A 144,179-nucleotide genomic window follows, 5' to 3' on the forward strand; every position below is an offset into this window, starting at 1 on the left:
AGAAGAAGAAAATACAAAAGTCACCGTTAGATTTGATGGTTCACATACGTGAATGATAATTGAGGACTTAATTAGGTATCATCTTAATACTCAAGAATTTTATAAAGTACATTTTTTAAATAGATGATCTAATTAAGTAAATATAAATTGTTGAGGGACCTAAATGATATTAATCTTATATTATTAGATTATTTAAAACAAGTATTAGAGTATATTTCAATGGAAGATAGTTTCAATGGTGTCATATATGCTTTCTATTTGATAAAATTAAACATGTAATATTATATATATTAAAAATATATAAATTCATCTAATATGAGATATAGCCATGGTACAAAATTATATACCAAATATATATAAAATTCTCAAACATATATTTAAAAACCAACAGTTATTTACGTAATTCATAGATGTATAACATCAAGCCGTCTTAGCTCAGTGGTAGAGCGCGTGGCTTTTAACCACGTGGTCGTGGGTTCGATCCCCACAGACGGCGTTAGAAACAACGGTTTAATTTTTAGGTTTGTCCGGGCTGTACTCTGTTGTTGGCTCATTCACATTGTTTGGGCTTGTTGTCGGCCCAACACAAATATATATTGAGTTAATACCCAAAATCGGAGTTTTTTCCCAAAATGGTCCCTTGACTATCGCTCATTCTCAATTTTACATTTTGACTTTTAATTGCACCCAATATGGTCCCTTGACTTTTAAAAACTCCCCCAAATCGGTCCTCCGTTAGAAATTTCGTCTATTGAGTGTTAACATGAAGGGCATTTTCGTCCGTTTACCTATTATATGCCTAATATACTCTGAAAAATAGTCGAGGGACCATTTTGGGAATAGTCGAGGGATCATTTTGGGAAAAACTCATTTATTTATTTCATTTTTGTTTATTTTCATTTTTTTAAGACTATCAAATTAGAATTTCTATACATTTTTTTTCTTACAAATATAAATAGTTAAAATCCATAATCAAAAGTCAAAATTTTAAACTTTCTCTACAAATTTTTTCCTTCTATCTAAACATACCAACTTCCCTCTATTCCTATCAAGTTTTACAATAAGTTCCGTAAGTTTCAAAAATATAATACTCATATATTTTTTATGTTCACACACACACACACGCACACACACACACACTTCAATAGACATTCAATCACTATGTATTACATTAAATATTATTTTTACCAATAAAAATAACATTACTATTTTTATCAGTTTAGACACCCAAAATGTACGCTTCATTTCTCGGTCAGTATGCCTTTGAAAATAAAATTATTATTTTTACAATCAATCGCTATACTTCTAGCACTTCTTGGAACTGAGAAGTACGCGTCACTTCTCGGTCAATGACAAAATCTTAGAAAATATTTTTGAAAAGTTGGCTTAACTTAACTTGCAAGGCCATTAGTTTCATTCCAAAGTTAGTACAAATCATAACTACCATTTCCAAATGCCTATCTACCAAGAAGTACATCATGCTAAAGAGAGTCTACAACTATGGCTATCAATTTTATGTGTTAAAGGACAAGTAAAATAAACTAAATGCAAAAATAATTAGCACAAAACAAGCAATTCTAAACCTAAAGCCTCATCATTTTTCAATACTACAAGTTCTTGTCATTTTGAAGTTTGTTTGTATTTTATATATGAATATTAATAAACTTAAATTTGAAAGTTAAACTTGTTTACCAAAGTACGAAACTTATTGTAAAACTTGATAGGGATAGAGGAAAAATTTGTATGTTTAGACAGAAGGAAAAAATTGTAGAGAAAGTTTAAAAACTATGTATATTTGTAAGAAAAAAAATCTATAGAAATTCTAATATGATAGTCTTAAAAAAATGGAAATAAATAAATAAATTTTTCCCAAAATGGTCCCTCAACTATTCCCAAAATGGTCCCTCGACTATTTTTCAGAGTATATTAGGCATATAATAGGTAAACGGACAAAAATGCCCTTCATTTTAACACTCAATAGACGGAATTTCTAACGGAGGACCAATTTGGGGGAGTTTTTAAAAGTCAAGGGACCACATTGAGTGCAATTAAAAGTCGAAATGCAAAATTGAGAATGAGCGATAGTCGAGGGACCATTTTGGGAAAAAACTCCCCAAAATCGTCCTCGACTATAGTGGTTTTTCTCAATTTCGTCCTAAACGACTTTGGTGACCTAATATCATCCCAGACTTTTGTGTTTCGCTCAATTTAGTCCCAAATTTTTGTGTTTTTGCTCAATTTAGTCCCTCATTTGTTATTCTGTCCATTTGGTGTTAAATAAATAGACAATTCAGTAATTTTAATATTGGCATCTCTTTACTCATAGACATGTGAACTGCGAAATCCTTTTTTTTTTACGAATTACTCCCAGAATTACTCCTAAAACTGCAAATATAAAATTTGATTTGCAGGTCTGGGAGTATTTCTGGGTGTAATTCGTACAAGAAAGAGGAATTTCGCACTTCACAAGTTGAAAGTAAAGAGAAATCAATATTGACATTACTGAATTGTCCCTTTATTTAACACCAATTTGACGAAATAACAAATTGAGGACTAAATTGAGCGAAACACAAAAGTCTGGTACGATATTAGGTCACCAAAGTCGATTAGGACGAAATTGAGAAAAACCACTATAGTCGAGGACGATTTTGGGTATTAACTCAATATATATTTTCTCGTGAGTCGTGATGTGAAATATGCTATTTGACGATCTTGAGTTGAACATCAGCTTGACATGTTCCTTTGACTTTCAAGTACATGATATTTGTACTCAAAAAAATAAAATAAAAGAATTACATGATATTTTTGCTAGCACGTACATATCATTAAACTTGTTATTTTTTCAGTGATTTGACTAGAGCTCAATTTTGATATATTTTAGAGAAGTTGTATTCATCGAGAATCATGTTCGATCACTCGAATATTCATACAATTCAACATCTCCTATATATACTTATAGTTGGGCAAAAATGATTTTATACTGAAAATTTTAGTTGTTCCTTTTGCACTCTCGTATTATGTCAATTTTTTCTTAAACACTTTCCTTTGTTTACGTTTGCCGTAAACAATATATTTAAGTGCTCAAATATATTATTGTAAATTTGTAATTCATTGTATCCTGAAAAATTGACGCCTATATGCTTTTAGCACTATTGAAAAGAAACGAATTGGTTTTAAGGAATTTATGAATCACGAAATTTAGGTAACTCCTATATGGTGATTAAAAACTTCCAAAAAAATATTTATTTAATATACTCTTAAGTTGTTAATTTATTATTATTATTATTTTTTTTTTTTGGAGAAATGACACTTTTTTCCCTTGAATTATATGTTTATAGCACATTTTCCACCTGAATTATTCATGTAAGCATTTAGCCCCTCCAATTATTCTAAAAGTGGCAATTTTCCCCCGGGTATATTAAATTGACATCTATATCCTTAAAGTAAACATTTTATTTATTTTTCTTCTCCAACAATTATTGTTTTCGAACTGAACCGGACACTATGACAATCGAATTGAAAATTTTCGGCTATGATTAAGATCAAGGACCCAATATTTGGACTTCAGTTTATTAAAATCATGAATCGAAAAAAGGGATCTTGAAGCGTGAACCGACGGTTCAAATTGGAAAAACTACTAGCATTTGTTTAAAATTAGAATTATAAGGGTTCGTTTACTAACAAAAAACTGTTCTCTGTTTTCTGTTTTCCAATTTTTCCGTTTTCATTCTATATTTTTCTGTTTAGAAAATTTGTTTACTAACAGAAAACTGTTCTCCGTTTTCTGTTTTCTAATTTTTCAGTTTTCACTTAAAATTTAGTTTAGATAATATTAATATTTTTTGAGCTAATATTTAAAATTTTTTTTTTTTGACATATTCATTTTTAATGATATGTATATGAATATAGTGATAAGATAGTGATAGTGATAAGTAAAATAAGATGATAATGAATGTAATCATAGTAATGTGATTATAAATAAAATAATTATTTTAAATTATTAAAGAAAAAAAAAAGAAGAAAAGAAACAGCCAGCCAGGGAAAAGAAGGGTCCCCTTCGTCTCTGGCCGCCATGGAGACGAAGGGGATCGTCTCCATGGTCGGCTGGAGACGAAGGGGACCCTTCGTCTCCCTAGCTGGCTGTCCGGAGACGAAGGGTTCCATTCGTCTTCGGTTGGCTGTTTTTTTTTTTTAATTAAATAATTTAGAATAATTATTTTCTTTATAATTATTATTAAAATAAAATTTTAAAAATTAATTTTAAATAAAAAATGGACACATCATCACATTAACAAGTAAACAAGTCATTTTAGGTTAAATTAAATGAATTTGTGTACTTCAATGATTTAATTGTAGATTTTTTGAGTTTAGTGACCTAATTGCATTTTGGTATTTAGTTGGATGGCCTATTTGACCCTTATTTATACTAAATATTTTTATTTAATGTAGAAACTATTCTAATGCTCAATTCTTTTGAATCGAACAAAAATTCATTTCTCCCATGTGCGTTGAAAACACTAAAATAATTTATTGGAGTAGCATTTATTTTGAATTTAAATTACACATTTCCAATAAAGTTACCCGGCATTTGTGATTAAAAAATGCTAATTAAGTGTCATCCTGTACCATGAATTATATTAGATTATTCATGCGGCAACCTTTCATAACATATATTTTGATTCACAAATCATTAATTCCCCCCCCTCCCCCCCTCCCCCCAAATTTTTTACAAGTTTCCCAATTCCCTGATGACATGGCTGTTGAAGTGTAATCAATTGTGTTTATTCAACGTAAAGCACAATGCTTAAATAGAGTACATGACCATGGAAAGAGGAGTGGTTATACCTAAACCACAAGACTAGGTAAAGAAATAAACAGAAGAATAAGCATAACCAGATAAACATAACAAAAGACGAGGGAGATTGCCGAGTAGTGTTTTGAGGGTCGAGCACGACCATATTGTTATCCTTTAAAAAATTGGCCAACTTGCGGCAGAACTTGGTGTTGTGCCCGGGGTAGTCACAAAAGTTACAATACCTGGGAGGCCGGTTCCTGCCATTCCTTACTTTGTGTTGTCGCCCATTTGAAGAAGCAGAACCCCCTCGGCCACGGCGATTGTAACTTTGAAACTGAGAGTTAGATGAGCCGTTATAGCGCCGTTGGGTGGCATTTGCAGTAGGCATGTGAATGTGCGAGGCAGCTTCGTTATCCTTCATCAACCTTTCGTAGTCAGTGAGAACATCCTACAGCTCACTAAAAGAGATGACCTCGGTCCGTACGCGAAGAGCTGCCACAATGGGATTGTATTCATCGCCAAGCTGCGTGAATATATGTACTACGAGATCTTCTTCGCTGACCGGACTTTGAGCTATCGCCAGATCATCAGCAATTGCTCGCATTTCCCCCATATACGAGTCAATAGGCCGGTTGACCCTAGGATTTTTGGCAAGTTTCACCTTTAGCGAAACCACACGTCCCCGAGACGCAGCAACACAACTTGTGGATAGACGTGTCTAGGCATCACTCGTAGAGACAGTGGATGAGATGATTGGCTGCAAGACATCTGAGAGGCTGCCGAGAATAACACTCAAAATAATTTGATCTTGCCTGAACCAAGTTGTGTAGGCGGGATTTATTGCGGTGCGAGCAGCATCAGAATATTGTGCCGGAGCTGTAGTGGAGCCCGTAATGTAGCCCAAAAGATCGAGAGACTCAACCTGCTTCTTCCAAATAGGGAAGTTCGAAGGAGTGAGTTTAATCGGCAAGTGGGTTGGAGCGTGAAGGTGAGTAATAGCAGGAGTGTTAACGACATCCATGGGTGGTGATAGGGAGGGAAAAAAAATAATGATAATAATTTTTCTCGCTAGAGTGTTGGCTGTGATGCCATGTTGGAGTGTAATCAATTGTGTTTATTTAACGTAAAACACAATGCTTAAATAGAGTACAGGACCATGAAAAGAGGAGTGGTTATACCTAAACCACAAGACTAGGTAAAGAAATAAACAGAAGAATAAGCATAACCAGATAAACATAACAAAAGCCTAAAACTAAGCCTCAACAATGGCGCGGTATTTTGCTGATGTGGACTTATTTATTATTGAATTAAAAAAAATAGATGGAATCCAAACATCAAGGAGGACTGCTCGTTGGTTGCCGGTCAACACCAATTACACCGCCGACCACCAACACCCGTTATTTGCTGCTGCTCGCCGAAGGAGTTGCAGTCCGACAGTACGCCAACAATGCAGCAGTTGCAGTCCAATCCCCAAGTCTTTCCTCAAGGCGGACGACTGTAACAACAAAGATGCACAGTAGCAGTGATTGCAGATGTAGCAGTAGAAAATTCTAGATGCGACGACAGAACTCCAAACAACTTTAGCTTATTTACCCCCAATTATTTCCTCTCTTATTTTTTTTTTCTTCTTGGATTTTCTTCTTGATGTGAGATGACAATTTAGCCAAAAAAAAAAAAAAGAAAAGAAAAAGAAAAATGAATACTTCTTTTCATTGGATAGGAAAATTTTTGTCCTTTTTATTTTCCAAAACTTGTGATTTTTTTACGGTAGAAGATATGTTGGTTTCAAAAAAAAAAATCTTATGTCAAATAAACAAATTAATTTTAATCATTCAATATTTAATTTGAGTTCCAATTACAATGTTTGAAACAAACACGCATTATATACCCAATGATAATTATTGAGATTTGAATAAATACAACTCAGCAAACTGCAAACGTACAAAAATACATTTGAATTCTATACTTCGAAACGTAGTTCGAATAAGGCAACGGCTATCTAGAATCCAAAGTCCCAGCCTGGCCCAACATTGTACACGTGTAAGAATCATGACCGTCGCGTTCCAAATTCTCAAGATTTCCCTCCCGAAATATAAAGATTCAAAATGAACTCCACGGAAGGCACAAAGCCCAAAATGGCAAAAAATCAAAAACAAAATCTCAGAAAATTAATACACTAATCTTCTTTCACTCTCCTCACCCTCAATCTTCGCATCCATGGAGGTAGAAGAAGAGCAAGATTTTGGCTTCAGCTCAGCTGCATCTTTCTTTAAGCGGCGGGCGTCTCTGGTCTCACTCTCTCCTTTCACCCCTACAGCTTCGCCGGCGCCTCGCCGCCTCTCCAGCTGCTTCACCCAGCCCAGCCAGCCCGTCAGGGCCAAACGCCAGTTGGCATGGGTGTCGCTCCAGGGCCGCCTCGTCGGCGCCGAGGAAGCCAGTTCGTCTAGGGCTATCGGCGGTGGGTTGAGCCCGGAAGAAGCCGTGGCTTGGGATCTTTTCACCCCTGTTCAACGGGTTCTTGTCGTCGCTGTTATCGGCGCCGCCGCCTCCGCCGCGAATTCGAAGAAAAATAAAATGATTCGCGAGCTGGAAAAATCTGTTCAACTCAGGGTTAGGTTTTTTTAATCTCTTTTTAGAACCTTTCATAATCCTTGTGAATTTGAAGTAATTAACAGTTTTCATCATTTAATTGAAGTATCTGTTGCCTAAATTAAGGGTTACTAATGGCGCATATAAAATGCATATCTATTGTTTGATAAAATGCATACATAAATCTTGTACTGATTTATTTATTTATTACTAAGGTGTTGAGAATCTTTTATATATGATTGGACTATAAGATTCTTGGAAAATCCTAAGGATTTCTAGGAAAAGTTAGAATTTACATAAATTTTGTATCATTTCCAGGATCAGGTGCTTCTTAAGATGCAGCAGAAGCTAGATAATTTATGTGAACAGGTGAACTCGTTCAACGATCAACTTGAACCTGCTAGTAACAATTGCTGGCTTTGTGAGCAACACAAGCACCTGCCCAAACTTTTCCCCATGGTAAACAAGTAAAAATGAGTGATTTTTGCCTATTTGTGACCTTTTTATGATTGGTTTTGGTTCTAAGTGTTGTTTGTATTACCTAAACAGACTGATTCAGGTAGGAAGATGTCAATGGGGGAGGAAGTGATCAAGTCTGAAGTACTCATCCCGGCAAATGAAACAGAACCAGAAGAGCGCCGCATGTCTGATTTATCAGACTTGGCTCCTAGTGTGGCCTCTTCTGTAGATATTCAGGTAATTGCATACTCCATATATACTTGTGTTGTAAACGCTTTTAAAATGCAACTTTCATCCAATATGGGTTTTTTGCCATTCTTTTGTGCTTGTGAAACTTAGAATTATACCAGAGTTCAGCTAAGTGCAGCCATTTGACCCATTGCTTTGGTTTCTGAAATGTCATGCATCTTAGATAAGTCTCCAAACACCTATTAACTCTCTCGGTCTGTCCATTTGTTTGTGGATGGTAACTAGTGAACAAGCTGAGTTTAACCCCAAGATTCTTGAAGATGCTTTGCCAAACCCTGCTTATGAAAATTTGTCTCTATCGGAGACAACATCCTGAGGGAGCCCATGTAGTTTATACACATTTTCCATGAATAAAAGGGTGTGACAGTGTTAGGAAGTGGCAATATTTTGTCAGCCTATCTATCACCACCAAAATGGTATTCTTATTGTGGGACCTTGGCCACTCTTCTACAAAATTCATGGAGATACTCTATTCTCAGTTCCCTTCTTATACTGGATGGAATAATCCAACCCTAAGAGCTTGAAGAGGCCATTTTGTTGAATAGTGGTGGTGATTTTATGATCCAGTAAGAATTTAAGGCTTTGATGATCAGTCCTTATGACAAAGTGTCTTCCCAGTAGGTAGGGTCGCCATTTTTTCACTGCGTTAATGATAGACAAATATTCATTTTCATAAATTGAAAGCCACAATTGTTTACTTCCAAATCCTTTGCTGAAAAAGGCAATTGGTTTTCCTTCCTGCATTAGGACTGCCCCCATGCCCATAGGACAATTTATATCGTGGACCAGGGTTCACAGTGCACTTGCGGACCTTGGTCCAATACACATAATTTGACTTCACAATGTACATAATTCATATTTATAATGTACATAATTTATGTTCATTTTTTTTTTTTTTGAAAAACATAAATTTATGTGTATGTGAATTTATGTTCATAATACATATATACATAAACACGATTTAATTATGACACAAACACTTAACATAATACACAGAATTCATATTCATAATATACTGAATTCATATTCATAATATCATGTTTATGTGTATGTATATGTGTATTATGAACATGAATTCTGTACATTATGAAGTCAAATTATGTATATTGAACTAGGGTCCACAGTGCACTATGAATCCTGGTCCACGATATAACAATTGATAGCCATAGCATCAGCTTCAATTATAAACTCCTGAAAATCAGGAAGTGACCGGACTGGGGCAGTGCACATGGCTATCTTCAAGGCTTCAATGCTGTTTTTGATTTGAAAAAGATTAATCAAATTTAATCAATAATTAATCAAATGCATGAAATTGCGGGAATACACAAAGGGAGTTGAAAACAATTTACGGCAGGTTGAACTGTGCATTACCCGCTTTGGGCCTTTTCTTTTTCTTTTGTTGGGGTTTTCAAGTTTTTTTTTTTTTTTTTTTTTTTTTTTTTTTTTTTTTTTTTTTTTTTTTGGTGTAAACCACAAAGTGGGACGTCCACCCAAATAATCTCCGTTCACCCCGAGAGGCAGGGAAGTTGGCCCAAAAGAAATGATCACTTGTCGAAATTGCACTCGGGTTATCCCGAAATTCTCTCCCACAAAGAGAGCTCATTTGCCACTTGAGCTACCCTGTTGGGTTGTTGGGGTTTTGAAGTTGCATTGTGTTTAAGTTGTTAATTGCGTTATGTATCTTATCACCATGTAAAATTCATGGAAGGATCTTGCTAGAAAAGAGGCTAGAAGTATATTATTGTGTTCTTTATACAATACCTCTTCTTTTTATGATCTTCAATAGTTGTACTTATTCAGGCTGTGATTTCACCCAATTTAACCTCTTTGATATATTTTGGTGATTGTTGATATCATCAATGTGATGAATGAGTTGCATATGAATGCCTTTTGTAACTGTTAATGCTACTACCTAACATGCAAAATATTTTCACCTAAAACCCGTTACCATTACCAAGTATTTAATTCTCATTCCGATTCCCTTGTGCAAACCAAACACACCCCTAGTCTCAGTGTGTTTTTAAGGCATGATTCTCTTAATATTGGACCATATCAGTTCACAATTTGTTTCAATGTCCACTGGATTGTTTTTCCTGCAGGTGAACACTGTAACAGTTTATCAAGATGACTACCTCCTTCGGAGCGACTGCGAAGAAAAGGATGCCACCACAAAAAATCTCTCTGCCTGTTTACAATCATCTGAATCTCTTGGTCCAAAGGTAACATGAATTGTAGTTCATGTTGAAATACTGCACTCAAGATTTTCCATGAGATCACATCACTTATCATTTTCTTCTCTCTTGTATCAGAGGATCACGGAGTTAGAAGGCATTATTCGTAGGAAGAATATGATTATTTCCAAACTGAGAAAGGACATATTGGTTCTAGAACAGAAGGTGAGACTGCTATCAAAAGTTGTAGCAGCATAAATTCATTCATGCATTTCCTGTAAATTGAAGAGCTGATCATATTGTATGGAAAGTATATCCCAGAATCATTTTTCGATGTTTTGTTGTGAGCAGGTTACCAACCTGACAAGACTTCGAAGACCTTCTTTCTCGAAAGCAAACTCGATGCAGCTTCCTGTGTTGACAGACAATATTATCTATGATATGGACAGCACAACTGGTCCTTCGTCTTCAGATTCAGATAACTCGCCCAGGAGGAACAAACCCCAAACTCCTGCTTCTAACAATTTGGAGGTTAGCAAAATTTCTGGAAGGGAAGAAGAGCAGAAACGGGGACAGGAGAAGAAACCGGCACCTGTGAAAGCAATCGACAGACATCATAGTTCCAGGCCAGTAAGCCCTTCATTAAATCAGACAGGTAATTCTGTTTCCAGTTCAAGGAACAAGCCCCAAACTCCTGCAGCTACCAAAAGTGCTGAAAGGGAAGGAGACCAGAAATGGGGACCGGAGAAGAATCCCGCACTTGTGAGACTAACAGACAGGTATTATAGCTCCAGGCCAGTAAGCCCTTTGAAGGAAATATCATCCAATCAGATAGGCAGTTCAGTTTCCAGTTCAAAATCAAAGCAAACACCTTCTGGAAGAGAACCTACAAGTAGGGGCAAGCCTCCTGTTAGATCCAAGCTCGCGGATCAGCATAAGAGATGGGTTTAAGTAAGTACACACTTCTAAAAAAGGGTATCCGATATCAATCATCAACACAAATAACTACCAAAAATCCATAGAATTTTATGAGTATTTATCTTTAAATCATTTTTATACCTTTTCTTCATTTCATTCAGATTCCTTGAAGGGGTGAAGCATGAAGATCGATGCGATATTTTGAAGTGTCATTGCATCTATGTTGAAGGTATTGCAGGTTGCTATGATGAAGATACTCAACTGTTATGTAACATTGTAGCAGTTGTAACTATTAAGTGTTAGCAGGATAGTGTTCATATGTCTGTTAAATTTACTGAAATTATGCAAATATATCCAGTAATATCAGTTATTATTAGACTAAACTGAATTTTAGGGACAACCGTTGGATTAATCTTATTTGTCTGTGTTGTACCAGTGATGTGTCTCGTGATCAATAGGGGTGGCAATAAAGTTTTACATAAAATCTAGGGAAGGAAGAATTATTGAGTCATAAATTAAGTTAATTAGGATGTCTTTATCAAGAATTTATGCAAAGAATTGAAAAACTTGAAAATAACATTGTTAAAGAATTAGGATGTTTTATCATGAATTTATGCAAAAAGTTATGAAATGTGAAAACATCATTAAAAAAAAAACAATTGTCTTGCATCACCCTTTGCTAACACCTTTGATATTGCGTGGAAAAGATTTGTTTATGATTAGAGCATCTCCAATAGTTATAAAAGGAAAAAAGAAAAGTAAAAACAAAACGAAAAAAATAAATAAAAATTCAGATTAATGCACCCGTTGGGCACGTCAAGTGCACTCGCTCGACTAGACGTTAGATTTGCGTTTCACGAGAACCCTGCGTTGCTCTTTTTTTTTTTTTGTTTTTTTTTTTTTTTTTTTGTGTGAATCTAAAAATCATGTTTCAAGTTTTTAAGCTGTAAAAATCACTTAAAATTCACTGCCTTTTATTTTTTTATTTTTTATTTTTTAATTTTATTATGAGAACGCAAGAATTTCATGAGAGACCTATGTCAACATATGGTACAGACTACGTATGGGCTGTCTACATTGAACCACCCCACCTGTACAACCATCATATTCACGTGATCAAAGAATCTAACTACCTCGTATAACTAATTAATAAAAAAAAATTCAATATGCACCTAATCATCTAAATAAAGAATATCTATAGGAAAATCCTCAAGTTTATGATAAATCACAATTTTGAGAATTGATAATTTTTGTTTCTAAATTATAGAAAAATGGCACTTTTTGGCTCTCAATTATACATGTCACTTTTCATTCATAAATTGTTTGTAAAATTATTTAATATTTTTTGAATGACTAGAGAAATTCGCAACCATTACCTGAAAATATGTATTGGGTAAACCCTACTTTGTGATCCTAGCTCGATAAATTATTACAAGGAAGTAAGCCAGTCTAGATTACACATAGTTAATCGACTCAAACCATGAAAGTCAATAGGCCACTTCCATTGAGAGTTGAACTTGAATCTTGTGGTTACAAAGTCAACAACCTAACCAATTTGATTTTTCATTTGTCTCTGAAGTAATTTTTTTTTTTTTTTAAAACTTAGATCAAACGAAAAAGTTACTTTGCAAAGAATTGAGGCCCAATAAGTGGTGATAGAGTCGTGCATCCGTGTGCACCACGCATGGTGCACACGGATGCAAAAACGACGTCATTTTAACGTCGACTTAAAAAAATAATAATTCAGAATTGCATAATTACACATCCATAATTTTATAACTATACATTCAGAATTGCATAACTACACATCCATAACTATAAATTCAGAATTGCATAACTTCATTACTATACATTCAGAATTGCATAACTACACATCCATAACTTCATAACTATAAATTCAGAAGTGCATAATTTCATAACTATACATTCAGAATTGCATAACTACACATCCATAATTTCATAACTATAAATCCAGAATTGCATAACTATACATTCAGAAATTACACACAACATAATGTTGTTGACGGGAATCGAAACTGATTTTTTTTTTTAAAGTTGAACGCGCGTTTTTAGTCAAAACGACGTCGTTTTTGCATCCGTGTACACCATGGATGCATAGCATAATTTGCCATGCCGTGGTGATAGTGTAATTGATGGACAAAAATTGATATTTTTCTATAATTGAGGGAGGAAAATTGTCATCTTCTTATATTCTTTATTTAAGTTTGTTTAAGAGCAAATATCAATTTTGGTCTCACAAATATTAACAAAATGATAGTTTTGGTCCACATGTTTAATCACTACCAATTCTCATTCAATGACTATTATTTTCGTGTAAAAATTGATCGCGTCGATTACCCATCTAGCTAAAAAAAGTTGGAATGTGTAATTTATAAGGGTATTTTTGTCCATTCATGTATAATATGTCAATATCCTCCAAATTGCCAATATCGATTAAAACAGAACACTCTGCCTCGAGGTCAGACCAGGAGAGTTAGATTTTCTAATAATGTCCCAACAATCAACACTACCCCAATCAGTTTTCAAATAATAAGGGCCCCTAATGGGTTTTCCCAGCATCAAATATGGGAATAAGTGATAAGTGCCAAAGATGCTACCTTTTATGGGTTATTTAGGTGATGAGTTGTGCTTAAATAGAATCCTTTGTGGTTGATTTATGATGGAAATGCTTTGAAATGTGCCAATGTGTTTCAAAACCCTATAAATATGTACACTTTAGTGTTTTGAAGGTGTTTGAGCTTAATGGAGGGCATATGAGCTTGAACTAGAGCAACCAAGAGGAGTGCAAGTGGAGGAAGTTGCTGTGTTCCTGTCACGAGTGAGCCACGCTCGTGAACCACTCGTGACTTGGGACTAGAAGGTGTCACGAGTGGATCCACAAGCATGGACCACTCGTGAATGGAGACCTAGGCGGAAAATCAACAATTAAAAGAAGACTTGTGGTGGGATTGGCGACCACCCTTTTCATTTTATCTTTGTACTTTAGATATTTTCAGAGCTTTTAGATTAGGTTTTTATCTCTCTAGGTTTAGATCATCTCTGGATCAAGTTCTCTTCAATTCTCCATCCAAGCAAGAGGAATCTAAGGATTGAAGGAAGGATTGACAACTCTACGTCAATGTATTGAATATTCTCTTGATTGTTGGAGTAATCTAGTGGATTGTAGCAATTAAGCTTGGTAATCTCTTGCACATTTCCATCTTACATTGTAGTACTTTGCTTAATTGTGTTTCTATTGCAATCTAGACAATGCTTCACGATTGGGGCACCAGGAGTCTCGACGCGTCCAAATTTTCCAATAAGCTTCACGATTCGGGCACCAGGAGTCTCGACGCGTTGAGCGGCTATAGCAAAATTGTGAAATTCCGACGTCACATTTGGGCACGACGCATCGAACATTTCCAGTAAGTCCCGGATGCTTGGTCACCACGTCTATGGGAGATCATATCGTAAACCCGCTATAGCATTTATGTATGAATGCTAATGAGTCAATCTATCTCTGTACTACTTCGTCGTTGAGTAAATATGATGTCAAACTGTTGAAACAGAAAACTCGAGATTTGTATCAGGTGAATACGATGCTTGATGGTTTACGTTTACTGAGATATGCCAGGTGGAGTGGGCAGGTTTCTTGTTGGCATCGCAAACATGGGCTCTGTTAGTTTATAATGCAAGGATGTACATTCACTAACGATTTAAATTATCACAGGAAGAAATCTCAAAAACAAATTTGGAAAATATTTCAGAATAAGAGACAAGTCGAAAATCTGGGTAGTAATGGAGGACAGAGAGTTCACTTTGAGAAAAAGTATTCAATGCCAGCCTTGGAAAATATGTGTTTATTATAGCTTCCGGGAAGATAAAATCCATGGCAAGCTTGTTAAACAAGCAGTAGAAGAATGAAAGCAGCAAAACATCTCCCTCGCTCTTGGTGATTCCATGGCTTTGTAACTCATCTAGTGATTAGAGAATGGGTTAAAGGCTTATTGGTTCATCGGCAAGAAGATGACTTGCTAGAAATGTCGACAATGAATGAGAAGCGCATGTCTCACATGCATTTCTCATATTATATGATCGAAAAATGCATATCCAACATGCGTTTGTCGTATTTAATTTATCGAAAAAAAAATATTTTAAAATTTTGAGAAACTCATTTGTGACTTGTGTTTCTGACAAGAAACTCAAGTCGCAAATGATTTTTTTTCTATTTTGTACAACTTTGAAAAGTGTCCCATTGTTGTCACTTGTTCAACAAAATGATATGTTTTAGTCGATTATCCATGAAAACTGTTAGTGATTAAACATGTGGACCAAAATTGTCATTTTTTTGAAATAAAAGGGCTAATTCATTAATCATACGATGAAAATTTTACAATAAGACCGATGTAATGATAAAAAATTCTTACAATAAGACATTGAAACAAATTTCTAATGCTACACGGAACATGAATCTCTGACTGTTTTTCAAGATTGACGCTGAATTCGTTTGGAGAACTTGAAGCTCCTTTGATATAGTTAATGATCTTGCTACCCAAGTCTGACTCTATTGCGGCTTTTCTGTCCATAGACAATATATCCATTAATCTGAACTGCATGTCAAGGTTCAGATCTTCTTCGGTGCTCGGGATGAAGCAAACATACTCCATTAACAGATAAATTGTTTCACCTTATGAAAAAAGAACTCACCAAATAAACGAGAGGAAAACTCGCTAAAGACACGAGAGGAAATAAATTTAACAAAACAACAGATGCAAATCAAATCTAAAACAACCAAAACAAATCCTAAACACCAAACCACTAACCAATATATATTATTATTTATTGAACCGTTGAAAAAATGTAAAGAAGCTTGGATCTGGAGTTGGAGATGGCGAGGGACGGTGGTGAAGGAGGAAGAAACGTCAATGAGGAGCCGGAGAAGATGGTGGCGGTGGAAGAGAGGCGAGAAGAGGTGCCAGCAACGGAGGAGAGGCCGAAGGACAGGTGATTAAGAGACGATCGGAGTAGGGGAAGAAATGAGAGGAGGCCGACGCCGCCTCCGCAAAACGAGCGGAGGTCGGAGGTCGGAGGCGGCGGCCGATCAATGGAGGATGAGGGAAAACCATTGCAGAGAGAAAATTAGGTTAGGGAGTGTTCTCAAAAAAAAAAAAAATGCCAAAACTGTCATTTTGTTAATACTCATGGACTAAAATTAGTATTTACTCTTTCTTTTACCATTGATGAGTTGTATTCAACTAAATTTATTATAGGGAAAATGGCGAGCTTGATCCTTGAGTTATAATGGTAGTGACGACTCAGTCCCTGAGTTATGACCCGTATCCATTTTTAGTCCCTCAGTTTTGAGCGAAGTGGCGCATTTGGTCCCTGACCGTTAAAATTGACAAAAAAATTAAAAATATTTAAAATTTTAGAGGTAAAGTAGGAAATTCACATTTTATTCACTTTCTTATATTGAAACTACTTTTGCAACATTATTTTCAACTTCCTAGAATGACTTGTTAGTAACATGAGTCTCGTATAAGGAACTTGTGACTGATCAGTACAAACAAGAGAACACTTGATCATTGACTTCAAGCATGTAGCTCACATCATCCGAAAAGTTTCTGATATCTCTTACTAAACATAATGGTAATTAAACCATAACTTTTGAAATATAAGAAGATATCAAATTTCTAAGGTTATTTCTATGACAAATTCACCAAAGGGGTAACTTGAGATTTTTAGTACGTAAAATTCTTTCATAAGCTCTGTAGTAACTTAATAAAAAATTGTATATCCTGAGAAAATATGTGGAAATTATATTATACATATATATCCATCACCTCCTCTGATCTGTCTTCTTAAAACCAGATCAGAGTAATGAATGAGGAACCTAAGACTCAGTTATGAAAATTCTAAAAACTTTTGTAACTTCTAAAAACAATTATTGACTAAACTACTGCATATGAAAAAATTTTACATACTAAAAATCTCAAGTTATTGAGTTATTCCATTGGTGAATTTCTCATAAAAGCAACCTGAGAAATTTGACATCATTTTGTATCTCAAAAGTTCTGGTTTGATTACCTTTGTTGTTTAGTAAAGAAAATTGAAAATTGATAGGATAGTGTGTTTCACACGTCTGAAGACAATGATCAAGTTTTTGTTTTGTTTTGTTTTGTTTTTTTTTTTGTTTTTTTTTTTGTTTTTGTTTTTTTTTTTTGTTTTTTTTTTTTTTTTTGTGCTAAGTCTTAAGTTTGTTATACGAGAGTCAGGTTCCTAACGAGTCATACTAAAGTTATTGAAATGCTTTTAGTATTGAACAATCATGAAATAAGAACCTAAGAAGTGAAAATAATGTTGTGAAAGTGGCTATGATATAAGGAGAATAAAATGTGAATTTCCTACTTTACCCCTCAAATTTTAAATATATTTTTTTAATTTTTTCGTTAATTTTAACGGTCGGGGACCAAATGCGCCACTTCGTTCATAACTGAGGGACTAAAAATGGATACGGTCATAACTTAAGGACTGAATCAGAACTTGGGTATAACTCAGGGACAAAAATGTAATTTTCCCTTAATTATATTATATTATTGTTTCAAAACAAAAATTAATTATCTTATATATCTATACCAATTTAATTCAAGGTTAGACAAATTTCACGGCCTTGTCTAAGTAAATGAAATGATATACTCCTTATTCATTAATTGTTTTAACATAAAATAAAAGATATATATTTTTTTTAAGGGAAATAACTGAATGCATTAATAATCAATTAAATGTGAAATACAGACTGGTGGTATAGACATTCACGATTTTGGGATAGATGAAAAATCAATTGTCCGTGTAAACACTTGAAATGAAAGATATATATTTTTTGCTTTAGAAATGAAAGATATATAATTTCAAGCAAAATGAAATTAAGAATACAGGTCCGACATTATTATGATGTAGCCAATATTTTCATACATGTCGCATAGGCCATGACGACGTAAGAAACAATCAAACAATCGTAACCGTGTCGGCTAAGAAAAGAAACTCGCGGTTCTAAGCGCGTAGCTCTATTTCAAGACAAAGAACATGCGATAAACACTGGTATAATGAATCTTTATGCACAAAAAAAGAATCTTTCATGGTCAAATCTGTAATTATATTCTGGGATCTAATTGGGTAAGACCGTAAGAAGCTTCTATTGGTCGTTCAAAATATATAATCACCGGATTGGGTGGTAATTACCGGCTTATTAATAATATTCTTTCGAACAAAAAAAATATCACGTGATTAAATATTCTGATACAATTTATATTTAGGTATTGTCATAAATAAAGAAAACTGTTAAGTAGAGTCACAAAATGCCTAACAAGCTAAGCAGTGTGTGTTGCATGCACCTTTTGAGTAATTGACAGTTGTTTGTCATTGTTAGTTGTGGAGTCCAAAAATATTTAGTTTAAAGGTATTTACAATGGGAGGAGAAGATATTGGAGATAGATAGATGTGAAAGGTCGAACTTAACTTGTAAGAAATAATGTGGAAGGAAAATATTTTTTCAACATTATATTGAGGATGTTCAAATGGATAATGTAAGAAATTTTAAGTTGGTACATTCTAATTTAATTTGTCAAAAAAAGAAGTTAGTATGTACATTCTAAATGACTTGATTTCTTATAATTTAACTAGTGATACTTATCACATGTTACTTTATTTAGAATAACATTAATAATTAAGAACACAAACTCAAAGAAATATTATAGTTCAGTCCAAAAATATCGTCCAAATTAGTATGTAAAATAATCTCTTATTAAACCCGCTATGACATCACCATATAAATAGATGACTTTTAGTTTTTTATTTTGAATAGATTCAGTCTGCATGCTTTCTTGATATCAGATAATAATCATTTTCTTGGTAGCTCTTCCTTATCATACACCGACTCCCCATGAAAACACCAATAGTAAGTATTCAATTAAGTTCAAGAAAAGAGTTTATTAAAAAAGACGCACTAATCTAATAAGTAATTGATAAATTTATGAAATTTAAGTATACGTTCACAATTTTTTTAAAAAGATTATATCAAACATTACATTTGATTTAATTGTGTTAAATAAAACAAAGTTTAGTGTAAAAAGAATTGAGGTTATGAATCAGCTCAAAGATTCTTTTGTTTCCGTTGAGAATTTTTTATTTTAAAATAAAGAAACAAAAGAATCGAAAAGAAATTGTTGGCGGTTGAAAATAATGTGAAAGAAGCTTCTCCTTTAACGCCACGGGCAAAAAAAGTACTATTAAATATACTTCCAATTTAAAGACCTTGATTTGACGTGAAACATTATTACATTAATAATTCATCATTTAACTATGCTACGGTCCAACTTATAGTGATTGGTTTCATAATCATAAAGAATGGAGGCTCACTGATGAAATAGATCATTATTATTAATATAATAATATAATATTGTGATGTACAGAAATACAGAATAAAATTATGACTTTTAATATTTCTAAAATAAGTTAATAATATAATATTGTGATGTACAGAAATACAGAATAAAATTATAACTTTTAATATTTCTAAAATAAGTTTATGGTCAGGCAAGATATATAATTACTTAATTAGTTTCAAAATCAAGAATACTAAGTCAACTATATTAAAAGTTTCAATTATTGGGCGTTTGGTTGGAGAGAGAGAATTAAGTGGGAAATGAATTACAATTTCATGGGAGATGAATTACTGGGAATAAAGTAGAAATTTAAATTCCAGTATTTAGTCTACAGGAATAAAATTACTAGAAATTTCAATTCCAATGTTTGGTATACATGAGAATTAAAAGGGAATAAGTAGTATAAAGTCCAAAATGCCCATTGTTGTTGTCAGACATCAATTTTAGGTTAAAAAAAGGTGAGGGTAATTTTGTCTCATCATTATCTTTTATTCTTCCTAAAATCTATGGAATTAAAATTTCAAGGGGGGTATGGGATTTTAATTCCCTCCAACCAAACGCCCTGTTAACCAAACTAAGGAATTTAGTGACCTTTGGAATTAAGTGAGAATTAAGTGGGAATGAAATTTAAATTCCCTCCAATCAAACGCCCTGTTAATGTTTTATATAACAAAAACATAATGCAGATTAATAGCTTACAAATAATATACGACTAAAGTATTCCAGAAAATTAAAAATTGTTAATGGTAAGAAGTTGAATTCTTAACTTTGAATATAATTTATGGAGTCTTATTATTAAGCAACTTGGTCAATGCATGAGAAATTGGAGGTTTGAAAATTCAAGAGTGGAAGAGATTGTTTTGTTAAAGGAACTGTTATTTTACGTATAATTTGAGGATTAAAAGTTCGAGAATTAACAATCCATTTGGTTCGTAAAAAAGAATTATTGAGGAATTGAATTTAAATTTTATAGAAAAGAAATTACTTGTAATATTGATTTTATTGTTTAACTGTTAGGAGTAATTAGTATGACGATTGTGGCGTGTTAGTGCGTGTAAAGTATGGTGTTGCTTGCTCAGTAGAAGCAATGAAATGAAGATAGAGAAATAGAGAGAGATATTTATAGTAGTTCGGTCAAACATGCCTACTCCACTCTTCTCCTTAAATCTCCTAAGGAAGATTACACTAATCCGTTGTACAAAAGGACCTTCAAGCTTGGAACGGAAAGCCGGCCTTGAACTCCACACAATTTTTTGACTATCATCTGTCTACTCCTCCTCTTTCTACTTCTAATGAGTAGAGATTACAAAGGTGGAAGATAAAATTTATTCTTTCTCCAACTAGAGAACTTGGCTTTGAATAACTTGATATTCACAAATAGGCAGCACAAGTCTCTTGAAAATGGATATGAACTTTGAAGCTCTAGATTTCTCTTACTTGTCACTAGATGTGAGCTTTTTGAATGCTTTGAACACTTGATGAATTCTTAGAAAATGACTAGCTTGCAACTTCTATCTCCTTAAGTGAAGGTATTTATAGCCATTTTGAAAAAGGTTCGCTAGAGGGAAACCAATTTCAAACGTCTATTACCGAATGAGTAAAGACCAACGGGTAATTTGGAGGTTGGGTAGATTTGTCAAATTTTTCAGCCGTTAGATATTTATTTTGCGCTGAACATATCTTTTTGTTCTGCCCAGAATGTCTAGGCTTTTAAGGAAAATCTTGGGATATGAACCTAGGACTCTCATTGCATTTGGTCACATTTATTTGTGTTTTAAGGTTTCAAATTGTTGGCTTAGAGAATGTCTCGAGCACTCCTTTACAAATGGTTAACTGTCACTATTTGAGTTAACGTTTCGAACCTTAACACTCTACGAGATCTCGGATATGAATGGTTGTCTGTACCATTCAGTCCGCCTTTTCTATGAAAGGTAGGTCCTTCCATCATTCGACCTTTGCAACCTTTCAGTTACGAATGGTCAATGTTGCAAAAGACGTTAGACGCCCGATTTTTTATTTTTATTTTTTTTAAACAATCAAACTAAAAATTGTAAAAATTCACTAATAAAACATAAGGTTCCCCTAGTTTTTTCTTACAAACTATTTATGTAAGTGGATGTAAAATTGTTCAAAATATTTTTGAAACCATCTAAGTACATAAAAAATTAAAATTAAGAGCAAAAGAAACACTTTTTTTTTTTTTGAGAAATTGGAGGGACAAAATTTGTCCAAAACGGAAAACAGAGTAAAAAAGTTATGCCTGGCCAAAGTTTCTACACTTTGAAACTAGTAGAAACTTCAACAAGTCAACACTAATATTGTAAAATGGGGTATTTTGGTTATTTGATGCTTAACCGCATATTATCTTTTGCGAATAACCCTAAAAAAAAAAAAAAAAAAAAAAAAAAAACGGGTTTGGACGGTTCAGCCGGCTATGCGTTGGAGAGATGGGTGACTTGAGGGAGAAGAACCAGTGCTTCTAGCCCTTATTATTGTCGGGTAGATGGGTGACACTACAAATCGGGCCCATGGCTTGGATCATGAGAACCCCCCCCCCCCCCCCCACCTCGCCCCGCATGTTTTGGTGGAAGGGCCCAGATTGAGAGCATTAAGTGAAAAAGTTCTAAGGTAAAGGGAATGATGTGACGGGCAAAGATTTGAGGGAAGTAGGCTATAATATGGTAGGCATTCGGACAGATCTGGCCGGGTAAGACCCCATAATGTTGAAGGAAGGCCGAGAGAAAGGGGGACTTTCAAAGAATCTAGGTGAATCCCGATCCAATCCCCTCGATGACGCTTGATAATGTTACCGAGGTGTTGGGCGTCGGCTAGGTCGGGTCGAGTTTAGTCCGTACTCGGTTCGAGACGTGGCGCTATGACTTATCATGGAGGGATGTGGTTAAATGGTTAATGTCCATCTACTTATCACGAGTTCGAATCGATGGCGAGGCGAAAGTCGAGTTCAGTTCCTGATGGGATGTGGGCGTAGGTCGTGTCAAGTCCAATCTCGGGAAGGGATGATGGGTGCGGAGGCTAAGGACTGAGCCAGGCATATATGTTTGGATCAACACGATTGACATGATCTTCATGTAGGGGCTTTTACCTTCAGGATCATTTTATTGTGATCTCTGAATAATATTTTTAGGATATTTACATGATTATTTCAATGAGAGCCCCTATTTATGGTAGGATAATAAGAATTTTGATAAGTTCAAACTGTTTTAATATTATTTAATTAAAAAATAAGATAAATATCAATATTATCAAAATATATTTAAATATTTAAATATTAAATTTTTAATGTCAACAACCACCCTTTTCAAATATAATGACATTAATTATTAAATCATACATATATTCATTCTTCTAAGAAGGCCCCTCACACCCCGACCCGACAGAGCATTGAACCACAAAGGTTAGACCTGTGCGACACAACGAACCCCCCTCACTTTGAGAGGTTGCTCCCATACTGCCCCTGGTGAAACTTGATCCCTGGTCATTCTTCCAAAGTTTCATCTCTGTAACCAGTTGAGCTGCCCATGCAAATACCATATATATATATATATATATATATATATATATATATATATATATATATATATATATATATATTCATAATGCTACAAGACTCGTATGAAAGCCAAAATAATTATTAAATGGTCACTTTTACCCCACATTGCATCTCTTTTTCCTTTAATTTTCATAAATTCCAGATATTCGATCTATATTCTACTTTTGACCATTCTAATGTATAGTGTGGTATAGTAAGAAAGATAAACACCAAAAAAAAAAAAAAATAAATGGTATGTAATGATGTGCTAAGTTGTTAAAAATTTTGGAAAAATAAAAAATTTTCCCCTTTGAGGAGTTTTAAAATTTATAAATGTTGAAAGATTAAAATATATAGGAGCTTCAACAATATCTTTATTATAATATATTTTTAACAAGAAAGAAAGAAATAAATAAATAAATAAATGACACTTGTATGAGTTTTATTATATTTCACTTTTTTTTTTTCTTTTTGAACCTAGTTGATATGACATAAATATCATTGCTCTACTAGCTTTAATAATAATTTTAAAAAAAATGAATAGTTAAGATGTATTTTCTGTAAAGAATAATTATGACTTTTGGTCATATAATTATTATTTTTGTCATATCTGTTCTAATTTTTTTTTTTTTTTTTGGGGGGGAGGGAGGGGGGGGGGGGGGGGCTGTACTTTGTATATTTGATCAAATATTCGGCAGAAAAAACTGAAATATATCATATTTTTTAGTTTGAAACCACATATTTTCTCTCCAAAAGTATCAAAATGTTCAAGGTAGTATAGGTTTGAATTGAAAATATAACACCTATATATTTTCTATTAGAAGTTTCACAAAAAAAAAAAAAAAAAAAAAAAACTAATTAATTGTGACAAATTAAAATATGAATGTTATGAATCAAGTGCGACAAGTTAAAAATGTTATTTGAAAACTAAATTCAGTAATGACATAATAGTCATGAAATAAAAAATATAAATAATTTTTCTTTGAAATTTATATTTGGAATTATTTTATTTGGATAAGGAGAAATTGTATTAAAATATTATTAAGTGTTGGAATATAAAGTAGTTTATCTAGAAACCGAGAGAACACGGAATTTAAGGTATTTAAATTTCCTTTCATTTTTTGACTCTTTGGGAGATCGAAGAGCGCCATACCCATCTCCATCTTCTCATTCTTCATCCATTTCGATCTATTCAATCCCTCTCCTCTCCGAACAACCTCTGATCTGAACACATAATTCTTCTTCCTTAAATTCTTTTCCTTTTCAGACCATCCTCTCTCTCTCCATCTCCATCTCATGTTGTTTACCTTAATTTCTCCGAACCAACCCAACCCAAAAAGGATCATATCATCAGTGTTCTATTCTCTCTCCCCGGCCTAAACCCCCACTACTGCTATCGATCTTAAGCTTTTTGGGTGAAGGGAGAAATTAGAAATGCCCATGGACATGGAGCGCTCCAACTCACTGGGTAGCTCCAACAACTCGTTGTTCTCATCGTCGTCGTCGAAACCGACCTCCTCGTCGTTGGTCCTGTCCGTACAATGTCTGAAAGGCAGCTCGAAAGGCGACGAGTGGACCGGCGACATGTTGCAGACCGGAGACATCGTGGAGGAGCTCCGGATCGGAAACCTGACGATCGTGGCGCCGTTCAAGAACGGCAAGGCCGGCGTGCAGAAGCTGCTGCACACGTCTTTCAAGGCGAAGGAGACGTCCGTGCGGGTGCGCGTCCGGCGAGGCTCCGGCGACTTGGCGGAGCTGCTGGCGTGCCTGGTTCCCAACGAATCGGTGGGGCGGAAGCAGTACGTGCTCAGGGCCATCGATGATCCTAACTATGCGGTGGGATTCGTTGATCGGACGGAGAGCGAGTGCTTGGAATTGCAAGGTATGTACACCCTACCCTACCATATACCATTTTTGCTCTCATCTTCAATTCTTAGTTAAACATTTACACTACTTAATTAATTACTAGTATTAATTATTTCCTCTATTTTCAATGATTAAATATTTTTCCAAATCGTTGCGGGTTTAAAATATTTATCGTTATATATATATTTTTTAGTCGTAGAGATGTCATTTTACTTTTAGTTATTTTTGAACATTTTTGTTAGCCTTATTAACATTATTGTAACATGATAATTTTTTGTTATCCATTAATAAATTTATTTAAATGACGTTAAATATAAAGATATTTTAACTTTTTCTTTTACAAAGTGGGTTGACCCATTGTATTTTTATTTTTTTTGAAAAAAAATCTCTAATTTACCGCTAGAATCCCCTATCTTATTCAATTGCAATTCGGGCCTGTGCAGTCGAACCTTCATAACTTGAGTCTCCACAACAATAGAATGACACATAAATCTAGGACCAAAAAAAGAAGGGAAAATGGCATTTTTTACCTCTGAGTTATACACTTATAGCACTTTTCCCCCCTCAATTATTTAGGTAAGCACATTAGCCCCTCAATTATTCTAAAAGTGGTGCTTCCCCCCCCCCCCCACCCCCCCCCCCCCCCCCCCCTGATATATTAAATTGACATTTATACCCTTAAAGTAAACATTTTATTTATTTTACTACTCCAACAAATTATTGCGTATACGTAGGGATGACCACGGTTCGGTTTGAATTGAACCGGATACTAAAGCAATCGAATTAATAGTTTACGGTTATAATTCAGATCTAGAACCCAATATTTAAATGTCAATTTATTAAAATTATGTATCAAAAAAATTGAATCTTGAACCGTCAACCGGCGATTCCGGATCTAATTCGCGATTTTGAACCGTCTTTATTTTAAAATTGTATTTTTTATTTTAAAATAGTCTAAATTCAACAATAAATGTATTTTATTTTTTCAGTTCGGAACATGAACCGTCCGTTCCGGTTCATGATTTTAACAAACTCTAAATATCGAATTTCGATTCTAAATTGTAATTGGAATATTTCGGTTTGGTTGCTATAGTGTTTATTTAGTTTGAACCAAATTATGGTCATAATTTGTTGGAGAAAAAAAAATTAAATATTTAGTTTAAGGGTAAATATGTCCAATTAACATTTCAGGGGGAAAAATAGCCACTTCAATCATTTAGGGGGAAAAATGCTATAGGTATATAACTCAGGGGGAAAAAGTGTCATTTTCCCAAAAAAGAAATTAATACGGAGTACTATATATTGAAAAGCCTACATATTTAATGTCATTTAAATAAGTTTGTTGAAGGAAGACAAAAATGGTTATACAACAATAATACTAGGATCAACATATATAGAACGTTTTGAAAAAAAAATTTAAAAGTATAACGCGACTTCTAAATTTAAGACTAAAAATGAACTATTTTCAAATTTAGTAAAAAATCAAAATCGTAACGATTTAAAATTAACTATAAATAACATTTATTTGCCTATAATACTTAAAGATTAAAGCGATTAATAAATGCTAATAATCGAAAGGACAATCTCATTTTTTGGTCATATTTAATTTAAATATCAAAGATAGATATTTAAAGAAAAAATATTCTTCTTCTTCTTCTCCAATTTTTTTTTTTTTTTTGAGATAAAAAAATATTGAGGGTTTGACTTTTTCAATTTTAGTGACGATGGCCGCCAATAGAGAATTGCATGATTGATTCAGATATTAATTATTATGAATATTTACTCTTAAAATAATGATAATTTAATAATTGGTACTAAATACACAATATTTAGTTCAAATTTAATGTATATTACGGAGTATAATATTGTGATACATTTTTATGAAATTTGATTAAGTCTGATTTAAGTTAAATATGATGATCTTTTATATTCGAAATATAATAGGGAGCAAGTATTTATTTCAGACTTACCTAACCAACTAATTATTACTCATTAGGTGGACAGAAGTTAGGAAAGCATAGTATAATATAATTGGTCGATATTGAATAGTCCAAAATTAAAGCAGACATTTGACTTTTATATTTGTTGTTTGTCATCGATGTCTTGTTGGAGTGATCATATTTTATTGTTTCGTTTTCACGTGTATTAGTTCCGCTCGTTTATTCGTTCACATCACCATCATATTTTAGATAAAGTTTTAAATTTAAATATCTTTAAGGCCATCCCAACTTAAAACATTAAATTCTGTATTAAATTTTACGAATTCTGTATTAAATTTTACACCAAAAAGAATATTCTCAACATATTTTTACATAAGGCCAGTATTTTTATCGTATTTTTAAAACAAAAGTTGCTAGTCTCAAGGTTGTACTTTTCTTGAATTAAATGTGTCAATATCTTCTTGTCATGAATGAGGTTTTAGAATTTTGAGGTGGTTGAAATTTTACTATTGGTAAGTTTAATATGACTAGAATTACTAAATAAGATGACAGTAGAGGGTAGAAGTGGCGAAATTCTGAATTTGAGTCGGTCTCATGCCGGGTTAGAGTCGGGTTTGGGTCTAGGTTAGTACTGACCAGGACCGGTCCAAGATAACTTTGATTGGTCCTGTGTCGGGCCTATTTGGACTAATTCTGGGCTTGGCCTCGGGCCTCTCAGTGCGTGGGCCGATTCTAGGATAGGCCTATATGCTTATTAATTTATTTTATATTAAAATATTGATAAATTGTTTCTTTTGTTTGAAATAAAATTTAAACCATTAACCTTATGATTAACAACGAATATTCTTATCACTTAAATTACTTCAACATTTTGATATAATAATGCTAATTAATATAAATGTACACACACACACATACACACTCACGCGCACTTTTTCAAAGTTAATATTTTTCGTTTAAAGTAATATTTTAATCATTAATCTCAAAAAAAAAATAATATGATTTTTTATAAAATTAAAAATTTATAAGACATATAATATTATTTGGTAACATATAAATATTATAAAGTGTATTATAATTTATAAAGTTCATGATTTTTTCTGAGGCAATTAGGGACCAGGACCATGTTCGGGCCTAGACCTGGGCCAGTTTCGAGTTGGGCTTCGGTCTATTTTTTTATAAGACATGAATCAGCACTTTATAAACTGGTTCAGGTTTGGACTAATAAGTCCGACCCAGACCTAGTGAAACCAAAGCATTTTTTTTTGAACGGATCGATTCAGAGCTGGTTTGAGCTTGAATTGCCCCGTGGGCACCTTTTACAAGGTAAAAAATGTATAGGTTGAACCTTTTTGACCAAATTAAAACATTTAAGGAGCTGTCTACTTTGGTGGGCGTGCATTGATGCTAAACTTTAATTTAGTAATGCACGGCCATCACGGCAAGGAGTAGGTAGGCGGTGTGGATATATTACCCGTGTTCACATGAAACCAATTAAAATGGTTGTGGAAGTTAATGTGAACTATAACCACCACATAAAAATACAAATCAACTTAATTTCTACACCATGCTAATTTAAGTTTTTTTTTTTTTTTTTTTTTTTTTTTTCAAATACTCATAATTTTTACAAAGTACTGTATGTTTTATACTTTCTCAAATACTTTCATGCCAAAAAATTTAACCCCCACCATCAAGGTTGGCAAATTATTGCGTGGACCATGGTCGACACAGTGTTGTGTGGACCATAATAAAAGTACATTTTTAATATATTAAAAATACATTAATCGTGTATTGAATGCATATTATACAATATAATGTACATTCAGTACATGGCCATGTACTTTCTTCGAATACAATGTATATTTTTAATATATTAAAAATACATTATTTATCTACTGAATGTATATTATATGATAATATGGTTCAAAACAATAATGATTGACCGGGTTTGAACCTACAACCACCCCTTTAGCATGGTAACTGAGATGTCATTAGACCTGGCAATTCGTGTATACGGGTCCGTTAACGGGTCGACACAATAACGACACGATAAGTCTAAACACGGACACGACACGTTATGATTAACGGGTTCAATTTTTTAATACGAATACGAACACGATTTGTTAACGGGTTGACACGATAGATACGTTTTGTTAACAGGTTTCAAATCATGTCGACATGATATGACACGAAACCCGTTTAAATCCACTATTGTTATTAATATATAAAATTTTAAGTTAAGTTCTAAAAAAAAAAAAAAAAAACCTACAATTCAATCTATTAAAGAAATTTAAAAATATTCAATTCATACATTCATAAAATGATAAAATAACATCCAAATGTTCATTGCAAATAACTACAAAAGATTACAAAAATTTATAACATTCATGAATGTACGTATAATGCAGCTTCAAGGAACTCAAGAATGGTGGCTGCACTGGCAAAAACTCCGATGCAAGACGGATACGTATCGTACCCATGGGAGAGGAGGATGGCGGAGATGTTAGCGGTGCCCAATTCCAGCAGCTTCTACTCCATGCTCCTCTTGCCCAAAGCCACCGACAAGGTTGCTTTTCGATACAACGATGTCGAGGATACTCTTGCCCGCGCCAATGCCTGGCTCAACGCTTCTCAGGCTTCTGGCATTCCCATTGTCTTCATGAACATTCAAACTGAATCCCTCCTTACAAAGGTATTTATTTCATTGATTGATTAATTAATAATCTCTTACATACATACATACAGACTAAAGATTAATACTTTTGATCTGAGGGTAGATATCTGGAGAGACAGCATCGTCCACAGTAAATGCTGGATCGCTGTCTGATCTGTCGAATCTTGCCAATGCAAGCTTGTATGGGTTTGAAGATTACCATGGAGTGGATATTGGGGTGGTGAGAGGTGTTCGCCTTTGGTTTTCCCCTCTTGGTGGAGAGATCCCCATTGAAATCAATATCCAAGAACATGACACTAAGCTAGGATTTGCCATAAGTAGAACCGAAGAGGTAATTTCCAATTCTTTCATTTCATTTCATCTCCTCCATCTATCTTAATTTTCATTCATGTTTTTATATATTGGGGGTATTTGGTAAATGGCTGTTAGCTGATTGTGTTAATAGGTTTGTCTAGTTGATAACATTAGTTAATTTTGGTGCAATAATTTGTTAAAACTAAAGTTACGGTATAACTAACCTGTTGCATGTATGTATGTGTTTACGTGCATAATTAACAGGGTTTCATATACGTATCTTCGGTGATAAAAGGCAACGAAGATGCGCCGTCGGCGCGATCAGGCCTCAGAAATCTCTACGAAGAAGCTTCTAAGCAGTCAAAGCTTCTAGTAGTTTCTCGAATCTCCAACCAGAAGGTGCTGCCGTGGATGGTTTCCACCGCCGGCGCCATCCGCTGCTATGACACGGTGTCCCTGAGCCAGAAGCTCTCCCTGCACCGCCACGCTAGGGTCCCCATCCTCATCCACGTCTTCCTGTGGGACCGCGACGTCTGCATTCCCAGCTGCGGCAGCATCCGCTCCCGGGCAGTTCCTCCGCCGGCGCAGCCGCCGTGGCAGCAGGAAGTCGTCGTCGCTGTGCCGCGCGTTCAGCGTGAGAGTCAGGTTATGCCGTTGTCTTTGCCGGATGATGAGGATGATGATAATGCCGGCCGGCTTGAGAGAGATACCGCCGGGGAAACGTCGTTTCGGTTCCACGATTTCGCACTTTCCAACAATAATTGGGTATAAATAGTGAAGTTATCTTCTTTTATTTTAGTGCTATTTTGGTTGATCGGTGTATAGAGAGAATAGATATGTCATTTTTGTTCTAAACGCTGAAGGGAAAAAAGTTATACTCATAATTGAAACAGATCGGAAAACAGTTAACTTTCGTAAAAAAAAAAAAAAAAGGATTATTAATTAATTAAAGTTCACAGTTCACAAACGTTTCGAATGATCCCCCGGTTAGTCAGGAAGAGTTTTATGCGGTGGGAATTGAAGGCTAGTTACTGAAAAGCCTGGCAAGTTTTGGTTCTTCAAAGACATTATTGCATCGGTGTGGAGACCGGCGATGAGAATGAATGTAAGTAAAATGGTTACCTGTATTTACAAATTCTTTTTAAATACTACAGTTACACAATATTAAAACATTAAAATTATTAACTCTGTATTGAATTCACAAAATCTATGTGTTTTGACTTAGAAACACAATTTATATTCTAGAAGTTCACAATTTTAATACTAAAAATACACAATTTTTATATATCGTCTAGGACCAGAGTCCACTTTACAAGGTGGGCCATTGTCCATGTTATAAGAACTCATTGGCAAATTATTATGTGGACCGCGGTCCACACAACTCTATGGACTACGGTCCAAAATAACATTGTGAATATTATGACATTATGTGTTAGAATAATGTACTTTATGTATTAGAATAATGTATATTAAATGTTATAATAATGTAACATATGAGGTAATATAATATACATTATGTTTTAAAATAATGTACATTATGCTTTAGAATAATGTGCATTATGTTTTAGAATAATGTACATTATGAGTTATAAAAATGTATGTTACAGTTGGGAGCGCAAAAGAATAAAATTAAGCAAAACGATATCATTTTTGGATTATGATCCACACAGCTGTGTGGACCACAATCAACGCAATAACCATTGCAACTCATAATTGGGATAGTTATGCTGTGGAAACGTGTTCACCATGCACATGGTAAACACAGAGGTAGATCCATAATTTCTATACTGTAGATTCATAACTTTTTAAATTTTTATTGAAAACGTAGATTCATAATTTTGTTTTTCATTTGTTGTTAACGGGATAGATCCGTAATTTCTAAGCTGTAGATTCATAATTTCTATACTGAAGATTCATAATTTTTGTATTGTAGATTCATAATTTCTATACTGTAGATTCATAATTTCTGTACTGTAGATTCATAATATCTATAACAACAAATGAAAAACAAAATTATGAATCTGTATTTTCAAAAAGAAAAAAAAATTATGAATCTATAGTATAGAAACGATAGATTTATACCTGTGTTCACCATGCGCATGGTGAACACATTTCCACAGCATAATTTACAGCAAATTATGCTGTGTAACCGTGTATGGTGCACACGGTTGCAAAAACGACGTCGTTTTGCCATAAAAACGCTCGTCCCACTTAAAAAAAAAAAAAATCAGGTTCGATTCACGGCAATATCATTTTTTTTTTGCATAATTTGAATTATATATTCACAAATTCATAACTATATATCCACAATGAATGAATAACACAAAATCCAGAATGAATGACCTAAATACCACAATGAATAAACTAAAAATCCGCAATGAATGAACAACATAATGCTGTTGAGGAAAATCGAACTGATTTTTTTTAAATGGAACGTGCATTTTTAATCAAAACGACAGCGTTTTGCAACCGTGTGTACCATAGTGCACACGGTTACATAGCATAACTATTCATAATTTACCTCATAATTGCCAATGCGGTGAATTGGGCTTTAATAGTCACTAATTAATTAAAATTTGAAGTTAAAATTATTGACGGTGAATTAGGCCTCAAGGCCCATATACGATACTTAAACTTCGACCCATCATTGTTCACCTTTAATTCAGTCGTTATATCGTTGTGCACCGCAGTAAAAAAGGGCACCGCTTTTTCATGTAATTAAAGAAATGGTGTGCTATTATTATTAATAGAGTCTGTATTTTTTATGTATTAATTACCAACTAAAATTATAGTGTATCTAAATTGATACTATCTGACGTATTATTTTTATAATAGTTTGGTTATTTGCCATAACCGAAAAGAGTAGGCTAAGATAATTCAAGTTGGAGAGTCATGTTATAGGTGATCTTATTGCACAGTTCAAAGAGCACTCGTGTATGTGATGAAAGTGAATATAATGTGTATGAAAAAGTTGTCACAAAGTTTCGTTACTTGATGCCTGCAAGGCCATCCCTGATCGACAAATTATATCGTGCACTGCGGTGCATAATCGATTATGCACCATGCATCAAAACGACGTCGTTTTGTTTAATGAAAAGAAACGGCATCTGTTTCCCGCCGTTTCGCACCCTTCCGCAAAAAGTAACTCTGTTATTCAGTTTCATTTTGTATACACTGCAGTTTCAGTTCAACACAACTACAGTTTCATTTCGATATAACTACAGTTTCATTCGATATTTATAGACTCAAATATGTGAAAATGTTATTTAATTAATTTTATTTTATATACACTATAGTATTATTAAAACACAACTACATGATCATTTTGATATAATTACAGCTTCATTATACAATATACACTCAAATATGTGAAATGCTATTCAGTTTCATTTTACATACACGGCAGTTTCATTTCACTACAACTACATTATCATTTTAATATAATTGCAGTTTCATTTGATAATATAAAAATAATACGTGAGACATTGTCAGTTTAGATATACTGTAGTGTCAGTTGCTAATTAACATACAAAAAAATGCGCGCTCCATTAAAACTAACGGCGCGCCGTTTCTTTACTTAAAGAAATGATGCCGTTTTGACCGCAGTGCACATGCACCACGGTCCACGATATAACGAACCATCCCTGATTATCTACGGCCAGGGCAACAACATAGGGCCTCCCATTTAGGGGCCCAATTTTTTTTTATAAATTATTTTATATATAATCTATTACTTTTATACTTGATAAATATGCTTTTAGAATTTATATATTAGTTTAATTGCAATTGAAAATAAAAATTTAGAACAAATTCACAAAAATGATCACTTTTAAATTATTATTACTATTATTATTATTTTGAAAATAAAAGGCTAATTCATTAATCATAAACAGAAATGTTTACAATACAGATTTTTAGAATCACAGAAATATTTACAATACAGATCATTAGAATGACAGTACATTCTTTACCATCAGACTTAGAAATAAATTTTCTAGCAATGTTATAGAAAACTTGAATCACAGACTGTTTTATAAATTTGAAGCCGAAGTTGTTGAATGAACTCGGTGCTTCTTCACAGATCTTGTCAAACATAGCCTAGCATGAGTCTGATGTGACCATTTTATCATTCCACGCTTATGATGAGAACTCGCCAAAGAAACGAGAGGAAAACTCGCCAAAGAACCGAGAGGGAAACACTCGCCAGAGAGACGAGAGAAAACAAATTAGTCAAAGAAACAAAGGGATAACGTAGAACCAAAAGATAACAAAATAAATGGAAAAGATGATAGAAAACCTGTCAGATCTATAGAGTATCTAACGCCTTCTCTGAAAAAACGATCAGAAATAATCTGAGATCTAATACTTATTCTTAAAACAGCCAGAGGATGGCGTCTACTTATGACACCGCCGGCTCAACCCTCCATTAGGACGTCAGCTGACAGTCAGAGTTTTAAATTATTTTTTTAATTATATTTTTTATTTGTTGAATTTTTACGCATTATATATATTTTGACAAAAGAAGATTTATACATTTTTATTTTTGTTATAGAATACAATAACTTAAAACCAAGTGGCTGTGGACTCAATTATTACACTTATAGACCAGAGATCTTCTGGACTTCTAAATTTTTTGAAATTTTGTGTTTATTATACCCGATAGTTTAAATGTTTTTTTTAAAAAAAGCTCTCTCCCTTCTATTCTTGATTACATCCTGAAACAAGTACATAGATAACAAGAACTTAAACAGTAGCTGATTCCTATTTTTATGGAACATCCCTTACATTATCAACTTTGGATTATTTAATTTTGTACAACAAACTTAACCGCACATTGTTAAGACTACATGCATGGGTTGACAATGTCTAATATATCTTTTATATGTATTCTTGTAGTTTAGGATTATTTTAACTTTCTGCTACTTTTCCTCGTTTGTACTCTATTTATACTCTATTCATTTTATTCATCAATATATGAGATTTATATAATTACTACATGGTATCAAGAGCCTAAATCTTCAACGAAAGTTTTTTTCCTTTCTTTTCTTCTTTTATCAATGGCTACCATCACTCCTGCAATGCTTACTGATTCTTCATTTGGTACAGCCATTACTGCAATCTATTGGAAATTGACCAAGTCGATTTTCTATATATATATATATATATATATATATATATATATATATATATATATATATATATATATATATATAGGGAAGGGATCAGGTGCATTTGTTGCTTCCCGTGTGGATGTGCGGTGGATTAATGTGCGTGAGGTTTATACTTAATGTGCGTGAGATTTGTACTCAATGTGCTTGAGATTTGTACTTAATGTGCGTCATGTTAATATGCGTGAGTTTTGTACTTAATGTGCCTGAGTATTGTGTTTAATGTGCGTGAGATTTGTGCTTAATGTGCGTGCGTATTTAAGAATTACGAGCTCAGAAGGAAGCAGAACAGAACTCACGCACATTAACGCCCAAGCTTCTTGTTACTTCTTCCTTCAATTTGGCCATGGATTCTGGATTATCAGCTACCTTCAGTGCAGTTGAATTTTTATATAAATGACGCACGCACAGTAAAATTTGCACAACAGCTAAGTGTGGATTTCTGTTGTATTGTTCCCATAATTTTTAACCACCATAGCTCGCCTCCGCATCATCATCATCAGGGAGGGGGCAAATGGCTACTGGGATGGGGAAGAAGCTGACATCAATATTTTCTGCTGCATTTTACACATTCACGCACATTAAGTACAAATCTCAGACACATTAAGCACAACACTCACGCACATTGAGTACAAACCTCACGCACATTAATCCACCGCACATCCGCACCGGAAGCATTCACCGCACAGGAACTTTTCAATATATATATATATATATATATATATATATATATATATATATATATATATATATATATATAACAATGGAATTGATAATCCTGAAAATTATAATTCCAACCAGCATATATACAAAGTAAGGGATTTAATTGTTTGAAACATAATCCCACTTACTTGAACCGATAAGACGAGAAGGATCGAAGACAAAGCTTCAAGCACAGGGACAGAAAGATGATGAGGGCAGGTGGTTAGTACGAGTCGCACAGGGACAGAAAGATGATGAGGGCAGGTGGTTAGTACGAGTCGAGCGAAACACTCTTTTCTTAAAACCTTATTTGCCGCCTCCCAAAGGTGCTAGGAGCGTTGCGGCCTACGCTTCCTATGATAAAACGTACTACGGTTCAATGTTTGAGCACTCAAACAAATAAGCCCAGTGAACTAGAGCAATGGTTCGAGATAGAAAATTCTGATTTTCGTTGTGTGTAAAAACATCTGCTCAACCAAGAACTTATATAGGAGTTGAGGAATTAATAGCATTTAACCATGGGTCTACTTTAAAGCCTTTTCCCCTTCATTTTCAAACTCAAATGGGTCTATAGCTTTGAGAATCAATTTCTCATTCATGATTCACCCATTATTCGTTTTGAGCGTATAATATATCAATCTCTTCATCTTACTACGAAGAACTCGAATCCACTTTGACCCGACCCAAATCGAATGTGGACCCCACTAATTATTGTACCACAAAATAGCTACTTAAAATGTCATTTTATGCTATTTTTTCCCAACAATCCCCCACGAGTGAAAATTGATTTTCAGTGTATTTTGTTCACTGGTCGATCCCTGCATAGGATAGGTAGGTGTTACCCTTTGAATCTTACCTTGTGAAGACATATTTATTCTATTGACTGTAGAACGCGATGTCTTTGAACTGACTGTTGTTTGTGTAGATGATGACATATCTCACACAGAAACCTCCCAACCATGCTTTGTTCTCATGACTGTGCCCACTTTGGTTGTGGGTCACTAGAACTTTTATCCCAAAGGGATTTAGTCACATTCCTCGTTTCAATTTCTCTAATAACTATTTGCATGTGGCCCTCGTTTCAATTTCTCTAACAACTATTTGTTTACCCTCAGGTTAAGGGCCACTACGTGATCACATAGAACTTTTATCCCAAAGGGCTTTAGTCACATGCTTACCCTCAGGTAGGGGCATCCCAAAGGGATTTATTCCAACTATGTTCTTACCCTCGGGTTAGGGGCCGCTATGTGATCACATAGAACTTTTATCTCAAAGGGCTTTAGTCACATGATTACCCTCAGGTTAGGGGCCCCCCAAAGGGATTTAGTCACATTCCTCGTTTCAATTTCTCTAACAACTATTTGCTTACCCTCAGGTTAGAGGCATGCGGCCATCGTTTCAATTTCTCTTAGAACTTTTATCCCAAAGGGCTTTAGTCACATTCCTGATTAACACGTAGCCACTCATGGACTTCTCATACAACTACTGAGTTTATTAAACGCAAAGACAATTTTTGGCCTAGTACAACCCATTGGATACAATTCAATAAGCCTTAGAAAGGCTCTTGTATAAATAGTGGTGCAAACCCACTTTCTAACCCAAATGGGTCTACTTTGAGAATCAATTTCTCATTCACCCATTATCTGTTTTGAGCGTACAATTTATCAATCTCTTCGTCTTACTAAGAAGAACCCGAATCCACTTTGACCAGACCCAAATCGAAAGTAGGCCCCGCTAATAATTGTACCACAAAATAGCTACTTAAAATGCCATTTTATGCTATTTTTTCCAACATAATCATCCAACTAAATGCCCCTGCTCACTTTCCAATCAAACTCACTTCCACAAACTTCCTTGTTTAGAGACGCCAAGTCCAATCCACTCTTATTGGTTATAATCTACTTGGCTACATTGATGGCTCCGTTGAAGAACCAACCAAGTTCACAGATACTGCTCACACCAACAAGAACCCGTGCCATTTAATTTGGTATCACCAAGACCAAATTATTATAAGTGATCTACTTGGGAGTTGTACTGATACAATACAACCCCTTATTTCTTCGGCTGCAACGTGCCACGACGCATGGCAACAACTTTTCACTAGTTACGCTAGTGCCCCTCGAGGTCGAATTATTTCCCTCAAGTCAAAGCTAACAAAAAATCCGAGAGGTGCTCGATCTGTTACTGAATACCTTAATGATATGAGGTCTATTGCTGACGATCTTACATTGGCTCAAAGTCCAATTTCTAATGAAGACCTAGTTGTTGATATCTTGACTCAGCTAGATGAGGAATACAGTTTCACCATCTTTTATGTTCACATCCGTAAAACACCCATTTCTTTGGGGGAATTAAGTGATGTTTTGACTGACCATGAACGACAATTAGAAGAAGCTAATGATGCACACTAATCTAACTTCCCACTGCTAATGTTGCGCAATAGACCTTCTCTTCCTCACGAAACAATCAATTATCCAACTCTACGCGAAGGTTTCGTAATAACAACGGCTCCAACCGACAAAGTTGGCCACAAGGGGGGAATAACCGGTCTGGGTTTAAATGCAAGTTTTGTAACTTTCTAGACCATGAAACGAAGGTATGTCGTAAGTTAGCAAAATTTTTAAAAGAGCATAATATTCTGCCCATGCAGGCATCTATGTCTCTTCAATCTCCTACAGCCAATTCCACGGTTGGTCCGTCTCAGTCATGGGTATTTGATAGCGATGCTTCCTACCATGCTACTCCGAGTATCACTGCTTTGCAAACCTTCTCTGAATAGAGTGACCCGGCTGAGATTCGCTTGGGCGACGGTAATTCCTTAAAAATATCTCACGTTGGTCGGTCTACCATTCCCACCTCCTCTTCTGCTCTTACTCTTGAGATTGTTCTACGTGTTCCTAAGTTACGTGATAACTTAGTTTCCCTATCCAACTTTGCAAAACTAATCCAATATCTGTTGATTTTTTTCTTCCCATTTTATTGTGAAGGATCTGAGAATGGTTACATCGCTAATGCGGGGGGGTGGTGGTGGTAGAAATTTAATGGTGTTTACTATGGTCCACTTTTCTTTCAGCCAAAAATAAATGTTCTACATCTATCGCGTGTGTCTCAATCGCATCATAAATTTGGTCATCCTTTAAATAAAACATTACATCTTGTTTTAAAGCATTGTAATGTTCCTGTTACCAATTCATTATTAAAAAAAATTTCATTGTCCATCTTGCAGCATGCACAAAAGTCACAAATTATCATTTTAAAAAAAAAAGAAGCTCTTTTTAGTACTAAGCAACTACAATTGCTTTACATTAATGTATGGGAACCTCTGACAAATCTATTGATGGGTGTCTTTACTATGTTATTTTCGTTGATCACTTTTCAAAGTATATTTGGTTATATCCATTAAACGAAAATCATATGTGTTTATAATTTTTCCTCAGTTTAAACGATTGGTTGAGAAATACCTTGGTCACACAATCATTTCTATCTACTCAGATAATGGCGGTGAGTTCATTAAAATCATTTTGTTGTTCAATGCTCATGGTATTTCTCAATTTACTACCCCTCCTCACACCCGAACCCAATAGTACTACCGAGCGATGACGCAGACATACCGTCAAAATCAGGCTGTCATTAATCCATTCTACGTCCCTGCCAACTTCATACTGGACTTATTCTTTTCAAATGGTTGTTTACCAAATTAATCGTCTTCCAACACCGGTATTAGGTAATAAATCCTCGTCTCAGACTACGTTTAACCAATTGCCTCAGTATGACAAACTGAAAACTTTTGGTTGTCTTTGTTTCCTATGGTTACGTCCATATAACAACAAAAAACTCCAGCCAAAATCACGACCTTGTATTTTTCTGGGCTATGCTGGCTCCCAATCTGCTTACAGGTGTTTTGATTTTTCCTACAATCGTATTTGTGTGTCTAGACATGTTCAGTTCATACCTAATATTTTTCCTTCTCAAAAGTTACAACTTACGTTTCAATCTTAGGATGTTGAGGAGACATCAATTGTGCTGAAGTCTCTACCTCCGGAGTCTTTATCCATGTCCGCTATGTCCACCTCGAATCGTATACATTCTCCTACAACTCACACGCTAGCTGTCTCCACTTCGTCTACTTCTTCCGCGTCTACTTTTTCCCACATTGGTTCACCCAATTTCAGTCACACACCTCATGCTTCTTCTCGTGCAGCTTCTCCCAATTCCACTCCAACACCTCTTGCTTCTTCCCGTGCTGCTTCTCCTAATTCCAGTCGCACATCATCTGCTTCATCTATGGTTGATTCTCGTAATTCCAGTCAACCACCCTCTGTTTCGACCATGACAAATTCTCCCAACTCCAGTCACGTCGCCCCAGGTTTACGTCCAAATTCTAGTCGAACATTATCTGCACCCTCCAATCCACCATTCCGAGTAGATGATCTCCCTTCGCTGCCATCCTCTCTATCTGCCGTTTCAACGCCACAAAATGGCCTGCGTCGTTCCACTCGTTGTCGACGTCCTAACCTTAAGTTTTATGGAGACCACTATGTTAACCTAACTACAACTTGTCCCTTACCACCCACTATAAAACCGTCTATCGTCACTTAAACAATTAAAGAGTCTTGGTGGAAAAAGGCTATGGATTAGGATTTCGAAGCGCTGCATCGCAACAAAACGTGGCATTTAGTGCTTCACGGCACCGGGGTGCAGATAGGATGTAAGTGGGTTTTTCGGGTCAAGCGCAAGTCAGATGGTACGGTTGGTCGTTATAAAGCACGTCTTGTCATGAAAGGTTTTTCAAACTATTAGTCGTGACTATTATGAAACTTACAATACAGTCATGAAACCAGTTACTATTCGTGTGGTCTTGAGTATTGCATTGAACAATGCTGGAGTCTACGTTAGTTAGATATAAACAGTGCGTTTGTGCATGGAACGTTGGATGAAAAGGTGTATATGGAACAACACCCGGGCTTTATTGATCCTTTGTTCCCGACACACATTTGTTAATTAGACAAAGCGTTGTATGACTTAAGCAAGCGCCCGGAGCATGGTACTTGGAGCTGTCACGGTTTTATTACGTTGTGGATTTTCTAAATCATATGCAGATGCCTCCTTATTTGTTTATTTCGTTGATGGTGTTGTTTTTTATTTTCTGGTGTATGTCGATGATATCTTATTGATAGGAAATAATGATGCCTAGCTTACCTGATTCGTAAAGACTTTGTCTGCGCAATTCTCACTTAAAGACCTCGATAACTTGTATCATATTTTGGGTGTTGAGGTAGCTCCAACACCATATGAGATCTTCTTGTCGCAGAGTAAGTATGTTACTGGCATTTTGGTGCACTTTAAGATGGATGGTGATAAAGAAGTCTCCACGTTGCTAGTTTCTTCGGATAAATTGGTGCCGGCCAGCCCGATCTGATAGTGACCAATATGATATCACACAATTCCGTCGCCTTCTAGATTTGCTGTATTTGGTAATCACACGTCCCAACGTCGCCTTTGCAGTCAACCGTCTTTAGCAATTCATGCATGCACCAACGATGACACATTGGCAGTCTGCTAAACGGCTTCTTCGCTATCTCAAAGGTACGGTCTGTCATGATTTATTTCTTCGAGTTGTCTAGTCGATTCTTTGTGTATCTACACTGATTTTGATTGGAGGGAGGGGGGGGGGGGGGGTGTTGTACTGCCAATGGTCAGTCTACTAATGCTTACTTTTTGTATTTGGGTTCAAATCTTATTTCTTAGAAATCCACTTGTTAGCGGTCTGTCTCTTGTTCATCCATGGAGGCTGAGTATCTTGCCTTGGCGAATGTCGCAATAGAGGTTCTTTGGGTTAAACATTTGTTACAAGAACTATGTTTGGGTCTGTGACAGTCTCGGTGCTACGTATGTCTATAAGAATCCAGTGTTCCACTCTTGCATGAAACACTTGGCCTTGGATTACTTCTTTGTCCGAGATTTGGTGTCCAATGGTTCTTTGGTTGTGCATTACATTCCCTCTTCGGGGCAGCTTGTTGACTTACCTACCAAGCCACTTGGGCACCATCTGTTCTAGCTCTTTCATTCTAAGAACAGAGTTTCTAACGGGTCCTCCTTCTTGCGGGGCGTGTCAAGACTTCATGCATTGGTTGACAATGTCTAATATATCTTTCCTATTTGTATTCATGTAGTTTAGGATTGTTGCAACTTCCTGCTACATCTCCTCATATGTACTCTATTTATACTCTGTTCATTTTATTTATCAATATATGAGTTTTATATAATCACTACACACTGCACATGACTACCTGGCCTCCATCTCTAGAGAAGCGGTATGAGGCGAAAACTCCATGTACAGTTTTGAAGCCGTGTCTTTCCAGCAAAAAGGCTTAGAGACCGATATGATGATTGGTTTAAGGGCCGGTCTATTACGGCAAATTATTGTGTGGATATTATTCATGTATTGAATATACATTATATAAAATAATGTATTTTTAGTACTCAAATAATGTACTTTCCCTGAATATAATGTACATTTTTAATATATTTAAATTATATTATTTATATATTGAATATAAAATATTTAATAGTATAATTTACACAATTATGTAAACTATAATCCACACAATAATAATTGTTCTACTTCGGACGCATCTCAGAAATTAAATACATAGAACTGAAGCAACCAACGTACCACAACTTGGTGCATGTCAGTATCTATAGCTACTTAGCTAGTACACAAATTTTCTTTCGGTGGACTTAAAACATTATTATAAGAAATAGACATATCAACAGCCAATCAAAAAGGGAATATAATTTCTTACTCTATAAGTCATCATGAAGGTGAAGTTTTTACGCGCTTTAATTTCCCACAGTGCATATTTTTTTTTTTTTGAAAGTAGCCTGCGCGACATTTTATTGGAAATACGTTGAAATAGAGTCTGGCGGACCAGAGTCCGAATACATAGGTGCTGAATAATTAACGGCCAAAATGGCTAAAACATGTGCTAAATAATTATCCGATCTAGGAACAAAACTGACTGAAACATAATTAAAGGAAACCATTCGGTTTCTGCAAGTATCAATGGCATAGCCGAGGTACGAACGAGGTGACTCCTTGGTAAGTGATAAATATTGTTGTAATGTCAGACAATCCGTCAGGATGCCTACCGATCTCTCTCCACGATCCCATAACCAAGACAGCACTTCCTTACACGCAATGATAATTTTGACGCTTATAATTAACTTTTTATTTTAATAGTAAAATAGAAAAGTTTTTAATTTGTTACTTTTTCAAGTTCTACTAAATCATACCAAGTACCTTGTGCTCAAATTGAAAATTATATATATATGCATAAATTGAAAACATAATTACTTATTTTTCCAAGTTCTGCTCATACTAAGATTTGCTCATACAAAGATTACCTAATCCGAATATTCTAGGAGAGTTACGTTTGACTCTTACTTGTAAGAAAATTTGATCCAAATCTTTTTAACATGTCACATTTATATAAGAATTGATTTTCCGATCTTACAATTATATTACAAAAGAATCTCCTTACTAATTGTTCCAAACTGCTTAGCTCCCTTCCAACGATTCAATTCTTTATCTATCAATTGAAAAATAATATGCATACATACAATTGTTTTCCTACGTAATTCTTTGACAAGCAAAAATACATTATTTGGTTAAGTGAATTTTAATTCCACGGAATTGTAATTTTCTCCTTTTGTGTAATTAAAATTCATATGCCCTCCCCATGAATTCCAATTTCGCAGCACACGGAAAGGAAAAAAATAAGAAAATGATAAAATTACCTATTATTATTATTATTATTATTATTATTATTATTATTATTATTATTATTATTATTATTATTATTATTATTATTATTATTATTATTATTATTACATTTCCCTTTCAATTCTATATCACTTATTACCTTTCAATTCCCATTAATTCTATTCCTACCTATTAATAATGTAATTTGAATTTTTACTTTATTTTCACCTTATTTTTTTATCATAAAATTACAATAAATTTCCTCATAATTCTTTCATTCCCACCAAACGCACCGTAAATGATTGACACATTTTTATTTGTAGTTACAATGAGAAAGAGTTGGAGATGCATGTGAGGTTGCAAAATAGCAAAGAGTGAGCTGAGGAGAATGATTTTTATGTTTTGTATATTAATGTCAATGTGTATGAAAAACAGTATATAAGTGTTTTTGTATTTTTCAAGCAACAAAAAAAAAAAAAAAAAAGTGTTTTTGTATTTTTGAATATTCAATTCAAAACCAACAACAGGAATTGATAGAAATTCCACGTGCCGGGATAGGAGCTACATGCCTGCACTGTCTGTCTAGGAAGCTACACCGTGACCTACTGACCTATTACCACTCCTATTTTAGGTAGGTTTGTTTTAAAATTTTAAAAAGTATTTTTTAAATAACTTCTTTTTTAAAGAAATTATTTTATTTGTAATATTTGGCTGAAAATATATATATATATATATATATATTTTTATTTGGTTAAAAGTTAGAAATTTATTACTCCGTATTATTTTATTTGCTTAAGTTTTATTGAAAAATAATTAAAAATCTATTATAGATTTATTTATTATAAAAATAGTAACTATTCATAAAATTATTTATAAAAAATCAAGTAACTCAAAATTTTTAAATGATGAAATGCATGCTACAAAAGTCTATAAAAAAAGAAAACTAAACATTAGGGAGAGATAGAGATAGATGGAGCGATAAATCGAAAAAGGTTTTTTTTTTTTTTTTTTCTTTTTTCTTTTTTGTCAAAATAGGCCTTTTTATTTAATGAATATTTTCGTTGAATTTACTTTTTCTTTTTTTGGATAGTCAAATTAAATATTGTAAAATCTTAAAATGGGAACTTATATTAGGATCAAGTGCTTACAATTACACAAAAACATTATACTAGCTAGTAACGAAGATATTATACTTGCGTAGTAGTCGATCATCTAGCGATATGTTTCAATGGCTGAACTTATTATCTGCTATAATACTAATTGACAAATTAAGTGTTTGGCACTATACCGAATGTTATAACTTGAAAGACACAACTTTATTTCCTTATAATTGTGTAGCAGTCATTATTATATTTCGATGGTAGAATGTTGGACTCGACCCTCCAAGCTTCCACCCAACACCTTAGATTATAATTAATTTTCTATTATTTTGTGTGTATTTGATTATTAACTGATTAACTCATAATAAAACCAATCATTCATAAGCAACTAATCCTATCCTATATATAATAAAGCTATATGGTCTTGTGAAAATTGAATGTTGCATTTAATTTTCACCATGGTTGCAGTAGGCGCTAGGCGCTAGTCGGGCGGCCGGGCAGCGCCTAGGCGGATTCTAGGCGGCGCTAGGCGGGCACCAAAAAAATTAAAAAAAAAATAGTAACAGACTTGTAGTTCGACAATTTTAATGAGGTTGTTTTCAACGTTCACTCAAATAACACATCTAAATAAATGAAATAATGATAATTTATAAGTCATAATGTCATAATAATATTAAAATCAATAATTAATGAAAGACGACATCGGTCAAAATCGAACAAAATCGGTCAAAAACGGTCAAAATCGGACGAAATCGGTCGACTCGACCGAGTTGGCCGAGTTGATCGACTCGGCCGAGTTGGCCGAGTTTGGCCGCCCAGGCCGCCTAGGCGGCCGGCCGAGTTTTAGCCGAGTTTTGGCCAAAACTCCAAGGCTCGGGGCCGCCTAGCGCCTAGGCGGGCGCCTAGGTGGCTAGGCGGCCGAGTTTTGCAACCTTGATTTTCACAAGGCCATATGACTTTAAGATGTTAAAGTCTTGTGAAAATTAAATGGGCTTTAAGATGTGAAAATTACTTTAAGATGTGAAAATTAAATGCAACATTTAATTTTCACATCTTAAAGCCATATGGCTTTAAGAAGCATGCATGCAACCCCAAAGTCCATAAGTTTGAAATTAATATATAGCATAACTATGTGGCTTAATATTTAAGATTGTTGATGTGCATATTGAGGACTACGGAGACAAAGATGCGTTATTCGTGGATTCATCGGATACTATCCAACAACATTCTCCAACTTAATTGACGTGAAGTAGGTTTAGTAACATTAAGATTATATTCTCGAATTATTAGTTCTCATCTTTTATTGATTACACACTTAATTCGATAGTATTTAATTTGGAAGAAAAAAATCAATGTTCTAACTAAGATTGTGATTTTGGTCTTTAAAGGTCAATTGTATGTTGCTACATCTAGAGTTAGAAATCTCAAAGGTCTAAAAATTTTGATCCGTGGTGACTCTAAAATTGTAATTCAATTACTATTGTAGTTTACTAAATTCTTAAAAATTTATAATATTAAATACTATATACTAAATTTTTAATATAGTTTAAGATTTGTAGTAATCACCCACCTTAAATATTATTTTAATTGTAAATATATTTATGTTCATAAATTTATCATAGGAATTCACACATAATAATTATTAAATAACAAAAATTTTATATATGAATAAACCTCATATAGTGTATATTTTTATAACATATTTTTCGTGCATCGCACGGGACAAATACTAGTAAATATAAAAATAATAATATCCATATCAACATCTAGACATTATTAGGAGATTTAAATTTAATTAGGAGGAGAAAATAACTTTTTTGTTTTTTTAGTAATTGGATTTGTGTACAAAATTTCTAAACACCTAGTAGTCAAAACTAAATACTTTGTATGAGTACAAATGCCTTTTTCATTATGGTAGGTACGCGTTAAACAAAATTCAAATTAGTTAGTTGAAGTATAGCGATCGATGGCAGGGTTTATAATTTTCCACCATCGTATCGTGGAAATGTTAAAAAGACAGAAAATAATTTATTTATTATTATAAAAACCTCTCAATGCTCTAATGATACACAACACTAGTCAATTCACTGCTTCGTATCGTAATCTTTCATATCTTCAAAATTTATAAAATTTATATTGTAAATTAAACAAACAAAAACGCAAATGAAGTCACGATCAATCGTTGGCGAGGTACAACTTATTAATCTCTTCTGAATCGAAAAATCGACTCATCAAAATGCACATGCCTGCACACATAAATCTTATTAGTATGTAAGTCCATGCACCTATACTCTCGGAATGAGTCAGGATAACTCAGAAAAACACGCGGAGAAGACCCATAGGACATTTTGTGACGATTATATGGTCGCAAATAAGGATAACATAGACATCCAAAGACACAAAGAAAGAAATATGACGGAGGAGATTTATGCAGCATAAGATGAGGACTGGAGATATTTAATGCAATAGATGACATTTTTGATCAAATATACCGTAGTCTCAAAAGCAAAATCCTAGAATTTAGATGGAACAGAAGCACGAGCTAAAAAAGTTAGGTCTGTTTCAATTATATGGCTATGTTTCCATTCAGCACGACCATTTTGTTTATGAGTATAGAGACAAGACTGTCTATGAACAATTCCTAGCTGATCAAAGGTAGATTGCAATTTTTTGTATTTAGCCCCTAGATCAGATTGAATAGATTTAATTTTCCTATTGAAAGAACGTTCAACCATAGCATGAAACCTATCAAAGATGGCATAGAGATCCGACTTTAATTTCATGGGAAAATATCAAGTATAGCGAGAATAATCATCCACGAAAATAACGAAACACCGATAACCATCATTAGACAATAAAGGAGATGGATCCCAAATATCTGTGTATATTAAGTCAAGAATATTGAAACTAGATGACTCAACGCGTGGCAATGGGAAACGCGTAGATTTACCTAATTGACCCCGCACTACATAAATTGGAATTACAACGAATAATATCACTACACCCACTAACCGAACAAGATTGAAGAATACAACGAAGGACACGGTGGTGTGGATGGACTAGACGATCATGCCAAACTAACGCAGATACACGAGCGTAGAGGAACGCGGTAGGAGACGAACTGGAGATAGGCAACGTGTATATAGACCTCCAAAGCTATTGCCCCGTAGAAGAATTTCCTTGGTATTGATATCCTTCACAAAAAAAAAAAAAAAAAAAAAAAAAAAAAAAAAAAAAAGATGGGTGAAACTCAAAAAACACCTTATTATCTGATGCAAATTTCTGAACAGACAATAAAGATGTAGACAAACTAGGAACATGAAGGATATTAGATAATTGAAAAGACCTAGACTGGGTATTAAAATAAGCATGGCCAACACGACTAATTGAGAAACCCATACCGCGCGTCACCGACACGTAGCGTGTCATTACCAACATACTCCTTAGACGTAGATAGGGCAGTAATATCTTGAGTCACATGATTGGTTGCCCAGTGTCAGGGATCCACAGCTAACAGCCATTAATATATGAACCATTATCTTGATATATTAAATTGGCTTGAGGAGCAGGATCATAACGATTGTAACACGAGATTGCAGTGTGACCATTACGCCCACATATCTGACATTTCGACTGACTGCCACCACCGTTACCACCTCATCCACAACAACCACGGTTGCGGTTCCCCTACTGCCGACCGCCACCGCCACGCTGGGAACCACCGCCTCCATCGCGTTGCTGCCTCCCCGATTCTGCCGCCCTCGGCTTGACCGTCCGCCGCCATCGCGCTGAGCAGTAAAGGCCGCCGGCGACTAGACTGCTCCACCACCGGTAATGAATTCTTGTGCCCCCAAGAAGTCCACCAATTCTTGCAGCGTGATCGGCTGTCCACGAACGGCGAGAGAGGCGGTTAAAACACTGAACTCCGGTCATAACCCTCGAAAAATAACATAAAGGTTTTGTTCATCGAGGTTGATCGTCAGGCCGGCAAGAGTGAGCTCTTCAATGATGACCCGAGCTCGGCCGATGTAATCCGGAACGGAGTAATCGCCCTGTCGGAGTGCTTGAAGTTGACCAAGAAGGTTCAAGCCACTTGCTCGGGAGGACGATGTGAGAGACTGCACCACAGCATTCCAAAGTGATCGGCTTGTCCGACATCCAACTGTAGTGACATGCATGACTTAATAGAATAGAGAAGACACAAGCATGGAAATGAGAACTTGTTCTTGCCGAACCCAGACGGTGTGAGCAGGGTTCGGACTCGGTGGGGTGCCGTCGTCGCCGGAGGGAAGCAAAGCTGGTGGGTAAGGGTTTGTACCATCAATGAAACCCATTAGATTATGCCCATAAAGAAAGGGAGTAACATGAGTTCTCCAAAACAAGAAATTTTTGTGAATCAGTTTAATATTGATGAAGTGGTGGGCGGTGGACAAAGAATTTACGGTCGAGGAGACCGAAGAGATAGCAACATTATAGACGGCCGGTTCAGAGGAACCAATAGATCCGTCAACCATGGGAAAGAAACCCTAGATAGCTGATACCAGATGAGAATTGTATCAATTGTATTGAATGAGTTGATTACAATAGGTATAGACTACGGGAATATATACAAGAGAGAATCATAGTGAAAATTAGGATAGGAAGTCATATTCTCACTCAAATGCATAGAGTCCTAATACAGATAATACAATATGTTGTTTGGAGTAGTGTTTCAAATTTCAACTCATTGGTGCTAATTAGCAAAGATAAACAATCAATTGCCAAACATCCGTTTTAGCTTGTTGACCCAACCATTCAGTCAAAATTGGTTAAACGAGCTGAAAAATGTCTATTTAACCATTTTCCAAACAATCCCTATATGAATTCTATGAGCCAAGGGCTTTTAATTTTATATTAATATTGCACTAAAACTTCAACATATAATAACGTACTCTCGTAATTATATTAGACTATTGAAAAAGTAAGAACCTGAGAGAGAAATATGTTGTTATTTTACCCTTTTAGTTATTTTTCTTGGAGCTCTCACACTCTTAAAGTGTAATCTGCAGTTTGCCGTGACTTGAATACGGTTAGAAGTCAGAAGCATGTTCGAAAACTTTTCTATCTGTTACGCAGGATAGTAAGATATAATTAAACTATTAAGTCTTAAAAATGTGTAATTCTTTCTTCTTCTTTCTTTATAATTAAACATAATTTTACATTTTTTAAGGGAAAATCGCATTTTTGGTCCCTCAATTGTTTCCAGATATGCAATATAGTCCCTCATTATCAATTTTGTAAAATTGGTCCCTCAATTATTTCAATTGTAGCCAATGTAACCCTCCAATCAAAATTTTCACTATCTAGTGTTAAAACCATGGACAATTTTGTAATTTCACAACCCATCACTTTTACCCCCAATTTCTTCCTTCATCCGAATTGACCTACGCGAAATCGACCCAGTACTTCTGGCACATCTTCAAGGCACTCTCCCAGTCGGAAAGCTCATGTGTCGCCAACGAACCACCGGAATCCATAGACCCAGAACCACCTACCAGGAAATCATCGCCAAAAGTGGAAAGCAAAGTAAGAGAGCGCCGGAAATTTTGGAGCACCCCCAAGTTTGTACAGTTGCCGGGAAGCCAGAACACCATTAGAACGATCACCCCGGTTAAGAAATCCAAAAAGCCAAAAAAGCTCACAAATCAATATATACATTGGACTTCAATCGATGCTGGGCAAAAGTTGCAACTAGTGTACCTGCGTATGTATAATCAGGTATTTGTTTTCAATGCACCAAAAACAATCAGCCAAAACCATATAAAGGAGTGTTACATATCAAGAGGAGAAGGGGTAAGCAGATATACCCAAGTTGACATGGACATCATCGTCAATCTTGACATAAAACTCAACATCCCATTTCGCAACAAACAACTCATGATACCTTTCTATGTGGTTCTGCAAAATGTTGTCATCAATGAGAAGGAACTTGAGTACAAACGCAGATCAAGTTTTGGATTCTAGTTACAAGTTTGAGAATGTCGTTGTGTTGAGCATCTTCCATGTCAATTGCTCTATCTAAAATGCTATTAGATGTCGCACTACAAAACAGCACGAAAATTGCTTTAGCTTGAGACCGCCATCTTGACGGCCACCCAACAACATAGATCACAGACCAACCAATATGACCGGAAAAAGCATGGATCATCAGAGAGTAATGTTGGACCCGAGGCTACCATTCACCATCCCCAACTACGTCCTAACTCCAGACGCCATTTCGATTCAAGCAGTCCAAAAAGGGGAGTCAATAGGCAGAGTAAACCTCACGTTAGAGGTAATCCATTAGCCGGAGAGTCCATTTAACACCAGAAAATCGCACACAAAAAATCAACAGCAAAAGAACACACCACCAGCATCAAAAAATGGACGTAAAAACATCCAACATTCATGACACCCAAAGAAGCTTCAAGAAATCTTTACCACCAGTCAGCGCTCAGCGATAGCCTGACGACCGGAGGTGTAAAACAGGGAGCGAGATCTTCCAAAACAGTCAAGAAATCTTCCATCCGCCGGAGCCGCCGGATTTTGGGGCCGCAAAAGCAAACATCAACAGAGAACGGATTAAAATCAGTCGTAGCCATCAGTCTTCTTGTTCGGGGCCCGGGAAACGCCGTCGTGCTGGAGGTGAGCCCTTCTCGTTCGCCGGCGACACATGAGCTTTCCGGCTGGGAGAGTGCCTTGAATATGTTCCAGAAGTACTGGGTCGACTTCGCATAGGTCAATTCAGATGAAGGAAGAAATTGAGGGTAAAAGTGATGGGTTGCGAAATTATAAAATTGTCCATGGTTTTAACCATGGTTGAAAAAATCGCTTGGCGCTACTCAGGCGCTCGAGGGACGCCTAGGTTGGGATTAATCGACGCCTAGGCCCCCGTGTATTTTTTAATTTATTTTTTATTTTTTTAAAAAATTTGTTTAACTTTTTTTTTAAATATTTTAAGACTTGATAATTATAAACTATTTAATACTTTAATAGTTAATACTAAAATATTAAATATTAACTTTTGTTTTGAGTGAAATAACCCATTTAAAAAAGAAGGGAACAATAGCTATTCGGCCGACTAGGTTGCCTAGGAGGCGTAGTCGGCGCCTAGGAAGTCTAGGCGGGTCAGCGCCTAAGCGGCCTAGACGGTACATAGGCGGCCACCTAGCCGGCCAACCGCCTAGACCACCGATAATGGTGATACGCTAGGCGGCCGGCCAGCGCCTAGCGTCTAGGTGCCGATTAATCGGGACCCGGATGAGATTTTTGCAACAGTGGTTTTAACACTAGTTAGTGAAAAATCTGACGAGAGAGTTACATTGGCTACAATTGAAACAATTGAGGGACCAATTTTGAAAATTGACAATGAAGGATTACATTGCATATCTGAGAATAATTGAGGGACTAAAAGTGCAATTCTCTCTCTTTTTTTTTTCTTTTTTTTTTAAGCCTCTATACAGTAAAAGAAGTGGTTACGTTATTCTTAATGATGTTACTTGTCTCCCTATCATTCTGTTTTTTATATTTCCTGCAAACGTACTGTCTTTTAGCCGCTTTGAATAATCATATTAAAGTTATTGTTAACCAAACAGTATGATATGTCTGGAAGATTTCCCACTCCATCATAAATAATTAGATTATTAATTAATTAATTAATTAAGACCCTTTCACTGTTAGTGATTTTAATTATATATATATTTATTTCCTAATTTTTGTACACACATACATCTTTCTGTTTCACTACATCTGTACTCTTGTCTCAGGCTGTATGCTATGCTTAAGACAAGATGTTACCACATAGTCGAATATGTGGAAATTAATCAACTCTATAAAGAAAACAAATATTTTTAGACGACATACTAGGAAAACCAAGTATGCAACCACTTGCTATGTCAAATTAATTTAATAATAATAATAAATAAATAAATAAATAAGTTAATTCTCCAAAGGTTCCTCATCATTTGCGACAATTTCAAATTTAGTCTCAAACTATTGTTTTTGTCATTTAACATCTCAGAGTATTATTTTTTAGACACTTTTAATTATTTTCATGATTGTTCCTATTTATAGTAAGGAAATATTTGTCTCTTTATATTTTTCTTTTGTTATTTTCTGGTTTCAACCGGTTTAATTGCTTTAGGACTTTTATCAGATGAAAAATATGGCTACTAAAAATCAGAGGTTACCTAAAGTTTTAAATCAATTAAACCGGTTGAAACCGGAAAAATAACAAAAGAAAAATATGAAAAGATAAAAATGTCCTTACTAAAAATAGGAAAAGTCATAAGACTGACTAAAAGTGTCCAAAATATAATAGTCCGGAATGTTAAATCATAAATGGCAAAAACAATAGTTTAAGACTACATTTAAAATTGTCACCAAAGACAAGCTAAATAGATATCCGATGTAATTAACTCTGAATAAAAATTTAAAACGCAATAAATCATTCTATAGCATCTCATTTGTCTTCTTTACAGCCTCTTTTTGGTTGTTGATGTCATCGCTTGCATAAGTAAAACATCATCATGTCGGGATGACATTCATGTTAGGTAATTAGATCGATATTCTGGGCAAATTATACTAGGGACCCGGTGCATAATACATTGTGGTTCAGGCATCAAAACGGTGTCGTTTCTTTTAATGAGAAGAAACGACACCTGTTTCGCGCCGTCCGTAAAAAGCAACTTTGCTTGTATAACATATTCGGTTTCATTTTGTATACACTGCAGTTTCATTTCAACACAACTATAATTTCATTTTGATATAACTACAGTTTCATTCGATATTATACACTCAAATATGTGAAACTGTTATTCAATTTGATTTTAGATACACTATAGTTTCATTACAACACAATTACATTATCATTTCGATATAACTACAGTTTCATTGCACAATGTACACTCAAATATGTGAAATGTTATTCAGTTTCATTTATATACATTGCAGTTTCATTTCAATACAATTACAAATATCATATTGATATAACTACATTTTCGCTAGACAACATACACTCAAATATGTGAAATTGTTATTCAGTTTCATTTTGTATACATTGAAGTTTCATTTCAATATAACTACAGTTTCATTTCAATTCAATTGCAGTTTCATTTGATAATATAAAAATAATATGTAAGATAGTGTCAATTTAGATATATTATAGTTTTATTTGGTATTTAACACACTAAAAATATGCGCTCCATTAAGTTGTAACGGCTGTCATTTCTTTACTTAAAAAAACGACGCCGTTTTTAGACCATGATCTATAAAGCTTTGTGGACCGCGGTCTACAGTATAATTGCCGATATTCTGGACCTTTAGCTTGAAGTGTTACTCTTTAAGATATACGGAGCATAATTTAAATTGCCTTGTTCTAAAAAATGTTCTTTATAAATTATTTTTAAATGAGTTAATCTATTTTTTCCCTAGATTTATAGATATTATTTCATTTTTTTTCCAAAATATTCTCTTTCATCCTAGTATTATTGTGTGTCAAAGTACCATTGATGCCCATGTACTATAGTGTTTTGTTCAATTTAGTTTTTGTACGTTTATTTTGTTCAATTTAGTCCATGTACTGTAAAAAGTTGTGCAATTAAGGACAATAGTTGTGTAATTTGGTTGTAATTATTTATTTTGGACATATGAATTTAATATATTAGTGGTAAAAATAATTAATTTTAAATATTTATAAAGTAATAGTGACAGTAATGATGTCAACGCCCCATAAGCTAAGTGAATGATAATATTAACACCGTTAACTATTGTCCTTAATTGTACCACTTTGTAAAGTACATTGACTAAATTGAACAAAATAAAGGTATTAAAACTAAATTGAACAAAACACTATAGTATAGGGACCTCATAGGTATTTTGACCTATTATTGTGCCATGACCATTTTTTGTCTTGCGTCAACAAACATGTTTAAATTGCATTAAATATGATGACATTTCGGTCTATTCAGTTCTAGGTGTTAATTCCTTTTTGGTCCTAGATTTATACGTGTCGTTCCACTGTTAGCTAAAGAGGTGCAACCAAGAAAGTTCAACCCCACAACCGCAATCACAACAACATGTGTGTCAACCAACCAAGCCACTCACATCTCATGTATCAAAAGGACATGACGTTCTGTTGGAAAAAATAACTTAAAATGACATATTAAGTGGCTATTTTGTGGTACAATTATCAGTAGGGTCCACTTCCGATTTGGGTCGGGTCAAAGTGGATTCGGATTCTTCATAATGAGACGAAGAGATTGATATATTGTACGCTCAAAACGGATAATGGGTGAATGAGATATTGATTCTCAAAGTAGACCAATTGAGTTGGAAAAATGAAAGGAAAAATGAGCTTTGTCCCACATTGGTTTGGAAAGAGGATTTGACCCCTCTTTTATACAAGAGCTCTTTTGGAGCTTGTAGAATTGTATAGCATAGAGGCTTTCGTGCGCGGGGTGGGTTTGCAAACCAAATTCTAACTAGAAACGAGATCGAAAAGGCTTGATTCAAGCCCGAGCTCGTGTGTGCCGGCACCTATAGGCACGAATGGCCCGAGCTCGTGTGGGGTAGTAGGAGCAAGTGATTTACAACGTGAAGAGAAGAACAAGAGAGACAAAACACAACGATAAGCACCACTCTGCTCCTACTCCTTTCTTGCTACTGTATTCTACCCGTGCTCTTGTTCGCCGGGTTCGTTCGTTTGGGTGCTCAAACGTCGAACCGTTGTATGTTTTATCCTGGGAAACCTAGGCTACAACGCTCCTAGCACTTTTGGGAGGTGACAAATAAGGTTTTAAGAAAAGAAAGGCACCTCGCCTAACTCGTACTTTCTTCTTTCTTCCTTCTCTGTTCTTTCTTGTTGTTTGGAATTATAATCTGAGGATTATAAGTTCCATTTTTTGGTTAATATATATTGGTATATCTTTTCCATATATATATATATATATATATATATATATATATATGTATGTATGTATGTATAACCTTGGATCCGTTTTATATATATTTGTGTGTATATATATATTTCGTGTATATATATATAAATATTATTTTAGGGATATTAAATCGATTTTGGTTCATTATCACCAACACGTTCTACTTATTAATGTGAAGGCCATTGACAACAAGTAATTGGGGGACATGTGTATGACCAAAAATGGAGAATAACCAATGTCATACATGCACTTGTCAAACATTGGAAAGTCTTTGCACTATATAAGAGGCTTGATGTGTCCTTTTAAACATCACCCCTTGATTCACTATAATCATCCTAGTCCAGCAACTTGTAATCTCTACTTCCAACATGAGCACCTAGGGTTGGGGGAAATTGGGGGTAAAATTGAGTGTTGTGAAATTACTAAATTGTCCATGGTTTTAACACTAGTTAGTGAGAAATTTGACCGGAGGGTTAAATTGACTAAAGTTGAAACAGTTGAGGGACCAATTTGGTAAAATTGATAACGAGAGACTACATTGCATATCTGGAAACAATTGAGGGACTAAAAGTGCGATTTTCCCAAGAAATATATGCACATGAAAAGTAGTCTTAATGAATATAGCTTGAAAAATGGTCTGTCTTACTATTGAACCAAAAAGCAATTGGTTTCAAATGGGAGAAGAAGAATAACCAATTAAATGGCGGCCTATTGTTAATTGGGTGTTGAGACCATATCTACCTGACAATCTGACATGGATATGATGTGTATGGAACCAAAATCTAAAGCCTTTCATTGGTAGGACCCACAAAGAGATTTGCTTCCACCTTCCTTTCTCTATATAACACCCAACCACTCCTCTCTTTAACTCCCTGGCCTTCAACCATTTCTTTCCTCTTAGGTGCCCTCATCATAACCTTTTCGATCTCTTAGTTGAGGCAGTTGATTAGAATAAACATTTAGTTAATTAGGGTAGTTATACTATTGAGAGAGAGAGAGAGAGAGAATTGACTTTAAAGTTATTAGTAGGGCAGCATAGAAGCATGAAGGAATCTGCAGGTAGAAAACAAAGTGGGGTTTCTCCATGTGCAGCATGTAAACTGCTTAGGAGGAGATGCAGCCAAGATTGTGTTTTTGCTCCTTATTTCCCAGCTGATGACCCTCACAAGTTTGCCAGTGTGCATAAGGTCTTTGGTGCTAGCAATGTCAACAAGATGCTACAGGTAATTACAAGAATGTCACAAATAACAATTTTAGAATTGTAGTTTTTTCATATTCAAAATGTCACAAAAGACCGAGTCAATACTTTTCTTTTCAGATTATAATCTAAAATAACAAGTTCGATTCCAACTTTCAGCATAATCCGAAGTACCGAGTTCAAATCTTAGAAATGCAGTTATCTTAAAATTCATGAGAGAGTTTTTTACCACCTTTTAAAGTTGTCAACTTGTCACATCTAACATGAATAAAGAAAACTCATGAGAGAGTATTTTACCACCTTTTAAAGTTGTCACATCTAACCTGAACAAAGATTAGTTTCTATGTATTATCTTAGTTAAGTGGTTGTAGTTAGACACCCAGAAAAAACAAAATCTAAAATAAGAAGTTTCAAGTATATTATTCTTAGAGCATCCTCATCAATTGTCATTTTTTCCCAAATTTTTGTGGACCTCAACATCCAACTCATCATCATTCACTATTTCACTCAATCCCAAAAACTCTTCTTCCCATTAATTTTAAATTTTTTCAAAGTTTTTTTGTGGACTCACTCATTTACAAAAATCATGTTATAATTATTTCTTTATTTATTATCATTTTTAAAATTTTAATTTTAATTTTAATTATTAATATTTATATTTAAATTAAATATGTCAAAATTAAATTAAATTTATAATTATAAAATTTCAATTCAAATATTATGGTATCAGAATTATATACTACATTTACATTATATAAATTTTAAAAAAAATCACAACAAAATTAAATTATAATTTTTTAACCAAATTAATTTTTTTTTAAAAAATGAAAGGATGCATTCACTGAGTTGTCGACCACTTTCAATCGCCCAAGCGGATACGTGTAATACATGCGCCCACTTGGGAGGCCAGTGAGACGCACAGTTGGCCTTTAACCAAAAAAAAAAAAAAAAAAAAAGACTCGTAAGAACTTGATTTTGCAGGAGTAAAATCCAACAAAAAAACCTCTTCCTCTATCCACCAAAAACCAATTCCTCTCCTTTACACTGTTCTAAAAATCATGAAAGATGCATTGATGGAAATGCTCTTAGTATAAGTAGATTTTGTCCAAATTTTAGCTTAATTTATACTACAAACCCTAGCTATTTCACACCCACGTTAAAACATGCTTTGGCACCTCTCCAACTGCATGTTAACATCCTCAAGGTTTGGATAAAATTCCACATAATATTTTACCAAAAGTGGGGAGGGAGAAATTAATTAAAGCCAATAATGGATGTTTGTGCATTATTGTACCCCACATTATTCACCAGGCCAGCAATTATCATTAGATGCTACCTTCTCTTTCTCACATTTCTGTTTGTGTACTGATGATTAATTTGATGTTTAGGTAAACTGGTAAAAGCTAAGTATGCTGAAACTTGTTGAAAGATAGAGTGGGTGAGAAATAACTGTCATTGTTGATACACGTATAACTTGAAAGCAGAGTGAAAAGATTTCATCAATTTTTTATTCAATTGTACTTATACTCTGCTTTATCTAAGTATGGTGTGAACTTACCATTTAAGAGCAATTCCAATAGTAAGAAATTTTTGGTGGTTTTTATCAGGACAACTAGAAAGATAAAAAAAGAGGGGAGAGGAAAACAAAAAAAAAAAACAAAAAAACAAAAAACAAAAAAACAAAAAAAAAAACAAAACAAAAACAAAAAAACAAAAACAAAAACAAAAATAAAAATAATTTTTCTTCTTTTAAAAATAAGAAAAAAGCAAATGATTAACGCGCCTAGCGCACGCCCCTGGGCGCGTGCGTGCAAGATGTGCTGCACACGCGAAACTTCTGCCTTTATTTTGCCTTCCTTTCTCTCTCTTCTAGGCCCACAAAAATTTACCTTTGCCGAAGAAAAAAAAACCCTTAAAAAGCCATCCCCTCTCATTTGTTAAAAATCAACCCATTGATTTGTTAATGTTCCAAAAATCACTGAAAGTGCGTTGCTGTAGGTACGCTACCATTTATTCATATTATGTAATGATTTTACACTTTTTACACCCTTATGGCATTTTTTTTTTTTTTTTTTGATGTGACAAGATAATAGTAAATGTAAATATTTTTTCAAACTAATTCTTATTTTAGTTAAGAAATGACGGTATGAAAGTCAAAGAAGGAATGAATTCAGCATAACTATACATATTATCTAACCTTAAAAAGATATTAGAAAAATAAATTTTTATTTCTAAATTATAACAAAACACTTTTCGTCCCACATTTTTTTCGAATGTTCACGAATAAAATTGAATTAAAAAGTCACTTCACAAACAATTGAAAGACAAATAAATAACTGTGAGAAAAAAAAATAACAATAAAATAATTGTGACTAAAAAATGCTATTTCACTATAATTTATAGACAAAAATGTCATTTCCCCAAAGATATATTACTTGCACTAAAACTTTTACTACATACACAAAATTTTGTATTATCCAATATGTTCTATCTTAATAACTTTGTAGTAATTAAATTGATGAATTTATAAATAATCAATAAATACAAAAAGTTGTGATATTTGATCTGATTTCGTCAAATGTTGCAATAATTAGTGTAGAAAGATTTGGTCCAAGTAAAATTTTCTTTTCAAAAAGTTAACCTGTTTTTCGAAAGAGATGATACATCCATACCTAGGAATACTAAAAAAGGAGACAACAAATTTGGAAGTAGATTAAGATATGGTCCAAAAATGGTTAATAATTTTGACCATCCAAATATGTACAATATGCACATATTCTTGGATGGGGAGCATCTAGCCTGATCAGGATATTCAAAAAATGAAACGTATAGTCACTCAATTATAACTCTAATATGGTCTTTAATTACTCAAGGTGTACATTTAGTTATATTATTTTTTAAAAAAATACTTTATTTTAACACTAGAATTTAGAGACTAAATTCGTTACGTTTTTTAAAATTTGAAAGTTAAATATGTCAATGCAAATAATAATGTTTGTCATTACAAAAAAATTATGCATTAAATTTATAAGGGTCACACTTGTGTGAGACCGTCTCTGATTCTTATCTGTGAGGCGGGTCTGGTCGAACCAATATAAAAATGCAATATCTATACTGAAAAATGTAATACTAATTAGAAATAAAGCGTTTGTTACTTATAAGGAAAAATATAATGCTTTTGACGACAAATTTAATAGTTTTATATTTTAATATGAAAGTATTATATTTTTCATTAAAAGTATTATATTTTTCTTTAAAAATAATATTGGTATGGCAAGTGTTTGTTACTAATAAGGAAAAATATAATATTTTTAAATCAAAATGTAAAAGTATTACATATTTTAATTTCATATAAGTAATAAACATTTTATTCCTTATTAGTATTACATTTTCTAATATAAGTATTACCTTTGATCTTGACTCGACCCGTCTTACGGACAAGGATCAGTGAGACGGTCTCACATAATTTTTTATCAATTTATGAAAATACGCTCTATAATGCACAGTTTTATGCGCAAGATAACTTAAATTAGTAATTAATACCCAAAACATTAGTAGTTGGTGTAATCATGACGACTACAGAATTATAGATCATTTGTCAAACTTTGGGTCCCAGAGATATATAGGACTATTTAATTTCTTGAAGTCATTAACTTATAGCACTAATTATTCAAAATATAAAAATAAGGAAATGCAAGAATAGATATACCTTTACATAATTTTAGCTAGGTAGATTTTATGGTGCTGATGAGTACCAGTGTTGATTGTGATTATATGAAATATTACTAGTAATGATTTTTAATAATATTGAAAACAACTTGCATAGTATACATGATTATACATACGGGATTCTAATATGATTTATAAAATGCTGAATGGCACCATAAAATTGAAGAAATTCTTGGGAAAAAGGTCAATGAGGCCCTCTAACTTTATACGAAATCATAATTAGGTCCTTAAACTTTTGAATTATGCAATTAAACACTTTAACTTGTCATTTTGAAATAGTCGGTTAGTGACTTGTAATAGCAAGTCGTTATGGCTCCAACAATATTTCGAGAGAAAAAATCAGCGACTGAGGAACAGTGCCGTTAGTCCAAAGGTGACTAGAGAAGGCAACCAACCTTTTTTTTTAAAGCCTTCTTCTTCAAGAAGGTGACTAGCGATGATTTTTTGTGATCGGAAGAATCGCGAAGGCAACTAATCCGGTCGACCGAGCGTTAAATTTTTTGTGAACGGTGGCGGCCAACGACGACGTGCTTATCGGTAACCTGATTGTTACCGGTAATTGAACTTATTGAATTTGACTAGTTTTTATAAATTAAAGTGTTTAATTGCACATTTTGAAAGTTTAAAGGTCTAATTGCATTTTTGCGTGAAGTTGGAGGTCCTATTTGACCTTTTTCCCAAAATACGTACTTTAAAGAATTTAGATACAATTTTGAACCTCAAATTAACCTAAGGACCCATCATGTCTCCTGCGGCTTTAGGAAGCTTGTAAGAAGAAGTAAATCGCAAGATGTTCCTCGGTAGCACACAGTGTTCCGAGGACTTGCTTATTTCCCAGGATCTTATCCCTTATCGGGTTCAAACGGGGGCATTTGTTAGCTAATACAACCACAATCTAACTTCGCCTTGGGGTGAATTTAGACAGGCTAATGTTCATATGTAAGGTCTAATTAATATAATGCAATGTTGGGTTGTGATGTTATTATAGGAGTTGCCGGAACAGTGGCGAGGCGACGCTGTGAATTCGATGGTGTACGAGGCAAATGCCAGGGTTAGGGACCCCGTGTACGGTTGCGTGGGCGCCATTTCATCTCTGCAGCAACAAATTGACCTCCTCCAAACACAACTGGCAATAGCCCAAGCTGAGATGGTCCACATGAGAATCCGGCACTTCTCTCCCATGTCCGCCGCCGCCGACAACACCGCCATGGACTCATCGGAAAATGCCTACGATGTCTAAGACTACGTAACCACTGCATGCACAATATATATTTATATGTATATATAGGTCTATTCTTAGGCTCTTAGCACGGTCCATGGTGGTAGGCCGCCATGGCCAACGTAGACGAGTCTAGCTTTGTCTTCGTCGTCATCATCATCATATATATATATTTATCTATATAATCAGTTGTCCCATCCAAAAAAGATATCTATAATTCAGCGAGGAAATTAATCACTGTTCAGGATGAAAACTCTAAATACACTCAAAAAAAATCTCTCTATATATATATGAAATCTAGCATGCCACCTACTAGTGTTTTCTTATATTAATTTAATTTTGTATCATAATAATTATTTATTATGGTCACTTTCTTTATTGTCTCCACTCGTTTCATTAATGTTTCGTTTGCTAGCTTAGCTTATAACAAAGTCTTGACAACCTGACCCGGCCGAGGTGATGATCATCATCATTAACCATATTGTAAATGTCTAAAAGTATTATGATGAGCTATTATTATTATGATATATATGAGATATTACGAGAAAGTTCGTATGTTTATTTAAAAGTATGTTTTATGTAAAAATTTTCATGTGATTTTAATCAGTAAAAGACTACAAAATAATAAACCAGTACAAATTTCCCACAACTTATAAAACTCAAACCAAAAATGTTACTATAATAGATAATTCTCACAAAAATTCAAACTTAAAATCTTTTAGTTGTCAATTTAACGGCTTGACCAACTTCATTGGATTGCTTTCTTTTGTTTAGATAAGTTTGGTTTTTGTTCATTGATTTAGGAAGAGCTACACAGTTTACTATACTTTGTTCTGTACTGTGCTCTCTTTTTGGTTTAATTTTAATAAATTTGCAAAAAAAAAAAAAAAAAAGAATTATATTTTCATGTTAGTTGAAGTGTAAATCATCAATGTATAGTAATGTCGCCTATCATGGCAAATGTCATATCTCTAAAGCACTTTGTCACCGTTTAATTAATTATTTTTTCCGTGGAGACAAAATAATGTAATGGGAATATTGTCAATCTACGTGACATGATGCATAGACTAATTGTTGGACCTCAGTCCTCAGCTCTAACGGAAATGCTTTTCCAGAGAAGAAGAGTGACAAAGTCACAATTCAATGAAGAAATTAAAACTCAAGAAATAAATACACTAATCTGCATTTTCATTGCCAAAAAACAAAGATATTATTTTTTATTAGGGGCAAGCAAATGGCAACTCGTATTAGTATATACAAGGGAGCTGAGCTGAGGGGAGATTACCATACATATATACAGGCCGGGAAGCATATTGCAGTGCTATCTGATCTGATCTTAGCCCCCATATATGGAATATAGAAATAACCAAACAAAAAGTCGTCTGAAATTACTTATATTTCCATGGTTAGCATACGGCCATGTAACCCCTTACTTTGAACTTGCCAAAAAGCTGTCCCAAAGAAACTTCAAGATCTAATTCCACTCAACCCAATAAAAGGTTCTGGCGGAGTTTGGTTGAGATCCATCCGCGAGTTCAGATCCAAGCTGTTGTCTTCGGCTTCAGGTTCATTGAGGAAGTCGGGTACATTTTAGGGATCGGTAAAGCGCAATGAACGGCTTGTACTGGTCCCCATGGACGTTGCCAAAATATAGTAGTAAATACCGAGATTTTTACAATGATGTAAGGTATAAGAGTCGATCATATGAGATTAGGGGTGTAAATGAGACGAGCTGCTCGCGAGCAAAGTTCGGCTCGAGCTCGAGTCGAACTCGAACGGTTCGTTTACCTATTGCGCTCAAGACGAGCTCACATATCCTATGCTCATGGCTTGACGAGCATCATCATATCATCATCATCATAACAATAACAATAACAATAACAATAACAATAACAATAACAATAATAATAATAATAATAATAATAATAATAATAATAATAATAATAATAATAATAATAAAAGGTCGGCGATGCTCAGATCGAACTCTACCCGGAAGGTGGACTCGGTACCGATAAGGTATACGCTACAAGTACAGTCGAGGATAATCCATATCACTGAGGATGTGCATGGGGTAAAACACGCGTTTTGACCTTAGTCAGTAAAGAATCACAAGGAAGTAAACTTGTTTAGGTTGCTTAGAAACTTATAACCTTGTAGTTATCAAGCCAACAATCTGACTAACTTGGTTGAGGTTGTTCATAAATTTTTCTTTTTTTAAGTCTTATAAATAATGTCATGTAAGCATTAAAAAGTAATTTTATTAGAAGATAATAACATTTTTCAATTCAAGAAAACTACTGTAACCACTATATTAACCTAACTAGTAATTCACCCGCGCGATGCACGGGAAAAATATGTTATTATAAATATAAATAAAAAATATAAAAATTAAAATATTTTAAATTATTTAATATAATAATATTTTTGAGCTTCCATTGGTCAAGTATTTATTATTTTTATAAAATACAAAATTACAATTAAAATTAAAAATAAAATTATAATTTTGTATGGTTAATATAATCTCTAATTATGTACATATTCAAATAAACTTATAGAGAGAATTTACATAATTACATTGATTTATTCTTAATTATATTTCATCTATATTATAATTGTCACAATACGAATAATAACTAAGATAATTACATTTAGAAAGCAAATTTCAAATTTTGTATGTGTAAATTTAAACTCTAATTGAACACATTTTTTATATGATTATATAATATATAGCTATTTTATTTTTCAAAAGTATATTTTTTATATGATTATATAATATATAGCTATTTTATTTTTTAAATGTTGTGCTTTTTTTTTTTTAATAATAAAGGATGTTGTGGCATTAATTGTAACATTAATTATTTCCCAAACCATATAGCTTTATTATATAAAGGATTTTAATGTTTTCATAATAACTATACATAAGGACTTACGGATTGGTAATAATCTCTAGATCCATCAAAACACTCTTAGCCCGCCCCGTTTCACGGAAAGGACAGGGTAAGTTTTGATATTTTGACGGCCTTTTAATTTACTATAATATATTAATTGAATTTTAATTTACAATTTGCTGTAAACCAATATATATATATATATATATATATATATATATATATATATATATACACACACACACACACACATATCACACACATACACACACACACACACACACATATATATACACACACACACACACACACACACACACACACACACACACACACACACACATATATATATATATATATATATATATATATATATATATATATATATATATATATATGTATGTATGTATGTATGTATGTATATAGAGAAAATTTTAATTTTGGTCCACTGACTATTGAGGTTGTGTTAATTGCAATACTTGACTTTCAAAAATGTTAATTTAGTACTTTGACTATGCAATTTCTATTAATTTTGGTCACGCCGGCCAAATGTGACCGGAAAATTTAAACTTATTAAATAAAAGGGGGCAAAAACGTCATTTCAGTTTTTTTTTTTTTTTGAAAATTAAAAATTTGCAAAGTGTTGACCTTCACCTTCGCACCTTCGTCTCCCCGCCATGTATGCGGCAGTTGTAGAAGATGGCGTCGTCAGCCGAGACGCGAAGGGCGACGACTTGGTGCTTAGCGGCTCCCGCGGAGTTCTCGATTCCGATACAACGTCATTTCTGGTCTTTGTGGTGCTTAGCGGCTCCCGCGGACTTCGCTGAACTGGGTAACCATGGCGAGGCGGGAACAAGTTTTTCAGGCAAGGAAGTTGGCACACGCTGGCTGGAATGACGCCGGTGAGCCGGTTGTAGCCAACATTCGTAGAGCCCTAGGTCATCACCGTCGCCGCTTCCACCTCGACAGAATCTTCGCCTACTCCATAACTCTGGGCAACGGCGGGATATTTGTAGTGAACTCGCATTTCCCAGACAGAACCGCGCGTAGTCCCTTGTTTTTTAGATACATAGGTGACGGCGATTTGATTAAAAAAGAGCTTGATCCAACCGAATTTAAAGGCAAAATCGTCTCCATGTTCGGCAATGCCCTCAAGGCCGGCACCATTGGAGACCGAGCGAGGACGCGGAGGTTCCGCCGGGAACAAGTTCAGGATGTCGCTCCAGTGTTGTCGGTGCAGTTCACAGTCGCCGCGACCGGCAGACCGAAGCGAGGACGCGGAGGTTCCCCGGGAACTAGTTCAGGATGTCGCTCGGAGAAAAGGAGCACGAAGCTAGGATGTCGGAGAAGAGGAGGGACGTCGGAGAGAGGGATGTCGGAGAAGTGGAGCAGGCGTGACCAAAATAGGAGAAGGTTTGAATAACATGAAATGACCATTTTACCCCTCTTGTTTAATGAGTTAAAATTTTCCGGTGACATTTGGTGAGTAATTTGGCCGGCGTGACCAAAATTGATAAAAATTACATAGTCAAGGTACTTAATTAATATTTTTGAAAGTTAAATGTTGCAATTAACACAACCTCAATAGTCAGTGGACTAAAATTGAAATTTTTTCTCTCTCTCTCTCTCTCTCTATATATATATATATATATATATATAATCAAGTTTAAAAAATTAGTATATTGTATAATTGATTTGTTATTGACTTATAGATTAGCATATTATGTATTTGATTATTTATTATTTATTATTGTGTTTTAAAAATTACAAATGCATTAATATATGTTTAAACTATCCAAATTATCAGGACTATGTGGTCTAATGGTACCCGGGTTGGACTTTCATTTGGAAGATTATGAGTTCGAGCCTCAATGGAGGCGTTATTTGTTCTTTGTGTTTCAGTAGGTTGAGAAAGTATATATGAACAAATACTACAATGTAATAGAGCCAGTAACTTTCAAAAAAACTATCCAAATTATTTTAGTATACACTTATTACCTTTTTATATTGATTTTTATTTAAATTTAAAACTTTTAAAATTTAACGGGCCTCGCCCAGGCCCACGAGCTTAAGGTGGGCTGGGCTAGGTGGACATCCCTTAGGCCCGTATTTTGACAGGCTTTTTAGCCCACCCCGCCATATGACAGACTCCGCCGGTCTGCTTCGACAGCTCTAAGTAATGCTACATTTCTCTCCAGATTTCATCTCCTAATTGCCACCTTCTAACATGACAATATTTGAATGGTTTATTTTATATATGATTAATAAGTAATTTTTTTTTTTTAATGTTGAGAGGGGTCTGACAATTCACAGTAACCAATGAATAAAATTAATATTATTGTTACACCAGGAGATTAACATTAATATGTAAAATTAAGAAGGAAAATAGTAGGGGCAACAGTTAAATTGTTGACTTCGTAATCATAATGTTACAAGTTTAACTTTCAACAGGAGTGTCTATTGGCTCTCCTTAATTTGAGCCGGTCAACTATAAGCAACCTAAACCAGTTTACCTCCTTGTGATTATTTGCCGACTAAAATTTTCACAAGGCGAGATTTATCTTGTACACACCCTCAATCGAATAATAATAATAATAATAATAATAATAATAATAATAATAATAATAATAATAATAATTCTTTTTAATATTCAGCATTGTTATTAATCAACAAAGTCAGAGTAAAAACGACTCCTATATCCACACATGCACCACATCACATTGATGGCAAAGGCAAGGAGCACACCCCTTAGGTTGGAAGCTAAGGCAAATGGTACAAAGTCAAAGTGGAATATAATGTTTTTTTTTTTTTTTTTGAAAACTGGAATATAATGTTAATATGCTACATTATTATGAATCATATCGTCAATCTTCCCGTCACCCCCAGTATTAGAACTTCTTGGGGAATGCCCCTTTGACTTTATGAACCAATTGCAAAATCTATTTTAAAGATTACATCATGCAAAGTATATTACATGCACAGGTTGACCTCAGTAACTAATTCTAGGGCCATAGTCTTGCCTCATAAATATAAAATCATCTTAGGAGAATGATCTAAATGTTATTCTATGTACTTACGAGCAATTTGGTAAAGAATATAATAAATATTCACAATATAATACCATTATCCATATGCTATATATAGGAGTGTCGAGAGTTGAGGGAATCAACCTTCAATACATACTTGAACTCGATTAGAACTTCATCTCAATCACTTTCACTCAAACAATGGCACCAAGCTTTGATGATGCCAACTCTTTGTATGATTTTGTTGTCCAAAAAGGCTATGGTGTGAAGGGTCTAGTAGATTCTGGCATAGCCAATGTTCCCGAAAGTTATATCCAACCCTTGAAAGAAAGAATCAATAAACAGTATGCAACCCAACACTTATTTTCAACCATTGATTTATCAAAACTAGATGGACCCCAACACAATGAAGTGGTGGGGGCCCTTGTGCACTCAGCCGAGACATTAGGGTTCTTCCAAGTGGTGAACCATGGTGTGCCGGTGGAGTTATTGGAGGAGCTTAAAGAAGCAGCTCACAAATTCTTTAATCAAACTCCTGAGAAAAAGTCAGTTTATCTTAAGGGGATTAGCCCAAACCCTTTGGTGAAATATGGGACTAGTTTTGTGCCTGAGAAAGAGAAGGCTTTGGAGTGGAAGGATTATGTTAGTATGGTGTATACCAATGATGATGAGGCACTTCAGCATTGGCCTAAGGAATGCAAGTAAGAAACCCTATGCATGAAAACTTTTATGATGTCAATATATGTTAAACTCTTCTGTCTTTTTTATTCCAGGGAAATTGCACTTGAATACTTGAAGTCATCAACAAAGATGGTGAGGAAATTACTGAGCATATTATTTGAAAACCTCGGGGTAACACTTGACAAGTCACGAGAAGAAGCTCTCCTTCATCTTAAAATGGTTAACATGAACTTCTATCCCACATGTCCTAACCCAGACTTAACCGTCGGCGTGGGGCGCCACTCAGATATGGGCACATTCACTGTGCTACTCCAAGATGGAATAGGTGGTTTGTATGTGAAACTGGAAGAAAATGTGGAAGATGGAAAGGAGGAATGGGTTGAAATCCCACCCATCCCTGGTGCTTTAGTTATAAACATTGGTGATACCCTGCAGGTTCTATCACTAAACTTTCCCTAAATTTCACCATGTTTCTTTCTTCCAATAATACTTACTTGTTATTTGTTTAGATACTAAGCAATGGCAGGTACAAAAGTGCTGAACATAGGGTGCGTACAACAAGCACACAGTCCAGAGTTTCAGTGCCACTATTCACAATTCCAAGGCCAAGTGAAAAGATTGGACCATTGCCTGAAGTGGTGGAGAAAGATGGAGTGGCTCTTTATCAAGAAGTTATTTTTGAAGAGTACATGAAAAACTTTTTTGGGAATGCTCATGACGGAAAGAGATCTCTGCAATTTGCTCAGAAAAACTAAGCTTTATCCGAAAACTAAGGGGTTGTTTACTTCATTTCTCTGTTTTTCCTTTTCCAGAAAATCCTCCATTTTTCCATTCTGGTAAACGAGCCCTAATAATCTCGCAATTTCTAGTCCAATAAAAATGCACTCTATCAAATAAGGGAAACAAAATTTACTTGCATTCACTTTGTCTCTTACCTTGTGTAATGAAATCATGTATGCATTTTATGCTAGTAATCCAAAAAAATGTGTTCTTCTACTTTAATTTGTTGCTTTACTAATAATCCTTTGTAGTATCATGGATCAGAAAATCTTTACCCCTAGAGAGAGTTAACTGACTATACAAGATTATAGGAAACCTATGAAAAGATCACTATACTGCTGTGTTGTTTTCAGACAGCTACTAGAGCACAGAGCAAAAATCTTACTTAATCTCGAGATGCATCCATGTGTTCAGGAGCCTTTGTGGCATTTGAATTACAGCGTTGACAATCATCATCGCCTGGACATGACATTGATGATTGGGAAATTACCAGCAGCGACGACAACTGAATCAATTGAGAATTAATATCATGTTAGGCTTAGAGGGGGAAAAAAATTAGTAATGGACAGTTTTTTGTTCAAACTTTCAATACGAATCACTTCTGTTGCGATAATTAGGAATACCACTTTCTTCAGGCCACTACAGTTGCAATGTAGTATCATTTTGCATATGACACAATGGAAGCAAGCAAGTAATTTTAGTTGCAAAACGGTGAGATTGAGTAAAGAAGTATTGAGACTGCCCAGACCTGCTGGATTTGCTTACAGAATGTACAGTTTTTAAAAACCATTCTACTTTTGTTAATGTCATAATCTAAGATTGGGTCGAGGTCACTCAACTGGGCTATAATGCACATGGGCAAAACCATACTAAAAGACTGAATCCAATCAATTAGCTAGTGGCCTTATAAACTCATATATTCTCAATGTACTCTTAACAGCTAAAATGGGGTTCAATTCACTAGATGTGCTGAATGCTGATGTGCAAATACTGAGACATCGGATTTAATTAAGGCAATGCATAAAGACTGGCAAATAATTCAAAAACATTATCCCAAAAATGGGGGCAACACTACATTCACATAACAAGAAATTGAATTGGTAAAATGAAAGTTATATGTTGAACTGACCTTGGTTCCAGCCACTATAGCGCCTGTTAAGGGATGAACTGTGCATGCAGTAACACCTTCACTTAACGGGATAAATTTGTTTTGTCTATGTTGATGTTGGACTTGACTTGTGCCTTCTATCTCCTCACTACATGAAACATGATTAATTACCACAAGCATTAGACCTATTTGGAAGAACATTTAATTTTTTTCCCATGCCACAACCATAGACCTTTGCTATATGTTACCATGCATACAAAAGAAGAGCAAAAACATAATCTTGTGGATAGCCACCAATGTTTGGCTTCAGATGCAAGAGGACACAGGACTACAGAAGTTCATTACAACGACAAGAAAAATATGAAAGTTTGGGATCTAAAGGAAGATCTAGACTTGTCGATTTGCACCAAGTATGAGAGGAAAATATAAAACAGAAAATGTTCACTTGGTTTTGTTTCTATCAATAATGCCATGCAAGGAACTTAGAAGTTCATACTCAAAATTGACATGGCAAGGGGAGCTTCGGTCAGGATAGAAATCCAAAAGGTGAATTCCATTATCTGATTCGGAACCAATTGCATATATCTGCATGCAGAAACATAAAATAAAATAATCTTTAGAGAAATTTTACTTCAATAAGTTCAAACACAGCTGAAGCAAATGGTAGCTGACCACTCCTAACTGGAATTGATAGAGAGCTCATAGAAATTATAAACGCAGACTAGAAAGCCACTTTTAAAAGTCACCCGACTAAAATCATTCCACTTTCAATCCTAAATACCCAAAATGCTCTCTTTGTGAAAATTTTATCAAATTTTGCCCTACTATGGTATTTGGACATTTTGGACTAAAGGTTTAACAAATTAAAGTTGAAGACCAAAAGTGGAAACAACCCTATACTTGAGGGATCAAAAGTGGAATAAACTCCTTAGATGATGATGATGAAGTCATGGTTTAACCATATCTTTGGTTTGCTAAATGATGAGAGGCTGAAAAGATCATTTTGATGCCATCCTTTATCACTAGCAACTTCCCTCCACTTGTAATAGTTCCAATTCACAAGGAATGCTTTCACTATGCCTGCTCACAGCTTTCACACCTAATATGTTAATTGGTTTCAAAATCCTTCAAATAGAGTTTTGTAGTAATTTAATGGTCTCAAGCCCAAGAATCACCATCTAATATCTAAGACTACAAGTACACCTAGTAGTTAAGCTTATAGACCCCCAAAACTTTGTTTCCATATTTTCTACAATTCATAACTTTGTCAAATAAACCACATATGACATGGAACTCTATATTAGTTTATCTGCAGACTGCAGGAAGAATTAAAGCTCCTTCAATGATATAGATTCTAAATCTTGTTATAGATGCAATTTGTAGTGTCAGCATGTTCACAATTTTCTATACAAACAGTGATGATATTTTAGTATGCAACAGCTCAGGAATTTTGCACAAAGATCAAGATATAGCAATAGTTTGATTAATTTTAAATGCGAGCAAAGAACTACATTCGACATTCTATTTATTTATTTGAGGTCAATTTTAACTAATGAAGTGCAAAAAGCCAAACATAGGCCAAAGGGCAATGAAACCATCAGAATATGAGACCAGAGACTATAACATCTTACTGAATAATTAGGTAGCCATGAAGGTTTTCGTAGGTGACAGATATTGCCCAAGCAACCAATGTTATCCCTAGAATCAAATCAAAATAAATATGTAACAAGAAAGATACATTTTATGATTTTCAGTCAAGGTAATTTCAAGAATGAAAAATCTCTTGTACCGTAACCAAGCTGGAGGGGGGCAATGTACATGTGTTACTCTCAAAGAGTTGATATCAAAAACACCAGACCTACAAAGGAATCCACAAGAAAAGCCTAGTTGATAAATCACATTAGCCAGCAGCATATAGCAGTTGAGTATATTAAGGGTCCAACTGAAATATTACACATTATTATTATAATAACTATCAACTACTTCTCTTCCTAATCTTTCATAATCACTAACGTTCCCATGTCTAAGAATCTTTAACTCACATGACATAGACCATATCTCCTGCTTTTAGAAAACATTAGGATTCTATAATTGCTTAGTTGATAGATTTTTCACATTATATGTTCTGAGACATTCCAGCCTAACAAAATTTGAATGGGCCTAGGGCCAGTGATCCAACCATCACATGAATCCCTGTTCTATTTGTATATTTAATTTGAAATATTACAGTACATTTTGAATATTTTGAATAAATCTAGGACTTTTCATGATGCATCAGAAATACCATTGTTGTATTTCTATATTTCACTGACATAAAACCGTACATATTGGAGACCTCGAGTAAATCTTGGATTTGACATAATTATTTATCCAAGACTTAATTCAATTAATAAAAAATCAGTACAGAAGGAGTGAAGGTCCAGGCAGGAAAAATAGCCTTAGTTAGAAAGTCCGTTGTGTGTGTGTATTCAACATTTCAACTCACAAAGCAGCATTCAGTATATGAGAAGAATATACAACTGAGGAAAAACATCGAAAATATGAGCAGTTAATAAATTAACAGAATTCAATTTTAAGATAAATAAGCAGAGCAATTTGAGAAGGTTGTGCATTCAAAGGAAAGATTTTATTCTGAAGTCTCGAATTTATGTATTTATTTTGAGAACCTTCGATCTACTAATAAATTTCAATAAAGGAGCACATATAAGTGCAAGCAAAAAGATATTAACACATGACAATAAAGGTTGAGAAATTCGAGGACAATGAAGTGGGATATGGACATATGGTTATTATCTTCAACATGAGAAAATAAAATAGTTATACTGAAGGGTAGGAGATTCTTTACCCATACTATAATTCGTCTACCTCTATTACTTCTCAAAAAGTTCAAAACATCAATATACTCTTAATATTTGGGTGTATTTTTACGGTATCCCACCATAGTTGCACACATGATACATAAACCATAGAAATACTACATGCATTCACTACAGTTTCCTCCACCTTGTATATGAAATTTCTGCAATGACTATATTTGAGATTGAAATCACACATACTTATTAAAGTAACAAAAACTTAAGCTATTTGTTACACCAATTGAATTTATGTTTGTTTCCAAACTTACCAACCGTCGTCAAGATGGAATGCCAATTGATATTGGCAAGAGGGATTAATGTCAATGGAATGTATTTCCTTCAAGTGAACATTAGATTGAGCCTGCAGTTTAGTGTTAAGATGAAAGTGATTAGTGGGAAAGGCTATACAAATAAAATCCTTTTCCTTTTCTTTTAAAGTAAAAGATCTACTCACAGAGAAATGCTCCCAGGAGGTGCTTAGAAAAGTTAATAAAACTTTATAAAACAGGTCTAGTCTTATTCATCACAAGTAATTCAGACCATACTTAAAGCCGACAGCATTTTGATATATTATTTAAAGTAAACTACTTCAGTTCATAAGAGGATAAATTTGTCCATTCTTACATGTTAATGTGTAGACATGTAATACAGATATGACATGATTGGAAAATGGCAACACTCTTTATTACTTCTTTTTTTTTGTGAAAGTCGAAAACAAACATAGTAAGATGCAGTAATGAGAGAAAAATTTTCCAACTGATTAACATTTTCAGTAAATATATTTCCCTGTGGGTAAAACATAATAATGCATTCATGTAGTTCTCCCATACCGTTTTCGAATGTTCTGCTTAAAATAAATGCTCCCAAGTCCATTTAATATTAGCCTTCACTTTTGAGTAAATATTACTATTTTATTTAACTCATTTATTTATTTGCCTTTTTGAAGTTTCACTTGGATCCTATTTCTCCTCATGACTAATTACAAAAATCCGGCTGCAAACGTGTCAAGACTAAGAGTATGTTAGAAATCCAGAAAGAAGATGAGTTCCAAACTTGTGCTAGAGCAGGCAGAATTGTCTGACACCAATATGTCCGCCCATGGAAATGGCAGTGCTTCTTGGTATTGCATAGTGGCAAACACTTCTGTTAGATTCCACTTGGGATATACGTTCAGCAATATCTTATATCAAATAAGGCATTACTGATCCTATAAGCAGCAGTAGTGCATCTGTACATTATATAAAATTCTTCTATAAAGCTTATAGTTACACTAATTTACTAACTATACACCATTATGGTCCACAAAAGCTTCAGAGGTGAGAGCTTTGACATTTAATACAACATTGAAAGCAGATTAAACTCAAAAAAGTAGAGAAATAAAGGTGAAAGAACACTTTACTGTTATTCCAGGTATTTATTAATCTTCTATAGGAAAAATATAATAGATCACTGAGAGGTACATACCTTCAAAGATCTAATTTTCCCCAACTCTGTTGCCAACTTCACAGACAATAGAGGAGAATAATATTCCTGAATAAGGAAACTTTACATTTAGATATTATGTAAAACACAGTGGAATTCATTCACAAAAATACTTCAATGATTTCACAGAAATAATACTTCGTAAATTGTAATGTGATTCAATATTTAAAAATCTTACATGAGAGATATCTTTACATATTCTGTTAAAGGCTAGAAGGATGAAGAATGCACTTTTCGATGGTTTACATAATTCTGAAGGAAGATTAACTATGCTAGTATGAGATCATTGTGATACTACCATATACATGTCAAGTTTACCAAAGATACCATAGCAAAATAAATTAAATAAAATGTGTCTGTATACTCTTAGATTGAAAATAAAACGTTCCTCTTATGAGATATCCACTTATTTGCATAAAAATATTAATACCGTGTTATTCTGGAAAGCAGTTGATGATCTTCCACCACGTATATCCCACATGTATATAAACCCATGCTTGCTGGCTCCATACATAACCTATAGATTAGAGGGGGTGAAAGAAAAGTATTCTTTTTTAGAATTAAGGAATGCTAGAATACTCTTCCACTATATATTAATATGTATCAATTGAACCCAATAGGGTAGCTCAAGTGGCAAATGAGCTCTCTTTGTGGGGGAGAATTCCGGGATAACCCGGGTTCGATTCCCACAAGTGACGATTCTCTCTGGGCAAGCTTCTGTGCCTCTCGGAGCGAACCGAGTGGACCTGGACCGTTAAACGGACAGAGAAAGACCCGGACCACATTGTGGTTTACATCCAAAAAAAAAAAAAAAATGTATCAATTGCTGTTTGATACTGTTGATTAAGATTCTGACACTAAACTGACCTGATTATCAGCATTTAACTTTATGCTAGTAATGGCATCACTGCAATTGGTTCTGAGCTCATGACATGGAAGACCACTCATTCTTCTATCCCATACATTCACCACACCAGAGAAATCAGAAGCAAACAACCTGTCAATGAATACCATTTTGCAGAAGAACTTAGATATAAAGGGAAAAGCAATGAGCTCCGCTCAAGTTCGACAAGATTGAGACACATTATAATCTAATTTTTAAAATATGCCTCCCACTTTCAAGTTTCTTCTTAAGATCCCTAATGTCAAAGGTTGAGATTATAGCTTCTGCAATTGTGCTTATGAGTTATGACAAGAGATTACAAATTAAAGTTCTTATAAGTTGCTTGATAGGTTGTACACACAGTTTGAGTTAATACGCACCTTGGATCAGTTATCAGCCTATACACTATTTAAGCCTGTAGAGTTGTGTATTGAACTAATGAAAAATGAACTGTACAAGATGACTATTTATACATGCCAGCAGTAGGACTAACCAGGCTCTCAACCACTCATTTCAAATTCAAAATGGGTAGCTGAGAGCTATTCAGCCCATTCTCTCAACCTCCCTTAGTACTCTCTAACAAAGCCATATGGGAATGATAGCTTATTACGACAGGTTCCACCCAACAGTTCATGATATAAGCTGATAAGATGTTGAAATAAGCTGCATTGACATACACATCTAAATGAAATATAAAAAGAGAGATTTCCACTGCCTCTTAGAATTTTGGTAGGTTAAATATTAACAAATCCAATCAACACTAAACGAAACCAACTAGCCCAAATTTCATGCCAGCATGCTACAAATATATTTCATTGCACAAACTCTTCCGAAAGAGAAGCTGTGAAGATGCATCAATGTTCTCCAGTGATGGTGTCATAAAGAAGCGATAAGGAAGCATGTTGATTTGATGGAGGAATATTCAGATAAGGACAAAACTCCAATACAAATTACTTCTGGGTTTGAAGGGTATTTGTTGCCACTAGGACATGGTGTTGAAAAATAAAGGGTTGTGTATGTCTATAGGGTTGTCAGTTCATGAATAGGTGGTTACTTAGGAGTTATGTATCTCTATATATATGTATGATGTTTCTTCATTAGCAACATAGAATTAGAGTAATATATTGTAATCTTTCAATATTATAAACATTTCTCATTCCTTGAGTTTCCGCCTAACTGGCGGGTCGTTGTTATTCTCCACCCGCCGAGCCTTTGAGTCTTTCAAATTCAACATGATATCAGAGCCAAACATTAAAAGTTTTATTTTCCAGATGCATGAACAGTAGTATACATTTAGTTACTGTTCACCCGAAACCCTTTATTTTTCAAATTCCTTGCTTTTGGTGAGTTCTTTCATCAAATTGGTGTTACCCATCCCTTTTAAACTCTCCGGCAAGCCTGACCCAGCAAACCCCTTTTCCGTCTCCTCTGCCACACGCCACCGCCACTATAGCCGGACCTTCGATCTCACACGCCGACCCGTGTGATCACTCCCGGCAGGATTTTCCGGCGAAACTTTCTAGATATCCTCGTCAGTCCTCCGCGACTTCATCTGTGTATTTTTGCTTGTGATGTATTTCTCCGGTGAAAATTCCATATTGTTGTTTTGCCCATCTTTGGACCTTTTGGTGAAAGTTTGAAGGCTTTTTGGGTTTGTTGCCAAACTTCTTTCCAAGGTGTTTTGGTATAACCATATCTGTTTCTTTATTTTTGGTATACCATATTTATTCCCGAGGGTTTTCAAGTTTGGCGCCTTTTTTTTAAATTTCCGGAAGCCTTTTGTTATTCACTTATCCTATAAGGGGTGTGTTAGAAGAGTTGGGTTGTGGTTGAGAGAATCACTCTCAACCTTAGGATTTGAATTTTGAAATTAATGGCTTTTGCTTTCCCTTAGCTTGTATATATAGGCTATTCATCTTCTGTACAGAGCATCACATTAATATACAACTACACAGTCTAATGCATACATATTGTCACATGGTATCAGAGTTACGGCGAGGGTGAGAGGTGGGTTGCGATCGGAGGACGATGGCGACGCCTCGCCGTGAAATCGCGACGCCACCGGAGCTTCCACGCGCCGTCACGCGCCACCACGGCAGTTGCTCGCCGATCTACGCACCGGCGTGTGAGGGGTTTTCCGGCGACTTCCCGTGACGCCGACGACACCGGCGTGGTCGCAGGGAGGAGCCCAGTCAGGCTGTGCAGTGCGTGAGGTGTTTTGGTGAAGGGTGGTTGGAGTGTTCTTCAAGCTTGTGTCGGCTATTTGGCTCATACTGTTTCCCAGGTTCTTTTGTTTAAGTTTTTCCTTTATGGCGGATGCAAGAAATATTACGTGTAATATTATATCTACCCCGACCAAATTAGTTGATGTGGTGCTTGCACCAGATGGGTCTAATTTTGGAGAGTGGAGATTTTTGGTTGAAATTAATTTTGGGGGTATGGGTAAGGATAAACATTTGACTGGGACGTGTCCAACAGAGCAAACTGAGAGGCTCAAGAATGGAACAGGGATGATAAAGCTTTATTATCCCGCATAATAAATTGTATTGATAGGAAAATCATTCTGTCTATGCAACACTGTAAAACTGTCAAGGAGGTTTGGGACTTGGTAAATAAATGGTTTAGTGGGACAAACAACCTGAGGAAATTGTCTCAGGATGTTTATCGTCCCTCTCAAAATGGACGAGACATCCGAGATTATTTTTATGATTTCAAGAGTGCAAGTGAGGCGTTGTGTACTGCTATGCCAGTCACGGATTTGGACACAGTGAAAAAGCAACGTGATCAGTTGCATGTGTTAAGCTGGATTTCAGGGTTAGATAAAGAATATGATGTTGTGAAGTCTCAGTTGCTAGGGCATAAAGAGTTAGAATCAATAGACCAAGTTTTCACTATGGTCCAGAATGCCTCAAGTACAGGTAGCGGAGTCTCGGAGAAGCATGTTTTCGTAGCGCAAGGAGATAGTGGAGGTGTAGGTTCTGGTAATCGCGGGGGTCGATTCCCAGGACGTGGTGGCTTTGGTAGAGGACGAGGTCGAGGTCCAAGGGTTTGTTATAATTGTGGAGAGCCCGGTCATCTACGCAACCAATGTCCAAAACCTCTCCGACCACAAAGCTTTGCCAATTCTGTCTCCAAACCAGAGGGTAATGTGGTTGTAATGACAGATGAAGTGTTAGCTATGTTCAAACAGTTAAAAGTGTCCGCCTCACAGCCTCTAAACAGTCCGGAAACGTTACAGTCTTCCTCAGCCACATTCGTCCAAACAGGTAATCCTACTGCTTGTGTCTCGTCCTCATCCCGACAGTGGGTTATTGATTCTGGAGCCAGTGATCATATGTCAGGTAATCTAAACGTCTTTTCTGAATATTCTTCCTTTCCGCCTAGTACTACAGTTACCCTAGCGGATGGTTCATCCGCTTCAGTTTCGGGTAGAGGTAGTACCAGTGTAACCACGTCGTTACCTCTCTCTCGTGTGTTATACCTTCCGAAATTTCCACTTTCAATTTACTGTCGATAAGTCAAATCACTCGAAGTTTAAACTGTTGTGTTGTGTTCTTTCCTGGTTATTGCTTGTTTCAGGATCTTTTGACGAAGGCGATTATTGGTAGAGAAAAGGAAGTTGGTGGGCTATATGTGCTGGAACAGTTCCCTCCTAGTCCTGAAAGGGTTCCTGTTAGTCTGTTGGGTAGTACGTCTCCTTCCAAATTACATTGTCGGTATGGTCACCCGCCTTTATCTATTTTATTTTAAAGAAGCTGAGTTCGAACTTAGAGTCTTGGTCTGTTTTGCAATGTGAATCTTGCGAGTTTGCAAAGCATTGTCGGGTACCATATCTGCCTAGAGTCAATAAAAGGATAGAGTCTATAAAAGGGTAGAGTCTTTATTTCAGTTGGTTCATTCAGATGTATGGGGACCATGTCGGGTTCCATCTAAGTCCGGGTTCAAATACTTTGTAATCTTTGTGGACGATTTCTCGAGACACACTTGGTTATATCTCATGAAATATAGGGATGAATTGTTTGAAGTCTTTTGTAAATTCTGTTCTATGGTTAAGACTCAGTTCAATAAAATGATTCAAGTTTTGCGTAGTGATAATGTGACTGAATATTTTTCCCGTACCTTTTCCGAGTATATGAGCCAAAATGGAATAATACACCAGTCCTCTTGTGTGGGCACTCCTCAACAGAATGGTGTGGCAGAACGTAAAAATCGTCATCTGTTGGAGGTTACCCGAGCCTTGTTATTTCAAATGAAAGTTCCTGTTAAACAATAAACTCAACTGTATATTTCTATATGTTCTGTGTGTCGATGTACAAGGAAGTATAAGAGTTATTTATATTAGACAAGAACTAATCTTAGCCATAGGTTTCAAATACCTAAAACTAAGGCTAAGAGAGATCCTCTCAACTAACACCCTATTTCTCTAACACTCCCCCTCAAGTTGGAGCATCCAACTTGTTACATATGTATCACATGAACCATAGGACTCCACACCTAGACTCATAAGCCCAAGTCTTGAACCACTCGAACAACCTTCGAACCACGCTGTGCCAAACCAGTCCACAACGCACCTTGTCGCATCAACAATGCTTCTACGGAGCCAACAAAAGCTAGGCCAATCACCGCGCCGCACCTGCCTCTCACTCCCCACACCCTTATCACCGCTGCCTAACACCACAGCGTACCTACCTCTCACTCCACAAACCCTTAGCACTGCTAGACCACAGTGCACCTGTCCCTCTCACCATGCACCCTTATCAACGCTGCCTAACACTACAGCGTTTCCCTGGTGCATGCACGTAAACTGATTCACTCTGAATCACTCTTCAGCCGTCGGCCTCCCCCGCGGCATATGCCAGGTCCACCCCACTCCTGGCACCTGTGCTACCCACTCCTGCAGCACCCCTGTTTACGCACACTGAACAAGCTGCACTTGACTCAACTCAGACCCTAGAATTGCTCCCATACCAAATTAATTTAGAGCGACAAACTATGATAAACAAAATACAAAGGTCAAGACTTATTAATACGAACACGATAAACAAAAGAAAACTACGGCAAACTACTGCCTAATTATTTCTCAGCTTCGTGGACCTCAGACCACCCAGCTTCGTGGACCTCCCCTACCATCTCTCTTGGTCGTCTCTCTTTCTCGGCTGACACCAGACTGGTGAACAAACAAATCCTCGCTGCCGTCATCGGGGGTTATGAACCCAAACCCCTCACTGAACCACTCGACGCAGCCCTCCATCCTCTGCTCACTCTCCTCAGCCATAATAAACAAAACAGACCAACCCAAAAACACAGCAGTCCAAAATGCAGCAGTCCACAACGCAGCAGTCCAACACGTAGCAGTCCAAAACGCAATAGCCCTTCGCAACACCGAAGTACACCACCACTGTAGACGCGTTGGGTGTTCAGAGACTAGCCCAACGGTACTGGCCGCGACCGGAGAAGACGCCGGAGAACTGCCCACGCGCGGGCGCGTGGCGTCAGAACCCTAGGACTGCGCCGGCACGTGGCGGCGCGTGAGGACTCCGGTGGCCGCTCCGCCTCTCCCGCCGCCGGCGTCGCCTCCTCTTTTTGACCAACACCCACTACCCAGTCACCTCAATCTCGCTCTGATACCATGTTAAACAATAAACTCAACTGTATATTTCTATATGTTCTGTGTGTCGATGTACAAGGAAGTATAAGAGTTATTTATATTAGACAAGAACTAATCTTAGCCATAGGTTTCAAATACCTAAAACTAAGGCTAAGAGAGATCCTCTCAACTAACACCCTATTTCTCTAACAGTTCCCAAAGGGTTCTGGCCGGATGTTGTCCATACAGCTTCGTTCTTGATTAATCGATTACCCTCGACAGTACTCCAAGGCCAGGTTCCGTGTCACCTTGTCTATCCGTCCACTCCGTTATTTTCCCTTCCACCCAGGGTGTTTGGGTGCACGTGTTTTGTTCAGGATATCCGTCCTCACAGGGGGAAACTTGATCCTAAGTCTCTGAAGTGCATATTCTTGGGGTATTCTAGCACTCAGAAAGGGTATCGGTGTTATTCTCCTGACTTACAAAGGTACTTAGTGTCTGCTGATGTGTCGTTCTTTGAGGATGTTGTGTTTAAAGAACCTCGATTGTAATTCAGTGTCGGACGATTTCCTTACATATACTGTTACTGTTCCTTCCGTGGGTTGGGGTGAGACAAGGTCTCCTGTTACACAGGTTTATCACCGACGGTCAAGAGAAGTTCAAGCATTGTTAGGTCCATCAGCCAATCCTTCCTCGCCAGCGTCGTCGTCAACAGATTCCGATCTTCCAATTGTTGTTCGTAAAGGTACGCGTCGTTATGTTCATCCCATTTCTTCAGTTGTGTCATATGTCCATTTATCCCCCTCTTCACGTGTCTTTATATCTCAGTTAGAGTCAGTTAAAGTGCCAACATCTTTGAAACAAGCTATGAGTCATGATGGTTGGAGACAAGCTATGGGGGAAGAGATGGTTGCTCTTGAAGAGAACCAAACCTGGGATTTGGTGGATCTTCCATTCGGTAAGGTAGCTATTGGGTGTAAATGGGTTTATGTAGTGAAGATGAACCCTGATGGTTCTGTTGCCAGACTCAAAGCGCGCTTGGTGGCTAAGGAGTATGCACAGACGTATGGTATAGATTATACCGAGACTTTCTCCCCGGTGGCTAAGTTGGCTTCGGTACGTGTTTTTATATCTTTGGCTGCTACTAATCACTGGCCGTTATATCAATTAGATGTCAAAAATGCATTTTGCATGGTGATCTACTTGAAGAAGTTTATATGGAGAAACCACCAGGGTTTGTAGCTCAGGGGGAGTCTGGGAAGGTGTGCACGTTAAAGAAATCTTTGTACGGTCTGAGGCAGTCCCCGCGTGCGTGGTTCGGGAGGATTAGCATAGCAGTTATGAAATTTGGAATGCAAAGGAGTGCTTATGATCATACTGTCTTTTATAAACATACTAACCGTGGGTGTGTTTTATTGATAGTGTACGTGGATGACATTGTGATCACAAGTAGTGATGCAGACGGGATTGGTGTTCTTAAGTCCTTCCTTGGAGCAGAGTTTCATACTAAAGATTTGGGAATACTAAAATACTTTCTGGGTATTGAGGTTGCTCGCTCAAAGAAGGGCATATTTCTCTTACAGAGAAAATATGTGATGGACCTTCTTGGTGATACTGGACTGCTTGGGTCGAAACCGTGTGATACGCCAATGGAACAAGGGGTCAAGCTTGTACCAGATGAGGGGGAGGTGTTTGAGGATCCAGAAAGGTATAGGAGACTGGTAGGGAAGCTAAACTACCTCACGATTACTCGTCCGGATATGGCATTTCCGGTGAGTGTGGTGAGTCAGTTCATGAGTTCACCTACACGAACTCATTGGGAAGCAGCTGTTCGTATTGTGAGATATCTGAAGAGCGCACCTGGGAAGGGGTCCTTTATGCTGATCATGGACATACAGGTGTTGAGGCGTTCTCCGATGCGGATTGGGCTGGCTCGCCTAGTGACAGGAAGTCAATGACAGGATATTGTGTGTTTTTGGGAGGCAATTTAGTTTCGTGGAAGAGTAAGAAGCAAAGTGTTGTGGCGCGGTCAAGTGCAGAGTCCGGGAGTATAGAGCTATGGCTCATGTGACCAGTGAGATAGTTTGGGTGCATAACATTTTAAAAGAGATGAGTGTAGAAGTGAAACTTCCTGTGAAGCTGTGGTGTGACAATCGTGTGGCCATTCACATTACGAATAATCCAGTTTTCCATGAGCGGACAAAACACATTGAGGTGGATTGTCACTTTATACGAGAGAAAGTGCAACAAGGGCTGATATCTGCTGAGCATGTTCGTAGTGGTGATCAATTAGCTGACATATTCACGAAAAGGCTGAACGGGAGTCGGATGTCGTATATATGTAACAAGCTGGGCATGTTTGATATTTATGCTCCAGCTTGAGGGGGAGTGTTAGAAGAGTTGGGTTGTGGTTTAGAGGATCACTCTCAACCTTAGGATTTGAATTTTGAAATTAATGGTTTTTGCTTTCCCTTAGCTTGTATATATAGGCTATTCATCTTCTGTACAGAGCATCACATTAATATACAACTACACAGTCTACTGCATACATTTTGTCACAGGGTGTAAACAACAACAACCATTTGGTGTTCTCGGTGTTCATACTTTATCTTTGGGTGTATTTGTCATTACTATGGGCTTGACTCCCCTTTGATGCTCATGCTTTGTTTGCTCTGTTGCTCTTGTTGATGAAGATTGTTGTTGGCAAGTCCTAGAGTGTTTATGTTGCTGTGAGGTTGTTCGTGTTAAGCTTCGCCCTTGGCGCATTCATCTTCATTCCCAAGGGTTGTGTATAGCATCATCTCTCCGAAGCCATCCAGCACTGTTATCCTCTAGATGCTTTTAATCTTCATTTGTAATTTAGAATGAAGCGGAGTGTATGTTTTAATCCAAGCTTGGAACTTCCAGATGTTCCAGCTTGAGGAGGAGTGTTGAAAAATAAAGGGTTGTGTCTGTGTATAGGGTTGTCTGTTCATGAATAGGTGCTTACTTAGGAGTTATGTGTCTCTATATATATGTATGATGTTTCTTCATTAAAAACATAGAATTATAGTAATATATTGTAATCTTTCAATATTATAAACATTTCTCATTCCTTGAATCTTCATCTTGTTTCCGCCTAACTGGCAAGTGGTTGTTATCCTCCACCCGCCAGGCCTTTGAATCTTTCAAATTCAACACATGGAACATGCTTACCACAGTCCGTGTTGGAAGGTGTTGCAGGAGGTTGAGAGAATAGCTCTCAACTACTCATTTTGAATTTGAAATGAGTGGTTGAGAGTTGGTTAACCCTTCTACTAGCATGTATAAATACTTGTGTTGTACAATTCCTTTTTATCAGTTCAATATATACACAGTTCATATTCCACATACATGTTCTACAGTCTGTAACACTAATCAAATGCTAGAACAAAACAAAAATCAGAATTTATATTCCTCTGGGGATAAAATCTGGAAAGAAAGAAAGTGCATTATGTTGGGACTTAGGATCACATTTCTACTTTAAAATAATTTGTGCATGTCAAAATGTTATGAACTTTTACCGGTCTTATTCACCCATTCTTTTCCATCCTTTAAGTGGGAGGGACTATGGGTTTCAGACCTTTAACTTGAATGTAAATAGTTTACTTTATACAAGGTTCTTACTATTCAACTAAGAATACACGAGATTAAAAGATGATTTTGCCAACCTTGAATTGTCACTTGAAGAAAAAGCAATATCTGATAAACCTCTTTGGCTATATCCATGGATGGAGATTGTAGATCTCTTGCTTAGTACCTGCACAAACAATAAAAACATAACAATTAACAACAATACCAAAGAAAAGGTTCAAATTATTAAAGTTGACTAAATTTAAGCAAAATTGCAAGCTTAGTGGAAAGTGTAAATTTAAAGTTTCAAGCTATACAGTAAAGTTCAAACTCATGCTGACCAAACATATCCATCCAAAGTTCAAAAGAGAGAGACATTAAAGAGGGTAGATGAAGATCAATTGAGGGTGAAGGTTGAATGGATAATTTTACCTATGAGGCTATGATGAAAACAAAGCTTTTATTTATTTTTTTAATTAATAACTCTAATGGCAATGTGAAGTTGTCTAGTATAGTTCAGCTGATGTTCTTCATAGCAACGGGAAAAAGTTTGTGTTCTTCATGATTAGAGGAAGAAAAAAAAAAAAAAAAAAAATTGAAGGAAAGAGGAAGAAAAAGTTTAGCATATCTAAACCATGATAGTTTGACTCTAGCAAAATTTACACATATACTATACACTTTCAATTCAATGTTTGTCTGAGATTCCATGAAATGAGAAGAAAATCTTTTACTTACATCAACAGGATCAGAAGATATATAGCCAATATCATATATGTGTACTTCAGAACTTTTCAGAGATGTGGAAGCAACCTGAATAAGAAGAAATAAGTCAGCATTCATGACACTCAAAAATTTTAACGCTTTTAATTGAGATTTTAAATTACTCTCATAACTTATTGAAAACACACTACCTAATATTATATTATTTCCTTCAATAGCATAAATAATAATTTTAAGGCTTATTGAATCTAAAGATTTTATATCAATAATGTTAGAGAGAGTCAAGTGGGTTGTAGTTGTTAGAACATCTTCAGGTTCAAAATGAGTAGCTGGTAAGGTGTTAGCTATGTATATAAATACGCCCTTGTACAGCTTCATTAAACAATACAATACAATGATATTCTCAGTTTACAAGGTATCAGAGCCTGGGCCAGAGTGTGAGGTACTGGGTTAATGTCGGAAAAGTGGGGTGAACTATTAACCAAACCAATATATATAAAACTAAATAAAAATCTAGTTGGAAATTAGAATCTTTTAAGAGGCACCAAGTATGGAATTCAAAGTCAAACCTCATTTTGATTACAAATATTCCATCTAACCACATCAAGTTGATTACGTGTAGAAATGTGCAGCAACAGCTTTTCTTCATCTTCTTTAAAGTCTAAAGGAAATACTTTTCCTGAATGCAGTAGAAAAGTAAATTAATAAGCAGCATGAAGAACATGACAATCACATTAGCATGAATTTCAAAAGCTGATATAAGAACTAAGAAGTTAATAAATTAACCCTAAACACTAGCCATATAAGTAGGGTAAAAAATATGTTTTCAATATAGTCTATTAACAGCTCAAGATCCAATTGGAAATATACAATAACTTTGTGTACCCATAAACAAAATAATGTTAGTCCTATAATGATTACAAGTTACATGACAAATGCCTAGTGTTAAGTGAATTTTTAGTTGCATAGGGTAGTAGTCTTAAACCTTGTGGTAATAACAATTCTAGTATTCATTACTAATGTGGTGCTTACAAGATCTTTAAATATATGCCATTGACATTAATTTTTAAAAATCATATTCCAGTTTTACAAGTTTCAGAACCAAATTATTAGAATACTTAATTTAGAATAGTAAAACAGAACTAAAAATTTGTGTGGATCTTAATATGACTATTATGTTACCTTCATAAAATAAATCTTCAAAGTCATGCACTGTTAAGCACCCTGATTTTGTTACTGATGCCAGATAAACTCCCTGCAAAACATACTAATTAAGCCATTGAAGAAAGGAGCTGGACTTCAATTCAAAAGGAAAAATCTACACATATGAGATAACTGAAGCATGCATTCTACCTCACCAAAAGCTTACACTGTTAGAAGGGTGAGGCATTTAATATGTTATTTATAAACATTGCATGCCTCTCACATGTGGCTAGATCTTTTTTATTGGCCTACCACATGGAATACTATGAGTATGGGTAGAGTGCTGAACTAGAATCCAAAAAACTGTGTTAGTTCTAGTACCACAATGATTTTGAGAGGGGGACACTTAACATTTTATTTCTTATCCTCAAAATGCTAAAACTTCAAATGATGAAGAACCAAACTTTTAATCATACATCCATGACATTTAGTAAAGGTTGAACCTGCTCATTGGAGTCATTGGTTTTACAACTTTAACACAAACAGCAAGATGTATTCACAAACCAACAAGGAGACTAGGAGAGATCCAAAAAATGGGCTGAAAACGTACTTGAACAAAATAATAGCAAAAAATAAAAATAAAATAAAAAAATAACTCCTTTTGAAATAGAAGCATTAATATTTCTATATTGTAAAATCTGCTGCTAAATTAATCAGGTATGCGAATCAAACAAGATCTCATTCAGGAAAACAAAAAAAAAAAAAAAATGCTAGCACAACCATATTTATCCTACCCTTATCTTAAAACATTACATCTTATTAAGAATAAAGTTTTGGGTGCACATGGAAAACTTGTCTCATTTCTGACCATCATGGCATCCATAATGTGTCTAGTCTCCCTCCACTTATGGTGGTTCCAATGTTCAGTTAATATTTTTTTGCATGAAAAGCTTCTTTAGAAGCAGATAACTTGCGAATTTGCAAGACAAAGACTTTTCAGCTAATGCTTAGAGTAATATTACATTGTACCCAAAACAAGATTTTCAAACTCATTATACCAGTAACCCACAAAGATAAGAAGTCACCTCTTCTAACCTGAGTGAATAATAGTATTAAGATTTAAGATGGTCAATTGTATAATCTTGCAATAAAAGGATTAAAATTTGAGTAATAAACTTAGGGATTTTTTGTATTTCAACTTCAAAACTTGTTTTGGAATAATAACAATAATGATAAAGAAGTTATTTTTCTGTTCTTGTTTTTTGCTAATCAATGTCCAACAACCAACCCAACCCTACTCATATCCTCGCCCACAACATCTACCCCAACCCCCATCATACCACCACCCATGTACCCTCATTCCACCAGGACCACCACATTATGAAACAGCCTTATATTATGATTAGGGGAAAAAATAACCTTACTCCAATGCAAGTAATCCAACAATTACCTTTCTATCAAATTCCAATGCAGATACACCCTCACTGTCAGAAAACAATAAGTAAAAGAATCTTAATACATAAATAAGAGATTGAAAGAGGAAGTAAAAATGTGGGACAGAGAGGATGCAGCCAACGTAAGCATTGAAAGGAGATGTTAAAACAATTTTGCATGTCAATAGAAAATTGAAAATAAGAAGAAAAGATGCAGAGACGAGAGAAGTAGAGAACATTTATATATAAGCATTGAAAACACATTTTAAGCATAATAAATTACCATAGCAAATTTATGCAGCAGCAATAAAAAATAATAATAATAATAAAGTAAAAAATAAAAAATAAAAAATAAAAAACCATAAGACTATAAGAGCCAGTGAACACATGGAATCATGGGCAGGCGCATAGAACCCAGAAAAGGACTTTGAATTTCTGAAACAAGGTTACTTTAACAGGAAAAAGAAATTTTGCACTATTAAAAAGTTCTTCTTCATGCCATCAATGTGCTTGAATTCTAAATCAGGAAAAAAAAAAACACTTGCAAGGTATGATCGAAGGAAAAATTGTAATTCCTAAGTTCATATTTCTTAAGTCAGTAAAGGTTAAGTGTTCAACTTTTCTTTTTTTATCAATTACCCAGGTTTATATTTTTAGCTTATCTAAATTACTTTAGAAATCATCAGTGCATATTCAAGCCCCAGAGAAACAAACTTACATAAATATAAATATTATATATGTACATGTATATTTCTGTGTGCATGAAAAGACAGGAAGAAAATGAAAAGCTAAAAAAGAAAACAAAAGTACCTGCCAATGAAATTTCGACGACCATGAAACCAGTCAATCTGATGAAATAAATCAACCAAAAAAGTAATAAATATTTAAGGATCATTGTATAAAATTAAGCTAATATTGTTAAACCACAAGATTTTACAGATATCATATGTATGGCCACTACTTTCCAGTCTGTCCTGCATAGGTTACTAGATAGCACATAGCAATTCCAATTCATTTTCAGAATGATCAAATCTTTCTCCATTCTACTTCGAGATCCATTTTTTAGCAGCATAGCATATAACCACACTGGAGCAATTAAATCAATAATTAAATGAGCAAGGAGGCTTAAAAAGAAGTGAAAATGGGCAGTACATGTGTTGAACATGGCTGTCCGTGGTCGTCGTGATATGTATGAGGGAATCCCATTGCCTTCAAAAGGAAACAAAAGAGGAAATAGTTAAAGTAATTAAAATAAATAAAGCAATCAATCAAGCAAAAATTCTAGCTAATGACCATAGAATATGATTGCGTCAATAGAGCAGAAGCGTTCTGGAGGCATTTTCTATCAATTTTCCCGTTCAATTCAAAGCGAATTCTCTGCCATTGTTGCCTAAACTCCAAATAAGAATGACATTTTTGCGTTTAGAAATGACGATTTCGTAAGAACCATATGATTTTTGTTGCAGATACAAAATACCTTCTAGAGGGTTTAGGGTTTTGGGAAGCAGGAGCTCCAGGGATTAAATACTTCTCCATCTTCTGATTCGCTGCTGCAACGCAAAGAGAAGTGAGAACTGGAGAGCAAAGAATCTGCAGACAGAGTTTGGACTTTGGAGACTTTCCCGCCCTTTATAGCGCGCCAGATTGTTTGCGTATAGCAGCTGATGAACGGCTAAGATAAACGTAACGATGCCAATGGTGTGTTTTAAAGGGAAATTACATTTTTGCCCTTTAAACATTTGCATATAGCTTTTATGGGGGTATTAAACTAGTTTTCATGAAAAAGTTCCGAGCACGGACATCTACGGGCCGTTTGATTCACGGAATGAATTTGGAGGGAATAGAATAGGAATTGTATTCCGTTGTTTGGTTCGCTAAAGGAATAGACATTGGGAACTGTATTCCAATGTTTGGTTGGTTAAGAAATAGGAATAGAATATATGTTTAAAAGACATAAATGCTCTTGTACAAAAACTATTATTATTATTATTATTATTATTATTATTATTATTATTATTATTATTACAACAACTATTATATATCATCATCATCATCATCGTCATATCAAGTAATTAATACTCAAAACAAAATAGTCATATAAATAACAAACTTCTGTAAAGAACATTTAACAATATTCAAAAGAAGCATAACATATGTTATTTTTAACAAAATACTCAAAACAATCTAATGCAAGTTACAATGTTCATAAAATGATTAATTGATAGCAAGGAATCTTCTGATCCATTGTAGTCTTCGATCAGGATCAAGACTGAGAAAGAAAGCTACTTTATTAGGATGATTAGTGTGTGTGTGTGTGTGTGTGTATATATATATATATATATATATATATATATATATATATATATATAATTTGGTTCTGGTGCGGTTAGAGTGCCAAGGTGCGATTGTGCGGTTTAATTTGGACAATTCATCTCGCTTAAATCAACGTTCAGAATTGTCAAAGTTTAAAAAAAACGCGGTGGTAATTTTGTAATTTTTGCATGTAGGTCAAAATTAAGGTGAGCGGATCTGTGATTAATGTGCGTGGGGTTTGTGCTTAATGTGCGTGAGGTTGTGCTTAATGTGTGTGAGGTTTGTACTTAATGTGCGTGAGGTTGTGCTTAATGTTAATAGTTGTTGAAACTTAAAATCTGTGAGTTAATATATTAAAGTGTGTGAGGTTGTGCTTAATGTGTGCGTGAGGTTGTGCTTAATGTCAATAGTTGTTGAAACTTAAAATCTGTGAGTTAATATTTAAACTGTGTGGGGTTTGTGCTTAATGTGCGTGAGGCTGTGCTTAATGTGTGTGTGATTTGTACTTAATGTGCGTGAGGTTGTGCAGACGCTATCATTTGTGTAGACGTTACTCATTTGTGTAGACGCTATGTGTAGACGCTGTGTATGTGCTATCTTCTTCCCGACACGCGTTTTTTTTTTAATTTTTTATTGATTTGAGCCGTTGATCTAAATTTGATCAACAGCTCATATCTAACCGCATAACCGCACGGGAAGCTATACCCGCACCTGAACCCTTCCCTCTATATATATATATATATATATATATATATATATATATATATATATATATATATATATATATATATATATATATATATATATAAATTAAATATTTAATTGGTAAAAAATAAAATTCTGAAAATTTACCTTTGTTTGATGCTTTAATTTGATGTGGCAGAAAGATTTGCTTGACTTTGATGTTGATGATGCTTTAATTTGATGTGGCTGGAAAAATTGCTTGACTTTGATGTTGATGATGAAGGAATCGGGGAAGGGTAGAATGATACGTAGGGAGAGAACGGCGAGAAAGATAAGGTTAAAATTGAAAAAAAAAATATTCTATTCCTGAGGACTCAGGAATAAGTTAATACCAGGGGGGCCCTGGTAATAACTATTACCTCATCTGAGGTAATAGGCTATTACTATGAACATTATTCCTAGTAATACACATTGTTACCAAACAGAAGAATAGGTATGTTACTGGGAATGCTATGCCATTCCGAGCCTATTCCGTGAACCAAACGGACCACTAGTCCTTTGGAGTCATTACCCCGAGGAGGAACAATTTTCATTTTGGATTCCAAATAGGAACAGATTTTGAATTTAGGCAAAACAGGGAATAAAGCATAACAAAGATTTTTTGTTGCCTTTTTATTGTTAAGCATAAAAGGGATTTCTATCCGCCGTTGATGGATATATTGGAAATGGCCCAATAATAATAGAGACCCGGGGTCCGGGAATGTATAACCCGAGCAGGCCCAAAACGATGGGCCTTGATTTAGTCTCGTGGGCCCACCATGTGGGCCTAGACTTAGTCTTGTGGCCTACCACGACTTTAGGGAAGTTTGTTGGCCCTTATCTTGTATAAATTAGCCTAGTATGATTATTACAAGATCATATCTCTCTATTATAATCCACTTGTAATGTCCTACATCAATAGAAGGAAATATTATTGCGATTATATTGTTCTTCTATTTTATTACTTTTATATTATAATCGAGATTATTGACCCGTATAATTACATACCCCGAGGTCAATTTTCTCCATCATTGGTGCTCTTGTTGAGAGCTGCTGTACAAGCTCGAGCACTCTCTACTTCCTGTCTATCACGATTATTCTATGTTGAAGATTCAACTCTCACAATCCTTACAACATCAATGTCATCCCACCCCTCGAGTAATAGCCACCCTTCGAATCGTATTGCGTTGCTCATGTACGATTGCATAGAAATCATGACGGAATAAAGCTTCCACGGAAACCGAGGAAGTCGTGATATCACAAAATTGGCTGGAGAATCCGATTGATTCCACCAAGGGTTTCTGGCCATACGCGGTATGGTGATGGTATTGTTTTGATTGGGGAGACCCTTCTCTCTGCGATTCCGCAGCTCTGGAATACGACGGACACGTAGATGAAATCTGACGTACCGGCGATCTCGCGTTCCTGGTAGGATTATGCGTGTAGAGCGTATACCACCGTAATTAGTAATTACCATGTACAGTAATTTTTAGGTAATTAGCCAAAGCTACTGATCAAATGCGGCATGGATGTCACTATTTCCGGCAACCGCGGCTTCACCATTCGCTGAACCGCCTGCAGATCTGCATTCCCGCAACCATAAAAGCGGTGATAGGCACGACAGCGTGGAAATCTTACACATGCATCTATCCGATCTTCGCGGAGGGAGGGATCGTTGCAGATGCTGGCGGATGTGTTCGACTACCACCTGCGGCGTCGCAAATCCCAGTGGCGCGGTGATCCTGGCTTGATTTATGACATGAGAGCAATATGATGCACACAACCTATGTTCACCCGGCTACAACAGGTCGTTCATCTACAAGCTATATCAGAAAATATATAGCAATGCTATAAATCGGATCGAAAACTGCACGGCGCAATAGCTAGCTTCTTTGTGTCGTGGACTGGTTTGTCGTCATGGCGCTCTCCAAAGTCACTGACTTCCCGCATGAACACCTTGAGTGGTGAGCAGATTAAAGGATTCGACATCGAAGAATCAAGTTTCGGTCTGATTAGACATTACCTATAGCTGTTTTTCGTGTTTTGTATCTCAGAAATGGAAGGCGTCGAAGAGGATAAACAGCAAGAGAAATGGGTCGGGGTTTCACCGGCTGACGATAGTGCTCATAGAGATCGGCCTCCGAAGCCGCCGCCGCCTTCTCAGCACGGGGAGGCGATGAATCAGAAGGCCAATAACGATGGAGGCAACTCCAACATTGCAGCCCAGACTTTCACGTTCAGGGAGCTGGCGGTGGCCACGAACAAATTCCGACAAGAATGTCTGATCGGTGAAGGGGATTCGGGGACGTTTACAAGGGGGGCGCTTGGAGACGATCGTCCAGATTGTTGCAGTGAAGCAACTCGACCGTAATGGATTGCAAGGAAACAAAGAATTCCTAGTGGAGGTCTTCATGCTCAGCCTTCTGCACCATCAACACCTTGTCAATTTGATGTGTTTTATATTTTTATGACGTAGATTTATGAGGTGCAGAGGATGGGTATTAGAGGGAGACACTCCCTTGATAGTGATAATCTCGATGAGGTGCTGCAAAATTGTCGTGAAATGACCGAAAGATGCGAGCAACTCGTAGCGGCGTCCCCGTACTCATTTTTGAATGTTGTCCCTGCTGAGATTATAAACAATGCCCCTAACCCAAATGAACCGGTTCAGGGTCTTCGTCGTCAGAGGCGACAAAGGCAGGGTGGGGTGGGAGGGGAGGGGCATGGTTGTAGACGAGTGCGTGGAATGCAACCGCCTAATACAGGGGCACCTGTTGTTTTAGAAGAAGATGATGCTGGGGATGAGGACGAGGATGAGGGTACGGAGAATGAGGTTAGGAGGGACAATCTATTGCCCGTTATGAGTACTCCCTCTTTTTGCGAGTTTGCCGGACCTTCTAGTAGTTCGCAACGTGACCTTCAAACGGCTAATATTGCATATAGCTGCGAAGGTACTACTAGCAGTCAAATTCCAGCTTCGTATTCCCATTTTGGGGAGTACTCACCCTACACACAATATGAGAATATTACATTCGCTAAACCGTCACTCCAATATCGGAGTTTTACGACCCCGACGGGTGCTGTGTACGATCCGACACAACAGGGGTCATCTTATCAACATGTCCATCCTCAAACTCAAAATTATGAACCTCGTCCAACGTACAACATAATTCCTTATGACCGCCCAATAATGCAACTTCAAAGGGGAGAGCCCTCGAGTCAAGGTGGTAACCAAGATCAACAAAACCAACAGATGCCCCGTCGAACAACAAGAGTGATCCGGCCAACCAGGTGTGGCACTGGTTCACGACATGATACACACAGGTACTAATACATATATGCAATTTAACTTAGTTAAATTTGTAGTGAATTTTTTACTTTTAACATAAATTCTTTCACTTGCAGGCACCATTAAATATCATGGATGAATAATTCATAATTCAAGCATGTATTAATGACTAAGTTAGTGAGATCAATTTGATGTATACAATACCATCAATTATTTATACATATGTAATTTTTTCAAAATAGTACATCATCATTATTAAATGATTATAATATTATAATAAATATATCATTACTAATCAATCAATATAATTACACAATAGTATAATTCATGAACCAATAATTAGTAATCATTTGAAAATTAACGCAAAATCATCACAACACATACACCCATGCGACGGATTTTTTAAATAATAACAAGGCAAATACAAATCCTTTTTATACGATTAGATAACAAGGCAAACGTAAATCCTTTTTATGGGTATTCCTTCTTTTGACACTTTTCAAAAATTGGTACGATTTGGAATCCATTTCAAACTTTAGTCACCATCGAAGAAAGCACCCTCAGTTCTTTGTCTGTTTTGAAATTGTGAATTTCTTTTCTATTGACTTGTATTCGTCTTTAGTTGATTATTAACATTTCGTCCTTTCCTTTAAAAAAAAAAAAAAAAAAAAAAAAAAAAAAAACGTACGCACACACAAGAATTGATCCGTTGAAGGGGACAATTGAAGGGTGTTCTTAAAATAAATTTAATAATAAAATCAAAATGTGTATATTTGGTATGCATATAAGCATCAAAGTATTATCTATCACATTAGTGATAACCTATTGCGGTTGAATAGGTAGGTCATGCTTGGATCTAAAGTCCAACCAGTAAATATGGTGGATTTCGAGTCTATCCAATTGGTAAAGTGTTAGATGGCAAATTATTGTCTGAATCATAATAAAAAAGTACATTTTTAATATACTAAGCGGTTATTTGGTTTAAGTTATATAAGATAACTATGGTTATATTTGCTTGGATTTATAAGTTTCTCATGTTTGGTTTAGGTTATGTAATTTTCCTAAAGAATGTCACATAACCTCCACATTAAGCTTTTAGCTATTGGAATGGAATTTGATATACCTTCTAATTTTTAGGTAATCTCACATTCCCTTGTCTTATTATTAATTTTGGACTTTTTGACATTTTAATCAATTTGTCTTATTTACATACTTTAGTTTTAAATCAAACACAGAAATATAATATTTATAGTAATCTAACATGGTAATATAACATTTCGCGAACCAAACGCCTCCCTAAAAGTACATTATTTGTGTACTGAATATACATTATTTGATAATATGGTTTACACAATAATAATTGGACGTCAATGTGCCCGTAGAGATAGCAATGGAGTGAGGCGGGGAGTATACTCCCCGTCCCCGTCCCCGTCCCCACTATCCCGACCTTGTCCCCGTCCCCGTCCCCTGTGGGGAATATAAAAAATTCTCCGTCCCTGTTCTCGCTGCGAATTTGGTGGGGACGGGGAATTCCAATCCCCATTTCTAATTGTATTCTTTACTAGTTGATAAATAAAAATATTAATATTTTTCATTCATTAATTTAATATTTATTTTTAAAACAAAAACAAAAATCTCTAGTTGTTTCATTTGTCAAATTATTTTACAATTGTCTGCCTTGTCTGCCTGGTAAACAGAATACTAGCAATAATAAATTTAAATGTTCTAAATTCTAATAAACTGGCTACTAAAACTTTGTTAAATGAAGAAACATAATAATTTGGCAACTAATGGGTTACTGTAAAATGACTAAAACTAATAATTTAATTCCTAAAATAATATATATATTAATTATTTTGGGGCTGGGGGTTGGGGCGGGGGCGGGGAGGGGAGGGGTATCCCCGTCTCCGCCGGGAAATTTCACAATTTTTCCGTCCCCGTCTCTGTTTCTCGAAATTTTTCTATATCCCCGTCCCTGTTTCTATCGAAGACGGGGCACATTGTCATCCCTAATGGCACAAGCCTTCGATATCGGTCAAATTCCGAAATAAGCTCATGCCTTAAACTTCTAAAAATTTCACGAGACTAATTAATTATAGTTGAAACAATTGAAGGATCAATTTTTTTTAAAAAAAAAAATTGAAAATTTGAGACTACATTGCAAATGGACTAAAAGTGTGATTTGCCCTAGTAATCGTAATTTCAATACTAAGGGGTGTTTGGTTAGATGGAAAATATTTTTCATGGAAAATGTTTTCTTAAAAGTGAAAGAAAAGAGTTAATTCCAGCAAAGGTCCTCTGAGTATAGTGATTTTCCACAATTGGTCCTTGTCTTTTAATTTGGACAAATTTGACACTTGACTATCAAAATCTTTCCAATGTTGGTCCTTCCGTCAAATGGCCGTTAATTGAACGTCAAAATAAGGGGTAAAACCGCCATTTCATCTGCTAATTGTATTCTTCCTCCCCATTCCCCTCTCTGTACGCAAAGTCACAGACACCTTCGATGATCATCTATGAAGCTCAAATTCCCAAACAAACTAACCCTAATCATAGCCGATGCCGAGAGTAATCTCAACAATATCGTCGCCATTATCTTCCTCCGAGCATTTCACTTTCATATGAAACATACCATCTCGATCTTCTCAAACCAACCTTAAGAATGTCAGTTCTCTCTCTTAAAACTAGGGTTCTTTCTTGCATTGGAATCTCATTTGCTTTGTTTTGCTGATAATTAAGGTTTCTGCTTTATGTAATTGTCTGCAGTGCAGTTCTAGAATGGCATTGAACGTGATCGGTGGGGGATTTCCAGCCGGTGCAGATGACGCGCCGCCGCCGCAGAAACAAGAAAACTCTGCCTCTACAGAAAGAAGAAAACTTTGCCGCCGTACCCAGTGCGATCCGGTACCTGGAGTGTCTGAAAAATCATGCGGTTAGCATTGTAGGAAGCGTTACGGATGGGTGCGGCGAGTTCATGCCCGGCGGCCAAGAGGGAACAGTGGCGTCCCTAAAATGTGCCGCCTGTAACTACCATCGTGGCTTCCTGGTTCTTCTTAGTTGTCACTCTCACCCTCTCTTCTCTCCTCCTTGTCGATCACCTCTCTACTTACAAAAATCCAGAGGTTCATAGACAAATACATTGAATCTTTGGTATGCAAGTGTGGTTTCCACCATATATTTTCAAGAATAAAATGCACCACTTCTTATAAACAAGTCCAGGAGGGGGAGTCCCACAACACAAGACCCACCTAATCAGTAAAGATCATTTGTTGGCAGAGACACCAAGGGAAAAAAAGAAGCTCTCATTCTCTCTCCTTCTCCACGATTCAGCTTTGAAATTCTGACAAAACTCTCATTTTTGCAATCTCTAAATCCCGTATATATGCATATGCCTCTACCTTGATTGATTGCTTGCGTGTTTGTTTGTTTCTCCTGCTTTTGTTGTTCTTGTTCATTGTTTTTTCTTTGCGTTATTTTGCCTTGATTCGGCGAATCAGTTTTTGAAGATGGCATTTTTAGCGGTATACAGAGGATTCCAGATTTTAAAGATGCCCGGTAATATTTGTGTATTGGGAGGGGAATGAAGAGGGAGAATACAACATTAACAGATGGAATGACGGTTTTGCCCCTTATTTTGACGTCCAAATAACAGTCATTTGACGGAAGGACCAACATTGGAAACATTTTGATAGTTAAGTGTCAAATTTGTCCAAATTAAAAGACAAGGACCAATTGTGGAAAATCGCTATACTCGGAGGACCTTTGCTGGAATTAACTCTGAAAGAAAATAATGTTTTATGTTGTTTGGTTGGATGGAAAACATTTTTCATTGGAAAAAGTTATCCTTAAGAATGAAGAAAACAAATTCCTAGCTCATCCTAGGTATTTTGTTTTCCATGGAAAAGGTTTTCCATAATATGACAATTTTACCTTCACTATTCTTTATTAATTACTTTTATTATTATATTATTATTATTGTTGTTGTGTAGGGTTATATTTGTCATTATACTTATTATTCCTTGCCATTCCAAACTCAACCAAACAATGAAATTTATATGGAATAAAGTTCAAATTGGCCACTGAACGTAACCTGAAAATGCAATTAGGCCACTGAACGAAAAAAAAAAAGGTACAATTAGGTCACTGAACACTCCAAAAACGTGCAGTTTCACATGATAGCAGGTTACCATCAATTTTAGCGTGTTACCTGCTTACGTGGTAGATGAGTTGGCATTTTAAATAATTTTTAATAATAATTTTTTTAAATAAATAAATAAAAAAGACGACCACCCCGTCTTTTATTTTTTTTTTCAAATTTTTAAAAATTTATTATTAAAATTAATTATTAAAATTTATTAAAAATTATTTAAAAATTATTAAAAATGCCAACTGAGCTGTCATGTAAGCAAGTAATCTTCTAAAATTGATGGTAACTTGTTATCCGGGTGGAATTGCATATATTTAGAGAGTTCATTGGCCTAATTGCACTTTTTTTTTTTTTTAGTTCAGTGGCTTAATTGCATTTTCAGGTTACGTTCAGTGGCCAATTTGAACCTTATTCTAATTTATATTCCCAGTAATTTCTTTTCAACCAACCAAATAATGAAATCTATTTTCTTGAAATTTATTTTCCATAAAATTTCAATTTCATTTCCCTTCAAATATTTTCTAAGCAAACCACACCAGCCGTAAAAGTTCAACTCCACCTGTGATATTGACCTATTATATTGATTACGAATTTTTTTGGATAAAAAAAAAAAACAAAAAACAACCTATAAATTGGACATATACTTAAAATCTCAGCCGAAAAGGATTGTGTAGTTTAAAACCGCAAAGTTGAGCAATTAGGTTAAAACTCTGATCTGATCTTTCGGCAAAAAGCAAAAAATCTTTTGCAGCTTAATTCCAGCGACGACCGGTAAGAATGGCGGATTGTGAGGGGGGCAAAATGGCGGCTCTAATTCCGTGTGGGCAGAGTAAATTAGGGTGGAATTTATTGTGCGACGAATTGGTGTGCGAGATACTTGTAAGACTACCCACAACAGCAGCCGTTCGATTCCAAGCGGTTTGCAAGCGCTGGTATTCACTCATCTCTTCTCCTTACTTTATTGCGCGTTTCCGCCACCAACATAGCCATACAGATGTTGAGTCAAGCCTTGTTTTCCGACTTGCATATCCTTGTTACTGCATCCCTGACTCTGGCGGCTGCAACCAATGCCATTCTCACTTCCAAATCATCTCCAACTCTTCTTTATTACGAAAGGTGCACGGAGAGAGTGTATTCAATTTAAGTTACCTCCCATGTTCCCCTACACAACATCTTCGATTGGAAGGCTCCTTTGCTGACTTAATCTTATGCTCTTGCCTTATTACCCTTACCAACAAAATTGATTATTATGTCTCCAATCCGCTCACCAGACAGTGGATTGCTCTCCCTCCAGCTGCCTATGAGGAGGGCTTAGCGCATCATGTCTCAAATGGCTTTTTATGTGTGGAAGATACTTCTCGTCATAACAAGTTCATGGTGGTGAGGCTTTGTACGTGGTGTAGTGCTGCTTGTACACCTCGTTCCCGGTTTAAAGCCCAAGTCTTTTCTTCAGAGAACTGGCTATGGAGGACTTTGGTTGTTTCATCCCCTCGGAGCTTGAATTACCACGGAGGGGAAGCTCCTCTTGTTGCCTATAGAGGGATGCTGCATTGGTTAAACGGTGATAGTATCGCGGTGTATGATCCACTTAACACCCCAGAAATATTCTCTCGTGTCATTGATCTTCCAATTCAAATATACCCCCCTAGTGTTTACAGAAAGAATTGCTTTGGAGTAAGCCAAGGTTGTCTTTGTGTAGTGCAAGTTTCAGATGAATTTACAATAGATCCCATATTGGATGTATGGGAACTGGAGGACTATGACTCTGGGTTGTGGATTTTGGTTCACAAGGTTCACCTTACAAATCTGATCCATAATGGGTTACTGGAAAGTTTGCAGAGTGAATTGCGTTGTTTCTCAGTACTAAGTCTCCGTCCTGAAAATAGGGATGTTATTTATTTACGGTTACTTAATGGAGTAGTCTTGGTCAACATGAAAAGCAGAATAATAGAGCGATTCTACCCAATAAATGAGAGAGCGGTGTTTTCTTGGAGGGATGCCTTTCACCTTGTTGACCAGCCGTGGCCAACAGCAATATCATTACTGTGGTACTAAACATATGGCAGGCTATGTATACTTAACAGTGTGACTTATTTTTCTTGCTTCTTCCTTTCCAATTCAATAGTAGAAACAAACTTCTTTGTTGTTATTGACTGTTTGTTTCTTATCATCTTATGGCATGGTATGGCTGGTTGTTTAATATGTAAAACTTGAAACAAACTTCAATTCCTTGTTGGTAATGTTTTTATGATAGGTTCCTTTCCTTAGACATGACTTTGGTTCTGCAGGGCTGCTGTTGGGTATAGTATACATACATGTATATATATGGAATGGTAGATAGCAGACTTTGAAACAATTAGGAAGTTTGGTTAGGAACACAGTTTACTACCTGAAATTTGCTTCTAACATTTTGTTTTAGCTGTTACTTAATTGGTATACGTTTTATCATATTAAGTTATCCAATGCATTCGTTTGGTTTTAGTTGTGACATCTTTATTGGTATTCAAAGCTTAGACACCTATACACATTCACACATACACAGTAAACTTTAGATTTACTGGATATCAGATTTGTAAGTAAAGGGGTAGGATGGAGGGAGTGTACAGGAATAAGTATAGTCCAGCTGTGCTCTATAAATAATGAATCTCATGTACAGTAAAATGAGTTCAAAATATACATGTTTGAATAATCAACAATTAATCAGTTTGTACATGTTCAATTAATGAATTCTATGCATACAAATAGTGAACTTTTTGTTTTATATAAATAATAAATTCTCAACTTGTTTTTATACTATTTTGTACACATTCGAATAATGATCATTACATATAAAAAATAATGTATCCTATACATATAAAAATAATGCCTATAAAATTGTAACAATTGTGCAAGCTATGGTCCACCAAATAAGCATTGGTTCTGGCAAATTATATTGTGGATCATAGTCCGCATTGTAATGTAGATCATGTATAAATGTTCAATTTTAATTTGTTAAATATTTATTTTTAATGTATTAAAAATTTATTTTAGATAGTATATCTAATAATGAATTGAACCTTCGATATGTATTAAAAATAAATGTTATGTAAGTAAATGTACCTTGAACCATGGGTCATGATATAATGATTGAGGTAGTCCCAGCCTAAGCCCGCTCGGAAAACCTTAGGTTCTTATTTTTTCAGGGCAATTCATGACTAATCCAGTCCTGATTCCCGAATGGACCTATGGCCGCCTCTTATTCAAGTTCTAAGCAATTCATCATTTATGATTTATTTCTTTCTTAATTGATTGATTTTTCAATAGCAACAAATAAAAATGTCTAAATTGACTAATGTTATTTCTCACTCCTAAATTGACTCTCTCATCTTCCTTTATTTTTGGTATATTTTTTTATGTAGTGTGGTACAGTCTTGATACTATACCCATAGACGTAAATGAAGATTCATCTTATAACATTTCCCAAGAATGGCATTTTCCCACCATCCAGAAAAGTGGACGATAAATTAAGTTTTTTTTTTTTCTAAATTATTGACCACCCTATTGGATGGTCGGAATGGGGACAGTATTTCGGACCACTCTCAAATGGTGGGTCGGAAATGTTATGACCTTTATTTTTTAATTTGTCTGCTTAAATAACAGACACGGAGCATTTCTCTTGGAGTTGACGACACGGCGACACCGGCATCCCTAATCGGTCCCACCTCAAGCTACGATCGGAGTCATCGCCATCCTCAAGCTAAAGCTATGGAGTCTCCATCCTCAACTGATTCAATTCGCACCTCAACCGAGTCATCAACGGAGTCATTTCAAGCTAAAGCTACGGAGTATTCACATCCTCAACCAAAAGGTAATTGCATTTTAATGCTATGTATTAAGTCTACTAAATTTAGTCTTTGTTTAGGGTTTAAGGCTTAGAAATCTTATTTTAACTGTATTTTCCTTCTTTTTTTTCCTGCTTTTTTGCTTTGACATTTCTGAGTAAATATAGATGGATTTGTAGGTTTAGATATTAAGAAATATATAATACTCCCTCTGATTTCTGCTGCATTTTGTTGTTTTTCTATTTTTTTGCAAGCACATATTGAAGGACTTGATACAGAAATTTTCATAGCCTAAGGAAGAAGAGAAATCCAAATTTCATATACTTTAAGCTTTTCCATGAAAATTATGTGGAATATGCAAACAAGGCTCTGAGGACTATATTTTCTTGTCTTTGAGGACTAAAGAACTTGCTATTTGTGGTGTCATGTATTATTGTTGGACCTATGATGCAACTGAATTATCTTGATAGTCATGATATATGCACTGGACAGTTAGACTCATAATCCACTTCCAAAATTTCTAATATGTTTTCCCCCCTATATAAGTCTTGTTCATCACTTATTTTCTCTATCAACTAAAGCAATTAAAAGAGATTTTGTCTAGTATTGGTAGAGCATTGCTTGCTGCACATTAGTTATAACCTAAGTGGTGCTTGTAGTACTTAATACTTGAGGTGTCTACAATGGTAGGGAAGCATTTTGTCAGTAAAGCTATATTTTGTATAAGATGATTTTAGGGACGATGATTCTCCGAATGAAATATTCTGATGATCCTAGATGGCTGCTCAATTTTATTTTATTTATTATTTTTTTTTTTGTAATTTTTGAGATGAGAACTCCCTTCAGTTTTGCCTTCCTCTAATGAGATTATGCATAACATTTTCCCCTTTGTTCTAGGTGTACTTTGAACTCCAGCACCACGCCCCTCATTTGAAGAGAATCATTTAGTGCTCATCCGGTGCTAACTTCCCCTCGAGCTTTCAAGGGTAAATTTTCTTTCTGGGTTTGGTTTTCTCGACTGTAATTTCTGTGCTTTATTACAGATTATTGATTGATTCTCCAGCCAATTTTAGCGATTCCCATTTCTTGCGTTGTGCATTTATTTGTCTTAATTAGTAGTTTGACAGAATCAATTAGTTCCTCCTGTAAAACTTGCCCTAAAATCTTGGTAAATTTTGGGTTTCGTCTCATATTGTTCTTGGAATCTTGGTTGGTGAAGCCTTTGAGGTCAACTCCAAGTCAGTTTAGGTGAGCCAGAAAGAAGGATAGTTTTTGCAAAAAATGTAGATAGTGATTATTTAAAAGGTTAATTGCATGTTTAGTCTCTAAGATAAACAATAGGGTCAAATTAGCCCCTTAATTACATGATTGAGCAAATGATACCCCTAATTATGCATCTTCATGGTGATTTGAAGATCTTGAGTAATGGATTTTGTGTTTTGTTGTGTTTTAGGTTTTCATGTCATCCTTCAATTTTTAATACCGAGTGTCCCAGAACATGTGTTAAACTGAGACAAAAATAGGCTAGTGGGGATTACAGATTACTATATAAGATTCCAATCTTTTTAGGTCCATGGAGGTTTTTTTTTTGTCTGCAATGCATATTACTATGCTATGGAAATGAATGAAGAATTTAAATGACTGATACAGAATTACAATAAATATCTTACTTAGCAATAATGTGATTTTGTCTCCCCAAGATTTGGGTGTGATACTGCAGCAGTTATTAATATCCTTGCTATGAACTCCAGGATTTGGTGTGATACTGCAGCAGTTATTACAAAAGCTGAGATCTTTGTCAACAGCACATAAAAGATCACTATCAAAAGCAGAGCAAGAGTTCAAATCAGAACTTGGTAACTAAATTTATTTACTGATAATCTTTGCTATGGTTTCTGGATAATTAAAACATGCTTCCTTCCAACAGTTTTGCTCATCACATCTACAACTCATGTCATTATGATTGCCTATATATTTTTGTGCGATATATCCTTCCAGCAGTTATTAATATCCTTCATCCTCTTACTGTATTAGTGGTCATAGAATTAGACATCTACATTTAACTTCCCAAAAGTGATTAATATCATTCTTCTGTGTTGTTTTAAAATAATTTGGTTCTTTTAAATAAGGTTTTTGGAGTAGTAGAGAGTTAACAATAGTTTGCCTTTATTGTCAGGAGTTCATATTGTTTGAAATCTAGACCTCAAGACTTGAGGTTGCATCTAGTACAATGGCAAAACATGGAAAATTTTCAGTTGATGCTAAGGCTCGTACTAAAACAAAACATATGAGAAAAAGAAAGAAGATATCTAAGGTATTATTGTCTCTTAGTTATATGTTGTTTAAGTTATTGTGTACATTTAACCTTATTACTAATGAATAGAGTTGGCAGTTAATTAATCGTACTCTTTTTATCATTTTTAACATTCGGGTTTAAGACAAAATACTGTGATCCTACGATATCTAAGCAGTGTTGGGGGCTGCCATTACTATACTTAATAATACTAAGTGTTATTAGTAATGCTAAAGTAGTTTGAAATTTATTTTGGCAGAATGGAAAAACAGCACAAAAGATATTTAAGATAAGCTGAATTTGATATTTTCAACAATATTCTTATTGTAGAAAACTAAATCATTGCTTTCTTCTATGCAGGGAAGAAAATCTGAAGCTCGAGATTTGGAAGAGCAATACTGTAGTTTATGTGAGACTACCCAGAAAACGGAAGCAACATTTGCCCACTTTAGTGCACATCTTAGTAGTCCTATGATGATACATTGATACTATATCCCCCACTCTGATGAAGATTAGATAGTGCATTATTTGAACCGGCGGTTTAAATCGAAACTGGATTTAGAATAAATGCGAATCGGAACTGAACAGATTTATAAACACCGTTTGTAAATGAGAAATCTGGTCGGTTCCAGTTCACATTTATTCTAATTTCAGTTTCGGTTTGAACCGCCGGTTCAAAATTTATTTATTTTTGTAAATTCTATTTTTTTTTAAATTTTAAAATAGACTAATTCAATAATTATTTTATTTTATTCAGTTCTGAATCATAAATTCAATAATTATTTTATTTTATTCAGTTCTGAATCATAAATTCAATAATTATTTTATTTTATTTAGTTCTGAATCATAACAAGAACCGTTCCTACTGTTTTAGTTCGGTTGCTATAGTGTGCGGTTCGATTTGAATCGAACCGTAGTCATCCCTACATATAAGCAATAATTTGTTGAAGAAAAATCAATGAAATAATTATTTTAAGAGTAAAAATGTCCATTTAACATCAAAGGGGAGAAAACTACCACTCTTAAAATAATTGAGAGGGTATGGGTACATGAATAACTCAAGGGAAAAAAGTGTATAAGCCTATAATTCAGTGGAAAAAAGTGTTTTTTTCCCGAGTTAAGAATAATAAATAGTTAACGGAATATTCTGTTACTAAAGTTTATACTAACAGAATGCAATATTATTTAAGAGAATAAAATAATATAATAGAGATTAATAAGGAAAATTATTTTAAAAATACTAAAATCAAAATAATATGAACCATTCATTTCAATAAACAATTACACTACATTTTTTGTTCCCGTTAATGACCTAACTTTATTGGCTCTTATTAGATTTGCAAATTACGTTGTGCAACCGTGGATGGTGCACACGGATCTAGATTCATAATTTCTATATTGTAGATTCATAATTGCTATACTGTAGATTCATAAAATCTATACTGTAGATTCATAATTTTATAAATATATGTTCATAATTATAGAGCTATATGTTCATAATTTTCGATGTTCATATTCCCAATTGTTGAACTCTGTATTCACAAATCACATAACTATATGTTCATAATTTGATAACTATACAGTTTAGAAATTATGAATCTACAGTACAGAAATTATGAATCTACAGTACAGATATTATGAATCTGCAGTATAGAAATTATGAATCTACTGTATAGAAATTATGAATCTACTGTATTTAAATTATGAATCTACAGTTTATAAATTATGAATCTACAGTATAGAGTTTATGAATATACAGTATAGAAATTATGCTAGTGATATATAACTATATGCTTGAGATATATAGCTATATGCTTGAGATTTATATAGCTATATGTTTGAGATATATAACTATATGCTTGTGATATATAGCTATATGCTTGTGATATATAGCTATATGCTTGAGATATATAGCTATATGCTTGGGTTTTTTAATGCATGTTTGCCTAATTAATTTCGATTGATGAACTTTGAATTTACATTTCAAGTTCAAAAGTACACTTAACATGCGTTGGAATATGTAGCTATATGCTTGGGATTATTAACCTACATATATGGATATTATTTATATTTATTCTTTGCATGTTTTCATGCGTAAGGAATATATATATATATATATATATATATATATATATATATATATATATATATATATATATATATATATATATATATATATATATATATATGTGTGTGTGTGTGTGTGTGTGTGTGTGTGTAGAATCGCACTCAGGTGCGAATGCTTCGCCCCGGCGCGAAATAGGAATGGATTCTGTCCGTCCACGTGTCCAGATCTAATGGATGAGAAACACTGATTTATTAAAAAAACGCGGTGGCATTTTCGTAAATAATTGAACATCGAAGTGCAAGTAAAATGTATTACAAATGCATGTAAAATGTATTATCGGTGCAAGTAAAAATTTACACTGAGCATCAATACTTAGTTGCACCTATAGTTATAAGTAGTTGCACACATAGTTATAAGTAGTTGCACCTAGGTGTATGAATGTTTGCGAGTGGTTTTCAGGGGTATTACTACCCGCTGAACTCAGATCAATGAATGTTAACAAGGCAAAATTACATGCACTTATAGGTGAAAGTAGGTGCACCTATAGTTACAAGTTGTTGCACCTATAGTTATAAATAGTTGCACATATAGTTATAAGCACACCCAGGTGCATGAATGTTTGCGGAAAGTGAATGCTAACAAGACAAAATTACATGCACTTATAGGTGAAAGTAGGTGCACCTATAGTTATAAGTAGTTGCACCTATAGTTATAAATAGTTGCACATATAGTTATAAGCACACCCAGGTGCATGAATGTTTGCGGAAAGTGAATGCTAACAAGGCAAAAGAGAAAATTACACTTTTGGTCCTATGACTATAGTGGAGGTGGTAATTTCAGTTCGTGACTTTTAAAACTAACAGATTTAGTCCTTTTAGTAAGCTTTTTTTTACACATTAAGTCCTTCCGGTCAAATCACCGGTGAATTTTGGCCGGAAAAACGCAATCCCTTAATTTATTAAATATTTGGGGGTAAAATGGTCAATTCAGATTCTTCTTTCTTCTTCCTTCTCCTTCCTACTTCTTCGTTCTTCTTCTTCCTTCTTGTATTTGGGGGGTAAAATGCACTGATGTGTTTTGTGATTATATTGTGTTTTGTGATTCATGTTAAAAGAAGGTGGCAGTGTGGCACTAGAAAAACACATTTCTATATCCCTCAAGAAGAGGGTGATTAGCCGAAAGTAGGCATTCTTTGTCAGAAACAACACAATTCGGCCAAGCCATTGTAACAGAGATGTTCCTAATGCATTGATAAACACCACACATTCTATATGTCATTAGAGGAAAACACAAAGACATAACTATATATAAAACAGGAGCAGCCCGAGGCCAGTAGTCGAGCATAAGTATCATTGCAAAGAGTTTATACAAATATTGCATTTCAATATATCTTTTACAGAAGACTGAATATACATACATAAAAACTTGCATCTTTAGAAGACCAGATTTGCCATTTGAATACACATTGATAATCATCACACATACATTCTACACATTCTATACGTCACTAGAGGAAATCCCAAGACTTAACTATATATAAAACAGACAGCAGCCCGAGCATAGGTAATAGGTATCATTGCAAAGAGTTTATACAAATACTGAATTTCAATATATCTTTCACATAAGACTAAATATACATTATACATACATAAAAACTTGCAAATCTTTAGAAGACTAGCAAAGCCATTTCAATAGAGATGTTCCTAATGCATTGATAAACGTCATTACAGGAAAACACCAGACTTATATTGTGTTTTGTGATTCAGTGCATTTTACCCCCCAAATACAAGAAGGAAGAAGAAGAACGAAGAAGTAGGAAGGAGAAGGAAGAAGAAAGAAGAATATGAATTGACCATTTTACCCCCCAAATATTTAATAAATTAAGGGATTGTGTTTTTCCGGCCAAAATCCACCGGTGATTTGGCCGGAAGGACTTAATGTGTAAAAAAAAGCTTACTAAAAGGACTAAATCTGTTAGTTTTAAAAGTCACGAACTGAAATTACCACCTCCACTATAGTCATAGGACCAAAAGTGTAATTTTCTCCAAGGCAAAATTACATGCACTTATAGGTGAAAGTAGGTGCACTTGTAAGTGATTTTACTTGCACTTCGATGTTCAATTATTTACGAAAATGCCACCGTGTTTTTTTTTAAGTTATTAGATCTGGACACGTGTCACGCGCTGATTCGTTCGCATTTCCCTCCTGAGCACTTATTCGCACCTGAGTGCATCCCTATATATATATATATATATATATATATATATATATATATATATATATATATATATATATAATTTTGCATACAATTACTGACTCAAAATGAATTTATTTATTTCTCTAGTGATGGATATATCATTCAGGATATATCTTATCTTATGGAAGTTGAGTTTAAATCACAGCAACTTCCATGTAACTTCTCCAAACAGATATATTTTTTATCTATAAATATTTTGGAGAAACATCTGAAAGGAACATGCAAAAACTTGCATTAAACTGAGATTTTCACAGTCTTACAATTCTTCAGGAATTTCTCAAATAAAGCAACTTGAGAATTTCATTCATCTTTCTTGTATCCCATAAGATTAAATCTTGAACCTTGTTGCTTTTATAGAGGAAGATTTAAAGCTTATAGGAAAGTGATTACACGCCTGAAAATATCAAATGATCCAGTTTTTGTTCCCTGTTATATTCTGTATTATTGTTGTATTTCAAATAGATTACAGTATACTCTTTTTTCCAACAAAACTTGGTTCTTAAACTATGAACTTATAAATCATACATTCTACGAGATGCATCTTGGAAGGAAATTCTGCATCAGCTTTGAAGGATGTGTTAAAAAGAGGAAGAGATCAAACAAAATATTGCACATTGTTCATAATTAGAACTGAAACCGAATGAAAAATAGAATGATCCTTCCTGCAGTTTTAGAACCAATGTTCATATTAGAACAATGTTTTGGCTACAAATTAAAGTGAGCATTTACCTGCAGTTTCCTCTAATAATATATAATATTTGCAGAAATCTACTCTTCTTTTTTTTTTTTTTGGTAGAGACAGAAATCTAATCTTGAAATGTATTATATATATGTGTGGGAGTGGAACAAGAATTTGTGGCGTCAATGGCACGGGCCTTCAATATCAGTTAGTTAAATTCCCAAAAAGTTTATGCTTGCTGCGCTGTTAAAAGAAAATTTCATTCGTTATAGTTGGAATAATTGAAGGACCAAATTTCTTAAAATTAAAAACTGAGACTACATTGTAAAGGGATTAAAAGTGTAATTTCTGCTTAGTAACTACAACAAGTTCATTTGTTGACTTAGTAATCTTCAATGTTGCAAAAGGCGCTAGGCGCTGACTGGCCATCTAACGTATTATCATAGTCGGTGGTCTAGGCGGCTAGCCGACTAGGTCGCCTAAGCGCCGCCTATGCTGCCATCGACTAGATCTCCTAGGCGTCGAGTCGTCGACTATGCCTTTAATATCAGTCAAATTCCCTAAAAACTCATGCCGAAAATTTCACAAGACTAAATTGATTATAGTTAGAATAATTGAAGGATCAAATTTCTTAAAATTTAAAACTGGATACTACATTGCAAAGGGACAAAAAGTGCAATTTGCACTTAGTAACTATAGCAAGTGACTTAGTAATCGTAATTCCAAGGCTAAAAGTCTCCTGGTGATACTTACCTATTGATTGCGAATTTTCATTATTGCCAATTAATAGATATTATTTAATGAGTAAATATTCAAAATGGTCCCTTGATTATAGTTAAATTCACAAATTGGTCCTTGACTTTCAATTTCAACCAATTAAGTCCTTAACTTTGCAATTTTGACACGATTTGGTCCTCTATCTATTTGACCGTTTGTTGACTGTGATCGACGATCTCCAGAAGAACCTTCAGCTCTTGTCGGAGCACGTGGAGGCCTCTAGGATGACGTTGCACCAGTTCGGAAACACGTCGTCTTTTTCGCTCTGGTAGGAACTCAACTACATTGAATCCAAAGGGAGGATAAGGAAAGGCGTTCGGATTTGGTAAATTGCTTTCGGCAGTGGATTCAAATGTAACAGTGTAGTCTGGAAATGCAACCGGAACCTTAAAAAACCGACGATGGACCATGAAATTACATATATATTCTCAAAAATCACAGTCAACAAACGGTCAAATAGACAAAGGACCAAATTGTGTTAAAATTACAAAGTTAAGAACTTAATTGGTTGAAATTAAAAGTTGAGGACCAATTTGTGAATTTAGCTATAGTCGAGGGACCATTTTGGGTATTCACTCTTATTTAATTTATATATAACAATTTGTTACTAATTAAACTTTATTAATTCTTTTACAGTGCGTTTTGTTGAAGGAAATTTAAATTCCCTTCCCACTTAATTCCTACCTAATTCCAAAGGTCACGAAATCCCCTTGTTTGGTTGAAAGGAGTTGCAATTAGGGGTGTTCATTCGGTTAACTGTTCGGTTAACCGAACCGTTTTAACCGAACCGAATTAACCGGAATTTTTTTTGCCTTAACCATTAACCGAACCGAAATGCGCTCTACCGAATTAACCGAACCGAACTTTTTTTCGGTTAATCGGTCGGTTAACCGATTAACTGAAATTTTTAACCCTAAAATTGAAAATCCTAAAAATAACTCCTAAAATAATAAATTCAATTAAAATAAAATACATATCATAATAAATTCATATCAAAACATACAAAAATAATACCATAAGTCCATAATCCATTTGACTATTTGGAATTTTAGTACATATTATATATTTATATTTAATATTTAATATATTATATATATATATATATATATATATATATATATATATATATATATATATATATATTCCAAAATTCGGTTAACCGACACTTTCGTACCGAATTAACCGTTAACCGAATTTTGGGAAAACCTTTAACCATTCTCTGAACCGAAATATTTCGGTTAAAAAACGGTTAACCGAATTATGTCGGTTCGGTCGGTTAACCGAAATCTCCGAAATTTGCACACCCCTAGTTGCAATTCCTCCATTTTCATGGAATTAAAATCCCATGGCTCCTCTCTGGGATTTTTAATTCTTGAGATTTTAGGAAGAAAAAAAGATAGTGATGTGTCAAAATTACACATTCCTTTTTTTAACTTAAAATTAATGCCTAATAACAACAATGGACATTTTTGACTTTATACTATTTATTCCCTTTCAATTTCCATGTATACCAAACATTGGAATTGAAATTTCCAGTAATTCTATTCCTGTAAACCAAATACTGAAATTTAAATTCCTACTTTATTCCAGTAATTCATCTCCCATGGAATTACAATTCCTTTCCCACGTAATTCCCCCCCCCCCCCCCTCTAACCAAACGCCCTATTATAGGGCGATAGGGCGTTTGGTTGGAGAGGGGGAATTACGTGGGAAAGGAATTGCAATTCCATGGGCGATGAATTATTGAGAATAAAGTGAAAATTTAAATTCCAGTGTTTGGTTTACAGGAATAGAATTATTGAGAATTTCAATTTCAATGTCTGGTATACATGGAAATTGAAAGGGAATAAGTAGTATAAATTCAAAAATGTTCATTGTTGTTAGACATTAATTTTAGGTTAAAAAAGGAAGGGGTAATTTTGACTCATCACTATCTTTTTTTCTTCCTAAAATCCCAGGAATTAAAAACCAGGGGGAGGAGGGGGGACATCAAATTTTAATTCCATGAAAATGGGGGAATTGCAATTCCTTTCAACCAAACAAGAGAATTTTGTGGCCTTTAGAATTAGGTGGGAATTAAGTGGAAAAGAATTTAAATTCCCTTCAACCAAACGCCTTGTTAGTGTTTAAATAATATTATTATTACAAGAGTTAATTCCAGCAATGGTCCTCCGACTATATTGATTTTCCAAAATTAGTCCTTGACTTTTAATTTGGACACTTTAGGTCCCTTGACTTTCAATTTCTTTCCAATTGAGGTCCTTTCGTCAAAATACGGTTAATTGAATTTTAAATGAAGGGGTAAACTCATCATTTCACCTGTCTATGTATTATTCTTAGTATTTCTCCATTATATACGCGATATATATGAAGATAATCTTAGTCGAAACCCTAAAATGTTCCTCGTCGTTCCCCATTTGCTGACTACTCGTGTGTGCGTTCCTCTGTTATTGAGATGTTTACAAGGTATAACAGCGAAATACAAAGGGAGAAATACAAAGAATAATGCATAGGCAGGCGAAAGGACGAGTTTACCCCTTCATTTAAAATCTAATGAACCGTATTCTAATGAAAGGACCTCAATTGGAAAGAAATTGAAAGTCAAGGGACCTAAAGTGTCCAAATTAAAAGTCAGGACTAATTTTGGAAAATCACTATAGTCGGAGGACTATTGCTGGAATTAACTCTTATTACAACTATACGTTTACAACTGTGTAGACTTGTAATTATGATTTCCTTATATAATTACGTTATTATGCACCAAAGAATAATACCAACTAATAGATATTAGTTAATTTCATATAACAGTTTGTTATTAAGACAAATTTAAACAACGAAAGTTGAGGAGGATTTTAGTTTTATTAATATAATAATAATAATAAAGTATAGAAGTATAGATGTTGCCTAATATTCATTCCTGCATAGCACGGACAGCATATATATACTTAAAATCTCAACCGAAAAGGATTGTTGTTTAAAACCGCAAAGTTGAGCAATTAGGTTAAAACTTTGATCTGAAGCAAAAATCTTTTGCAGCTTAATTCCAGCGACGACCGGTAAGAATGGCGGATTGTGAGGGGGGCAAAATGGCGGCTCTAATTCCGTGTGGGCAGAGTAAATTAGGGTGGAATTTATTGTGCGACGAATTGGTGTGCGAGATACTTGTAAGACTACCCACAGCAGCAGCCGTTCGATTCCAAGCGGTTTGCAAGCTCTGGTATTCTCTCATCTCTTCTCCTTACTTTATTGCCCGATTCCGTCGCCGACATACAGATGATGATGTTCAATCAAGCAGCCTTGTTTTCCGAATTGAATATTCTTGTGATTTCTTCATCTGTGACTCTGCTGGCTGCAACCAATGCCGTTCTGATTTCCAAATCATCTCCAACTCTTCTTCCTCATTACAAAAGGTGTACGGAGAGAGTGCATTATTCCCTTTAAGTTATCTCCCATGTCCCTCTACAGACCTTCGATTGGAAGGCTCTTTTGCTGATTTAATCTTATGCTCTTACATTACCCTCACCAACACCAACACCTACAAAATTTATTATTGTGTCTCCAATCTGCTCACCAGACAATGGATTGCTCTCCCTCCAGCTACCCATGAGGGCGAGTTTGTCTCCATTGGCTTTTTATGTGTGGAGGATACTTCTCATCATAACAAGTTCATGGTGGTCAGGCTTTGTTCTGGTCATTATACATTTACACCACGTTCTCGGTTTAAAGCCCAAGTCTTTTGTTCGGAGAAGTGGCTATGGAGGACTTTTGTTGTTTCATCCCCTCTCACCTTGGAGAAGCATTTAGGGGGCAGTTCTCTTGTTGCCTATAGAGGGATGCTGCATTGGCTAAACGCGGATTGTATCGTGGTCTATGATCCACTTAACACCCCTGAAAGATTCTCTCGTGTCATTCATCTTCCAACTCAACTATCTCCCTGCGGCGATATTTACAGAAATAATTGCTTTGGAGTAAGCCAAGGTTGTCTTCGTGTGACGGGAGTTTCAGGTGAGAATACAGTGAATCCAGATCCTGTACTGGATGTATGGGAACTGGAGGACTATGATTCTGGGTTGTGGAATTTGGTTCACAGGGTTCGCCTTCAAAATCTGATCCATAATGGGTTACTTGAAAGTTTGGAGAGTGAATTGTGTCGTTTGTCAGTACTAAGTCTTCATCCTGAAAATGGGAATGTTATTTATTTACGGTTATTTAATGGAGTAGTCTCTGTCAACATGAAAAGCAGAATAATAGAGCGATTCTACCCAATAAGTCATATGGCTATGTTTTGTTGGGCAGATGCCTTTCACCTTGTTGACCAGTGGTGGCCAACGTCACTATCATTACTGCAATGTAAACATATGGCACCCGGGTTGGATTCCCATATGCGAGGTCGCGAGTTCGATCTTCAATGGAAGCGTTATTAGCTCTTTGTGCTTTAGTAGGTTGAGAAAGTAGCTATGAATAGATACTACATTGTAATAGAGTCATAACATTAAAAAAAAAACAGTGACTTATTTTTTCTTGCTTCTTGCTTTCCAATTCAATAGTAGAAACAAATTTCTTTGTTGGTAATGTGATTCTTTATTTCTTATCATCTAATGGCATGATTGGTTGTTTAATATGTAACACTATAAACAATTTTCTTTGTTGGTAATGTTTTTATGATCTGATAGGTTACTTTCCTTAGACATGACTTTACTTCTGGCAGGCCAGGCTGCTGTTCAGTATACGTACATGTATATGGAAAGGTAGATAGCCTTTGCAAGGTAGACTTGGATCAAAATACACAATTTATATAGTAAATGTTTATAATTTACATATTGAATATTCAATATGTAAAATTGTGAACATTCAATATGTAAATTGTGAACATTTCGTATATAAAAATTTTGAACAATCAATATGTAAATTGTGAACATTCAATATATAAATTGTGTATTTTTTATTCAGGTCGACCTTCCACAGAATACGGCCGTAGACAGCAGACATTGAAACATTTAAACATATAGTGAACTTGAATATCATATTTCTAAATAAAGGAGTTGGGGTAAAGTGTGCGGAATAAGTACAGTCTATTAATGCTCTCCAAAAAATGAATCTCATGTAAAACATAAATGAGTTTAAAATATATATGTCTAAAATAATTTACTTTCAATCAGTTTGTAAATGTTCAAATAATGATTCCTATGCACACAAATAGTAAATTTTATGCATATAAATAATAAATTCTCAAGTTGTTTTCATACAATCTTCCAATTCAAATATATCCCCTTAATATTTACAGAAATAATTGTTTTGGGGTAAGCCAAGGTTGTCTTCATGTTATCGTGTAGTTAAAGTTTCAGATGAATATACAATAGATCCCATACTAGATGTATGGGAATTGGAGAACTATGACTCTGGTTGTGGATTTTGGTTCACCTTAGAAATCGGATCCATAAGGGGTTACTGGAAAGTTTGCAGAGTGAATTGCGTTGTTTCTCAGTACTAAGTCTTCATCTTGAAAATGAGGATGTTATTTATTTACGATTACTTAATGGAGTAGTCCATGCCAACATGAAAAGTAGAACAATAGAGCGATTCTACCTAACATATGAGAGGGTGATGTTTTGCTGGAGGGATGCCTTTCAAGTTTCACCTTGTTGACCAGCTGTGGCCAACAGCAATATCATTACTGTGGTACTAAACATATGGCAGGCTATGTATACTTAACAGTGTGACTTATTTTTCTTGCTTCTTGCTTTCCAATTCGATTAATAGTGTTGGAAAAAATAGCATAAAATAGCAAGAAATTGTATTTTAAGTGACTATTTTGTGGTAATTATTAGTGCGGTCCACTTTCGATTTGAGTCGGATCAAAGTGAATTTGGGTTCTTTGTAGTGAGACGAAGAGATTGCTATATTGTACGTTCAAAACAGATAATAGGTGAACGAGATATTGATTCTCAAAGTTGACTCATCTGAGTTGGAAAAAGAAGGTGGAAAAGCTTTTAAAAAAGCTTTTGTCCCACATTGATTTGGGAAGTGGGTTTGCACCACTATTTATACAAGAGTCTTTCTAAAATTTATTCAATTGTATTGCATAGAGACTCTCTCAAGTTATGCCAAAGCAATTATTATTTAAGAATTAATTGGTGAGCCTTCTTATGAAATGATCCCTACTCGACTCGTAAGATTATTATTGATTTTCTCAACCTTATAAACAACAAATAGTAGAAACAAACTTCTTAGTTGGTAATGACTGTTTATTTCTTATCATCTTACTATGGCACAATGTTGCAAAAATCGCGTCAAGGCGCCGCCCGGCCGCGGACGATTCGGCCAGAATCGGCCTCCTCTGCGGCCGGGCGGCTAGGCGGTCTAAGCGACTGCCTAGCCTGCTGAATCGGCCGAACAATTTTCATTTTTTTTTTTTGGTTGAAAAGTGTAGAAACTTTGGCAAGGCATAACTTTTGACTCGGTTGTCCGTTTTGGACAATTTTTTTTTTAGATCGTGTATTTTTTCGAGATCTATACACTGCAAATGGCCAAAGGCGATTTGACCCTCTAATTTCTCCAAAAAATACTTCTTTTGCTCTTAATTTTAATTTTTTATGTATTTAGATAGTTTCAAAAATATTCAAAACGATTTTACAACCACTTACGTAAATAATTTGTAAGAAAAAACTATAGGAACCTTATGTTTTACTATTGAATTTTAAAATTTTTAGTTTAAATTTTTTTAAAAAAATAAAAAAATTGGCGCCTAGGCGCCGATTGGGCGCCTAATGTGTTTTTGCAACCTTGCTATGGCATGACTATTTGTTTAATATGTAACACTTGAACAAACTTCGTTGTTGGTAATGTTTCTATGATAGGTTCCTTAGACATGATTTTGGTTCTGACAGGGTTGCTGTTGGGTATAGTATACGTGGGATATGTATGTTTAAACATACATGTATGTATATGGAATGGTATATAGCAGACATTGAAACAATTAGGAGGTTAGGTTCGGAACACAGTTTACAACCTGAAAGTTGCTGCTAACATTTTGTTTTAGTTGTGAGTTATTTTGTATACGTTTTATCATATTAAGTTATCCAATGCATTCATTTGGTTTTAGTTGTGAGTTGTGACACCTTTATTGGTATTCAAAGCCTAGACAGTAGGCACCTCTACACATTCATACATACAGTAAACTTTAGATAACTATTCATCGATTTCTTTTAAAGTTCCTAGCATTATCACGAACCATTAATGTGTGACTTTCTAGATTAATAGTCAAACTAGTTAGCAACGAGTAATATTTAATAACTCATTATTAAATAATTCGTAAGTTATGAGTGACACCTAGCTAGCAATATGTCATGACTACCTAATTGACAATGAAATATATATATATTATATAATGAACCTTTCAGTTACAAATATCATGTAACTTTCCTTCCACATAACACTTGTTCCAAACCAGGTAATGGTCATGGTCAAACTTAGTCAAACCCATAAACCTGGTCAATATAGTCTATTCAATATTTTTAACCTAAACTCCAACTTCATTATACTCTGGCTAGAGATTCTCGTTGTAAGATTATTGAATAGACTAGATCAGAGCAGCCTTGTTAGCTCAAGGCGGTGGATCCTCTATTGAGTGCACACATGTTTCGGTACAATACTGAACTAGGCCACCAATACTTATAGTCCCATATGAAACAAAAGACACATACTGGCAAAAACTAGTCCACCATATGTACGAGACAACCATATCATATCAAGTCAAAGGACTATTGCATACTTGTACCATACAACTTATTGATGATGACACGTAAGTAAACTGCATGCGAAACGTTATAGTCAGTCAATGCAATGACTTGTTTGCTAACAATCATCAACATGTCCACTCTCTGTATCTCATATAGAATGACAAGAGGCTCACCATAAGAAGGACAATGTGCTAGTCTTATTGGAATTCTAATGCCCAATTGAATTCCAATGACTAGGAACATTTTTACAATAATTCATTTTTTTTTTTGAAACAACAATACTTCATTTTTACAATACTTCATTTGTTAATTCTTTGTCACTCATATTCTTAACTTTTAACAATGAAGAAATAAGAAGATTGTACAAAATAATATTAAACATTAACTATGTAATACCAAGTATCTTAGAAATGAAAATATACATATGTTTATTAAATGAGGTCAACAAGTTAAAGCTTATTAAAGTTTGATATTGGATAAAATTACTAAATTACCCTTATTTACCCTTAAAAAGGGGGCGTTTCGTTCATGTCATCTTAGATTGCCTAGGTAATCTGAGTCTGATAATGTTATATTACCTTGTTTGGTTCAAGTTATGAGATTACCTGGTAATGTTATATTACCTGAAAGCTGATGTGGCAGTAATGTTTCAAGGTAATGTGATTACCTCCATTTTCTTAGGTAATCTTAGATTACCTTGAATTATTTCAACTTTGCCATGGTTAACTATCCTTATATTATTATTATTATTATGATGATGATGATATATGTTTATATAATCAAATATACATGTGTGTATATTTATATATTTAATTTTTTTAAAAAAATTTAAGCATTATATCGATATACATTCATACATACATATAAATAAATAAATAGTTAAATACACACACATATAAATAAATTATAGAGTTAATACCTAAAATGGTCCTTTGACTATTAGCTAATACTCGATTTTATCCCAAGGAATTAAATGTACTCAATTTAGTCCTCTTAGTTTTCAATTCACACCCAATGTGGTCCTTCGTTACAATTGCCGTCTATCCACCATTATTTTGAGGGCAAAAAGGTCAATTTACTTGGTCCAATCCCGTTTCTTCCTCTGGTCAACGTTGTTGGATGCCCTCCTCCATGCAAATTATGCAGTGGACTCGTGTCCACAATGCATTGTGGACACGAGTCCAAAACGACGTCGTTTTTAAGAAAAACACGTCATTTCAGTTAAAAAAAAATTGATTTTGTCTCGCCGTTAACGCCGTTAACGGCGTTATTCGTTTGTGCCATTATGAATGTACAGTTATGGAATTATGAATGTACAATTATGGAATCATGAATGTACAGTTATGGAATTATGAATGTAAGTTATAAAATTATGAACACAGAGCTCTGACATTATGAACTTACAATTATGAACATATAGTCATAAAATTATGAACATAGAGCTCTAAAATTGTGAACACCGAGCTTTGAAAATTATGATTTTACAGTTATTGAATTATGAATGTACAGTTACGAAATTATGAATGTACAGTTATGCAATTTTGAATGTACAGTCAGGGGTGGACCTACAGTGGGGGCAGTGGGGTCAGCTGCCCCCACTCACCCCACCCCCACCCCTTATATAACCCTTGTATGTATATGTGTATATATAGTAGAAGTTTAATTATAAGTATTAAAAAATAGAGAAATGTTAATAGAATGTGACTTAGCCTAGTTGGTTGGGCGTGTGGGTGGCTTGGACATAGGCCAGGGATCGAATCTCCTTCATCTATTTTCAACATTTCCTTTTCTTATTATTTCACTATTAACACTATCTTTTATCATTATTTCAATTTTTCACTATTATTAAAAGTGCATATTGCTTCAACACAATAATATAATCTTCATTTATATATTAATAATGAGATGAGATGTGTAATTTGTAATGGATCTTTTATTCAAATTATTTTATCAAATTGATTATGTTCATATTTTGTTATGAATAAAAATATAATGTTTTTATGTGTTTTATAATTTTCTTATATCCAACATTATTTATGGCTATACTTTTTAAGTTTTTCTAATTATCAGCATTTTCAACATTTCCTTTTCTTATTATTTCACTATTAACACTATCTTTTATCATTATTTCAATTTTTCACTATTATTAAAAGTGCATATTGCTTCAACACAATAATATAATCTTCATTTATATATTAATAATGAGATGAGATGTGTAATTTGTAATGGATCTTTTATTCAAATTATTTTATCAAATTGATTATGTTCATATTTTGTTATGAATAAAAATATAATGTTTTTATGTGTTTTATAATTTTCTTATATCCAACATTATTTATGGCTATACTTTTTAAGTTTTTCTAATTATCAGTTTTGCTTTAATATTTTGCCCCCGCTGAAAAAAATTCCTGGGTCCGCCACTGTGTACAGTTATGCAATTATGAATGTACAGTTATGAAATTATGAACACAGAGCTCTAACATTATGAACTTACAATATGAACATATAGTGATAAAATTATGAACATAGAGCTCTAAAATTGTGAACATAGAGCTCTAAAATTGTGAAAATAGAGCTTCGAAAATTATGAAGTTACAGTTATTGAATTATGAATGTACAGTTACGGAATTATGAATGTATAGTTATGGAAGTATGAATGTACAGTTATGGAATTATGAATATAGAGCTCTAACATTATGAAGATATAATAATAAAATTATGAACATATACTCTAATAACAAAGCGGTCTAAAAAAAGAAATAAAATAAAATAAAAGAAGAAGATAAGAGTGCCTAACGACACTGTTACCCGTGTCCAGCATGCATGCTGGACACAGGTCCATAGCATAACGATTGCCTCCTCCATGTTGTCCACGCGTCTGCTGCCAGCCACCTCCACGCCTTCAGAATCTCCGTCTCCTACTCAGTTGAACACTCTATCGCGACTTCAAAACCTCTGTCGCCTCTCCGCCTCCTTCAGTCGCCGGTCGCCGTTGAGTGATAGGTCCACTGATTCACCAGATATCATCATCCAAAATGTTCGACAGATGTTGGGAAGGTTACGTTGCGAAGGCAATGTCTTCTTCCAGGAGGCGATTGGTTGTATTCTCGCCGGCGAACCATTGCCTAGGCCATCCAAATGTTAGACTAAAATATCACATGCATAATCTTATATGTGATAATAGGATCGTACTAACCTCCAGCCATAGTTCTTCTTACGGTTGAGCGATCCGGGCTGCTGCAGAGATGATAAGTGCTTTGTCTCTCACTTTACTCAGCTCTCTCTAGATGGTGTATGAGGTATGTAATGTGAGCAGTGAGAGGACTAGTGACCTTATATAACCACTGGCCATCATTGTGGTTGATTGTCTTTAGGTCTCCTAAACCCTAACTAGACTCCTAATCATAATGGTAGTCTAGTTGTTAGGTTATTAGTGTTGCACCACATATCAAATACTGAATATTATCATAACTTATCCTAATGTTATAATAATAGTAACGGATAAACGTTACATTCTCCCACTTGGTGCAAGCACTACCACTCAATAACAGAAAAACACCAACCATAGTGATATGTTCTCATTAGCACGAGTAGTATCCATTATGATCAAATGCAAACTGCCAATGAGCACTTAATTAGGAAACAAAACCCAACGAAATAAACCCTATGTTTATTCCAAGTCCCTGAAGTACATTTTCTCATCAATATGAAGCAAATGAATGTGTACACACTTAATTGAGAAAATGTCTGAATGCCAAAGAATTTTATTGAAACTGAATGTATATACAAATCACAAAGTAGATGAAAGTCTCATTTTCTAAACCAGATCCTTGAATTTAACTGAAGGCATGCATTTAGTTAAGGGATCTGCTAACACCAACCCAGTATTAATGTGTTCAAAGAATAGAACTTTATTTTTGACACACTTCCTAATTGCTAAGAACTTGATGTCGATGTACTTAATTCGACTCCCACTTTTGTGGTCTTAGCTAGGAAGACTGCAGCTGAGTTGTCACAGTAGACTTTCAATGGCTTAGATATAGAATCCATAATTCTAAGCCCCTAGTTAAAATTCTTTAGCCAAACACCCTATGAAGTTGCCTCGAAACTGGAAACGAAATCGGCTTCCATGGTAGAAGTAGCTATTAAGGACTGTTTAACACTTCTCCATGAGATAGCCCCACTGGCCACAATAAAGACGCACCCTGATGTTGATTTTTGAGAATCAACACAGCCAGCAAAGTCCGCGTCTGAATAACCGACAAGATCTAAATTGTCCGTCTTCCTAAACCCAAGCTTGTAACCTTTGGTTCATCTTAGATACCTTAGAACCCTCTTTACAGCTCTCCAATAGTCTTACCCCAAATTGTGTTGGTAACACCCAAGCATTCCAACCGCAAAAGCAATGTCCGGCCTTATACAGACTCAAATATATCCAAGACATCCAATAAGGGATGTTCTCCATGGATTCTTTCTCCAAGTCATTTTTCGGACATTGGTCCAAACTGAATTTATCCCCCTTAGTTATGGGAGCAGCGTTCGGTGAACAATTTTGCATATGAAATCTCTCTAAAACTTGTTTATATAGGTTTCTTGAGATAAACCCAGTATACCCCGGGACCTATCTCTACGAATTTTAATGCCGATAACGTAAGAGGCATCACCCATATTCTTCATATCAAAGTTCATAGAAAGAAATTGTTTCACGAAGCATCCCCTTATCATTGGTGGCAAGTAAGATGTCATCCACATATAAAACAAGGAAACAAATTTTACTCCCACTCACCTTCTGGTATATACAGTTATCTGAGGGATTTTCAACAAAACCAAATGAAGAAATTACCCCATTGAACTTGATGTACCATTGACGGGAGGCTTGTTTTAAACCGTATATGGATTTCTTAAGCTTACATACTAAATGCTCACCACCCCTAGAAGAGAAACCTTCAGGTTGTTTCATATAAACCTCCTCTTCTAGATCACCATTTAGGAAAGCGGTTTTCACATCCATTTGTTGCAACTCAAGATTAAAATGTGCAACTAATGCCAGAATGATCCGAAGTGAATCTTTCTTTGATACAGGAGAAAATGTCTCATTGTAATCGATTCCTTCTTTTTTAGTAAATCCCTTGGCAACAAGCCGGGCCTTGTATCTCTTAATGTTGCCTAATGAGTTTCTTTTAGCCTTAAAGACCCATTTGCAACAAACGACCTTGGCCCCATTAGGCAACTCCACAAGATCCCAAACTTCATTGTCCTTCATGGAATTCATTTCATCTTTCATGGCTTCTAACCATAAGTCAGACTGTGCACAATTTGTGGCTCGAGAGAATGTTTCAGAATCATTTTCTGCCCCTATGTCAGATTCTTGTAGATACGAAACATAATAACTAGGACCTGTTGATCGCCTTATCCGAGTAAACCGTCTTAATGTTGGACCTCCACCGCCTTGCACAGGCTGCAGGTCAACTACCTCTTCAGGAACTGGTAGCAGTTCTTGAATTGGTTCAGTCTGCATCGGCTCAGAATCTTGCTGTATATCCTGAGTTGGTTCAACCATTGGTTCAAAATCTAGTTCAGGCGGTTACTGTAAGCCCTGAAATGGTTCTTCCAAAGGTTGATCCTCAACAGTTTGTGGAACCTCAACGGTAGGTGGTATATCTGCAGGCATAACTAAAGGAGCACTGCGGATAAGTACAACCCCACCAGATGACGTAGAAGGTTGAGAGTCAATATGATCGAAGGAAGGAACTAAGTCCTTAAACCGATCACTCCCACTAATCAAGTCATCTTCAAGAAATTTAGCATTCCTTGATTCCACTATCCTAGTAGTATGAGATGGACAATAGAATCTATAACCCTTAGAAGATTGTGCATATCCAATAAAGAAAGCACTAATCGTCCTTGGATCAAGTTTCTTCTCGTGTGGGTTATATATCCTCACCTCAGACGGACATCCCTAAACACGCATATGTTGCAAACTCGATTTCCAACCTTTAAATAACTCAAACGGTGTCTTAGAGACAGCCTTGGTTGGAACACGGTTTAATATATACGTTGCCGTCTTAAGTGCTTCATCCCACAACGGCTTAGGAAGCTTAGAGTTGCTAAGCATACTCCACACCATATCTAGAAAGGTCCAGTTTCTTCTTTCAGCTATACCATTTTGGTCAGGAGAACCAGGCATGGTGTATTGGGCAACAATCCCATGCTCTTGAAGAAACTTAGCAAACGGACCAGGTGCTTGTCCATTCTCAGTATATCTACCATAGTATTCACCACCCGTATCAGACCTAACTATGTGTATTTTCCTGTTACATTGGTTTTCAACTTCAGCTTTAAATGATTTAAAAGCATCCAATGCTTCATGTTTATGATGAAGTAAATACACATAGGAAAAACTTGAGAAGTCATCAATAAAGGTGGTGAAATATTTCTGACCAGGTATTGTCATATCAGGACAACATATGTCAGTATGAATAATTTCCAACAACGTTGTACTTCTATTGTCACCTTTCTTTGACTTGTTTGTCTGCTTACCCTTAATGCAGTCAAGGCAAGTCTCAAAGTCAGTATAGTCTAGAGTAAAATGTACTCCATCCTTTACTAACCTTTTAATACGCTCAAGGGAGATATGACATAATCTCCGATGCCACAACATTGAGGAATTGTCGTTAATACTACACCGTTTGGTGTCGTTTTGAACATGTAAAGAATTGTAAACTGAATAATTCTTTAATTTAAGAAGGAAAAGACCATTAGACAATGTACCAGTACCAACACAAGTAGAATAACGAAATAACTTGATATCATTGGTATTAAATTCAAAAGAATAACTGAAGGGTACAAGTCTAGATACTGAAACTAAGTTCCTAGAAAAACTAGGAACATAAAATTTCTTTTCTAATGTCATTACAAAACCATTGTCCAAAACTAAATTGCAAACTTCAACAGCTTCGACTGGTGATGCAATCTTGTTTCCAGAGAAGACGCTACACTCAGTTCCCGTTGGCTGTCTCAATTTTGTCAAATCCTGCAAAGAGTTTGCAATGTGGATTGTTGAACCAGAGTCAATCCACCAAGAATTAGTATTAACTTTGACATATTAGATTTGAAACAAACAAAAGAAGATGGAACATACCCAAGCTTAGCCACAAGCCTTTGTTCCTCCATTGCACACATGGTTATCAACTCATTGATAGACCAGTCCTCTTTATGTGTGATGTAGGAAATCTTAAAAGGATTGTACTCCTGAGGAAGGGTATCAAGTGCAAAAAGCACCAAATAATCATCTGGTAGAATGATTTCCAACTCCTTTAATTGAGCCGCAATATCCCTGAGTTGCATAATGTGTTCACGCGTTCCCTTGACAGTGGAAAGACGCAAATTTCTCAACTTCATGATTAGAGTCATTGCCAAAACTTTTTTTGATTCAATGAAGTTATCATCGATAGCTTTGAGCAAATGTTTCGCTTTCTTAATGTCCTCAAAGCAAAAACGAATTTTTGTGGAAATTCGTGACTTAATGAAGATCACACATAATCGATTGGATTTCTCCCATCGAGCGCGAAGCTGCTTGGCTTCGCCAGTGCTTTCTTCAGTAACCTCAGGGGGTTCCTCATTGAGAACAACGTAATCCAACTCTAATAATCTTAATTGTCTGAGAATTGAATCTTTCCACTCCTTGTGATTATCTTCATTAAGGATTGGAACATTAATTTGTGTTTGGGTGACAAGATGAGTTGCTGTAAAGAATAATAATTAATGCTTCGTTAGAATATTTTCGAGGCACAAAAATTAGAGAGAGATACTGAAGTACATAATATTACCAATGTAAAATTATGCGAAAGATAAATTCGGATGCCATAAAAATTGCCTGTGGGCTAAATTTTTACGCATAATGAATTTACCAAAACTGAATGGTGGAAACGGAATGGGTGCGATTTTAATTTTTTTCCACCCTTAATGACAAAACTACCAAAACTATATGCCGATACATAATCCCTGTGGGCAAATTATGATCATAGTATGGCATTTCATCCTAATTAACCCTACAAATATAACAAAATTGCCTGTGGGCTAAATTTTACCATATAACGCAGAGTGAATTACAATATTCTTGCATTTAACTTTATGTGAGTAAAACTTAATATGTAATTTTGGAAAAATTAAAGATGCTGTGGCTACTCTTTAATTAACCAAAGAACATAATCACATTAGCAAGAAAACCTAATAAACAAACAGATTACACCAAAATATGATAGACAATCTTTAGGTATACTCCCAGGAAAGTTGGTCGAGACGAAGCTCGGTTAAATACCAACTCCTTAGACAGAGTAGCGTCGCAAGGGGACTAGTAGCAACAAGGCGTTTAAGCCAGGGCCATAGAACTAGTATTCCTCCCCAAGAAACTTCCCTAATTCACGTGTTCTCATTTTTGAAGTAAAATCGTTTGAAAGATCTAAATAGTAGTTTAACCTATGGATAAGGCTTTGAATAGGGTAAACTACGAATATTTATGTACTTTATGTGCTTTAGGTACTTTATAAGAGCACGAGTGGAGTAATAACTGAAGAGTGAGTAATAATATGCATAATCTAACCTGAAAGGCACTAATTCGCCTACAAGGCACTAAATCATGCATAACAAATAATTTAGACCTAAAAGGCTCTAAATTTTTCTTAATGAACATGCTTTTCTACAGGCATAATTATAACAGTCAAATAATTATTGCAATAAAGAGATAAATAGCATGCTCAGATTATGCATATTACTCACAAATACTCCACAATTAAATTGTAACACTTAATACAATTTAAAATGAAAAACATTATTAAATTAAAATTCAACTGAAAAATTAAAACTGAATAATTATTCAAAGTTGAATAATAATTTAATAATAGACTTAATAAAAAAAATTTCAATTGGATAATTTAATTAGAAGAAGTCCAAATATGATGAAGATGTAAATCTGAATGAATTGATGTAATCCAAATATCAATTCAGGTTTGGCCCAAAACCATAACAGGCCCAGTAATTTTTTTTAAATGAGCCCAAGTCTGGCCCAATTGGGCCAGACCTGGTCCATTAACTTAATTACCATCATCCATCATCATCTTCTTCATGCAAAGGCAGTAGCACAGCGACGAAGCAGCCAAGCCAAAATTTAATTATCCAATTTCAATTTTATTTTTTTTTTTATTTTTTATTTTTTATTATTATTTTTTTTTTTTGCTATTTCTTAATGCGGAAAAAGAAAACACCAAATTTCCAGCAACCCAGATAATTTAATTGCAAACTCAAGAATATTCACATATGTATCTCAATTATACAAAATCGTATACAACATATGTAAATATTTAAGCAATTAAAAAAAAAAAAAAACTAGGCAGAGATTATTTATGGCGACTGATACCAACTGTTAGACTAAAATATCACATGCATAATCTTATATGTGATAATAGGATCGTACTAACCTCCAGCCATAGTTCTTCTTACGGTTGAGCGATCCGGGCTGCTGCAGAGATGATAAGTGCTTTGTCTCTCACTTTACTCAGCTCTCTCTAGATGGTGTATGAGGTATGTAATGTGAGCAGTGAGAGGACTAGTGACCTTATATAACCACTGGCCATCATTGTGGTTGATTGTTTTTAGGTCTCCTAAACCCTAACTAGACTCCTAATCATAATGGTAGTCTAGTTGTTAGGTTATTAGTGTTGCACCACATATCAAATACTGAATATTATCATAACTTATCATAATGTTATAATAATAGTAACGGATAAACGTTACACCAAAGCCTTCGACAAGCCTCCCCTAAGTCATCGCCTTCCTCAATTGACCAATCGCGATCGGAGATGGTGGAAATTTCGACGATCAGCCACTGCATGGGGAATCAGATGGTAGGGTTGATGTTGGGGAGGGGTTGCGTTCAACTGGCTCTGGTTTGACTGACGATCGACGTCCACCAATTTGCGAGAACCAGTGTCCACCATGTCCCGGAATGTGTGAGAACCGGCGATTGCGTCTAGCACTACAGTATATTACACGGCCGTAATCCACGAGCGAGCCCGTGACGAGAAGCCAGCGTCGTTTCTACAGCAATCCAAACGGTCATAAAGGTATTCCTTCCTACTTCCGGTAGAGGCTTCCTGTTCGCTGAGATCGACGGAGATGGCGTTTTCTGTTGCGCCCCGAAGATAGGTGTCCCGGAAGAAAAGCGAGGGGAGGCTGGCTGGTGCATGATCTTCGTCAGTGGACGTTTGGTATCCTCTACCGTTGGCCACTTAGGCGACACCATCGCAATATTTCTATCTCTATTGTGTAGAAACCAAATAATCGACAAAGAATTGGGACGCTGAGGAATTGAGAAATACGATGATGATGATGATGTTTTGATGGTTTGTTTGATTCGGGTGTTCTTTGTGTGACAACGACGATTTTCCAAGTATACGATGTTGGGGTTTCGCTGACGGCGTCGTTTGGCTAGATTAGGATCCCCTAAGCTCTTGCAGCTTCTATGAACAGAGGGTGAAGATGAACGAGACCGGCATCGTTTCATTAATATGGTTTAACAACTAAAATGCCTTCAAATAACGCCATATTAATGAAAATTCTAACGGCAGACTACATTGGGTACCGTTTGAAAACTAAGAGGACTAAATTGAGTACGTTTAATTTTTCGGGACAAAATCGAGTATTAGCTAATAGTCGGAGGATCATTTTGGGTATTAACTCATAAATTATATATATATATATATATATATATATATATATATATATATATATATATATATATATATATATATATATATATATATATAAAAGAGCGCTTGATGTATGCTATGGTATGTACAAGACCATATATTGCCCATGCAGTTGGCGTTGTCAGTAGGTTCCTTTCTAATCCTGGCAAGGAACATTGGATGACTGTTAAATGGATTCTCAGATATCTTAGAGGTACTTCTAAATTATGCCTATGTTTTGGTTCTGGTAAGTCTATGTTGATTGGATACACTAATGCAGACATGGCAGGTGACATTAACTCAAGAAAGTCGACTTCGGGGTATCTGATAACATTTGCAGAGGGAGCAGTATCATGACAGTTTAAGTTACAAAGTGTGTTGCACTTTCTACCACAGAGGCTGAGTTTATTGCAGCAACTGAAGCTTGTAAAGAGTTGCTATGGATGAAGAAACTTCTTCAAGAACTCGGGATCAAACAAGACAAATATGAGTTATTTTGTGATAGTCAGAGTGCTATACACCTTGGTAAGAATTCCTTTTTTCATTCAAGATCGAAACATATCGATGTAAGATATCACTGGATACGATGGCAGGTGACATTGACTCTAGAAAGTCGACTTCGGGGTATCTGATAACATTTGCAGAGGGAGCAGTATCATGACAGTTTAAGTTACAAAGTGTGTTGCACTTTCTACCACAGAGGCTGAGTTTATTGCAGCAACTGAAGCTTGTAAAGAGTTGCTATGGATGAAGAAACTTCTTCAAGAACTCGGGATCAAACAAGACAAATATGAGTTATTTTGTGATAGTCAGAGTGCTATACACCTTGGTAAGAATTCCTTTTTTCATTCAAGATCGAAACATATCGATGTAAGATATCACTGGATACGAGATGTTTTGGAGATGAACCAGTTACAACTTGTAAAGATCCATACAGATGAAAATGGGTCTGACATGTTAACAAAGTCATTACCAAGGGAAAAGCTTGAGATCTGTCGTTCAGCTGCAGGGATGCAAGTCCCTCCCACATTGGCGTGAGGGGGAGTTTGTTGCTAGATGGTCCCACCAACGTGGGTAGGGTGGTGACCAAAAGCTTAACAATTAAGCTTGGAAGATGAAGTGAAAGGTTTTTTGATTAATGGCTTCATTCATGTCCACTTAATGGGAGATTAAAGTGGCAAATGAAAAGACAAAAGAGTTGACTTTGTAAAGCCTATATAAAGGCCATGGATTTGGCTACCTTGGATATGAGAGAGTTCAAGAAGAAGAAAAAGAGAGGAGAGAAAATTTGTGTGAGATATACAAGTGTGAGAAATAACCGAGAAGAAGTTGGCGGATTTCGTAGAAATTCTTGTGCCTTGGGGTATGTTATTTTCTCTTGTATTGTGTTGCCTCTAATCGTTGAATTAGAGAAGTCTTCTCTGTTGTACCCATTATCTATATAGTGGAAGGTTTACTGGCTTGTGTCCGTGGTTTTTTACTCCTTGCCTTGAAGAGGTTTTTCCACGTTAAAAATATTGGTGTTCTTCTTGGTGCCGTTTATTTATTTTTATTGTGCTAATTATATATTCTTGTGAGCTTTCTTCCCAACAGAATTGGCTAACCGGTGATTGTATCGTGGTGTATGATCCACTTAACACCCCGGAAAGGTTCTCTCGTGTCATTCATCTTCCAATTCAAATAATTCCCCTCTATATTTACAAATATAATTGGTTTGGAGTAAGTAAAGGTTGTCTTCGTGTAGCGGAATTGAAGTTTCAGATGAATGGACAATAGATCCCATACTGGATGTATGGGAACGGGAGGACTATGACTCTGGGTTGTGGATTTGGGTTCACAAGATTCACCTTAGAAATCTGATCCATAATGGATTACTGAAAAGTTTGCAGAGTGAATTGCATTGTTTCTCAGTACAAAGTCTCCACCATGAAAATGGGGATGTTATTTATGTACGGTTATGTAATGGAGTAGTCCCTGTCAACATGAAAAATTGAATAATAATATAGCGATTCTACCCAATATATGGCTGGCTATGTATATTTAACAGTGTGACTTGATTTTCTTGTTTCTTCCTTTCCGGCCAATTCAATAGTAGAAACAAACTTCTTTGTTGGTAATAACTGTTTATTTCTTATCATCTTATGGCATGGTATGGCTGGTTGTTTAATATGTAACACTTGAAACAAACTTCAATTCCTTGTTGGTAATGTTTTTATGATAGGTTACTTTCCTCAGACATGACTTTGGTTCTGGCAGGGCTGCTGTTGGGTATAGTATACATACATGTATATATATGGAATTAGGGATGTCAATTTAATCCGAACTCGATGGGCTAACCCGATAAAACCGAAACCGACAGGGCTATGGCCCGAACGGGCTAGTCCGATAAAACACATTAGCCCGACGAGCCCGAAACCGATTAGCCCGGTGGCCCGATAGGGCTAGCCCGAAATTAAAAGGGCAAGCCCGACAACCCGAACTATTGAAAATTATTTTTTTTTTATTATAGAAGTGATGTGAAACCTAACATACATGGAATAATTATTATAATTAAAAATAAATAAATAAATAAATAATATATATATATATATATATATATATATATATATATATATATATATATATATATATATATATATATATAAATTAAAACTTAAGTTTTTAGTTTTTTAAAATTTAAAACAACATTAATTTAATATTTTGACTAAAAATTGATGAGGACGGAATTCTTCGTCCCTGCCAAATTCTCCGCGGGAACGTAGATAGGGACTATTTTCAATTTTTCATTGAGGACGGAGACGGGGAGTATACTTCCCGCACCCGCACCCGCTCCGACCCGACCCACCCCATTGTCATCTCTACTGTAAATATGGGTACTCACTTTCCGTTTTTAATTTTAGTTCAGATGGTTCAACCCGCCCGATTAGCTCGACAACCCGAAGTTTAGGGTTAGGGCCAAACCGAACCCGAGAATAAAATATTAATAAACCGATTAGCCCGACAACCCGACAGGGCTAGCTCGAAACCGAGTGGGCTGGCCCGATTGACATCCCTATATGGAATGGTAGATAGCAGACATCGAAACAATTAGGAGGTTTTGTTAGGAACACAGTTTACTACCTGCAATTTGCTTCTAACATTTCGTTTTAGCTGTGACTTAATTGGTATACGTTTTATCATATTAAGTTATCCAATGCATTTATTTGGTTTTAGTTGTGACATCTTTATTGGTATTCAAAGCTTAGACTCCTATACACATTCACACATACATACTACATAGTAAACTTCAGATTTTACTGAATATCAGATTTGTAAGTAAAGGGGTAAGATGGATGGAGTGTGCCGGAATAAGTATAGTCCAGCTATGTTCTATAAATAATGAATCTCATGTACAGAAAAAATGAGTTCAAAATATACATGTTAAATAATCAACAATTAATTAGTTTGTACATGTTCAAATAATGAATTCTATGCATACAAATAGTGATTTTTTTTTCATATAAATAATAAATTCTCAACTTGTTTTCATACTATTTTTTACACATTCAAATAATGATCATTACATATAAAAAATAATGTATCCTATACATATATAAAAATAATGCCTATCAAGTTGTAATTTGTTAAATATTATTTTTAATGTATTATTATTGTTTTTTTTTAGATAGTATATCTAATAATGAATTGAACCTTCAATATGTATTAAAAATAAATGTTATGTAAGTAAATGTACGTTGAACCATGGGTCATGATATAATGATTGAGGTAGTTCCAGCCTAAGCCAACTCGGAAACAATCGTTAAATCGTGTTTACCATGCATGGTACACACGGTTACAAACGACGCCGTTTCACTATGGTGGAGTAACGGTGTTGTTAGTGGCACCGTTTAATTCGAGCAATCAATTTTTTTTATCATCATTATCAATTGAGGTCTACTTCTTCATGTATTATGCATTTTATGGATATATAGTTCACTAATTCTGAATTTATAGTTCATTAATTCTGAATATATAGTTCATTCATTCTGAATACACAAACGCAGTGAACTACTATAAGCCAAAACAGAGTACCAGTAATCGGTGTGGATATATAGTTCACTAATTCTGGATATATAATTCACTAATTCTGAATATATAGTTCATTAATCTTGGATATATAGTTCACTAATTCTGGATATATAGTTCATTAATTCTGGATATTTAGTTCACTAATTTTGAATTTATAGTTCATTAATTCTGAATATATAGTTCATTAATTCTGAATACACAGACACAACGAACTGCCATAAGCCAAAACAGAGTACCAGTAACCGGTGTGGATATATAGTTAATTAATTATAGATATATAGTTTATTAATTCTGGATATATAGTTCAAATTATGCACAGCATAACGCCGTTAACGGCAATCGAAAATGAACTTTTTTTTTAAAGTTGGACGGCGTCGTTTTTAATCAAAACGACGACGTTTTGCAACCGTGTGCACCATGCATGGTGCACACGGTTGCACGTCATAACTTGCGGGGTGAAGTGTCAAATAGCACCATGAACCAATAGCGAAATGTCATGCCGCACCCTAATCTTACATAAGTGATGATTCGATGCACAAACTAAAAAAATTTGTCCACCTAAAACTTTTTGTAGGTTTCCCGGTATCCCTGATGACATGGTGCCGGTGTATTTATCTGACGTGGAGTTTGTTTTTATTAATGTGTCCCAACTTAAAATTTTAAAAAAGTTTTGGGTTATTTCTTAAATAATCAAAAGTTCAATATCTAACTCTTCTTCCTTCCCAGTTTCCATCGACCACTGCATCTACACCATCTCCAACCTCCACCGGCTTCTCTTTCACTCTGATACCCTCCTCCGTCTCGCCGTTGACCACTGCCTCGACTCCATCCCCAACCTCCGCCGCCCTCTATTCCACTCTGCCACTCTGGACACCCTCCTATGCCTCGTCGTCGACCACTCCACCGCACAAATTTCACCACCTTATCACCGCCAAGACTGCCAAAACCATCCTCCCTGTTCCTGTATGAATTTAACAAAAATATTGCGAGCATCTAGCACTCCAATGTGAGCCGCACCACCAATTGCGAACATCTTCTTGAACTTAGCCCTAATTTCATCAAAATTTCCACCAATCGCGAACATCTTCCATCGCCGGCCTCACCTGCTTCAATTCAAAATTTCCAGATTGTGTTTTAGGATTTACCTGCTTCAATTCAAGTTTTGTGTATTCTCCGTCGTTTTTTCTCTCAATATTTTGTGGAATTTCCAGAATCCGGCGATATTGCAGTCGCCGGAACACCGGCGGCACCGGCGTAGCACCAACGATATTGTGGATATTGTGTATGTCCATGTATATATACAATCTTTCTTTCTCTTATGATGTAAGTTGACCAGTACATGAATATACCTTCTTTCTTCCTTTGCATACACTGCTTTGTCCATCAGTTTTTGACATCTCAAAGAGAAAGAGAAAGAGAAAGAGAAAGAGAGGGAGAGACGGAGAGAACAACGAAGCCATGGTTGCGTACGACAATTTTTTTTTTTTTTTTTTTGGTTTTGATGAAGGTGGAGGGAAGAAGCAAACATCATGGGATGAAGAATTTCTTGCGTGATCGATGAGAATTTTGGATGAAAAATGTATGAATTTGGGGCAATTTGGATATTTTAAAAAATTAGGCTTTGTTTATTCAAGCAAAATGATGAAATGGATGCCATGTCATACCAAATTACCTCCACATCAACAAGTTATTACCTATAACTTGAAGGCAACCTACAAAAAGTTTTAGGCGGATAAAATTTTTTAGTTTGTGCATCGAATCATCACTTATGTAAGATTAGGGTGCGGCATGACATTTTGCTATTGGTTCATGGTGCTATTTGACACTTCACCCCCGCTCGGAAAATCTTAGAGTTCGTTTACTAACAGAAAACTGTTCTCTGTTTTCTAATTTTTCAATTTTCATTCTCCGTTTTCTATTTAGAAAACTTGTTTACTAACAGAAAACTGTTCTCTGTTTTCTGTTTTCTAATTTTTCAGTTTTCACCTAAAATTTAGTTTAGATAATATTAATATTTTTTATCTAATATTTAATTTTTTTTTTTTGGATATATTCATTTGAATGACATGTATATGAATATATAACTTTTACTTTGAATTCTAATATATGTGAGATTTCAATATCCGATATCTGGACCGAACTTGTATTATGATGTAACATAATTAAAAATATTCGAACTAATAATCTATTGAGTTCAATCAAAATCTAAAACATTATATATAGAGTTTAAATCTTAATTTTGATCATGTAAATAATGTCTAAGTTTAAAGTGTAAGCAAATAAATTATGTTTAAATAAGTAAAGTAAGTAGAAAAGATAGAAGATAGTGATAAGTAAAATAAGATGATAATGAATGTAATCATAGTAATGTGGTTATAGTGACATATAACTAAATAGATGATAGATGATTCTATTTTCCATTTCGAAAACAGTTTTTAAGTGTGTTCCAGATTTCTGAAAAACTGTCTTAGTATGTTTTTTGTTTTCTATTTTCCAATTTTCGAAAATTTTCAGAAGTTTCCAGTTAGTAAACGGCCCCTTAGGTTCTTATTTTTTCAGGGCAATTCATGACTAATCCAGTCCTGATTCCCGAATGGACCTATGGCCGCCTCTTATTCAAGTTCTAAGCAATACATCATTTATGATTTACTAGTATTTGCACCCGTGCGATGCACGGAATATATTCATTATAATATATGAATTATAATTTGCTTTATATTCGATAGTGTAAATTTGAACGTTGAATTAAGGTTGGTATGAATGTTTCGGAATTGAATTAATTGGTCTCATTATCTTTATGTGTAGTAATTTAGCTATAGAAATTCGTGTAACGGAATATATATGTAATATGAAGATATGTAACAATTTTGTTATATTGGTGCAAGAAGAAAACATAATATAACTGTTTTGAATTACACATTGTTGAAAACCTCTTTGTAGACGACATTAGTAGTAGTAACTGAAGTTTGTCCATCATCGTCTAGAGCTAAAACCTTAAGGTCATCAGGATGAGTGACTCGGGAAAAAGTCACGTACAATTGACCGTGATTAAAGACTGGTTTTTTCAATAATAATCCTACGTGAGTTAGTGTTTGACCATGGCTTTTGTTGATAGTCATTGCATATGCTAGCATCAACGAGAATTGTTTACGCTGGAACTTGAACGGCAATCTCGTATCAGAAGGGGTGAGAGACATTCGTGGTATAAGTACTTTGGTTCCATGTTGCGTTCCATTAACTATTCTTGCTTCGACAATATGATCCGCCAATCTTGTAACGATGAGGCGCGTACCGTTGCAAAGACCAAGAGAGTGGTTTATGTTCCGCAGTAAGATAACAGGTGCACCAACCTTTATTGTCAATGAATGATTAGGAAGTCCAGACAATCTCAAACTATTTAAAAATTTAGGAGTATGTACTTGTGAGAGATTATCACCATCTGATTCTGCCTTACACAAAGAGTCACAGCTTAAATACGTCCAACCTTATGTAGTGTTCATGTCACACATATACTGATTAATTTGATCAAACAACATCTAAAGTCGGTGAGAGGATCGCTCGCCCTTCTAGGTGTGACTCTTCTAGCATTCCATACTTCGCCGCTGGGAAAATGCTTTCGACTATAGTTGCAATTGGATCAGGTCCACACTTCAACATAAACCTTGGTGGAATATCGATATCAAACAAACCATTGTTTACAAACCTTGTAATCCCATCCCCGATGTCTGCAATCCATCTTGAGAACCAATCAACCGTCTGTCTATCTTCGTTTGAAGCTAAGCTCTGTAGTCTCAGGTTTTTCGTGAGCCTCAATACCTTGCAATTCCTCCAGAGGTATGAAGAATTAATAGTGGCTCCTACAATCATTGGTCTTGTTGCTTTTGTAATAACTGGAAGAATCTGTCTAAAATCACCGCCCAATACTACTGTCTTTCCACCAAATGTTTTCTGATCACTACCAGGTACAGTGAATCTCAATATATCCCTCATGGTTTTGTCTAAAGTCTCAAAACAGTATTTGTGTGTCATCGGTGCTTCATCCCATATTATCAATTTGCACTTGATTATAAGTTCGCAAAGGTCACTACCTTGCGAGATATTGCAGGTGAAATCTTCATTCACTGAGAGTGGTATAGCAAATCGAGAATGCGATGTCCTGCTACCCAGCAATAGTAAAGATGCTATTCCACTTGAAGCAACATTCAGAACAATATCTCCGCGACTCCTTATCTTTGAAGATAATGTTTTCCAGACGAACGTCTTGCATGTTCCTCCGTAACCATATACAAAAAACAATCTGCCTCCTTTAGAATCACTATCATTAATAACAGAGTTGTAAACAACCTTCTGTTCATCCGTCAATTGAGTTACCAATGTTTCATGCTCTACCTTCAATGATTCCTTGTGGTACGCCAACTCTTCGGATATCAACATGTTTTCCGTCAATCCAATGTTATTTTCTTCTAGAATCGGCATTTCCAGATAGTCGCTCAGGCTCTTCCCCCACAAAGACAATAACTTCTCCAACTCGACCAAAGCAAATTGTTGTTTATCGTATTTCAATAACAACAAATCTGCATAGTTTAGAAACGAAACGAAAACATAATCAAAGAATAGGTTTTTGTATTAATCATGAAAAGCAAATAATAATGTTCAATAAATAGATTGCATGTTGATTTACATGGATTGTGCATGAGACGTTGACGATGAAACTGTGCATCCTCATCAAGAAATTGCCAAATGGCATTCCGCACCACCTCGGGTCTAGTGATTGAACTTGAAGTGAGCAACGTAGCAAACAACCTTCGCAATGCAGACGCGGATGCCCAGTAATTGGATTCAGTAATACCGTCGATGTACTCCTTGTCATCATCTAATAATCCATATTCATAACACGCATCCCTAAATGATTTGTGAATGATCCCCCAATAGTGCGAATATCTTCGTGGCTTGAAGGTCCACGTATGATATTTAAAAGGCATCTTAGATAGTATAATTTTCCATACCCTGGAGGAACATAGAACAATCGTCCTATGAAGAATCATTTCTTCCTTAGCTTGGATGCCAGTCACGCAAGTTTTGTCTCCAAACCAACTTACTAGGGAACTCTGCATAAGTGAGCGACCGAGCATCTTCGTATTTTTTGTTTGCCTCAAACCAAGCTGTGAACTGGCTCTCCTTAACCTCTTGGTTCTCGACAATCTCGTCGAGGCTTTGATCCTCCCCATAGACAACGTTCTGTTGGTGCTTTAAGTGGTAATTTAACCTCTCCACAGGTGGCATGCAATAATGGATCACGTACCCAAATAGTCGCCAAGTTGCTTCACATGCTGATATATAGCGACAATCGTAGTACATGTTAATCTCATCGACCACATCACCACTGACTGCATTCATAGAATTAATCATGAACTCTGGAGTGACTCAGTCATTTCCTTTATTGACGTATTTGAATAAATATTTGATCGATCTCGACTGGTTGGACCATTCAAAGTTAATATGTGCGCGATATTTTAGAAGCAGATGTTTATTATGCGGGACAACGTAACGGTTATCAAGTTGGATTCCATTCCTACTGATTGTTCGTCCATTATCACGCCTTCTATAGATTGGGTAACCATCTTTATCCAGAATCGTCTGACTAACATACTTTTTGGGGAAATACTTTGAACATTTACCATTTACCATGCATGGCGAGTTCTTCCGGAGTTGTCCGCCGATCCGTGCAACATAAATTCGTTAACTGCGTCATTGTACTCGTTGTCAGCATCTAGGTCTGGATTCTCAGCAGAAATCAAGGCATCAATTTATGGTGCAGAATGTGCACGATTCATTCTTTTGGCAAATAGCAATATGTGCGCGTGAGGGAGTCCTCTTTTTTGAAATTCAATTGTGTAGATAACTGTGCAGGAAATTAAAATAAAAAAAAAAGTTAATTTTATACATGTATTTTAGAATTAATTAGGGCACATTAAAGTATGTATGATAATCAAATACCTCCACATATGTCGCCAAACAGCTTTTCTGTCTTGATCTCTTCAATCATAGCATCAAGTTTCATCTTAAACACGCGACAAACAATATCGAGTCTATCCTCTGCTTTAAGCCCACGTTGTGCAACATACCGCTCACTATAACACCCCCCGAATTTACCAACAATTTAAAAGCTTAATTAAGAGATTAACATTCTAATCATCAAGCATAAGAAAAGCGGAAGCTAACATAATTCGGGAAAGTGCTATGCCACACCCATAAGACTACGGGTGCACAGGCTAAGTCTATAAGTTCAACATAACATGACAACTGTCTAAGGCATACATGCCCCAAACTAAGGCACACAGGCCAACAATCTAAGGCTCACAGGCCAACATCTAAATAAAAAAGGAAGGCAAGGCTACGCTAACTAGATCCACTAGCGCGTTCTCCGATATAATCAAAACCTGTAAAGACAAGGGATAACACCCGGTCAGCGAATAAAGCTGGTAACCCACCAATACGCGTTAAGTATCAATATATATACATAGATATAATCAAAAGCGTTTGGAACTGAGGAATACAGTATATAGCATTTGAAAACCAAGAGACGAGACAACAATCAACACATCACGCTCTCAATAAAGATCAAGACCAACAACTTCAATCAAAGAAACCACCACAACCCTAGATGCAACCCACAAGGTAGAGTTCATCATATACATACTCATAAGCAAGGAATACAACAATCACATAATGACAATGTAAGTTTTCACATTCCAACCTTATACCTTAGTACCACCCTTATGGCTACCCCAGGCCTTATCACAGTTCCAACCTGTACCTCCGAGTGCCACCCTGTACTTCTGAGTCCAACCTTTTCCCGGTCTGGGACCGTCGTCCCCCACCAATCGCACTGCCAAACAATACCACCGATCTCTCAGTACACAAGGGTACCATTAAATTCATAGTAACATACCACCGATCTCGTGAGCAAAGCTCAAGTAACAAAACCACCAATCTCATTCATATTCACACATAGTCATCATCATCAAGAAGATTAAGGCTCATCAATAGCCCAATCAAGTATCAACAAAAAGGTACAACGATTTGTACAAGATCACACCATAAGAATCAACCAAGAGATTTCAATGAAGACATGAAGCAATACTCAACAACAATGGATTACAATCCAACGCCAATATGATTGGCAACACGAGTTGCCAATCCTCAACAAGAAGGAACAAACCATACATACTAGCATAAAAACATCAAACTAGCATGCTCATCAAAACGGGTAAACCAAAATGGTTCCAACAAACCTTCAAGACTCATATTAGTCCAATGAATCACAAGGTTGGGCCCTTAGCACGATTCAAGACACCAAATCCTAACATGGATTCCTAAAACATCGTTCTAGACATACGAAACATTAAGAAGACTCACAAAAGCTCAATAATCCAACAACGGGAGGTCAAAACATCAAATACCAAGAGAAAGAACCACGGGGAAACAATTCCCCGCCAACATCACAATGTTCCCCGCGGGTGGGGCCACGGGTAGTGCCCTGCCCGTGGGCCTGCCCGCGGGGTACCAACCCACCAAGCCTCGTTCCCCGCGGGTGGGGCGGCGGGTAGGCCACTGCCCGCCGTTCCGCCCGCGGGTACAACCCTGTACACGCATTTTTCCCTTCGGGGAAATTCATCAACAAAGCCAAGTTCAAGTCCAAAGCACCCAAAACCTCACACACAACAAAGATATGACTTGAACCCAATAATAGCTCAAAGAAAGGCATTTAAGAACCCTAAATACAAGCTCTAAACATGCATTATCACAAGATCATGCACCAAATCACTCACAACATCAAGAATCATAAAATAGAAGCCAAGAAATATCAATAGCAATAGAAAATAGATTTTGTAGAGCATGGGTTACCTTTGTAGACCAAAACCACTTCCTTTTCACACTCCTAAGCCTCTCCTTGAAGCTCTTTCTCACCCAAGACTTCTTACACAACCAAACCACAAAGAAAACACCAAAATAAGATAACGGTACCTTAAAGCCAACTAAAAATACTAAACAACTTAAGATCTTACCCTTTCCTATGCTAGAGAGGTAGAAAGGTACAATCTTTAGGTGGAACTTTGCAAGGATAGAGAACCCTTCTTCTAGCTTGGAGAGAAAGCTAAGGTTTCTTTTAGAGAGAAGGTGGATAGTTTAAGACTTGGCTAGCATGGGAAATGAGTGAAATGTCTTGCTAGGGAAACTTGAGCATCAAACATGTGTGAAAGGTAAACTTTACCCTTACTAAAGTTAGGAAGACAAAAGGGTTGAGGTACAAAGCATAAGGCAAAAGGTACACATGATTGACTAAGGAGACTGGTCAAATTCTAGTCCATCGACTATTAAATTTCAGGATTTAGAAAGAAATTATCAAAGGAAAGCTAGGATGAATTCCTCAGTTAATCACAATTAAGGGTTAAATTTACGGGGTGTCACAGCTCAATCTCAGGCCACTTCAGGTGAATGTAATGAACAGATGAGGATAACCAATGTCCCTGCATATTGCCATTGCATCTTGATAGTTTTTAATCATATACCTAGCTCCGCTTGTGAATGATGATGGTAGTATAATTCTTTTACCCCGAGTTGTGGGATCTAATTCGCCCCTTGTTAATGCATAGCTCAACCCCTGATAAGCTTCACAATGCAACGCCTTCTGATGAGTTCTAATGTAGGTCAAACGTGCATGTTCGATCATTGTATATGCATTAACCAAGTATTGTTGAAATAACCTCCTAGAATATAACAATGTATGCTTCTCATTTACCTTCTCATGTATATAGAATGAGAAATACTCTTTAGGGCTAATTTTATTCCTACCACCGTGATGTCCTTGGCGCCATGCATTAGAAAATGTGATATCTTCACGATAACCATATTCGCCATATGGGAACAACAAAAGGGTACTGTATGGGCAAATATGCAGGGTTATTCAAATGATTTATTCTCTTCAACTGTTCAGTCTGGCTCTCGATCAATATGTCTATATCACTCATCGATGGGTCAAGGTCCCCGACAATAAGTGCAGCCACCTCATTAGCTGAGGTAAATTGTATGTCCTTCCATCTTTATTCCGCCTGCCTATTAAATTCATTTTAACCTCAACAATTGGATTAGACTGAATTTCAGGTCTTGCCATTTTGAAACATTTTACCAAAACATTATTTTCGTCCATCATGTTCTTTAATTCCTCAACACTATTTTCGTGGATATCCCCTGAGTTAACATCTCTTCTGCATAGGAAACAAACGGATGTAAATAAACAATAGATGTATTGTAGGTGTAAGCAAAACGAAATGTATAACGTATTTGGATACTTACGTAACATAATTGATGCGATTATTAATCTCATTATCTGTATCGTAAATATATAATTGTGCAGACTTTGGCATGGAACCTTCTCCTGGAACCAAGCTTCCAATCCAATGATAATTTTGACCACTTATCCTAAAAATCGGAGGACCGTTACCGGTGTTGATTGACCTATCGACTCTACCTCCCAGAGACGTGAAGCAGAACATGTTGTTATATCTTCGAATATTGTTGAGGAAGTGTATGCTCGGTTCATTATCGTCAAAGTATAGGCTCTGGAAAACATGAGGAGGATCCTTCATGCGAGGTAATTGTATCTTGCCCTCGTAGCAACAATTTGTGTATTTCGGCAATCTTCACGTAACATTTTGATTTGAGCACTCATGTCGCCAGAATAAGGCACCACAATAATTACAGGAATGAGCAACATCTCCAAGGTCCAAATAGGAATCTAATTACATAAATACTCCGTAGTTAACAATTAGCGAAGATGAACATAAAAGATTTGTGAATTCATAAAAATGAAAATTACTACGATTTGAGTTTATAAAAAACTACCATATTTGTTGTTTTCACATACGAAATGTTCGAATTCCGTAGCAACAAATAACAATGTCTAAAATTGACTAATGTTATTTCTCACTCTTAAATTGACTCTCTCATCTTCCTTTATTTTTGGTATATTGTTTATGTAGTGTGGTACAGTCTTGATACTATACCCATAGACGTAAATGAAGATTCATCCTGTAACATTTCCCAAGGCAATAGTGATCTTTTTGAGCTACTTATAATGTCAAAACTTATCATTTGGAGTCAATGATGTATAAACATTGCTTTGAGGCATTGGATCGAACTATGAGGGATCTGTTACGATTTGTGAATCCTTTGAGTTCAAGTATGACATTTGGGGAGAAAAGAGTGGTTATTGGTAGTGATTTTTGACAAATACTACATGTGATTCTCAAGGGAAAAAGACAAGACATTGTTGGGCAATTATAAACTCTTCGTATCTTTGGAATAGTTGTAAAATGTTAAGATTGACTAAAACTTTAAGATTACAAAGAGTAGGAAATGTTGATACCTTTGAAGAAATAAATGCTTTTTCAAAATGAATTGCTGATGTATATAGCCATATAGGTGATGGTGAGACATGTGCGACTAATGATGATTTTGCAAATATAGAAATCTCAAAAGATAATTTATTACAACCCCAAGATTATCCAATTGCAACAATAGTTAATAGTATATTCCCTATGTTTTTTTTTTTTTTTTTTTTTTTTTTTGTTTTTCTGATACTTGTGTTGGAATATTTAAATGGTCGTGCAATTTTAACAGCAACATATATTGGATGTACTTGATGAGATCAATGAGTATATGAGTAGCTTGAATCCAACTGAGGGTAGAATGTATTTCAGCTCCGATTTTGTTTGTCAATCGGATTCTGATTCATATACATTGGCCCAATTGCACATCCCCAAAGTTTTTGAATAGATTAAAATGTTCAGGGATTCCAAATCATTCTCTTACTTTAAAATTGGGGTCATCAATCATGCTTTCATGGAACATTGGTCATTCAGCGGGTTTGTGTAATGACACGAGATTCATTATTAGGAAATTAGGAAATCATGTTATTGGAGCAAAGATTATGTCAGGAAATAATTTGGGTATTGGATTTTTGATCCGGGGATTGACATTGACTCCATTAGATTCTCAGTTGACATTTTTTTTAGTTGACATTTAAGTTCCAAAAGGAGACAATTCTCTCTAATATTATCTTATGCAACAACAATAAACAAGAGCCAATGTGTCTTTCAAATGTTGGATTACTTTTGAAGAAACATGTTTTTGTACATGAACAATGTAGCTCTATCTAGGGTTAGCAATCTTAAAATTATTATTTTAAGGAAGTTGTGTATAAGGAAGTTTTTAACAATTTGTAAAATTCAGCATTGA

General features: G+C 35.4%; 7 protein-coding genes and 1 non-coding gene across 11 annotated transcripts; 6 read left to right on the forward strand and 2 right to left on the reverse strand.

Moving 5' to 3' along the window:
- Positions 1-424: 424 nt before the first annotated feature.
- On the forward strand, positions 425-496 carry TRNAK-UUU. The gene has a single exon. It is a non-coding gene; the product is annotated as a tRNA-Lys (tRNA).
- A 6,419-nt stretch (positions 497-6,915) lies between these two features.
- LOC109159753 lies at positions 6,916-11,604 on the forward strand. 2 transcript variants are annotated; one of them, XM_019307870.1, is made up of 7 exons: positions 6,916-7,405; positions 7,703-7,843; positions 7,934-8,080; positions 10,192-10,311; positions 10,402-10,488; positions 10,615-11,229; positions 11,403-11,604. In XM_019307870.1, exons 1-6 carry the CDS (start codon positions 7,013-7,015, stop codon positions 11,212-11,214), a joined length of 1,488 nt encoding a protein of 495 aa, XP_019163415.1. In that variant the 5' UTR covers positions 6,916-7,012; the 3' UTR covers positions 11,215-11,229; positions 11,403-11,604. The 2 variants fall into 2 exon arrangements, with proteins under 2 accessions (XP_019163415.1, XP_019163414.1); XM_019307869.1 differs by having other exon boundaries at positions 10,615-11,214; positions 11,343-11,604.
- A 12,660-nt stretch (positions 11,605-24,264) lies between these two features.
- Positions 24,265-30,859, forward strand: LOC109160370. The gene is made up of 4 exons (XM_019308702.1): positions 24,265-25,054; positions 29,387-29,670; positions 29,756-29,983; positions 30,211-30,859. Exons 1-4 carry the CDS (start codon positions 24,607-24,609, stop codon positions 30,715-30,717), a joined length of 1,467 nt encoding a protein of 488 aa, XP_019164247.1. The 5' UTR covers positions 24,265-24,606; the 3' UTR covers positions 30,718-30,859.
- A 10,026-nt stretch (positions 30,860-40,885) lies between these two features.
- On the forward strand, positions 40,886-61,960 carry LOC109159743 (LOB domain-containing protein 4-like). The gene is made up of 3 exons (XM_019307855.1): positions 40,886-40,891; positions 56,656-56,859; positions 61,552-61,960. Exons 2-3 carry the CDS (start codon positions 56,680-56,682, stop codon positions 61,801-61,803), a joined length of 432 nt encoding a protein of 143 aa, XP_019163400.1. The 5' UTR covers positions 40,886-40,891; positions 56,656-56,679; the 3' UTR covers positions 61,804-61,960.
- A 5,904-nt stretch (positions 61,961-67,864) lies between these two features.
- On the forward strand, positions 67,865-69,295 carry LOC109160293 (feruloyl CoA ortho-hydroxylase 1). The gene is made up of 4 exons (XM_019308596.1): positions 67,865-68,397; positions 68,470-68,812; positions 68,887-69,150; positions 69,225-69,295. Exons 1-3 carry the CDS (start codon positions 67,898-67,900, stop codon positions 69,130-69,132), a joined length of 1,089 nt encoding a protein of 362 aa, XP_019164141.1. The 5' UTR covers positions 67,865-67,897; the 3' UTR covers positions 69,133-69,150; positions 69,225-69,295.
- A 59-nt stretch (positions 69,296-69,354) lies between these two features.
- Positions 69,355-89,611, reverse strand: LOC109160291. The gene is made up of 18 exons (XM_019308591.1): positions 89,437-89,611; positions 89,253-89,349; positions 89,112-89,168; positions 88,770-88,807; positions 87,977-88,010; positions 86,566-86,638; positions 85,953-86,062; positions 85,399-85,473; positions 84,762-84,850; positions 75,470-75,599; positions 75,033-75,119; positions 74,585-74,650; positions 73,390-73,481; positions 72,055-72,123; positions 71,897-71,963; positions 70,762-70,850; positions 70,287-70,413; positions 69,355-69,662 (listed from the first exon to the last, which is right to left on the reverse strand). The coding sequence occupies exons 1-18, from the start codon at positions 89,493-89,495 to the stop codon at positions 69,543-69,545; spliced, it is 1,479 nt and encodes a 492-aa protein (XP_019164136.1). The 5' UTR covers positions 89,496-89,611; the 3' UTR covers positions 69,355-69,542.
- Positions 89,612-99,128: 9,517 nt separating this feature from the next.
- Positions 99,129-115,938, forward strand: LOC109160292 (putative F-box/kelch-repeat protein At1g15680). Of its 3 annotated transcripts, XM_019308592.1 has the most exons (6): positions 99,129-100,479; positions 102,071-102,278; positions 103,150-103,238; positions 104,004-104,108; positions 104,429-104,566; positions 104,906-105,167. In XM_019308592.1, coding segments are annotated over exons 1-2 (1,272 nt in total). In that variant the 5' UTR covers positions 99,129-99,208; the 3' UTR covers positions 102,072-102,278; positions 103,150-103,238; positions 104,004-104,108; positions 104,429-104,566; positions 104,906-105,167. The 3 variants fall into 3 exon arrangements, with proteins under 3 accessions (XP_019164137.1, XP_019164140.1, XP_019164138.1); XM_019308595.1 differs by lacking the exons at positions 102,071-102,278; positions 103,150-103,238; positions 104,004-104,108; positions 104,429-104,566; positions 104,906-105,167 and adding an exon at positions 115,851-115,938 and having other exon boundaries at positions 99,129-100,287; XM_019308593.1 differs by lacking the exons at positions 102,071-102,278; positions 103,150-103,238; positions 104,004-104,108; positions 104,429-104,566; positions 104,906-105,167 and having other exon boundaries at positions 99,129-100,287; positions 100,332-100,601.
- A 20,465-nt stretch (positions 115,939-136,403) lies between these two features.
- On the reverse strand, positions 136,404-138,939 carry LOC109159830. The gene is made up of 4 exons (XM_019307941.1): positions 138,876-138,939; positions 137,978-138,265; positions 137,560-137,751; positions 136,404-137,452 (listed from the first exon to the last, which is right to left on the reverse strand). Exons 1-4 carry the CDS (start codon positions 138,937-138,939, stop codon positions 136,404-136,406), a joined length of 1,593 nt encoding a protein of 530 aa, XP_019163486.1.
- Between the last annotated feature and the right edge of the window lie 5,240 nt (positions 138,940-144,179).

Source organism: Ipomoea nil, unplaced genomic scaffold, assembly GCF_001879475.1.
Source record: "Ipomoea nil cultivar Tokyo-kokei standard unplaced genomic scaffold, Asagao_1.1 scaffold2845, whole genome shotgun sequence".
In the NCBI taxonomy this organism is placed as follows: domain Eukaryota; kingdom Viridiplantae; phylum Streptophyta; class Magnoliopsida; order Solanales; family Convolvulaceae; genus Ipomoea; species Ipomoea nil.

Coding starts and splice junctions, on each gene's coding strand:
- LOC109159753 (XM_019307870.1), top strand. CDS start 7,013: ATGGAGGTAGAAGAAGAGCAAGATTTTGGCTTCAGCTCAGCTGCATCT. Junction 7,406..7,702: donor AAAAATCTGTTCAACTCAGG/GTTAGGTTTTTT, acceptor TATCATTTCCAG/GATCAGGTGCTTCTTAAGAT. Junction 7,844..7,933: donor TGCCCAAACTTTTCCCCATG/GTAAACAAGTAA, acceptor TTACCTAAACAG/ACTGATTCAGGTAGGAAGAT.
- LOC109160370 (XM_019308702.1), top strand. CDS start 24,607: ATGCCCATGGACATGGAGCGCTCCAACTCACTGGGTAGCTCCAACAAC. Junction 29,671..29,755: donor CTGAATCCCTCCTTACAAAG/GTATTTATTTCA, acceptor ATCTGAGGGTAG/ATATCTGGAGAGACAGCATC. Junction 29,984..30,210: donor CCATAAGTAGAACCGAAGAG/GTAATTTCCAAT, acceptor CATAATTAACAG/GGTTTCATATACGTATCTTC.
- LOC109159743 (XM_019307855.1), top strand. CDS start 56,680: ATGAAGGAATCTGCAGGTAGAAAACAAAGTGGGGTTTCTCCATGTGCA. Junction 56,860..61,551: donor ATGTCAACAAGATGCTACAG/GTAATTACAAGA, acceptor ATGTTATTATAG/GAGTTGCCGGAACAGTGGCG.
- LOC109160293 (XM_019308596.1), top strand. CDS start 67,898: ATGGCACCAAGCTTTGATGATGCCAACTCTTTGTATGATTTTGTTGTC. Junction 68,398..68,469: donor CATTGGCCTAAGGAATGCAA/GTAAGAAACCCT, acceptor TTTTTATTCCAG/GGAAATTGCACTTGAATACT. Junction 68,813..68,886: donor ACATTGGTGATACCCTGCAG/GTTCTATCACTA, acceptor TTATTTGTTTAG/ATACTAAGCAATGGCAGGTA.
- LOC109160291 (XM_019308591.1), bottom strand. CDS start 89,495: ATGGAGAAGTATTTAATCCCTGGAGCTCCTGCTTCCCAAAACCCTAAA. Junction 88,808..89,111: donor GACAGCCATGTTCAACACAT/GTACTGCCCATT, acceptor TTATTTCATCAG/ATTGACTGGTTTCATGGTCG. Junction 71,964..72,054: donor CCCCCTCCAGCTTGGTTACG/GTACAAGAGATT, acceptor ATTTGATTCTAG/GGATAACATTGGTTGCTTGG.
- LOC109160292 (XM_019308592.1), top strand. CDS start 99,209: ATGGCGGATTGTGAGGGGGGCAAAATGGCGGCTCTAATTCCGTGTGGG.
- LOC109159830 (XM_019307941.1), bottom strand. CDS start 138,939: ATGAAACTTGATGCTATGATTGAAGAGATCAAGACAGAAAAGCTGTTT. Junction 137,752..137,977: donor CACTTATGCAGAGTTCCCTA/GTAAGTTGGTTT, acceptor ATGGATTATTAG/ATGATGACAAGGAGTACATC. Junction 137,453..137,559: donor ACGTCTCATGCACAATCCAT/GTAAATCAACAT, acceptor TAAACTATGCAG/ATTTGTTGTTATTGAAATAC.